At 42.7% G+C, this 133,402-nt stretch overlaps 1 protein-coding gene across 3 annotated transcripts; it reads left to right on the forward strand.

Moving 5' to 3' along the window:
- Positions 1-1,080: 1,080 nt before the first annotated feature.
- rad18 (RAD18 E3 ubiquitin protein ligase) lies at positions 1,081-75,750 on the forward strand. 3 transcript variants are annotated; one of them, XM_021569200.2, is made up of 14 exons: positions 1,081-1,178; positions 1,272-1,334; positions 1,606-1,684; positions 1,832-1,893; positions 2,022-2,092; positions 8,339-8,715; positions 12,473-12,572; positions 13,967-14,154; positions 26,695-26,765; positions 26,960-27,020; positions 36,649-36,789; positions 43,676-43,841; positions 58,232-58,267; positions 75,403-75,750. In XM_021569200.2, exons 2-14 carry the CDS (start codon positions 1,284-1,286, stop codon positions 75,500-75,502), a joined length of 1,503 nt encoding a protein of 500 aa, XP_021424875.2. In that variant the 5' UTR covers positions 1,081-1,178; positions 1,272-1,283; the 3' UTR covers positions 75,503-75,750. The 3 variants fall into 3 exon arrangements, with proteins under 3 accessions (XP_021424875.2, XP_021424876.2, XP_036806250.1); XM_021569201.2 differs by lacking the exon at positions 75,403-75,750 and adding an exon at positions 67,554-68,139 and having other exon boundaries at positions 1,112-1,334; XM_036950355.1 differs by lacking the exon at positions 58,232-58,267 and having other exon boundaries at positions 1,112-1,334.
- The last annotated feature ends 57,652 nt before the right edge of the window (positions 75,751-133,402 follow it).

Here is a 133,402-nt window from a genome sequence, read left to right on the forward strand (position 1 = left end):
TGTTACGCTACAGCCTAATTCTAAAATGTATTACATCGTTTTCAATTTCCCTCATCAATCTACACACAATACTCAATAATAACAAAGCAAAAACAGGTTAAGACATTTTTGCAAATGTATAAATAAAAAATAATAATAATTAAATACCACACATAAGTATAAAGACCCTTTACTCAGTACTTTGTTGAAGCTCCTTTGGCAGCGATTACAGCCTTGAGATTTCTTGGGTATGATGCTACAAGCTTGTCACACATGTATTTGGGGAGTTTCTCCCATTCTTCTCTGCAAATCCTCTCAAGCTCTGTCAGGTTGGATGGAGAGTGTCGCTGCACCGTTATTTTCAGGTCTCTCCAGCGACGTTTGATCGGGTTCAAGTCCGGGCTCTATCTGGGCCACTCAAGGACATTCAGAGACCTGTCTCAAAGCCACTCCTGCGTTGTCTTGGCTGTATGCTTAGGGTCATTGTCCTGTTGGAAGGTGGACCTTCACCCCAGTCTGAGGTCCTGAGCACTCTGGAGCAGGTTTACATCAAGGATCTCTCTGTACTTTGCTCTGTTCATCTTTCCCTCGATCCTGACTAGTCTCCCAGTCCCTGCTGCTGAAAAATATCCCCACAGAATGTTGCTGCCACCACCATGCTTCACCGTAGGGATGGTGCCAGGTTTCCTCCAGACGTGACGCTTGGCATTCAGGCCAAAGAGTTCAATCTTGGTTTCATCAGACCAGATAATCTTGTTTCTCATGGTCTGAGAGTCCCTTATGTGCCTCTTGGCAAACCAATATGGCTGATATTTATATTCTGAAACTTTTAAGGCTTGTATGCATTAGCCCCGTTAGTAATTTAATAGGATCTCTATGGGACAGAGGAGGCTTATCTTCCATTCTAGTAATGTGGAATTTCTGAAGCAAACCATAGGAACATAAACCTTCTGTATATCAAGTATTTGGATGACAAGCACTTTACAGATAAGTAACCATGCATGAAGTCAAGACAAGTACAGGCAGGAGCAGTGGTCAAACCAATAGCAACTTTTCTCTGTCTAATGACAGTGGTATAAAATAACGGGCCAAACGTTTGTGAGCTACTCCGCCCAACCCGTACATTTATGTGTGCCCATTGGTCACGAAGAGCAAACCGAGACAGGAATTGACATGATCCTCCCGGAAGGGTGCATTTGGTATGAAAATAAATCTGCGCGGTATTATACAATGAAACATAGCTAGTAGCCCCAGTTTCTTTCTAAATGCGTTCTTCTAACCACTGTTTATAGAGAACTATCACCATGGCCAATTTTAATGAAGCGGATTTACCACCAAATCTGACTTGCCTCAAAGTAAGTGCTAGTTCAAAACTCCCTCATTGACAAGCTAACGGCGACGTCATCGAGCTACAGTCTAGCTACTTCTTACAATTACTATTTTCGCAAAATAGCCCACACTCCATGATAGCAAGCTAACGTTAGTTAGTACAGAATATTCGTCAGACAGCAAGTTAGCTAACTAACTTGCTTTTATAGTTTTGCCTTTTAAAACATGATGCATAATAGCCAGCTAGCTAATCCAGTAGTGTGAACAACAAACTGACACTATTCTTTCTGTATGCAGAATGTTGATACCCTTCTTCGATGTCCCATTTGTTTTGAGTTCCTGAGTATCGCAGTGATGACAAAATGCTCTCACAACTGTAAGTTAACCGGATAGTCCCCAGACAAACTATCCAGCGTCAGTTTTCAAGACCATGTTATAGCTATAGCCTGGTGTGTAGATGGCACCACTTGTCTCTTAACAATACAGTATAATCACACCTGATTATGTACATTTCTATTTACAGTCTGCTCTTTGTGCATAAGAACATTTATGTCCTACAAGTTGCAATGTCCAGTGTGTAATTCAGTAAGTATGATCCCTGATGGTACTGAATGCATTGCATCGTTGTGACAATTAAGCTGTCTTTTTAATTTAATCTGTTTAAGCTTTCCATATGTCAAAATCAGGCAGGCATGTATTTTTCTCTATTTTAGCCTACAACAGAACAGGACCTAAGAAACAACCGGATACTGGATGACCTGGTCACAAACTTTCAAACTGCAAGGTACCTGTATTGTATATGAAATAATTACATGATATGCCGGTAAAAAAATGTAAACATACTGTATCTATTTCTCGTTCTTATATTATATAGAGGCATCTCCTCAGGCAACTAGACACCTTACAGCACATCTGTGCCTACCTATATGACAGATGAACTGCCATTTCATTATAGAGAAACCGCAAAAATGTATATTTTGAAAAAGCCACCAAGCTCAGTGTTTGAAGGCTGAGGGTATGCCTGATACCATAAGCCCAGCTGGCAGGTTCCTTTCTCTGTAGAAAAATGTTAAGCAAAGGCTTGAAAGTGCATATTATTTGCAAATACATGTGTATTACTTATATAGACTGAGTGCACAAAACATTAGGAACTTTCCATGACAAACATACCTGGTGATTCCAGTTGGAAGCTATGATCCTTATTGATGTTACCTGTTAAATCCACTTAATCAATGTAGATGAAGGGGAGGAGACATGTTAAAGGATTTTTAAGCTTTGAGATAATTGAGACATGGACTGTTTATGTGTGCCATTCAGAGGGTGAATGGGCAAGACAAAAGATTTAAGTGCCTTTGAAGAGGAGGTATGGTAGGAGGTGCCAGGTGCCTCGGTTTGTCTGTCAAGAACTGCAACGCTGCTGGGTTTTTTGCGCTCAACAGTTTCCTGTGTGTGTCAGCGACGTTCCACCAACCAAAGGACATCCAACCAACTTGACACAACTATGGGAAGCATTGGAGACAACATGGGCCAGCATCCCTGTGGAATGTTTTCGACACCTTGTAGAGTTAATACCCTGACAAATTGAGGCTGTTCTGAGGGCAAAAGGGGGCGCAACTCAAAATTTAAGAAGGTGTTCCTAATGATTCATACAGTCAGTATACAAAACCATTCACAAGTGCTGTTTTGAGCAGGGTTTCCCAAACTCGGTCCTGGGGCCCCCGTGGGTGCACGTTTTGGTTTTTGTCCTAGCACTACACAGCTGATTCAAATAAAGCTTAATAATGAGTTTCTTATTTTATTCAGCTATGTAGTACTAGGGCTTAAACCAAAAAGTGCAGGACCGACTGGGGTAACACTGGTTTTGAGGACTGCCTTTTAATACACATTTTGTGCCGATGTTTGAGGATGCCATTTTAAATGTTGTCATTTCAGAATGATAATCCTGAGGATAAAATGGAAGGAATGATAACAATGTCCTTTTCCCTCCATAGTAGCAGGAAACACTGTTAGAGCAAGTCAATTCAATGTTGTGCATACTTTGGCCTTGGGAATGGCAGTAATGGAGTAATGAAAACGACAGAAGGGATATTTACTACAGTACACCAAAAACATACCCTCAAACACAGGAGAGGATGTAAGCATAAAAAAGCCAAGGTTGTTTTGAGCTTACATCATAAAAATACCAGGAAACAAAAATGAATGTGAAAGATTAGGAATGCATGTCAGAGGATGCTACTGTTATTGACTAGATTATAATTTGCCCTCTGGTAAACAACATTTAAACCATTTTTATCTAACATCTTACTACTTACCTGCTACTAATAAACCTCTACATTGTGGATTTCCCTTTATAATCAAATGGGAATTTCTATTTAATGTACCTGAGCTATATTCTTTTTTGCATTGCATCATTTCCTATTTACTACACTACAATGCAATGCTGTTGTCAACAAGACTATGTCCATGGCATGATATTGAGTCAATCACATAAAATATATTTGCACTTCTGTAGTAATTCCACACATGGATGTTTCCAGTAAATAAGTCCACTGTTTTATGAGTATTTTATGAGTAAGCATAAAACATTATATTTTTGCCCAGGCAGGATTTGAGGCTGCAGGCAGCAGACTTGATCTCACTGTGCTGCTGTTATCAATGTTTAAACCATGCTGCTCACTCACGTCAATCATCTGAATGGCGTCATCCCTCAGAAAGCTCTAATTTAGAACCGAGGAATTTCAGATGGCCATCGGGTTTGGAGAGAGTGGCTTATGTGGCTGCCCTCTCCTCTGTCCTTTAATTTCCTGTTTGTCTAGCAGGGAGCATGTGAAAGAGAGGTACACCACCACGGGGGACTGGACCCTCAGAAAGCAGGATGTTTACAGAGTACCCATTTGTTCATTTCCCTGCTGTCTGAGATGCAATCAAATAGCATAGTCCTTGCTTTGTACTGTATGTCTTGACTCTCATCTACTTTTTGTCCTTTCTGAAATGTGTTCATTTTGCTGAGTAGCCTACCTAACTGATCATGTAGTTATTTAATAAGCTGTTATTAGGCTAGATACTTGATAGCAGGCCATAAGTATCTGACCCTAAAAGCAAACTATGAGCTATTTTGATACTTTGGGCTTGAGATGCTATTTGTCGTAGGTAACATTTTCTCCTCTGTGTGCAGGAAGCTGCCTGGCAACTTTAGAATCAATATCCTGGGACAGTTGAAATGCAATTAGACTCTCGGCTTTAAGGAGGCTGTATTGACTCTATCCGGTCCTCTGGTGACTTCAGGTCTGCTCATCCATGATCAATGAGCTCCCAAAATCCTGGCCTCTCTCCCAGGCCTGCCGCTGACCCCCGCTCACCTTTGGGGCGTTTCTGGCCTGGCCTGCTATTTATTATAAGCTGTTTAATCTAACGCCCGCTGTTATGACCATTTCTCTACCACTTTGTGTTTGGACAGTTGCATAGCGTTGTCAACAAAATGACAACAAGAAACCAAGCAGCATCGAATACTTTCCTTTGGCCTTTAGAGTAATGTATTTCCCTCCCTATATGGATGTTGTTTTTAATGTAAATGGTCGCTGTGTGTGGCTGGTGACAGCCTGTTTAGGGAGCAGATCTCCTGGATTCTTAGTAACTATCAGGATGCCCTTTCCTCTGGGAAACTGGTTATTCTTGCCTCAAACCATGGGTCTCCTCTCTTCGTTGTTATTCACAATGGAACTGCGCTCTGTGCCTCTGAATAGTAAATCAGGCAGGCAATCAGTTCAAACTGTCATGTAGGCTTAGATTATCTCCAAGTCATCCCTTCCTCCGTGACCTGGGCTCAACACATGCCAAATCACACCTCGTGTAGGGGAAGCAGTACATCGACACTCTTCCCTAAAGGCCATGGAGGTACATAGGTGTGTGTGTGTGTCTGTGCAACTGTGTGTGCTTGTGGTGCGCATCACTGCTGCCCACTGTGCCAATAACACAGATAACTCATTGGTTCTCTCATCTAATTACAGATATAGTTAACTCCAATCTATTCCATTTCCTGTCTTAATTTAGAATCTCTGAATAGTCATCAAGCACAAAGAGAATAGATTATTTAATGTTTTATTAACTACACTATTCTCTACTTTGGCAGATTAACCTCAGTATCTTTCAACCTCTGAAAAGTGTGGCTAATGATGTTCCTACTGGGTGATGTATGGAATAGTGGAGGAAAGGTCTATGATGTAACTCCGATTAGAAGGCAATAGGCAGTCAGTCAATGTCCCTCTGAGGTGCGCTGTTTATTATGACAAAGCCCAGACTCTTCCAGGGTTTTGTCCAGCAGATGCAGGATGAGTGTAACTAAGTGGATCTGAGTGGGGCAACCCAGGTGAGATTCAGGTTGGTCATATGCAGTATTTACAAAGTTTGACTCCTGACTCCGTGCCAATGCTGGAATGAGAGAAGCCATACAAGAATGACAAAGGCACCCATTTAGTCTATGCTTATTATTTGTTTTGTGGCTTGCTGTTGTATCGACTCCCATAACCCAAGTATTGGCATTTTGATGATCTCCATAAAGATTGCTTGCAATGAGGTTAGGTGGAGCATGCAGTGTGTGGAGTCTGTTTGTGTAGAGGCATTTCTACAGAGGCATTTCTACTATTGAATAAGGGTGGGACTTCTTTCATTTCTGACTTTGATCTGCTACCTACCATGGTGGGCTTAGTATTAGTGAAACTTACATGGTAATCAATACTTTTTAAACATAAACACTACTTCTTCGGTGTAAAGGGGTAAATGAACAATCTAATATCATTAGAAAAAAACAATGTTTGCGTGTGTGTATTTATACTTAGCCTTATAATAGCCTCCAATACCCTACTCAATAAATTGAACGCAGTCTATCACATTGCCATCCGTTTTGTCACCAAAGCCCCATATACTACCCACCACTGCGACCTGTACGCTCTCGTTGGCTGGCCCTCGCTTCATACTCGTCGCCAAACCCACTGGCTCCAGGTCATCTACAAGACCCTGCTAGGTAAAGTCCCCCCTTATCTCAGCTCGCTCGTCACCATAGCAGCACCCACCTGTAGCACGCGCTCCAGCAGGTATATCTCTCTGGTCACCCCCAAAACCAATTCTTCCTTTCCTTCCAGTTCTCTGCTGCCAATGACTGGAACGAACTACAAAAATCTCTGAAACTGGAAACGCTTATCTCTCTCACTAGCTTTAAGTACCATCTGTCAGAGCAGCTCACATATTACTGCACCTGTACATAGCCCATCTATAATTTAGCCCAAACAACTAACAACTCTCCCCCTACTGTATTTATTTATTTATTTAGCTCCTTTGCACCCCATTATTTCTATCTCTACTTTGCACATTCTTCCACTGCAAATCTACCATTCCAGTGTTTTACTTACTATATTGTATTTACTTTGCCACCATGGCCTTTTTGCCTTTACCTTCCTTATCTCACCTCATTTGCTCACATTGTATGTAGACTTATTTTTCTACTGTATTATTGACTGTATGTTTGTTTTACTCCAGGTGGAACTCTATGTTGTTGTATGTGTCGAACTGCTTTGCTTTATCTTGGCCAGGTCGCAATTGTAAATGAGAACTTGTTCTCAACTTGCCTACCTGGTTAAATTTAAAAAAAAATTAGCCTAGGCTAAATGTTGGAATTTTTCCATGAAACCAAAGAAACGTCAGTGTTATTGGTGGATCGCGTGACATGTCCAGTCGGGCTCTTAATTTACTGTTAGTAGTAGAATAGTAGTATACACAATGTGCAATTTCAAAATTTGGTTGTGCATCAGCAGTTTTTCTCTTGTTATGTCAGTCATTGCCATTCACTTACTTGGCCATGTCAACTAATACTTTTTAGATTGCGAAGTTAGTCTAGCCAGTTATCTAAACTTGTAGTAATCATGGCTGAATAAAGCCCGGGGCATGCAGAGCACGTGCCCAGGGGCCCTGATCTTCACGGCGCCTCCATTGATTTTGTTAGTCACTCTCACTCCGGTATCCTTATTAACATGGCATAAGTCATTGCAGAATGTGTAGAATTGCAGAAAATTTGCTTAAAATGTTTTTATTCATTAGAATATCATAGAGGGTAAACACTGAGAGTGGAGCCCTCGGCTCCTCAAAGCGCAAGATGCCCTCCTGATACCCTGGCTGCTTTATGTGATAGTGTTACTGCCACTAGATGTGTTTTTCAGATGACATGAGAGCATTTGAAGGAGTGAGCATATACAGTATACTGTATATACATGTCAAATATTACTGCCCACCAGACCGCCACCTCTTCATTAAGTGCATTTCATTTAGATTGGATGTACATAATATTACCTGTGGCTTTATATTTACTAATAGAGGCAGGGGGTAAGGTACTGGGAGCAGCTGAGCACCTGTCCGAGTGGGAGTTTTATGGCCTTTCCTACACCGCATGGTGTGTGCTGTGAAGGTGCTGGCTGCCTTGCGTGTGCTGTAACCTGCTCTAATGCTCAGAGCGAAGACAAATAAAAGGGTTTAAATATGGAAAGCAGAGCATTGCACACCTCATTGATTCCACTTTATGGCCCAGTAATGGCTCTGCAGCTACCAGCTCTATTTGTTTGCTTTCCACATTTCCAAGATTGTGGCCAACTGGCCGACTCGTTCTCGCTCCGCAAGAAAGTGCGAGATAATTGGACATGTGCAGTTTACGTCAAGGGGCTCACATTACTGTCAGCAGCATTTATTGGCAGATAACCCTCTCCTATTTCCAGTGGGCCCCAAACCTTTCCTTCTCTAGAGAGTCTGCATGCGCCTGTTTTTGTTTAGTAATTTAGTGAGCGTTTGTTTCACTCTCACTGTGTGTGTGTCATTTTTGGTTGGTGTGCATATCTGTGTGGAATAGTCAATGCATTTTATCAGACTACTTAGACCTGGAGGGTTTGTCAGCTCTGTCCTCTTGTTCCTCTGTTGTGACCAACTCATTGTATTTCTTCAGTCTCACACTAAAGTTCTAATGTTCTTTTCTCCCGCCTGCTTATCCCAGGCAGAAGTTGTCAAAAGCTCATTTCGACTCGCCTCCATTATCCCCGGAGACCCCAGCCTCTACTGTCAAGTGTAAAACACACAGACAGACCAGGGGCCCCAAGAAGAATGGCTCCATCCTCAGTCACTTTTTCCAGAGGGGGCCAATCACTTCCACATCATCTCTCACTACAGAGGCCCCGCCATCACTTCATACACAAACTGTGAAAGTAGACCCTGGTCATCAGGTCTCTGTGAATGAGGAGCCCATGGAGGAGGAGATACCGGCCCAGGTGCTGGTGTCTGTGAAGATTGAGAAGATGGACATCTCCATGACAGGGCTGTCGTCTCTGGCTGACTCGCCGTCCACATCACAGGACATGAAGCCTGTAGTTAAAGGTAAGGCCTGTCTCCAGGAAGGAGTCTCCAGGAAGTCTTGTGTGTGTGGTGTGGAGACACTAATGATATTTTCCACTAGAACATTTAGAATTGGAGGAAGACTTGGCTGCCAAAACACAGTATTTCTAATGCATATGGGCCTATGCTTAAAATGGGAAAGCAATGTTAGTTGTACTTTTTTTCATTGTACTAGCTGCATAGAATATTCATGTCAATTTAAAATGATGGATGATTTCAATGCTACATGGAACAGTGGCCATTTCACAATGACCACGTTTACATGCACACAGTATTCCGAATAGCTCATATCCCGGTTAAGGTCTTATTCAGGATAAACTGTTTACATGCATTAGGGCCCTATAAAATATGCAATACGGAGAACACGGACAGAATCAAGGAATCCAGACATGAAAAGGAATTCAACAATATTTAAAAATGTATTGAATTTAGTAGGGAATCAACTAAAAGTATTGAACATTTATTAATTTGTCCACGTTTATCATGAGACCTGAACAGAATTCATCAGTGATTTGTATTTCCTGCATCTTTCTGAAGAGGAAATGAGAAATACCCATCTGTATGTGCGGTGCGCATACACTTTGTGTAGCCGTTAGGCTCAAACCGAGAGGGATGCTATGTTAGCTAGCTGGCTAAGTGAAAGTGGAAAAAAATACAACTCTGGTAGCTTTTGGTTTTAATCATTTATTGCCACCGGGGCCTGCCGGTGTAACTGCTAATCTGCTTGCTGACTGTACACTGTACTGCATGATTGTAGCGGGTTTACTAATGATTTAGTTCTAGCAGCTATGTTGGGTATGACGTCTGCTAATATGGTGACAACAATGTAGGCTGTGTGTGTAGCGGTTATGATGTGAAGGTTTGGCTTGGAAAGGTTTTTTCACCTGGTCACAGATAGCTGATGTATTTGTTGTGCACTGAAGCCCACAAGCGAATGGAAGAGGTGAGAGTAGGAGAGCGAGTAGCTGCGAGAAGGAATTATGCAACGGAACGGAGATAAACATTCCTGCATTTGTTCATTATAAATTCTTGTTTGCAACTGTTGGACTAATGACTACACCCTAGATCAGCTAGATGCAGGCAAGAGTGCAAGGCGATATTGAATGTGTCACTGTCTGCCACCTTGATTACTCAAATTTCTCTTGATCTACGTTGTAAACATTCATTCATAGGCTAGGTTGTAGCAACCTCATGATGGGTATAGGGGAAATTAGAGTATCATCTATTAGCCTAAACCTATCGATGTTACATTAAGCCGGGTAAATGGAATATGAATGACAGTCATCCAATATGCTGTAATAGGCCATGCTCATAAAAACAATAAAAATTGCCTTAAAAATGCCTTAAACGGCACCAACCGCCACTGCTGAACCATGAAAAAACAGAATATTCTTATTTTTCTGCATATCGTTTCCGATATTAGGTAGGCTATTTGTTAATCAATTTGTCTATAACTATACTGAACAAAAAATATAAACAAAGTGTAAAGTGTTGATCCCATGTTTCCTGAGCTAAAATAAAAGATCCCTAACATTTTCCATATGCACAAAAAGCTTGTTTCTCTAAAATGTTGTGTGAAAATGTGTTAACATCCTTGTTAGTGAGCAATTGTCCTTTGCCAAGATAATCTGTCTACCTGACAGGTGTGGGATATCAAGAAACCAATTAAACAGCATGATCACTACACAGGTACACCTTGTGCTGGGGACAATAAAAGGCCACTCTAAAATGTGCAGTTTTGTCACACAACACAATGCCACAGAGGTCTCAAGTTTTGAAGGAGAGTGCAATTGGTATGCTGACTGCAGGAATGTCCACTAGAGCTGTTGCCAATGATTTAATGTTAATTTCTCTACCATAAGCCACCTCCAACGTTGTTTTAGAGAATTTGGCAGTACGTCCAACAGGCCTCACAACCGCAGATCCCGTGTAACCATGCCAGCCCAGGACATCCACATCCGGCTTCTTCACCTGTGGGATTGTCTGAGACCAGCCATCCAGACAGCTGATGAAACTGTGGGTTTGCACGACCAAAAAAGTTTTGCACAAGCTGTCAGAAACTGTCTCAGGGAAGCTCATCTGCGTCCTCGTTGTCTTCACCAGGGTCTTGACATGACTGCAGTTTGGCATTGAGGGCAAATTTTCACCTTCGATGGCCACTGGCACGCTGGTTTAAGTGTGGTCTTCACGGATTAATCCCGGTTTTAACTGTACCCGGCAGATGGCAGACGTGTGGGCGAGCGGTTTTCTGATGTCAACATTGTGACCAGAGTGCTCCGTGGTGGTGGAGTTATGGTATGGGCAGGCACCCCGTGGTGGTGGAGTTATGGTATTGGCAGTTATAATCTATGGACAACAAACACAATTGCATTTTATCGATGGCAATTTGACAAGATCCTGGGGCCCATTGTCGTGCCATTCATTTGCCGCCATCACCTCATGTTTCAGCATGATAATTCACGGCCCCATGTCGCAAGGATCTGTAAACCATTCTTGGAAGCTAAACATTTCCAGTTCTTCCATGGCCTGCAAACTCACCAGAAATGAGCATGTTTAGGATGCTCTGGATTGACGTGTACGACAGCATGTTCCAGTTCCTGCCAATATCCAGGGACTTTGCACAGCCATTGAAGAAGAGTGGGACAATATTCCACAATCAACAGCCTGATCAACTCTATGCGAAGAAGATGTGCTGCATGACGTAAATGGTGTTCACACCAGACATTGACTGTTTTTCTGATCCACGTCCCTACCTTTTTTTTAAAGGTATCTGTAACCAACCAATGCATATCTGTATTCCCATTCATGTGAAGTCCATAGATTAGGGCCTATTGAATCTATATAAATTGACAGATTTCCTTATGAGAACTGTAACTCAGTAAAATCTTTGAAATTGTTGCATGTTGCATTGATATTTTTTTTCAGTATAGATACATGACTTGCTCACCAGAATGTTATAGATCGATTGAATGAATGCATCAACAGTCTAGACATTGATAAAATAATCTCTTTTGTTTCTCCTTCACTCGTGGAGTGAAGATGTTTTTCAATTTCCGTGCAACATTTTCAAATGACATCACTTTGTTGACCGGTTTCAAGCAAATGAAAGCTGTGAAACGATCCAACATGTTTCTGACTGTATTTCCGTTCGTCTTGGATTCTTATTTTATAGGGTTGAAAGTGAAATGCTGTCAGCTTTTATATCACTGAAAAGAAATTGCGTGCATTCACATTTTCTCAAAAAATGAAATCATATTTTTCCATTCCTGTTCCTGAGACAAACATTTGGTCTGTCTTTTACTGCAAGAAACATTTCATTCTGCAGGAGTTAATATTATAAGGTTACATGGGCGGCCTACAGTCAGTGTCCAGACTTCAGATACTATTCTAATTATTCATGTTCCCGTCTGAACTTCAAAGGTGATACTATGTGAAACTGAGCCTATGCAGACCGAGAAAAGCAAACAGTAAACTGGATGAGATGTTTACTTGCCACAGTGTCCCGTCTAAGATTAGCATATCCCAGGCATCTTATTCAGGTTTCTCAAAACAGGGAATCAAGCTTATTTGGGTTATTGTAAACGGAATATGATGTTTATATGCGTCAACTTAAAAATGGAATACTTGAGCATCCCAAGTAATAACGGGATATTTTGTAGTGCATGTTAACATGGTCAATGTCTCTTCTTTTCTATGTGTGTATTTGTCTCTAAATCCTATTTCTGTGTGTGTTTTGCAGTGGAGTGTCCTGTGTGTTCTGTGGGCATCTCTGAACAGCTCATCAACAAGCACCTGGACACCTGTCTGACCCGAGGGGAGAAGAAGGAGAGCCTTAGGAGGTACTAGTGGACACACATCTCATAGGGGTTCAAGAGGTGGATAACTTTTTGGAAGTTTCAACTTATTTTTGACCTCCCTGAAACAACAACACTAATGAAGTCAGAGAATAAGCTGAAACTTAAATAAAAAAAAGTGAACTATCCCTTTAAAGAATTCTCATAACATTTTGTATTATTTATTTATTTTATTTAACCTTTATTTAACTAGGCAAGTCAGTTAAGAACAAATTCTTATTTACAATGACGGCCTACCCCGGCCAAACTCTCCCCTAACCCGGACTGCGCTGGGCCAATTGTGCTAGTCCCTTATGGGACTCCCGATCACAGCCGGTTGTGATACAGCCCGGGATCGAACCCGGGTGTGTAGTGACGCCTCTAGCACTGTGTTGCAGTGCCTTAGACCGCTGTGCCACTCAAGATTAACCCTGATGTAAAGCTAGCTCTAGGTGGGGTATTTTACTTATATTTGAATGTGTCTCTGTCTGTGTTGTATATCATGTTTAGATTTATATTTGGGGAGACTATTCATTCCTCTAAGGAAATTGATGTCTACAACCTGAAAATATTCCTTTCTGCTTAAATCTAATGCAAGGTTCCACGTTATGATTAATGTAGGCTTGTGATATCTGAGGCTCCGTCAGAAGCAGGCAAGTGTGCGTGACAGCATGGAACCCTTGATGTGTGGCGGACCTTGATGTCAGAGTGATGGATTACAGAATTTCCTATACTCCTCAACACATTTGACCTGCCACAGAGCTCTGCATAGGAGCTGGAGAGTTTTCAATGCGGCTTGGTGATGAAAAGATGCCATGTGGGCAGAACCTTATCCAGCCCTGAATTAGTCATGGACTTTCTATCTGAAAAGCAGCTTATTTGAAAGTCTAGTCTACATTATGCTTTTGTGGTAGGAGAGGGGACCGAACAGAGTGAACCGAAAACTAATTACTTGGAAAGCCCAGCTAAAACCCCAATTGATTTATTGGCCTTACAGGGAGGTCAGCAATAGGAAAGAGCTTTATACTGTACACCGCTGCCAAGTTGCCTGGCTCTAATTATATGCATCTGATCTGACAAGTGGTAGCTGAGTGACTCCCGGCTTCTAATATATATTTTTTTACAGAGCCCCCCTCCCTCCCTGTATATCAGGCCTTAGGTTAACTATAACATTCATGTTGTCTTCCTCTGTGGTGCCCTCCCTATGATGGACTCTTGTTGGGCCAGCCAGAGGTCTGAGAGCTGCAACAACAACACGTCACACTGTAGTTCATCATGGAATAATAGTACCGCTGAATATCTGTCTCACTACAGAGCTCATAACTGTGTAGGCTTAATATCTAATGACCATGTTATAGTCGGTTATAAACTGATTTTCCTTATGGCTTCATGTTCCACAGCTCCCTAGGTGCTAAGAGGAGGCCGATGGGGAAGCTGGTGTACACACTGCTGTCCATGCAGGAGCTGAAGAGGAGGCTGAAGGAGTGCCACCTCTCTGTCCAGGGTAACAAAGATCAGCTGGTCAGGAGGCACCAGGACTTTGTACACTTCTACAATGCCCAGTGTGACGCCCTGGAACCGAAATCAGGTGAGAGTGCCATTTTCACTGTGGTCGAATAATGAAGATGGCAGGGAGTCAACCATGGATTATGGTAAAATTATGACAGTAAATGCCAGAGCAGTTTTCTGGCCACCATAAATTGACTTTCCATCATTCAAAGCCATCATTGTATAACTGCTAGAAAGCTTTAGACTTTTCTGGCCATTGTCGATTCATGAACCTGTCATTCATGATTGACATCCATTACAAAAAAAATACACAACAGCTTTTGTTTGACGGTTTAAAAAAATCATAGAGCCTTAGACTGACTGAATTAATTAAATGGTTTTTTTCGTGTCAAATCGCCAGTTGACAACTCATCCCTTAAGGGAGTAATTGACACATATAAACATTACAATGATTCACAGTGATGATTCAGTGAAAATTATTTTGGCTTTCTGTGCAGTGAGCACTGCATAAAGAAGGAAAATAAATCAATACATAATAGTAGGAAAGGTTATCCAAGCAATAATAATAACCCTAATGCATTTTAAATAAATACGTGTGTGGACGTTTCTATCTCAGGTTGATACAGAGACATTCTGCTTTTATTACAAGCAGGCTTGACTACTGTAATGCTCTCCTGTCTGGCCTACCCAAGAAAGCCATTGGTCAACTGCAAAACATTCAGAATACTGCAGCACAGGAACTTACCAAGACCAGACAGAGAGCACACATTACACCATATTTTAAAAGTCTCTGCACTGGGTGCCAGTGAGTTTTAGAATACATTTTAAGATTGTTCTATTGGTTTTTAAATCAATCCACAATTGTGCACCCCAATACAAATCAGACATGCTTTTGAGTTATGTACCCAATAGGTCCCTCACATACTCTGGCACTTAACTATCCCAAAGCCTAGGACCAAGAGGCTTTGAGAGGTAGCCTTTACTTACTATGCCCCCAGCCTCTGGAATAGCCTGCCAGAAAACCTAAGGGGGGGTCGAAACAGTGGACATATTTAAAGAGATCTTATGACACGCCTTTTTATCTTTTCTTTTCCTTAGGTTGCCTTTTTAGTCTTGTGTTTTTTTATCCTCTTATGTTTGTAGTAAATATATCATTTTTTTATTTATTTTTTTTCCTGTGAAACAGATTGCGTTGCATTCATGTCTGAAATGTGCTATATAAATAATGATTGATTTTGATTTGAAAAATACATTCAGATAAATAAATACAGGTAAATTAATTGGAAGGGGTTTAAACCCCATCTGTCACAAAGAGAAGATACAAGTTTGAGACTGGCCTACACAAAATCTAAATACATGCAGTGCCATCGGAAAGGTTTCAGACCCCTTGACTTTTTCCACATTTTGTTACGCTACAGCCTTATTCTAAAATTGTTTAAATTGTTTTTCCCCTCATCAATCTACACACAATTCCCCATAATGACATAGAAATAATAAGTTTATAGCAATTTTTGCAAATGTATTAAAAATAATTTTAAAGTAAGTATTCAGACCCTTTACTCAGTACTTTGTTGAAGCACCTTTTGGCAGCGATTACAGCCTCCAATCTTCCTGGGTTTGACGCTACAAGCTTAGCATACCTGTGTTTGGGGAGTTTGTCCAATTCTTCTCTGCAGATTCTCTCAAGCTCTGTCAGGTTAGATGGGAAGCGTTGCTGCACAGCTACTTTCAGGTCTCTCCAGAGATGTTTGATCAGGTTCAAGTCCGGGCTCTTGCTGGGTCACTCAAGAACATTCAGACTCCTGCGTTGTCCTGGCTGTGTGCTTAGGGTTGTTGTCCTGATGGAAGGTGAACCTTCGCCTCAGTCTGAGGTCCTGAGCACTTTGGAGCAGGTTTTCATCAAGGATCTCTCTGTACTTTGCTCCGTTCATCTTTCCCTCAATCCTGACTAGTTTCCCAGTCCCTACCACTGAAAAACATCCCCAAGGCAGGATGCTGCCACCACGTCAAGGGGTCTAACTACTTTCCGAATGCACTGTATATGTAAATACGTGTGTGTATATCTGGAAATCATGATCTTATTCGAATAGTGAAATAATTTCAAATGCCCATCCCTACAGTGCGGTACAGTAGAGTTCAGTACAGTATAGTTAATTATATTGTACTCTAGTCTAGTGTGCTCTTCTGTACTGTAGGCTTGGGCGGTATACCGTTTACCGGGGTATTTGGAAATAGCCACGGTATCATTAATCAATACCATCAATACTATTTAAAACGATTTATTTGACGTTTTTAAATAAATAAATATATTTGTTGCTACATTTTAAGAAAATACCTGCAGTCAACTTGTGCAATACATTAGGAGTTAACATAATTTTTCATTATGAAGCTTACCGGTATTTCAGAGTCACCGAGTGGTGTTTGTTAACAAGCACACAATGACGAGAGACCAGAGCCTTGTGAGTCACTCACTGTTGTGCAGCATGTGCTACGGGAGCGTACTAGTTGAAGTATGGAATTCACAACTAAATATTTACCATCTAGATATCTTATAACTATTACGTTAACTATCTAAAATGTGCTAAATACTCTGCAGTTGTGCATTTGGTTTGTTAATTTAGTAGCTAGTTAGCTATCTAGCTAAGTGGGTAGCTTCTTCCAAAATTAAGCTTCGCTTGGTAGCCTAACACCAGAGGATCCCCTCCTGGAGCAAGAGCCATGTTTTGTCTAATACTTGTTTTGTGCGTGCAGCAAACTCTGAGTAGTGTTTTTTTTGTTGTTGTTGATACTTGTAAAACTTTATGAGCTGTTTTTCAATCTCAAGACCATCAGACTGTTAAATAGCCATCACTAGCGCAGAGAGGCTGCTGCATATATACACAGACTTGAAGTCGTTGGCCACTTTAATAAATTGAACTCTAGTCACTTTTTAATGTAAATTTAATAATGTCACTTTAATAATGTTTAGATATTTTTGCATTATTCATCTCATATTTCCACACTGTATTTTATACTATTCTACTGTATCTCAGTCTGTCGCTCTGACATTGCACATCAATATATTTATATATTCTTAATTCCATTCCTTTACTTAGATTTGTGTGTATTGGGTATGTTGTGAAATTGTTACATATTACTTGTTAGATATTGCTGCACTGTCGGAACTAGAAGCACAATCATTTCGCTACACCCGCAATAACATCTGCTAAACACGTACCGTTGTTTACATACAGACGTTTACATAGACCTTAGCCAAATACAATGTTTTGGGTAGCCTTCCACAAGCTTTCCACCAGAAGTTGGGTGAATTTTAGCCCCTTCCTCCTGACAGAGCTGGTGTAACTGAGTCAGGTTTGTAGACCTCCTTGCTCGCACACGCTTTTTCAGTTCTGCCCACACATTTTCTATAGGATTGAGGTCAGGGCTTTGTGATGGCCACACCAATACCGTAACTTTGTTGTCCTTAAGCCATTTTGCCACAACTTTGGAAGTGTGCTTGGGGTCATTGTCCATTTGGAAGACCCATTTGCGACCAAGCTTTAACTTCCTGACTGATGTTGCTTCAATATATCCATATCATTTTCCTTCCTCATGTTGCCATGTATTTTGTGAATTGCACCAGTCCCTCTTGCAGCAAAAGCACACCCACAACATGATGCTGCCACCCCCATGCATCACGGTTGGGATGGTGTTCTTCGGCTTGCAAGCCTCCCCCCTTTTCCTCTAAACATAACGATGGTCATTATGGCCAAACAGTTCTATTTTTGTTTCATCAGACCAGAGGACATTTCTCCAAAAAGTATGATCTTGTCCCCATGTGGAGTTGCAAACCATAGTCTGGCTTTTTTATGCCGGTTTTGGAGCAGTGGCTTCTTCCTTGCTGAGCGACCTTTCAATATAGGACTCGTTTTACTGTGGATATAGATACTTTTGTACCTGTTTCCTCCAGCATCTTCACAAGGTCCTTTGTTGCTGTTCTGCGATTGATTTGCACTTTTCGCACCAAAGTACATTTATCTCTAGGAGACAGAACGCGTTTCCTTCCTGAGTGGTATGACAGCTGCGTGGTCCCATGGTGTTTATACTTGCGTACTATTGTTTGTACAGATGAACGTGTTACCTTCAGGCGTTTGAAAATTGCTCCCAAGGATGAAACAGACTTGTGGAGGTCTACAATTTCTTCTGAGGTATTTGGCTGATTTGTTTTTGATTTTCCCATGATGTCACGCAAAGAGGCACTAAGTTTGAAGTTAGGCCTTGAAACGCATCCACAGGTACACCTCCAATTGACTCAAATTATGTCAATTAGCCTATCAGAAGCTTCTAAAGCCATGACATACATTTCTGGCATTTTCCAAGCTGTTTAAAGGCACAGTCAACTTGATGTATGTAAACTTCTGACCCACTAGAATTGTGATACAGTGAAATAATCTGTCTGTAAACAAAACATGTCTGAACCGACTTGCCAAAACTATAGTTTGTTAACAAGAAATTTGTGGAGTGGTTGAAAAACAAGTTTAAATGACTCCAACATAAGTGTATGTAAACCTCCGACTTCAACTGTATGCGACCAATAAAGTTTTGTTTGATTTAAACTCTACTCTACAGTACTGTACTGTATTGTACTGACTAGGGATTTAAACCGGTAACCAGGATCCCGGGACATAAGATGACAAGACCCGGAAAATTACAAAAATATTCCGCAATGTGCACGAGTGCAACTTCACAAAATACACAAGCACAGCAGCTGATTGGAAAAAATTAAATAGCACATTATTCAAACAGATTGTCACATGGAAATCTTTAGCCTAGTGTATTTACGTCACACAAAGTCGGTATAAATTCAAAGCACATAATTGATACTGCCGGACTGCACACAAAACCCAGATGCAGTTTACAGTTCTCATCAGAACTTGAAATGTGATCCTGGTCAGACCCAATTCCGGTGAGCTGAAGCCCGAGCCCATGCCTGGTTTGACATCACAGAAATGAAATGAGCCGAACCTGAAAAAAAGCTAGATTTCTAGAAAACAGTGCTATATTGATTGAAACTGGTGTTGAGAACAATGTGGCGGAGGTGGGCGGAAGCGGAGTGAGGAGACAAGGAAACAGTCATTGGGCCTAGACAACTCACTTCAGTAATGATCAACTGAATTATGAAAATATTACGCTAATGCATTTTAAGGCATGTATCAAATTCTTGCTTATACGGAGTCTCCCAAAGTTATATCCAACTGTTATGCTAATTTAAAGCAATAGTTGCGTGTGTGCTTACCTAGATGATCATTTCAGCACTGTTTTGACTGGGACAGCAAGATGAGTGGGGGAATCGTCTAGATAAATTAATCAATGTCAAATTTTTGTTTTCACTGAATCTCTGTTTGGATATGTGGTAACAATTAAGCTTGGGAATTGTTAGCTAAGTTGAGGTCAGTGCTAATTATTTTTATTCTAGTTTGCTCATATATTAGCTGATTACAGTGATTGATTTTGCTAGCATGTTATACAAGTCTGCTTGCTCTTAACTCACGTTAAGTAGCCTGTCCTTCTCCCGACCAAAAGCCTGTGACTTTTCAGATAATCAATCACTGTAATATTTTTGGACTGAATCTCAATCGTGGTTTCCAATTAGAAGTTACAGTCTTGTCCCATGGCTGCTACTCCCGTACAGCCTCGGGAGAGGCGAAGGTTGAGAGCCGTGGGTACTCCGAAACACAACCGAGCCGAGCCGCACTGCTTCTTGACACAATGCCCGCTTAACCCGGAAGCCAGCCGCACTAATGTGTCGGAGAAAACACTGTACACTGGCGACTGTGTCAGGGTGCACTGCGCCCGGCCAGATACAGGAGTCGCTAGAGTGCGATGGGTCAAGAATATCGCGGCCTTCCAAACTCTCCCCTAACCTGGATGACGCTGGGCCAATTGTGTGCTGCCCCATGGGTATCCCGGTCGCGGCCTGCTGTGACAGAGCCTGGAGTCGAACCAGGATCTCTAGTCGTACAGCTAGCACTGCGATGCAGTTTCTTAGACCACTGTGTCACTCGTAGTAGCCTTTATATAGCTTTATTTATAGCCTAGGCTATTGTCCTACCATCCCAATCCTTTTATTTATTTATTTTATTTTACCTTTATTTAACCAGGTAGGCAAGTTGAGAACAAGTTCTCATTTACAATTGCGACCTGGCCAAGATAAAGCAAAGCAGTTCGACAGATACAACAACACAGAGTTACACATGGAGTAAAACAAACATACAGTCAATAATAAAGTATAAACAAGTCTATATACAATGTGAGCAAATGAGGTGAGAAGGGAGGTAAAGGCAAAAAAGGCCTTGGTGGCAAGGTAAATACAATATAGCAAGTAAAACACTGGAATGGTAGTTTTGCAATGGAAGAATGTGCAAAGTAGAAATAAAAATAATGGGGTGCAAAGGAGCAAAATAAATAAATAAATTAAATACAGTTGGGAAAGAGGTAGTTGATAGGGCTAAATTATAGGTGGGCTATGTACAGGTGCAGTAATATGTGAGCTGCTCTGACAGTTGGTGCTTAAAGCTAGTGAGGGAGATAAGTGTTTCCAGTTTCAGAGATTTTTGTAGTTCGTTCCAGTCATTGGCAGCAGAGAACTGGAAAGAGAGGCGGCCAAAGAAAGAATTGGTTTTGGGGGTGACTAGAGAGATATACCTGCTGGAGCGTGTGCTACAGGTGGGAGATGCTATGGTGACCAGCGAGCTGAGATAAGGGGGGACTTTACCTAGCAGGGTCTTGTAGATGACATGGAGCCAGTGGGTTTGGCGACGAGTATGAAGCGAGGGCCAGCCAACGAGAGCGTACAGGTCGCAATGGTGGGTAGTATATGGGGCTTTGGTGACAAAACGGATTGCACTGTGATAGACTGCATCCAATTTGTTGAGTAGGGTATTGGAGGCTATTTTGTAAATTACATCGCCAAAGTCGAGGATTGGTAGGATGGTCAGTTTTACAAGGGTATGTTTGGCAGCATGAGTGAAGGATGCTTTGTTGCGAAATAGGAAGCCAATTCTAGATTTAACTTTGGATTGGAGATGTTTGATATGGGTCTGGAAGGAGAGTTTACAGTCTAACCAGACACCTAAATATTTGTAGTTGTCCACGTATTCTAAGTCAGAGCCGTCCAGAGTAGTGATGTTGGACAGGCGGGTAGGTGCAGGTAGCGATCGGTTGAAGAGCATGCATTTAGTTTTACTTGTATTTAAGAGCAATTGGAGGCCACGAAAGGAGAGTTGTATGGCATTGAAGCTTGCCTGGAGGGTTGTTAACACAGTGTCCAAAGAAGGGCCGGAAGTATACAGAATGGTGTCGTCTGCGTAGAGGTGGATCAGAGACTCACCAGCAGCAAGAGCGACCTCATTGATGTATACAAAGAAGAGAGTCGGTCCAAGAATTGAACCCTGTGGCACCCCCATAGAGACTGCCAGAGGTCCGGACAACAGACCCTCCGATTTGACACACTGAACTCTATCAGAGAAGTAGTTGGTGAACCAGGCGAGGCAATCATTTGAGAAACCAAGGCTGTTGAGTCTGCCGATGAGGATGTGGTGATTGACAGAGTCGAAAGCCTTGGCCAGATCAATGAATACGGCTGCACAGTAATGTTTCTTATCGATGGCGGTTAAGATATCGTTTAGGACCTTGAGCGTGGCTGAGGTGCACCCATGACCAGCTCTGAAACCAGATTGCATAGCAGAGAAGGTATGGTGAGATTCAAAATGGTCGGTAATCTGTTTGTTGACTTGGATTTCGAAGACCTTAGAAAGGCATGGTAGGATAGATATAGGTCTGTAGCAGTTTGGGTCAAGAGTGTCCCCCCCTTTGAAGAGGGGGATGACCGCAGCTGCTTTCCAATCTTTGGGAATCTCAGACGACACGAAAGAGAGGTTGAACAGGCTAGTAATAGGGGTGGCAACAATTTCGGCAGATAATTTTAGAAAGAAAGGGTCCAGATTGTCTAGCCCGGCTGATTTGTAGGGGTCCAGATTTTGCAGCTCTTTCAGAACATCAGCTGAATGGATTTGGGAGAAGGAGAAATGGGGAAGGCTTGGGCGAGTTGCTGTTGGGGGTGCAGTGCTGTTGACAGGGGTAGGAGTAGCCAGGTGGAAAGCATGGCCAGCAGTAGAAAAATGCTTATTGAAATTTTCAATTATGGTGGATTTATCAGTGGTGACAGTGTTTCCTATCTTCAGTGCAGTGGGCAGCTGGGAGGAGGTGTTCTTATTCTCCATGGACTTTACAGTGTCCCAGAACTTTTTTGAGTTAGTGTTGCAAGAAGCAAATTTCTGCTTGAAAAAGCTAGCCTTGGCTTTTCTAACTGCCTGTGTATAATGGTTTCTAGCTTCCCTGAACAGCTGCATATCACGGGGGCTGTTCGATGCTAATACAGAACGCCATAGGATGTTTTTGTGTTGGTTAAGGGCAGTCAGGTCTGGGGAGAACCAAGGGCTATATCTGTTCCTGGTTCTCAATTTCTTGAATGGGGCATGTTTATTTAAGATGGTTAGGAAGGCATTTTAAAAAAATATCCAGGCATCCTCTACTGACGGGATGAGGTCAATATCCTTCCAGGATACCCCGGCCAGGTCGATTAGAAAGGCCTGCTCGCTGAAGTGTTTCAGGGAGCGTTTTACAGTGATGAGAGGAGGTCGTTTGACCGCTGACCCATTACGGATGCAGGCAATGAGGCAGTGATCGCTGAGATCTTGGTTGAAGACAGCAGAGGTGTATTTAGAGGGGAGTTGGTTAGGATGATATCTATGAGGGTGCCCATGTTTAAGGCTTTGGGGAGGTACCTGGTAGGTTCATTGATAATTTGTGTGAGATTGAGGGCATCAAGTTTAGATTGTAGGATGGCTGGGGTGTTAAGCATGTTCCAGTTTAGGTCGCCTAGCAGCACGAGCTCTGAAGATAGATGGGGGGCAATCAGTTCACATATGGTGTCCAGAGCACAGCTGGGGGCAGAGGGTGGTCTATAGCAGGCGGCAACGGTGAGAGACTTGTTTTTAGAGAGGTGGATTTTTAAAAGTAGAAGTTCAAATTGTTTGGGTACAGACCTGGATAGTAGGACAGAACTCTGCAGGCTATCTTTGCAGTAGATTGCAACACCGCCCCCTTTGGCAGTTCTAGCTTGTCTGAAAATGTTTGGAATTAAAATGTCTGAATTTTTGGTGGTCTTCCTAAGCCAGGATTCAGACACAGCTAGAACATCCAGGTTGGCAGAGTGTGCTAAAGCAGTGAATAGAACAAACTTAGGGAGGAGGCTTCTAATGTTAACATGCATGAAACCAAGGCTATTACGGTTACAGAAGTCGTCAAAAGAGAGCGCCTGGGGAATAGGAGTGGAGCTAGGCACTGCAGGGCCTGGATTCACCTCTACATCGCCAGAGGAACATAGGAGGAGTAGAATAAGGGTGCGACTAAAAGCAATAAGAATTGGTCGTCTAGAACGTCTGGAACAGAGAGTAAAAGGAGGTTTCTGGGGGCGATAAAATAGCATCAAGGTATAATGTACAGACAAATGTAAGGTAGGATGTGAATACAGTGGAGGTAAACCTAGGTATTGAGTGATGAAGAGAGAGATATTGTCTCTAGAAACATCATTGAAACCAGGAGATGTCATTGCATGTGTGGGTGGGGGAACTAATAGGTTGGATAAGGTATAGTGAGCAGTACTAGAGGCTCTACAGTGAAATAAGCCAATAAACACTAACCAGAACAGCAATGGACAAGACATATTGACATTAAGGAGAGGCATGCTTAGTCGAGTGATCAAAAGGGTCCAGTGAGTGGAGAGGTTGGTTGAGGGTCACGGCGATTTAGACAGCTAGCCGAGCCAACCGGTAGCAAGCTAGCATAGGATGGAGTCTGTTGTTAGCCACCTCTTGCGTTCGGTCAGTAGATTAGTGGGGTTCCGTGAGGTAGAGGGGATTAATCCAAATCACACAACAACAACAAAAATAAGAACAATAGATATAGTTATAGAGGCCCGAGAAGAAAACATAATAATAATAAAAATAAATAAATTGTCCGATTGTCTATTCAGATAGCAGCCGGTAAGACAGCTAACGGTTAGCGGGCCGCAGATGGGCGTTCAGGTAACGTCGCGACAGAGGAGCCAGCCATCCTGACTCGTGTCTCGTATTGCTGCCCTTATGAGAGCTTCTGTAGAGAATATGTGATCAATAAATGGTATGAGAGTAGATATTGTAGCAGGTTCAAGGGTGTGGGTTTTCCACGTCACCAAGTTCAATAACCAAACACGCACAAGGAGCACAACTAGAATGCAAATTGGAAGTTTATTAGGGAGTTTTACACACTTCAGAAAAGTGGGGAATTCACCATTTCACAGTCCACAATCTGGTCTCGTTGTCTGTTCCGTTCTCCCGGGGTAATCCTAAAACGCAGGTCCTCAGCCAAACCGGTTCGGTGCACAGTGGGGGTAATCAGACAAATATTTCTCTCCTCACACTCTTCAACACATGCTTCCCTCTCCGTTCTCTGCCCCTTTGTGCAGGCCTTTTCCTCTTTTATCCCCAAGTACTCCCTGGCTTAATGACCCATAGGCTGCCTGGTATCTTCCTTCAATCACCACTTCCCTCACCTCTCCCTGCCGTCTGCCACTATGGTCATTTTTTTTACAGAGTTGGTCTCCGTTAAGATACATTCATATTTAAAACATTTCCTCTTTTCATCTGACCCTTATTCATGAGCTGATCTGCTATCTGTATAATCATCAACTCAATTTTGACAAATAGGAGATATTCTGTCATTAGTTGGAGGTTATCTAGCAAACTTACTACTTTGGTAATTTTACTTTTGTTTGACTGCCGTTACAAAGTTTGTATCAATCGACAATGCTATAGCCTACTGAGAGTGTCGTCTGTGTGTCCTGAACGTGCGCTCTTTCGAGAGAGCCTATGCCTACCGCTGAAATGCGCTGAATTAATTGAGGATAACTCTCAAAATTTATGAACGACCTGTTTCGCAATTCATAACAGTCATTGGCGATCGAAGTTACTCTATCATTACTTAACATCAGTTTCACGCTAGAGTGCGATGTACATTACAGTACAATACAATACCATATAGCACTACAGTACAGTAAAGAAAAGTAGAGTAGAGTTTAGGTCAGTACTGTTCTCGGTCCTGGGACCCCCTGGGTGCACGTTTTGGTTTTTGCCGTAGCACTACACAGCTGATAAAAATAATCCAAGCTTGATGATGAGTTGGTTATTTGAATCATCTGTGTAGTATTTGTATTTATTATGGATCCCCATTAGCTTCTGCCAAGGCAGCATCTACTCTTCCTGGGGTCCAGCAACATTGGGGCAGTTATACATATTAAAAACATTACAATACATTCACAACAGATTGCTCAACATATTAAGTGTGTGCCCTCAGGCCTCTACTCTACTACCACTTATCTATAACACAAAATCTATGTGTGTATATTGCATATGTCATCGTTTGTATGCATGTGTCTATGTTTGTGTTGCTTCACACTCCCCGCTGTTCTGTAAGGTGTATTTTTATCTTATTTTTTAAAAATCTAATTTTACTGCTGGCATGAGTTACTTTATGTGGAATAGAGTTCCATGTGGTCATGGCTCTGTGAAGTACTGTGCACCTCCCATAGTCTGTTCTGGACTTGGGAGCTAGGACAAAAACCAAAACATGCACCCCAGGGGGGGGGGGTACAGTTCAGTACTCCACTGTACTGAACTGTACTCTACTGTACTGAACTCTATTGCACTCTACTGTGATGTCAACTTGGAAAACATAGACATCTGTGATTGTTGCACGTCATGAAGAAATACATTCAAACATTTGGTTTTATTCATTTATGAATGTGACATGTCATGGTGTATCCTTGTATGAAACAATGTCACATGGATATTTAAATTTCATTTAGAAATCATTCAAGAATATTATAACCATGCCCATCCCTAGAACACACCCCATCTCTGTTGAGATGTAGGGTTTTAATCAAACACCAAGGCCTGTTCTGAGCCTAGCACATGATTTGAGAATCTACTGTTACCAACACATAAATCATTTCTGCTCTAGCGAGTATTATTTTTTTGCCTTGGCATTTGTCATGCTTCTGTGCTATCTTTAGGTTATATTTTACTTGTACATGCTATTAGACTTTCAGTAAGTGACCTTGATACATGATCATGCTAGATGTATAACTGTGTGTCCTCCTACCTCTTAGCTCTTTTCAGTTAGTCGTTGGGCATAAGATGTCGGAGGGTAAAGGCTGTAAACGACACACTACTTTACCTCTTTAAGATCGGCAGACAGAGCATCCAGTCCAACAGCCCTTGCTGAGACTATTAGATATGAAGTGGTGCTCTGAGCTATGCCTACTTCTTTCTTTGTGTGTGTCTGTGTGCAAATCACAAGCAAAAGTTTGAACCACTTGATCGTTTCCTGTTTTTTGTTTTGTTTCTCTGGGTGTGCTTCATTTCCTCAGCAGTAGCCTCAGGGGCAGAGACCTTAATGTGTTGAAAACAACAGTTCACATAACAAGCCATGCTTGTGATCCGGAGGGTCAAAAAGGTCTCTTTTCATTCTCTGTCAACAGCCAAAGACATTGCCAATGAAGTGGAGGCCAACGAGAAGGCCAGGAACCAACTTCAGGGGAAAACCAAACGTGTACGTACCAATACCTGATCACAGCATCTCTGACTTGTGCCACAGGACCCCCGGATACTTTTTGTTGTTCCCAACATGACATAATGTTCAATAAAAGGCGTTGTCCCTTGCAAATAACCTTGTCTAGTGTGTTCTTGAAATGCAAATGATCACTCTACAGTACATGTTTTTTTGTTTGTCCAACTGCGTTGCAGGTCATGGACTTCTCAAAGAATCAAAGTGTGGAGAAGATCGACGAGATGCATTCAACTTACAGTAAGTCATCTCTGTGGTGCACTTCCACCATTGATCTGTTGTCAGTGGGAGTTCAGAATTGTTTTCTGAAAGCCTTTTCTCTATTGACTTCAGCACTGCGTTGTGTATCATTGTCTACAATGGATGTGTGCGATATTGACTCAGTTGACTGTGGATCCCTGTTTTTTTCCTCAGTGAATCTGAATGATTACTCCTGGTGAGGGATTGGCATGGAAATAGTTTAGTTTAGCAGCATCACTGGGCTCTGAGTGTATTCTCACTCTTGTGTTTGCATTTGCACTGGTGCAGTCTTAGATTCTGAAACACTGTAGTGTGCGTTAATAGTTCAGAGTGCTTAGTCATTGCAGTCCATTCCACCAGAGTGGTGCACTCACTTTAGTCCTTGTAGCAGTTTAGCAGAAAAAGCTGAGAGCTGTGAAGTGAATCAGGCCACAACCCAAGAGAAGAGGAGTGGCTCTCACATTCACAGATTGGATCAAAATAGTGGGAGTGCAACAGGTTTGCATCGTTGATCTTGCTTCATTATGTGGGGAGGCCCTCGTATGGCTAAGGACCAACTCCGGCGGAGAGAATCGCCAGGAAGACCATACGCTCCCCTGATAGCTGTGTTACTCTATATCTGAGAAGGTCTCTGTCTGGAGGGGCTGTTTGAAAGTGCACCTGAGGGAGTGGAGATGTGCTGGAGATGTGATTAAGCATCAGGGACTGTCACTGCAGCAGACATGAAGAGGAGGGAAACCATTTAGGTTTGCTGGGGTGTTTCAGTGTCTCTTTAGGGAATAACTCTGAAAAGTAATAGACTTTACCCAGCAGGAGGAAACTGAGCCAGATTGTGTTTGCTTTACCGGACAGAGGGAGAGAGAGAGTTTGTTAGTTAAAGTGCTGTGATAGCAAGATGAGGATGAAAGGTGGGAGGAACTAGAAAGAGCTTGGTGGAGCTAACTTTGAGAAAGAGGGATATTGAAATATTAATGGCACCTCACAGAGGGGTGTTCTATAAATAGCTGGTGTGCTGTGATAACTGATCCGTCAGGCCAGGGTCGGCCCACGCAAGTAGTATCGCGATACCACAGGGAAAACATTTAGTGTCCTAGAGTCCTGTTCGCCCCGTCCCCTGACTCTTGTTACCGTTTTCTTAATGTACGTGCTACACAAAATGTTTTCTACTCAATACAACACCTTGAGATGTTTCTACAACTTGATTGGAGTCCACATGTGGTAAATTCAATTGGTTGGACATGATTTGGAAAGGCACACAACTGTCTATATAAGGTCCCACAGTTAACAGTGCATGTCAGAGCAAAAACCAAGCCATGAGGTTGAAGGAATTGTCCGTAGAGCACCGACAGGATTGTGTCGAGGCACAGATCTGGGGAAGAGTACCAAAAAATGTTGGCAGCATTGAAGGTCCCCAAGAACACAGTGGCCTCCATCATTCTTAAATGGAAGAAGTTTAGAACCAGCAAGACTCTTCCTAGACCTGACTGAACTGAGCAATGGAGGGAGAAGGGCCTTGGTCAGGGAGGTGACCAAGAACCCAATGGTCATTCTGACAGAGCTCCAGAGTTCGTCTGCGGAGATGGGAGAACCTTCCAGAAGGACAACCATCTCTGCAGCACTCCACCAATCATGCCTGTGTGGTAGAGTGGCCAGACGGAAGCCACTTCTCCGTAAAAGACACATGGCAGCCCTCTTGGTGTTTGCACCTAAAGTACTCAGACCACGAGAAAACAACAATATTCTCTGGTCTGATGAAACCAAGATTGAACTCTTTGGCCTGAATACCAAGCGTCATGTCTGAAGGAAACCTGGCACCATCCCTACGGTGAAGCATGGTGGCAGCATCATGATGTGTGTATATTTTTCAGCTGCAGGGACTGGGAGACTAGTCAGGATCAATGGAAAGATGAACGGAGCAAAGTACAGAGAGATTGATGAAAATCTGCTCCAGAGCGCTCAGGAACTCAGACTGGGACGAAGTTTCACCTTCCAACAGGACGACGACCCTAAGCATCCAGCCAAGACAACGCAGGAGTGACCTTGGGACAAGTCTCGGAATGTCTTTGAGTCTTTGAGTCTTTCCCAGCCAGAGCCCAGACTTAAACCCGATCAAACCTCTTTGGAGAGACCTGAAAATAGCTGTGCAGTGATGCTCCTCATCCAACCTGACAGAGCTTGAGAGGATCTGCAGAGAAGAATGGGGTAAACTCCCCAAATGCAAGTGTGTCAAGCTTGTGGCGTCATACCCAAGAAGACTCGAGGCTGTAATCGCTGCCAAATGTGCTTCAACAAAGTACTGAGTAAAGGGTCTGAATACTTTGCTTTGTCATTGTGGGTAGATTGAGGGGGAAAAAACAATTTAATCCATTTTAGAATTAGGCTGTAACACAACAAAATGTGGAAAAATGCAAGGGGTCTGAATACTTTCCGAATGCACTGTATATTCATAACGATCTGAATGTCATTGTGACAGGAAGGGAAAAACACTGCATGAAACCTTTACTCTTCAGTAAACAGAGCCACACAGACTGTCCCTCCCTCACACAATCTGTCTCCCTCTCTCTCATAAACACACACGCCATTCTCTCTCCAACAAACGCATACACACGCTGCTCCCAACTTTAAAAACGTTAGGCACCAAACAGAATTTAAGGAGCACCAGAAAGAGAGATTTTTGATATGGTTTAGGCATCCATTCAGCCTATATGATTCCTACAGTACCTTTCGAAGCCCATGTTATGAGTAGTGAAGCAGACACATTTCCTTTCTTCTTGTGCCAATCAAATTTGCCTAGAACTACTGTCAAGTTAGCAGGTTATTAGCTAGGTAACATGACAGAACAATGTTGTTTATCAAACCAATACTTAGTGACCCATAATTTATTTAAAATGGCCGGTGACATGGTTTATTTTTTTAAACTGATTGAGGAATAGATGTGCAGGAAGAGCAGATGGAGAGAAGCAGGTGAGTTATGGCTGGAAAGGGTATGTGCACATGAAAGTGAAGTGGACATTATTGGACCGACACTTACCAGAGACTAGTTTGCTTAAAAATATTCAACAGAATTTTATATACAAAACTGTATTAACATTTTATAAGAGGAGTCAGCGGGATCTTTACTTTGGTTGAGCTAAAATATATTTGGTAGTATCATATTAAACGGTACTACGGTATTCTAAAATGTTGGTATCATGACGTTTTAGTACCGTGATATTACCTTGGTACCGGTATACCGTGCAACACTAACACACAGTAGACAGACAGACAGATATAGACACACGCATACACAGGAACACAGAGTGCTGGCCACATGCAGTAGGTTGAAGCAGTCTCGCTATCGCTTCCAAACGTGAGAAAGATTGCCACTCTTAATGAATGTACCTTCCACCCTCAGTGTGTTACTGTTGTATTATTGAATAGCTGGACCATCGAACAATGCCAAACCAAACAGATCTCTGTCAATGGAGACCAGTGTTATTATTTTCCCTCAAAAGTAAGCTGCAGCTTGCTCCTGTGCCCTTGGCAGGTTATGGTAGTAATCTGTCAGCCCAGGGCCTTCCCAGGGGCACACTGAAATGATTGTGGCTCCACACTTCTTAACATATACACTATACAGTGTATAACACCATATGTACCTCATACACTATTTTCCTCTGCATATGTTTCTCATTCATCAAACATCTGAGATGCATAATAAGCCACTTATTTGTACTGAGGCAATCAAATCTAAATAAAATTGTATTTGTCACATGCGTTGTAAACAACCGGTGTAGACTAACAGTGAAATGCTTACTTGTTGGCTCTTTCCAATAATGCAGAGAGAAAGAAAATAGAGAAACAATAGAAAAGTAAAACACACTATAATAAATACACAACGATAACTTTGACTCGGTACACCGTGTATATAGCAATGTCCCAGGGGTAAGAAGTAATTGAGGTAGATATGTACATATAACTAGGAATAAATGGACAGATAATAAACAGTAGCAGCAGCGCATTTTATCAGTAATAAAAGTTAGTGCAAAAAGTGTCAATGCAGATAGTCCGAGTAGCTATTTGGTTAACTATTTAAATAACTATTTAGCAGTCTTATGGCTTGGGGTAGAGACTGTTCGGGGTCCTGTTGGTTCCAGACTTGGTGCATCGGTACCGCTTACCGTGCGGTAGCAGAGAACAGTCTATGAATTGGGTGGCTGGAGTATTTTACCATTTTTAGGGCTCTGACACCGCCTGGTATAGAGGTCCTGGATGGCAGGGAACTCGACCCCAGTGATGTACTGGGCAATACGCACCACCCTCTAGTGCCTTGTGGTCGTAGGTCAAGCAGTTGCCATACCAAGCGGTGTTGCAGCCAGTCATGCTCTCAATGGTGAAACTGTAGAACTGTTTCAGCCCCCCTAGGGGGAAGAGCCATTGTTGTGCCGAATCCGATCAAACCTCTCTGAAGAGACTTGAAAATAGCTGTTCAGCGACGCTCCCCATCCAGCCTGACAGAGCTTGAGAGGATCTGCAGAGAATAATGGGAGAAACTCCCCAAATACAGATGTGCCAAGCTTATAGCATTATACCCAAAAAGACTTGAGGCTGTAATCGCTGCCAAAGGTGCTTCAACAAAGTACTGAGTAAATTGTCTGAATACTTATGTAAGGAATAATTTCATTTTTTTATTCGTAATAAATATGTGTAAAATATGTTTTTGCTTTGTCATTATGGGGTTTTGTGTATAGATTGAGTGCAAAAAAGCTGCAATGCAATTTTCTTTTGATAAATTCAAGCGGTCTGAATACTTTCCGAGTGCATTGTACCGTATACCGGGTATTTGGAAATAGCCACGGTATGGTTTGTCAATACCATCAATACCGTTTAAACCTTTTCTTTTGATTTTTTCTATTCATTTTAATATTTGTAGCCTCTTAAATAAATACCTGCAGTCAACTTGTGTCTCTAAGATATTTGAAATATGTTCAGCGTTATTTTCACAATATTTCACAAATTCATCTGCATAATTTAAATCTAACATTAATTTGCACGAGACACAGTCCACTTGATCAATAGTTATTGCTCTAGTATCTTATGGTGCCACTGATGCTAATGACATTTATAGTGCAACCAACTGGTCTGGTGCAGCCATCTAAGGTTGCAGTGACGATATTCACACAGCTTCTAAGGACATGTACATAAGTTTCACATACCAAATTTCATGGCCCCATGTGCATCTGTTCAGTTCTTATAGCCCTGGTGTGATATAGTGCCATCTAGTGGCTGTCATACCGTTCTTCTCTCATCCCAGGATTTACAGTATTACCGGCTTAGTACACAAGGGAGTGCCAAAAAACCCTGCAAAAAGCCAGATGGTATCTACTAGCATGTTCCATCTTTTATTGAACTGTTGCTAGAACATTTTCGTTTAGAGACCAAAATGTTTAATAAGGTATTAGAAAAAAACACTTGCCTTTTTCTGTCAACTATGACAACCATTTTGTCTTTCTGTCATTCTGATTTCCAGAAGCCGCAATTTCACCTCAAACTGATTAAACCCCAATTTATTTCGGTCTTATTGCCATCAAGTAACATATAGCCCTCTCGTATGCCTCCATGAATCCACAGTTTTGCACACCCATTATTTTTCTATTCTCTTAAAGACTATTTGCCCTCCTGCCATCAAGTAGTATTTTGGAAGTTTCACCATTAAAGACATCTGTTTGATGTTGTCCATGAAAGCTGCTCTCCTGAGCTGGATCAAAGCCTGAGACAATAAGGCCAGATAATGGTGATGATGATCTTCTCTTCTTTCTTCTCTGCTCACTTTTTCTCTCTTTCTCTTTGTGCAGCTGAACCCATGTTTGGAGGCAGGTCGTTGTGAAATTTTATCAGTGGTGACATTTGCTCAAGTTGCCCATAGAGCTGTCGTTGTGTGGTTGACGGACGGTTTACCTATAAGGAGGTGACGCCATGATTGGAGTCACATCAAACATGGCATTTCCTGGAGACAATCCTTGTGCTACTGAGGAAGATGTCCTCCGCTTTAAGTCAGTTACTGGAACAAGCAAGGCAGCAGTATGGGTCTTCAAGAATTGCTGACAGTATGTCACACAGATAATATTTGGAACAGATACCAGGTCTTGAGCTCATTTAGATGTAAATTACTGGTTTGATAATGATCTATATTTCTCCATGCAACTGTTCTTTCTTCATTACAGCTCAGACTCAAACTACAGCCAAGAAAGTGGTTTGTCCCTCTCGGGCTGCATATGAAACTGATTTCTTTAGCTACAATACTTTGGTAGCAGGCATTGTACGAATTAGCATTCATTCTTTACATAGAACACCCCTGTCTACAGAACAAACAAGTGGTGGAAATTAATTAAATTAAACTATAATTTGCTTCATGTAATATGCAGAATGAACGTTAAAAAGCTTGTCGTTATATCAAACCCAACAAATAGCCATGTGCAGGGTCTTGTATTGACATGTAAATGAGCCATGTGGTGAGTAATCAACCCATGGATTGTGAGCATTCACCTTGGCTCTGAATACTGCTCTAACTGAATGGTGTAGTTCTATTTTTATTCCTCCCAAAATATTTAAATATTCAATGTCATCAGAACATGTTCAATAACATGTATGTTCTTTGACCTTCATTTAGTGTACGCATTCGAGACTCTTCAAGGTGGAAACCTGTCAAAGCCAAGTCACGAAGTCTGATTCAGTCACTGATCTTGTAGGCCTAATCTGAGTAAAAAGAAAAATGAGTGTATTTTGTTTTAAATATTTATGCCTCGGAATCCAAAACGCAATGATAGCCCTTTTTTGTTCTTGCTTTGTGAAGTCTGCGGATAAGCAAGCAAACCGGTGAAATGTATCAGTGTTCTGCAGCTGAGTTGGGGAATCTGGCACCTTGGGTTTACTTTACAATACATGTGCAAACAGAACAGTACTGCTGAGTTGGGGTTCAGGGAAAGGTGGCATGAAATGGAGGGCTAATGCGGACCATGCAGTAGGACCATGCAGCTGTAGAGCACCAGCATCCCGACAAACACACACACCTCAACTCAATTTACTGTAAACATTGGACCTGCTGGAATGTTAGGTGCCACTAGTCTGGCCTAAGCGGCTGCAGCCAGGGTCAAGTGCTTTCAGAAAATGAGGATTCACAGTATCTACTATGTCCTTTAATGGGAGAATGAGAACTAATTTCTGGTCTGGTCTTAGGGATTTATTTGATTGTATATACTGGTTTTCTGTACAAGATATGATAGTGATCAGAATGAGATTCTTCTGAGCAGATTCCAAAGGATCTATCCAGATGATCTGCTGTAGTCGCATAGTCAGATCATCAGAGGTGAGTGGAGTTTAGTTGTGCTCAGGCTGAGAGAACACAATGTCCTGCATTACACGGCTATAACAGGCATGTCAGAGGAAAGGAATCTCATAATGAAATCACTTACCTACAGGCGGTTGTAATTGAATTCTGTCCCGGGTGCGTGTGTTCTGTGTTTAATCTGGACTACTTTGGGCCTAAGTTGTATTGACAGGACACATGATATGAGGAGTTTAATTTGCACAATAATAAAATAGGGCTGTACAGTACCTTATTTTACTATGTACCAGTATTTGACGCACAGACCGGTTTGAGTTTTTACTTTGCCTTCTATAATGGTATTTCAATGTTGGGTTTGTTAAATGTGATGCGCAATTCCAGTGCTTGTAATGTCCGTTTAATACTTTACTTCGTTTGCTACATGTAGTCTTTCTCCCTCTCCTCCTGCTGCATGCCACTTCCCACACCATGCCCTGACCCCTGTCACTCAAGGAAAAACCAGTTGCTCAAATTTCATGCAGTTCACTCTGCTGTCTGGTCTGCATGGTCAGATAGATGCAGAAAGACGTTGGTGACAGCGATGCTGCTTTCTACAAGCGTTCTATAACTACATTATTAGTTTGTGTATCTTACTGTCTGCAAACTACTGTCTTAGGTCCAAAAGGCTTCTTAAAAGCTTCTACCCCCAAGCCATAAGACTCCTGAACAGCTAATCAAAGGGCTACCCAGACTATTTGCATTGCCCCTCCCCCCTCTTTATGCTGCTGCTACTCTCTGTTTATTATCTATGCATAGTCACTTTAACTCTACCTACATGTACATATTACCTCAATTACCTCGACTAACCGGTGCCCCTGCACATTGACTCTGAACCGGTACCCCCTGTATATAGCCTCGCTATTGTTATTTTACTCCTGCTGTTTAATTATTTGTTACTTTTTACGAAACATTTTTAGTTATCTATTTTTCACTTTACACTTATTTTTCTTAACTGTATTGTTGGTTAAGGGCCTGCAAGTAAGCATTTCACTGTAAGGTTGTTGTTGTTTGTCTAATGCTAATCGCTAGAATTGAGTGGGCAACGTCGATCAATGTTATCAAAACCATAGAAACTCTCTGTGGCAAAACTCCCAAATAAAAGGAGCTGGAGGCGCCTGAAAACTCAGAAAAATGCGTAACAAAGTCGCTAAATAGGCAACACTGGGATAGGCGAAACATGAATATGTTAGCTAGCTAGCTATTTTCGTTTGTTGGATTGAAACGTATAAACAATCAGAATGGAGAAAGCCCCGTTGAAATCACGTATTTGTGTTGCCACCTTAGGGTCATGAACTACTCATAAAGCATATTTAGTACTTTTATTATTCAGAAACAAAAAATACTGCCAAAAAACAAATAAAATGATATTTTGGCCATGTCACCCAATCCTAGAATGAAACATCTTTTCAGTCAAATCTGTATCCAGGTATAAGGTCTGAGTATAAATATTTTTAGGATAGCATGTGCTTTTTGTTTCTCTCAGATCCATTGTTTTGCAATAAAAGCCCTGAAATTGTGATTTCATACTCTTTGTTTTACATTCTCTGGAGTTTGTGCTCAGTTCTATTATTGTATTATTTAAAAAAATTTTTGGCTGAATTGAACCCGTCTGTTTCTGCACTCAACTTGAATGCCTTCTGCTGACTTGATCCAATAGCTTTGTCTGCCTTAATCGTATTGGTTTTCATTTGTGATTTAGCTAATGTTTTAATGAGTTTGTTTTTCCAGCAGAAACTTGCGGTTTAATTTGATCTCTTATCATTTAACTGTTTCTGTGTAGGCTGATAAGCTCTCGGAGAGAGCTCACCCTCGTCTGTCTATCATATTAGTAAAACCCTGGTCTTTTTTCTTCTGCTATTTAAAACAAAAACATCCTCACAAACCTCCCATGACACACTGTCCTTTACCATCACTGCAACTGAATATACGGCTGTTCTCAACAATGTACTCAGAGAGGGGTCCTGTATTCTAACACACCAGACCTTACATTAACATTGGTTATCTTCCAGAGCGCGTGCCTCTAGTTATGATATAATAAGCAGGAGGGAGTTTGTATGATAGGTGCCTTGATGTATCTGGATCTTAAACCATGCTTGTTTCTCTGTGTTTGGATGTGGGTTTTTGTATAAAAGGGAATCAAACTGCAGTTCTCCCTCTATGCAACATTCAGAAACAGGATCTGTCTGCTTACGTGTGTTACTGTGTATGTGCATGTCTGATCTCTGCATGCCTCGCCTGGATTCTTACCTCTCCTCATCTGTATTGCAGGGAAGCAGCATAACAGTGAGTTCTCCCGCCTTATCGCCCAGGTCCGGGGTCGCCTGGAAAAGACCAGGAAGAGGGAGATGAAACAGAAAGTGAGGGATGAGGGAGTAGAGGAGGACCGGAGAGCGGGCTCCAGCTCTGCAGGTACCACCGTAACCCTCATTAACATGTTGAGGGGATTAAACGGGTTAGCACCGTCACCACGGAATATCTTACAGCCCCAGCCTCCCCAGCAGAGCTCATAGTCCATAAGCAATTTACAAAAGGAGAGAGAAGCAGGGACGGTTTCTATATGAAGAATCCTCTCTGTATTCCTGTTCAGGGGGATTTGCTATCACAACCTTCACATCGTCACTCAGCCCCAGACCTCTGATGGCTCCTCTTCAGGTGGTCACAGTTGATCAGGGCCTAGGGTTCAGCTATACACCCAGCAGCATGGCCACAAGGCTGTTCTCTCCCCAAAATGTTTTTTTATCCTTTGCATCTTGTGTGAAATTCCAAGATGGTGTAGCAGTTGGACGTGTGTTTGTCTTTGTCTTATCCCGTGTAAAAAGTCATTTTTTTCCCATATATACTTTAATCTCGCTTTCTATCTACAAACTAAATATACTTTCCTGCGACCCGCCTCACCCAATGTGGTACAGATCTGCTATTTTTATTCCTTATAACTGGAACCTCCATCAGTAGCTAGCCAGCTAACTAGCTACTAGCTATCAGTCTTTGTTAGCCACGGTTAGCAGTCTTCACCTTTAGCTAGGACACCAGCCAGCTTTAGCTCGGACAGTACCTGCCAGTCTGCACAGCACAATATCAACCCAGAGCATATCGGATTGCTTCTCTCTACCACATCACCGGATTCCTGCCGCAAGCTCTGGACCATTACCTCGGATCATCCCAGCTAGCTAGCTGCAATCGCATGGCTACTGTTAGCTAACGCCTCTGTCCTGAAGCAAGCACCAGTTAACCTTGGGCTAGCCTTGAGCTAGGTCCATATACCAGCTAACTTATTGGGCTACAATACCTCTTTTGCCAATTGGCCTGGACCCTTTATTGTTGACACAGAGCCCCGACGATCCCTCACGACTGGTCTGCTGACGTAATCGTCCAATGTGGTTTCAACAGGCATTTCCATTGCGATGTCGCCAAAGACCCATCCGCTAGCCACGGCCCGCTAGCTTTCTGAACGCCGTTGTCGCACACTCCCTTAGTGTAGTAGTGACTACCGAACGGCTCCCTGACTCACCTATTGCTGCTCATTGGACAAATATGATCACTCGGATAAACACAGCTGATGCCTGCTGGACTATTCACTAACTCAGTACCTCTTTTTGTTTGTCTGTCGGCCCCAGCCTCGAACTCAGGTCCTGTACGTACCTAACTGACCCTCTCTGCCTATTTATCGCCATTTATCCATTGCTGTCTTAGCTCTCCCGATCAACACCCGTGATTGCTTTATGCCTCTGTCTACTGTCAATATGCCTTGTCAACTGCTGTCTCGGTTAGTACTTTTTGTTTTATTTCATTGTAGAGCTCCCAGTCCCGCTCAACATGCCTTAGGTAGCTCTTTTGTCCCACCCTCCACACATGCGGAGACCTCACCTGGGTTAACTGGTGCCCCCATAGATGCAATCTCTCTCATCGGCACTCAATGCCGAGGATTACCTCCACTGTACACACACCCTACCATACCCTCGTCTGTACATTATGCCCTGACTCTATTCTACCACGCCCAGAAATCTGCTCCTTTTATTCTCTGTTCCCAGCGCACTAGACGACCAGTTCTTATAGCCTTTAGCCATACCCTTATCCTACTCCTCCTCTGTTCCTCTGGTGATGTAGAGGTTAACCTAGGCCCTGTAGCCCCCAGTACCACACCTATTCCCCAGGTGCTCTCATTTGTTGACTTGTGTAACCGTAAAAGCCTTGGTTTCATGCATGATAACGTCAGAAGCCTCCTCCCTAAGTTTGTTTTATTCACTGCTTCAGCACACTCCGCCAACCCTGATGTCCTAGCTGTGTCTGAATCCTGGCTTAGGAAGGCCACCAAAAATTCTGAAATTTCCATCCCCAACTACAACATTTTCCGCCAAGATAGAACTGCAAAAGGGGATGGAGTTGCAATCTACTGCAGAGATAGAACTCTACAGGCTGTCATACTATCCAGGTCTGTGCCCAAACAGTTCGAGCTTCTACTTTTAAAAATCCACCTTTCCAGAAATACGTTTTTCACTGTTGCCACTTGTTATAGACCCCCCTCAGCCCCCAGCTGTGCCCTGGACACCATATGTGAATTGACTGCTCCCCATTTGTCTTCTGAGTTCCTACTATTTGGTGACCTAAACTGGGATATGCTTAACACCCCGGCCGTCCTACAATCTAAACTAGATGCCCTCAATCTCACACAAATTATCAAGGAACCTACCAGATACAACTCTAAATCTGTAACCACGGGCACCCTCATAGATATCATCCTGACCAAATAGCCCTCTAAATACACCTCTGCTGTCTTCAACCAGGATCTCAGCGATCACTGCCTCATTGCCTGCATCCGTAATGGGTCCATGGTCAAACGACCACCCCTCATCACTGTCAAACGCACCCTAAAACACTTCAGCGAGCAGGCCTTTCTAATCGACCTGGCCCGGGTATCCTGGAAGGATATTGACCTCATCCCTTCAGTAGAGGATGCTTGGTTGCTCTTTAAAAGTGCTTTTCTCTCCATCTTTAATAAGCGCCCCATTCAAAAAATGTACTGCGTACTGCATTAACATCGAATAGCCCCAGCGATATGCAACTTTTCAGGGAAGTTAGGAACCAATATACACAGTCAGTTAGGAAAGCAAAGGCTAGCTTTTTCAAACAGAAATTTGCATCCTGTAGCACAAATCTCAAAATGTTTTGGGACACTGTAAAGTCCATGGAGAATAAGAACACCTCCTCCCAGCTGCACACTACACTGAGGCTAGGAAACACTGTCACCACCGATAATCTACAGAAATTTAAAATTTCAATAAGCATTTTTCTACGGCTGTCCATGCTTTCCACCTGGTTACCCCTACCCCAGCCAATAGCTCTGCACCCCCCGAAGCAACTTGCCCAAGCCCCCCCCCGCTTCTCCTTCACCCAAATCCAGATAGTTGATGTTCTGAAAGAGCTGCAAAATCTGGACCCCTACAAATAAACTGGACTAGACAATCTGGACCATCTCTTTCTAAAATTATCTGCTGCAATTGTTGCAACCCCTATTACTAGCCTATTCAAACTCTTTTTTTGTTTTGTCTGAGATTCCTAAAGATTGGAAAGCTGCCGCGGTCATCCCCCTCTTCAATGGGGGAGACACTAGACCCAAACTGTTACAGACCCATATCTATCCTGCCCTGCCTTTTCTAAATTCTTCAAAAGCCAAGTTAACAAACAGATCACTGACCATTTCAAATCCCACTGTACCTTCTCCGCAGTCTGGTTTCCGAGCTGGTCATGGGTACACCTCAGCCACGTTCAAGGTCTTAAACTATATCATAACCGCCATTGATAAAAGACAGTACTGTGCAGCCGTCTTCATCGACCTGGCCAAAGCTTTCGACTCTGTCAATCACCACATTCTTATCGGCAGACTCAACAGCCTTGGTTTCTCAAATGATTCACCAACTACTTCTGGTTCACCAACTACTTCTCTGATAGAGTTCAGTGTGTCAAATTGGAGGGCTTGTTGTCCGGACCTCTGGCAGTCTCTATGGGGGTGCCACTGGGTCCAATTCCTGGGCTGATTCTTTTCACTGTATATATCAATGATGTCGCTCTTGCTGCTGGTGATTCTTTAATCCACCTCCACGCAGATGACACCATTCTGTATACTTTTGGCCCTTCTTTGGACACTGTGTTAACAAACCTCCCAACGAGCTTCAATGCCATGCAACACTACTTCCGTGGCCTCCAGCTACTCTTAAATGCTAGTAAAACTAAATGCATGCTCTTCAACCGATCGCTGCCCGCACCCGCCCTACAAATACCTAGGTGTCTGGCTAGACTGTAAACTCTCCTTCCAGACTCACATTAAGCATCTCCAATCCAAAATTAAATCTAATATTGGTGTTCCTATTTCGCAACAAAGCCTCCTTCACTTCATGCTACTAAACATACCCTTGCAAAACTGACTATCCTACCGATCCTTGACTTCGGCGATGTCATTTTCAAAATAGCCTCCAACACTCTACTCAGACTACATCCAATTTGCTATCACAGTGCCATTCGTTTTATCACCAAAGCCCCATATACCACCCACCATTGCGACATGTTTGCTCTCGTTGGCTGGCCCTCGCTTCATATTCGTTGCCAAACCCACTGTCTCCAAGTCATCTATAAGTTTTTGCTAAGTAAAGCCCCACCTTATCTCAGCTCACTGGTCACCATAGCAACACCCACCCTTAGCACGCGTTTCAGCAGGTATATTTCACTGGCCATCCCCAAAGCCAACACCTCTTTGGCCGCCTTTCATTCCAGTTCTCTGCTGCCAATGACTGGAACGAATTGCAAAAACCCCTTAAGCTGGAGACTTATATCTCCCTCACTAACTTTAAGCATCAGCTGTCAGAGCACCTTACCGATCACTGCACATGTACACAGCCCATCTGTAAATAGCCCACCCAACTACCTCATCCCTATATTGTTATTTATTTTTGCTCTTTTGCACCCCAGTATCCCTACTTTCTCATCATCATCTTCATCTATCATTCCAGTTTTTTTTCCAGTTTGCCACTGTCTATTTATTGCCTTTACCTCCCTAATCTTACTACATTTGCACACAATGTATATAGATTTTTCTATTATGTTATTGACTGTACGTTTGTTTATCCCATGTGTAACTCTGTGTTGTTGTTTTTGTCGAACTGCTTTGCTTTATCTTGGCCAGGTCGCAGTTGTAAATGAGAACTTGTTCTCAACTGGCCTACCTGGTTAAATAAAGGTGAAATAAAAAAATGTGGAGACAGCTTATTTGAACCCTCTCATATTGGCTCTGATACGTGTTCTGTTATAGTGTTGTTTCAATGTGGGCATTAAGGTGTCCGCATGCTTCCCAGCCAAAAGTTAGATGCATGAACTCTATAGTGTTCGTGCATATATTATGAAGATATTTTGTGGCGTTTTTGTTCGTTTTGGACTTCAGTGAGGTTTTTTTTCAGCTGTTCTTGCACACAACATTTTTTGCTGGAGGGAAGCCGAAGTTCGGAGCCGAAGTCTACGGTGGTGATTGGTGATTGGTCAACAGTAGGACTCCTTCAAAATCGTTGTCATTTTATTGAAAAATAGTCCACCAAACATCTTGTAATATTGCGCAACTAAGACTCTGGCAAGAAAGTCAATATTCTTTTTTTTTTTTTTTACCCCTTTTTCTCCCCAATTTCGTGGTATCCAATTGTTTAGTAGCTACTATTTTGTCTCATCGCTACAACTCCCGTACGGGCTCGGGAGAGACGAAGGTTGAAAGTCATGCGTCCTCCGATACACAACCCAACCAAGCCGCACTGCTTCATAACACAGCGCCATCCAACCCGGAAGCCAGCCGCACCAATGTGTCGGAGGAAACACTGTGCACCTGGCAACCCTGGTAAGTGCGCACTGCGCCCGGCCCGCCACGGGAGTCGCTGGTGCGCGATGAGACAAGGAAATACCCTACCGGCCAAACCCTCCCTAACCCGGACGACGCTAGGCCAATTGTGCGTCGCCCCACGGACCTCCCGGTCGCGGCCGGTTACGACAGAGCCTGGGCGCGAACCCAGAGTCTCTGGTGGCACAGCTGAAGAACGTCAATATTAATGACCGTTTCTTGAGTTAGCTTAAATTAATTCAGACTATTTTGAGAAAGTATATAGTTGTTACGCCTTCTCAAAAAGGGCAAACAGTACTACTATTGCTGTTTTTTCGTTCGGTTCGGCTTGCTGAGTTCGGCTAGGCCCAGCCGAACTGAAGCATGCTGACGTCTTTAGTCATACCCCTTTAAAGATGCTTGTTAACATGCACACCACCATACCCATGCTGTCTGATGTAGTGCAGGGAATAAATTACAGACCCAGAGTACAATTCATTTTGTAAGTCAATACACACACTATTACCTCTGCATGTGTGGTTCATCTTTGGCACGTCAGCCAAAAAAGATACACATGTATTGCATAAAACGTGGAAGCATACTGCCATAACTTGTCGCATAAGTTATTATGTATATATTTTTTGGCTGACATGCAACACACCCACAAGCTCTTTTGGGATTCAGTGTGTTGAATGTCTTGGAAAAGGTCACACTTGTAGTCCACTGAAAGCAATGGCTGCCAACAAAATGACGGAGCCTATTCATTTTCGATAAAAGGAAAGATCTAGTATCAAAGTGAGTGAAGCAAGAGGAGCTCGGTGATCAGTGAGTGAACATTAAGTTGGGGAAGCTTAACAGTATGCTAGTTATTGGGGATATTGCAGGGCAATTGACCAATCAAGGCTTGCTATAGCTTCCAGCCCGTGCTGTATTGGCTGTTAGTACCTAGCACTACCTAGCATTCTGTTTACTTTCATCTTGAAAAGAAAAAAACACACATGGTGTTTTAACTGTCGACAAATCAAGCGTTTCATTGCTTTACATGGAAATCCCCCGTCACAGAATGAAACGTCAGTATGTGCAGAGGTAATCATATTTATAATGCATAGAATACCATTAACTGCTGGTCATATATTTTGCCCACCGCCTAGAAGACACAGTGGTTTGTTTGTGGTTAAAGGCATTTTGACATTACATTGGGGAAATATCTATAATATAAGATGGATGACTTTAGCATCTATGTCAATTTCTATCATGCAGCCTGCTCACACATCATGTGTACAATGTTAAAACAGGACAGATCCAGATTAAAAGACATGGTTGTCAAGGACAGTTTTCCAACATAGATTCTTGACAGCTCATTTTCACCAATGATTGATTTTCTACCAGTCTTTTTATGACATGATCATTAGTATTGTCCATGTTCTTTTCCATTCCTTTCTGTAGATAAAGCAGCAGAACAGGAACAGAGGGATCCCAGTCCCAGTGACTCAGAGGCCTTCTGCATATTGATGACATCACCAGTACCGGAGCCCTCTGAGGAGCAGCAGCCTTCTGTTGTAGAGGTCATTTCCAGGTCACCCAGCTGTCTCAGTGACGTGTCCATCAGCAGGTGAGCGAGCCCAGGAGACGGAAGAATTGATTAGGGTGAAGTTGCCCCTAGACACTGAATTTGTGCATTTTACCCACTAATGGTTAAGGTTAGGATCGGGGAAGGGTATTCTTGATCTGATTCGAGATCTGTACCTTGGGGGAACTTGATTCTCCACTCCTCAACAAGCAGACATTTGACTTGTCTTCCCGGGGTTTCTCTGTTTCAATGCTTCACAGCTCTCAAAACAGGAGAGCTGTAGTGTGTGTGTGTGTGTGTGTGTGTGTGGTGTGTGGTGTGTGTGGTATTACTGAGGAACTCTGTGTGAAACTAAAGTCGGACTCTCAGCGGGAGTATTGAGTTGGTTCTGACTCACACAGCTCGTTGCGGGCCTCTGGAAAGAGTTCTATTAGCATTCATACCCCCACAGCCTGCCTGCACTTCAGCCCAGAATAGTTTAAATTGCCTTTTCTTTAGAAAGACACCGCAAGGTTGGCTAGTTGAAGACTAAAGTTACGTGTTAAACATAACATTCTAAATCAGTCACAGATACCTAACAGTACCAAGCTCTTATCAAAACAGGGTTGGGACAAGTTACCAACTGATCAAAGGGGAAAAAAACTCTATAGTAGATTTCTATTTTTACAGATATTGATATATTAAATATTTTGATATACAGTATGGGAACAATATACATTATTGTTTTGAAAATATATTTTTTCAAGGAAGCTGGTCGTGAGCCAGGCAGCTGTTAATAGAACACGTGCTGCTTTTGTCTGGAATATCGACCTGGACCCCAAAGGATGCAGATTCGTAGAGCCATCAGCTACAGAATGTAATTAATAGTGTGCTCCCTTGTTCAGAGTGTCAGACCTGTGTGTGCTGTGTGCCAGAGGGCCTTATCAAATAAGCACTATGAGATGTCCAGACTCCCACCACAATTTAGAGCTCTATACAGCAAGTTTTTTTTTTGGGCAGAGGCTGATGTTCCATTGACCTGCTCCTATTCATATGAGGCCCTAGAGCTTCACGCAAATATGCTTTTCTGTCGCCCCACATTCTGCCTGTATGGAGCTGGAAGTGTGTCTGTGTGAAATCTGGCAGGTGTGATAATTAATTATAACCCTGTGTGTGTGTGTGTGTGTGTGTGTGTGTGTGTGTGCGCACATCACCTGCCTCTGATAAAGCCACCGCCTGCCTGGCTCGGCTTCCAGCTGGGGACTCGGACACCTGACAATGCTCTGAACCACACCACTTAAATTGCCTCTTAGCCGGCGCTATCATCAGAGCAGCACTTGGTCAGACCTCTCTCCCACTCCCCCCAGTAATGAGCCAGTTAGTCAGTCAGACGGAGAGATGCTCCATGCTCCAGCAGCCTGCTCTAATAGCTAACATACAGGCATTAGCCCCACCAGTTGCTACGGCACTCCTACTTACCTAACTCTTTATGCAGATAGACATTTCATTTGTCTTCCCCTGGAGGGGCACCAAGAGGAGTGCTCTCACCTTCCAGAGGCAATTTATTCTCTGTTTGTCCGCATTAAGGCATGTAAATGTCTTGTAAAAGTGTTTTATTAGGACTTCCAGGAAGATATGAACAAATATTGGCTTCCTCTTTCAGAAAAGGCTTGCTAAAAATCGATTGCATATATCCTTCTCATCCTTTATCCATCCCATCCAGGATTTACATGGTCTTTCAGGTGAGAGTCAGCCATTACTGAATAATCCTCACACCTGCTGGAGCAGATTCATCTTTTGGTCATCAAATAGAAATCTTCTCACCAGGTGTCACTCTGTTTTGAATGTATTCCTGTTTCCATTCATATGATTGTAATGCTACCGTTTTTCACTCCTGCTTCCGGAGGTCACCTTGTGATTCTGTGTGAGTGTGAACCCCAGACTGAGCAGAGGGAGATGAGGCCTCCGGCTTGTACCATCTCTTCTGTCTGTATTTACTCACCTGTCAGCGCCTATTAGAGCCCTCATTATGTGGTAGGCTGTCATGTTACTGTTAGGCGATAACACAAAAATGCATCAGCTTTTTTACCCAATGGTGTAATAATTAGGTTATTCCGTTTGCTCCCTGTTCCACAGTCGAGAACTTCAAAGGGACTATACAGCCCTCAAAGACCATCTTTGGGAGAAGAGCTCTTCACAAAATTATTTTTTTATTCCACACACAGTAATAAAACATCTTTGTCCAGGCAAAGTGATGAAAAGCTCTTTAATGAATTGAACTTGCATAGAGGCGTGTTGTTGAAGAATCCTGAGAAGGTTTGCTGCACTCTCCACAGGTGTTGGGTATTTAGAGCATCTCTGAAGAGAACATTTAATGCTGTCTTCTAATCTTACATAAGTGAAAGGCCAGCCGTATGGAGGGACATACTATAAGCAGGTCCTTGTTTGGTTTTGATTTAATGTTTAGGAGAGAAACATTACTTCCAGCATTCTGCTCATTATCGGATAAATCAGGGCTGCTCAACTCAGTTGTTCAGGATAGATTGATCCAATGATGTTTGCTTTTTTTGTGGTTCTCTCCGGTTGTTATTTCTGGTGAATCTCATTCCTTTTGCACACTATGGCAGTTTATTCAGCCTCCACTTGCTTTATTGATTTTATTTTTAAGTTCCCCTCCCCTGACATGTATTGATTTACTTTCAAGAGAAGATAATAATATAAAGGAAAATGTTGCAAAAATAACACTGAAATAGTGAGTAGGCTACATACATTATGTGTATATTGATAAGGCTACATGAAGAACTTACAAACTTCACTTTCAAAAAGGCCGACTTAGGGCTGAATTCATTTTCACTTAAATAGCAATCTTAAGCTTAGACAAAGTTCTACAAAGTACTAGTAAATACGTTTTTTCCCCCTGTTTAATACATTTGCTAACATTTCGAAAAACCTGTTTTTGCTCTGTCATTATGGGGTATTGTGTGTAGATAGATTATTTTATCCATTTTAGATTAAGGCTGTAACGTAACAACATGTAAAAAAAAAAGTCAAAAGATCTGAATGCTTTCCGGAAGCACTGTAGATTAAGCCATGGAGTGCAGCATGGGCAACACAATGTATGACAAGGATTTACTTTTCTGATCAATTTCACTTCAGTATAAAGATTAAACTGAAAAAGTCAGTAAAAGTTATGCAACGTCAAATTAGCTAGTCGTCTTTCCAAGTATATCGACTCATTCATTTAATAGACTCAGAGGGGCTGTGTAGTTTTTACAAAGCAAGAGTTAATCCCCTGATAAAGTGTTTTATTAGCAGTCAGAAGTTCGCTAGAGGTTCCTCTCTGTTAGGTTATCATTTTTTGTTCATTTTCCCCTGGCCAGGAAGTATTCACGCTGGGCTTTTCATTATTAACATTAATAGCCTTCCAATGAAAAGAACCAGCTTCAAAGAGGCCTAGTTTAATCCATTTAGATGGGCTCCTTGTCCTGGGTTGTCCTTACCTGCCTCCCAGGCCCTCCGTGGCCCCAAGACACTGATCTCAGGGGATTCAAGCCAAATCGGGTCATATTTCATTATGCCTGGCACCACACACACTTACCATTCCTCTGTTTCACAGCCAAGTTTGACACACCCTTTCAGCTACTATTTTTGGATAAAGAACTCAGAAAACCTCACATCATCCCGGCTATTGTATTTCATCCAGGCCAAAATTAGCTGCTTGATATGATGACCATGTGATATGCCAAGTAAGGGATTTATTTAAAAAACCCATGCAATGCGATGGCACAGTTAGGGCTGGCACAATTACCGTATAACCTTGTAACCAACAGTTATGAATGAAGACCGTCATGAAAATAAAATAACCCTCATAAAAACAATTGCAATGGCTGCCTGGTATTGTGACGCAATAATTTCCCATTAATGGGTTACACTTCCTGCATTTACTTCCTGCAATGCTCCTGGCAATTTGTCACCAGCAGAGAGAAAGAGGCTAAGCGGAGGGTGGTTTACTCCGAATTTTGGTTTGTAGATCAACAAGTATGGTTACGTGCACATCTAACCACTTGCATTTTTGCCCATTCTTCAAGGCAAAACTGCTCTAGCTCCTTCAAGTTGGATGGGTTTCACTGGTGTATAGCAATCTTTAAGTCATACCACAGATTCTCAATTGGATTGAGGTCTGAGCTTTGACTAGGCCATTCCAAGACATTTAAATGTTTCCCCTTAAACCACTCGAGTGTCGCTTTAGCAGTATGCTTAGTGTCATTGTACTGCTGGAAGGTGAACCTCTGTCCCAGTCTCAAATCTGTGGAAAACTGATACAAGTCTCCCTCAAGAATTTCCTTGTATTTAGCGCCATCCAGCATTCCTTCAATTCTGTCCAGTTTCTCAGTCCCTGCCGATAAAAAACATTCCCACAGCATGATGCTGCCACCACCATGCTTCACTTTGGGATGGTGTTCTCGGGGTGATGTGAAGTATTGGGTTTGCACCAGACATAGATTTTTCCTTGATGGCCAAAAAACAAAATATTTGTCTCATCTGACCAGACTACCTTCTTCCATATGTTTGGGGAGTCTCCCACATGCATTTTGGCAAACACCAAATGTGTTTTCTTTTTTTTCTTTAACTTCTTGCTCCTACTTGAGACGCAGACGTCTCAAGTAGGCACCTGGAAATGCAAATGCGCTACGCTAAATGCTAAATGTACTCGTTAAAACTCAAACGTTCATTAAAATATACATGTAGGGTATTGAATTAAAGCTACACTCGTTGTGAATCTAGCCAACAAGTCAGATTTTTAAAATGCTTTTCGGCGAAAGCATGAGAAGCTATTATCTGATAGCATGCAACACCCCAAAATGCCTGAAGGCGATGTAAACAAAAGTATTAGCGTAGCCGGCGCTACACAAAAACGCAGAAATAAAATATAAAACATTCATTACCTTTGATGATATTCTTTGTTGGCACTCCTATATGTCCCATAAACATCACAAATTGGTCTTTTTCCCGATTAAATCCGTCCCCAAAATATCCCCAAAATATCCATTTGTATAGCCTGTCTGCATCACGAAAAAAGCTCTCTTCCAACACGCAACGTCATGTTTAAAAATTATATAAGTTGCCTATATTCTTTGACAAAACACTTCAACCTACTTTTATAACCCAACTTTAGGTATTTGTAAACGTTAATAAGCGATCAAATTGATCACTGGGCGATCTGTATTCAATAGCAGCTACAAAAGAAAAGTGTCCATTTTTCAATCTTCCAAAATCGATTGAGGTAGGCTGGATGGAATCACGGATCTATTGATAATGTCTCAATGGATTTATGTCAATGAAAATTACGTTTTTGGCGACATCGTGTGGAAGCTGTAGGAATTGCATCCGTCTCCATATTAAATTTGGTTTCCTTTAAATAATCCATGAAAGGGGCGCATGGATACTTTTTTCAGATTTCAGTGAGCAGTTTTTCTTGCGCTTTTCGATTAAACACACGCTCTGTTATAGTCACAGCCGTGATTTAACCAGTTTTAGAAACTTCAGAGTGTTTTCTATCCACACATACTAATCATATGCATATACTATATTCCTGGCATGAGTAGCAGGACGCTGAAAAGTTGCGCGATTTTTAACAGAATGTTCGAAAAAGGAGGGGGTAGGATAAAGCAATGGCTTTTTTCTGCCCACTCTTCTGTAAAGCCCAGCTCCGTGGAGTGTACGGCTTAAAGTGGTACAGTGGACAGATATTCCAATCTCTGCTGTGGAGCTTTGCATCTTTGGTCTCTTTGTTGCCTCTCTGATTAATGCCCTCCTTGCCTGGTCCATGAGTTTTGGTGGGTGGCCCTCTCTAGGCAGGTTTGTTGTGGTGCCATATTCTTTCCATTTTTAATAATGGATTTAATGGTGCTCCGTGGGATGTTTTGGATATTTTTTAATTACCCAACCCTGATCTGTACTTGACCCTGACCTGTTTTAAGAGTTCGTTGGTCTTCATGTGCCACTTGCTTGGTGGTGCCCCTTGCTTTGAGGTGTTGCAGACTCTGGGGCCTTTCAGAACAGGTGGGGCGGCAGGTAGCCTAGTGGCTAAAGCATTGAACTAGTAACCGCAGGATCGAATCCCCGAATCCCCATGGCAGTTAACCCACTGTTCCTAGGCCGTCATTGAAAATAAGAATTTGTTCTTAACCGACTGGGCTAGTTAAATAAAGCCCCCCCTCCAAAATAGGTGTATATACAGTTGAAGTTGGACGTTTACATACACCTTAGCCAAATACATTTAAACTCAGTTTTTCACAATTCCTGACATTTAAGCATAATAAAAATACTCTGTCTTAGGTCAGTTGGGATCACCACTTTATTTTATGAACGTGAAATGTCAGAATAATAGTAGAGTGATTTATTTCAGCTTTTATTTCTTTCCTCACATTTCCAGTGGGTCAGAAGTTTACATACACTCAATTAGTATTTGGTAGCATTGCCTTTAAATGGTTTAACTTGGGTCAAAACTTTCGGGTAGCCTTCCACAAGCTTCCCACAATAAGTTGGGTGAGTTTTGGCCCATTCCTCCTGACAGAGCTGGTGTAACTGAGTCAGCTTTGTAAGCCTTCTTGCTCGCACATGCTTTTTCAACTTTTCTATAGGATTGATGTCAGGGCTTTGTGATGGCCACTCCAATATCTTAACTTTGAAGCCATTTTGCCACAACATTGGAAGTATGCTTGGGTTCATTGTCCATTTGGAAGACCCATTTGCGACCAAGCTTTAACTTCCTGACTGATGTCTTGAGATGTTTCTTCAATATATCCACATAATTTAGAAGAGCAGTGGCTTCTTCTTGCTGAGTGGCCTTTCAGGTTATGTCGATACAGTTTTACTGTGGATATAGATAATTTTGTACCCGTTTCCTCTAGCTTCTTCACAAGGTCCTTTGCTGTTGTTTTGGGATTAATTTGCACTTTTCACACCAACGTGCGTTCATCTCTAGGAGACAGAACGCGTCTCCTTCCTGAGCAGTATGACGCTGTGTAGTCCAATGGTGTTTATACTAGTGTACTATTGTTTGTACAGATGAACGTGGTACCTTCAGGTGTTTATAAATATCTCCCAAGGATGAACCAGACTTGTGGAGGTCTACATTTGTCTTTCTGAGGTCTTGGCTGATTTATTTAGATTTTCCCATGATGTTAAGCAAAAAGGCACTGATTTTGAAGGTAGGCCTTGAAATACATCCACAGGTACACCTCCAATTCACTCAAATTATGTCAATTAGCCTATCAGAAGCTGTTTAAATGCACAGTCAATTTTGTGTATGTAAACCTCTGACCCACTGGAATTGTGGTACAATGAGTTATAAGTGAAATCATCTGTCTGTAAACAATTGTTGGAAAAATTGCTTGTGTCATGCACAAAGTAGATGTCCTAACTGACTTGCCAAAACTATAGTTTGTTAACAAGATATTTGTGGAGTGGTTGAAAAATGAGTTTTAATGACTCCAACCTAAGTATGTAAACTTCCAACTACAAGTGTGTGTGTGTGTGTGTGTGTCATGTATCCCATATGTATGCAGTATAGTCGTGGCTAAAAGTTTTGAGAATGACACACATTCATTTCTACAAAGTTTGCTGCTTCAGTGTCTTTAGATATTTTAGTCAGATGTTAGTTACTATGGAATACTGAGGTATAATTACAAGCATTTCATGTGTCAAAGGCTTTTATTGACAATTACATGAAGTTGATGCAAAGAGTCAATATTTGCAGTGTTGACCTTTCTTTTTCAAGACCTCTGCAATCCGCCCTGGCATGCTGTCAATTAACTTCTGGGCCACATCCTGACTGATGGCAGCCCATTCTTGCATAATAAATTCTTGGAATTTGTCAGAATTTCTGGGTATTTGTTTGTCCACCCACCTCTTGAGGATTGACTACAAGTTCTCAATGGGATTAAGGTCTGGGGAGTTTCCTGGCCATGGCCCCAAAATATCAATGTTTTGTTCCCCGAGCCACTTAGTTATCACTTTTGCCTTATGGCAAGGTGCTCCATTATGCTGGAAAAGGCATTGTTTGTTCGTCACCAAACTGTTCCTGGATGGTTGGGAGAAGTTGCTCTCGGAGGTTGTGTTGGTACCATTCTTTATTCATGGCTGTGTTCTTAGGCAGAATCGTGAGTGAGCTCACTCCCTTGGCTGAGAAGCAACCCCACACATGAATGGTCTCAGGATGCTTTACTATTGGCATGACACAGGATTGATGGTAGCGCTCACCTTGTCTTCTCCGGACAAGCTTTTTTCCGGATTCTCCAAACAATCGGAAAGGGGATTCATCCTAGAAAATGACTTTACCCCAGTCCTCAGCAGTCCAATCCCTGTACCTTTTGCAGAATTTCAGTCTGTCCCTGATGTTTTTCCTGGAGAGAATTGGCTTCTTTGCTGCCCTTTTTGATTCCAGGCCATCCTCCAAAAGTCTTCCCCTCCCTGTGCATGCAGATGCACTCACACCTGCCTGCTGCCATTCCTGAGCAAGCTCTGTACTGGTGGTGCCATGATTCCGCAGCTGAATCAACTTCAGGAGACGGTCCTGGTGCTTGCTGGACTTTCTTGGGTGCCCTGAATCCTTCTTCACAACAATTGAACCACTCTCCTTGAAGTTATTGATGATCCAATACATTTCAGGTGCAATCTTACTGGCAGCAATATCCTTGCCTGTGAAGCCCTTTTTGTGGAAAGCAATGATGACGGCACGTGTTTCCTTGCAGGTAACCATGATTGACAGAGGAAGAACAATGATTCCAAGCACCACCCTCCTTTTGAAACTTCCAGTCTGTTATTCGAACTCAATCAGCATGACATAGTGATCTCCAGCCTTGTCCTCGTCAACACTCACACCTGTGTTAATGAGAGAATCACTGACATGATGTCAGCTGGTCCTTTTGTGGCAGGGCTGAAATGCAGTGGAAATGTTTTTGGGTGATTCAGTTCATTTGCATGGCAAAGAGGGACTTTTCAATTCTTCTGATCACTCTTCATAACATTCTGGAGTATATGCATATTGCCATCATACAAACTGAGGCAGCAGACTGACACAAATATTCATTTTTACATTCTCAAAACTTTTGGCCACGACTGTATGTATGTACAGTGAGGGGGAAAAAGTATTTGATCCCCTGCTAATTTTGTACGTTTGCCCACTGACAAAGAAATGATCCATCTATAATTTTAATGGTAGATTTATTTGAACAGTGAGAGACGGAATAACAACAACAAAAATCCAGAAAATGTTATCAATTTATTTGCATTTTAATGAGGGAAATAAGTATTTGACCCCTCTGCAAAACATGACTTAGTACTTTGTTGCAAAACCCTTGTTGGCAATCATAGAGGTCAGATGTTTCTTGGGGTTGGCCACCAGGAGGGATTTTGTCCCTCAGGAGGGATTTTGTCCCATTCCTCTTTGCAGATCTTCTCCAAGTCATTAAGGTTTCGAGGCTGACGTTTGGCAACTCGAACCTTCAGCTCCCTCCACAGATTGTCTATAGGATTAAAGTCTGGAGACTGGCTAGGCCACTCCAGGACCTTAATGTGCATCTTCTTGAGCCACTCCTTCGTTGCCTTGGCCTTGTGTTTCGGGTCATTGTCATGCTGGAATACCCATCCACAACCCATTTTCAATGTCCTGGCTGAGATAAGGAGGTACTCACCCAAGATTTGACGGTACATGACCACGTCCATCGTCACTTTGATGCGGTGAAGTCCTGTCCCCTTAGCAGATAAACACCCCCAAAGCATAATGTTTCCACCTCCATGTTTGACGGTGGGGATGGTGTTCTTGGGGTCTTAGGCAGCATTCCTCCTCCTCCAAACACGGCGAGTTGAGTTGATGCCAAAGAGCTCCATTTTGGTCTCATCTGACCACAACACTTTCACCCAGTTGTCCTCTGAATCATTCAGATGTTCATTAGCAAACTTCAGAAGGGCATGTATATGTGCTTTCTTGAGCAGGGGGACCTTGCGGGCGCTGCAGGATTTCAGTCCTTCACGGGGTAGTGTGTTGCCAATTGTTTTCTTGGTGACTATGGTCCCAGCTGCCTTGAGATCATAGACAAGATCCTCCCGTGTAGTTCTGGGCTGATTCCTCACCGTTCTCATAATCATTGCAACTCCACGAGGTGAGATCTTGCATGGAGCCCAAGGCCAAGGGAGATTGACAGTTATTTTGTGTTTCTTCCATTTGCGAATAATCGCACCAACTGTTGTCACCTTCTCACCAAGCTGCTTGACGATGGTCTTGTAGCCCATTCCAGCGTTGTGTAGGTCTACAATCTTGTACCTGACATCCTTGGAGAGCTCTTTGGTCTTGGGCATGGTGTAGAGTTTGTAATCTGATTGATTGATTGCTTCTGTGGACAGGTGTCTTTTATACAGGTAACAAACTGAGATTAGTAGCACTCCCTTTAAGAGTGTGCTACTAATCTCAGCTCGTTACGTGTATAAAAGACACCTGAGAGCCAGAAATCTTTCTGATTGAGAGGGGGTCAAATACTTATTTCCCTCGTTAAAATGCAAATCAATTTATAACATTTTTGACATGCGTTTTTCTGGATTTTTTGTTGTTGTTATTCTGTCTCTCACTGTTCAAATAAACCTACCATTAAAATTATAGACTGATCATTTCTTTGTCAGTGGGCAAACATACAAAATCAGCAGGGGATCAAATACTTGTTTCCCTCACTGTATGTACCCCCTTGTATGCATGTACCCGCTGTGGTTGTGTGTGTGTGTGTATGTTGAACGTTTCTTGAAGTGCAGTCGCAAAAACCATCAAGCGCTATGATGAAACTGGCTCCCATGAGGACCGCCAAAGGAAAGCAGGACCCGTAGTTACATCTGCTGCAGAGGATCAGTTCCTTAGAGTTACCAGCCTCAGAAATCAGCAATTAACTGCACCTCACATTGCAGCCCAAATAAATGCTTCACAGAGTAACAGACACATCTCAACATCAACTGTTCAGAGGAGACTGCGTGAATGAGGCCTTCATGGTCGAATTGCTGAAGAGAAAAAAAAACACGTCTAAAGGATACCAATAATAAGAAGAGACTAGCTTGGACCAAGAAACACAAGCAATGGAAATGAGACCAGTGGAAATCTGTACTTTGTTCTGATGATTCCAAATTTGCGATTTTTGGTTCCAACCGCTGTGTCTTAGTGAGACGCAGAGTAGGTGAGCGGATGATCTCCGCATGTGTGGTTCCCACCATTAAGCATGGAGGAGGAGGTATGATGGTGTGGGGGTGCTTCGCTGGTGACACCGTCTGTGATTTATTTAGAATTCAAGGCAGCAGCAGGGCTACAACAGCATTCTGCAGCGATACACCATCCCATCTGGTTTGTGCTTAGTGGAACTATCATTTGTTTTCCAACAGGACAATGGATAGCACACCTCCAGGCTGTGTAAGGGCTATTTGACCAAGAAGGAGAGTGATAGGGTGCTGCATCAGATGGCCTGGCCTCCACAATCACGACTTCAACCCAATTAAGATGGTTTGGAATGAGTTGGACCGCAGGGTGATGGAATAGCATCCAGCAAGTGTTCAGCATATGTGGGAATTTATTCAAGACTGTTGGAAAAGCATTCCAGATGAATCTGGTTGAGAGAATGAGAGAATGCCAAGAGCGTGCAAAGTTGTCATCAAGGCAAAGGGTGGCTACTTTGAAGAACCTAAAATATATTTGTATTTGTTTAACACTTTTTTGGTTACTACATGATTCTATATGTGTGGTTTCATAGTGTTGATGTCTTTACTATTATTCTACAATGCAGAAACTGTTAAAAATAAAGAAAAGCACTTGATTGAGTAGGTGTGTCCAAAATTTGGACTGGTACTGCATATATATATTTATATAGATTCATTTTTGTCATATTGGTCCCGTATTAGTGTTTTCTATTCCTGGGCTGGGCCATAGTCCAAACGACTCAGCTGGTTAGTATCACGGGGACAGTGTTCTCTCTCTTTCTCTGTCTGTCTCCTCCCTTTCTCTCTCTTCCTCTCTGTCCAAAAGGCAGAGAAACCACCCAGGGAGAAAATTATTCAGTGAAGTGCTTTCCTTTTCCTAATCTTTGAAACCACTTTGACAATCACAATTGTGTTTTTTTTGTCATTGACCCCCCCCCCCCCCCCCCCCCCACGCTCATAAGCAGAGCCGAGAGTGGGTCTTACAAAGACTGCAAGGTGCTAACTCTCCTGAAATATGCATTTCTTGGGTTTACCTTTTCTTTTGTTTGTGTGTCGTGTGGCCCACATACATTATTCCATTATTCCATTATTCCATCTGTTAGTCACATGTCTGTGGAACTTGTTCAGTTTGTCTCAGTTGTTGAATGTTGTTATGTTCATACAAATATTTACACATGTTAAGTTTGCTGAAAATAAACTCAGTTGACAGTGAGAGGACGTTTCTTTTTTTGCTGAGTTTATTTCTATAGATTCATTTTTTGTCAAATGTGTCCCGTATTAGTGTTTTCTGTCCCTGGGCTAGGGCATAGTCCAAACGACTCCGCTGGATAGTATCACAGGGGGACAGTATTCTCTCTCTCGCTCTCTCTGTCTTTATCTCTGTGTCTGTCTCCCCTCTTTCTCTCTCTTCCCCTCTGTCCAAAAGGCAAAGAAACCACCCAGGAAGAAAATTACTCTGTGAAGTGCTTTCCTTTTCTTGATCTTTGATACCACTTTGACAATCACAATTGTGTTGTTTTTGTCATTGACCCCCCCCCCACGCCCATAAGCAGAGCCGAGAGTGGGTCTTAGAAAGACTGCAAAGTGCTAACTCTCCCGAAATGCATTTTTTGGGGTTGACCTTTTCTTTTGTGTGTTGTGTGCCCCATGCTTTTTTTCTGAATCCCATATCATCCCCCAAAGTCACCAAGGCCTTCAGAAGCACAACTGATTTTGCGACTTGTTACAGAGGTCTTCCCTGTGGCAGGACTCCTGAGTCGCTGGCTGTGCCTCGTTAGGATGCAGCCTCCAGCTTGCGAATTTCCACCATTTTCTCCACAGAGCTGCTGCTCATTGCTCCCGTAGGCTTTTCATTAGAGAGACAAATTTCAGCAATCATCTTACAGGCTGACCCAACCTCGAGCCTTGATCCCCCAGCCCTGCCCACTGAGTCACAGAGCTCAGCCTCTGCCCCAGCACCTCTTCAGCCCAATCCAGTCCTAAGTCCAAATCGCACAGACCAGCCGGCTACAATAGGGAACTGCAGACCCAGTGCTGAATGCTGGTTCGTCCTCATACTCTAGGACCCCGCAGACCAGGAACAGGAACGTGCTGTCCGGGGCCCTCTTTTGGCTGAACCTACAGTATATGAATTGATTTCAATTCAGGCATATACACATTGATATCGACATGGATATCTGTATGTTTCGATAAGTATATTTCACTGGTCACCCCCAAAGCCAATTCCTCCTTTGGCCACCTTTCCTTCCAGTTCTCTGCTGCCAATGACTGGAACGAATTGCAAAAATCACTGAAGCTGGCGACTCATATCTCCCTCTTTAACTTTAAGCACCAGCTATCAGAGCAGCTCACAGATCACTGCGCCTGTACATAGCCCATCTGTAAATCAGCCCACCCAACTACCTCATCCCCATACTGTTTAAAAGCACCCCATTATCTCTACTTGCACATTCATCTTCTGCACATCTATCACACCAGTGTTTAATTGCTCAATTGTAATTATTTTGCCACTATGGCCTATTTATTGCCTTACCTCCCTTATCTTACCTCATTTGCACACACTGTATATAGACTTTTCTATTGTGTTATTGACTGTATGTTTGTTTTTTCCATGTGTAACTGTGTTGTTGTTTGTGACGCACTGCTTTGCTTTATCATGGCCAGGTCGCAGTTGTAAATGACAACTTGTTCTCAACTAGCCTACCTGGTTAAATAAAGGTGAAACAAAAAAGTCTCAGTCCAAATAAGTTATTTCAGGTGTTGATTTTCGAAAACTCTTCTCTCAGTGTGATGTATTGCATTACTATATTTAATCTGTCAGAAACCTGCATCCTGTTTGTTGCACATGTTCTTCCCACCATTTAGCTGGGTGGCAGCAGCATGCAAATGTGCTTTCGAAGTAGGAGAGTTGGATGTGAGAGATATGCTCTGTCAACATAAGTTATGAGGCGAGGGAGGGCTGCTGATGAGATGTGTGATACATGCTGAGCTAAGAGAGTTGATAGCCTGTCTACAGGATGGACATCATTGACAGACTCAGGAGTGTTATGGCCCTATTTTTAGCCTGATGGTGTTGGTTTCAATGACTGGTGCCAATTCTGCAGCCAGGCTTAACTCTCTATCTCTTTCTTCTCTGTTCCACTTAAGTGCTGCTCTGTTGTGATGACTGGTTGACGCTCTGAACACTATTAATAGCAAGTTTCTCCTCTCTGTTTTCTCAGTTCCATCTCCGACGTCTTCGCTGACAGATGCTATGAGTAAGTTATTCTGCTCTTCAGACAAATTTAATAACGAGACCTTCACACACAACACTGATGTTTGGAAACATGCAGCCTCATCATCATGTCCAGCTAAAACCATGTTGCCACATCAGGACATCTGTTGGAGACGGGCAGTCTTCAGCTCAATTCTGCTAGCTGGGTTTTTGTCATTTGGACTTAGCTGATGCGAGGAAATTGCCAATAGCGGGTAATTGTAGGCCTCACTGATGGGCAGATTGGATCTGAAATTGCTGATGCAACTGCTAGGACAGCTGCCTTGCTTGACTTGACACGGATTAATGCTTTTTCAACTAACAATCTGCTAATGTCAGGTTTGGTTTTCACAAGGCATAATGGGACCCATATCGTCCAAAAAGTTATTATTTTGACTCATCTGTCCATAGAACATTATTACAAGAGTATTGATGATTATCCAGGTGCTTCCATGTGCTTTTTGGAGGACTCGAGTCAACGTTTTGGACAACATGGGTTCCATTATGCCTGGAGAACACCAAACAATGCATTCCACAGTAAGAACCTTATACCAATGGTCAAGCATGGTGGTGGTAGTGTGATGGTTTGGGGATGCTTTGCTGCCTCAGGACCTGGATGACTTGCCTTAATAGAAGGAACTGTGAATTATGCTCTGTATCAGATAATTCTACTGGAGAATGTCAGGATATCTGTCTGTGAGCTGAAACTGAAGCACAGCTGGGTCATGCAGCAAGACATTGATCCAAAACACACAATGTTTGCGTGTTTCTACATGAAAATGATTAGAAAGCAACTAATTAGAAGTTTTGGAATTGCCTAGTCAGTCAAGACCTAATCCCAATTGAGATGTTGTGGCAGGACTTGAAACGCATAGTTCATGCTTGAAAACCCACAAATGTTGCTTAGTTAAAGAAGTTCCTCATGCAAGAGTGGGCCAAAGTTCCTCCACAGCGATGTGAGAGACTGATCAATAACTACAGGAAGCATTTGGTTGCAGTCATTGCAGCTAAAGATGGCACAACCAGTTATTGTGTGTATTGAGTGTAATGGGGCAATTGCTTTTTCAAAAATAACTGTTATTTGTAAACTCAGATTCCGTATGTAATAAGGGGTTTTGGTTGAAGATCTGATAACATTCAGTTTCAAAAATATGCAAAAAGGAGCAAATACTTTTTCACAGCATTGTATCATAAACCTACTCCCCCTACAGCCTATGACTGTTTGAAGTGTAGTCAGGCAAGGTGCAGCTCCGTCTCACCCTCCACCTCAGAGTAATGATCAGTCCTGTTGCACAGCTGGTTCCCATGTCATGGCTGGTGTTTATATTCGTTATGTATCTTATTTATCACATTCGCACATCGTACAGATACAGAGCCTTTGAGCAGAAAATCTGTCAGACAGCGCTTTAATAAACCCAATCATTGCATACAATTCTAAATGCTAATTAGTTTATTAAAATCATTTTGGGCCACGATTTAAAAATTATCTTTATTTCTCAACTGGTAATTGAGGCGTGCTTCCCATTCCCCATTAAAATGCATCGGAAGGCAGGCTTCACCACTTTGCAACGAGCTGGAGGCAGTATGCATTTAACTACTTAATTGAACATTTTACTGAGGCATGTTTTCCTTGCTTCAAAGTAGCCTAAGCAAATTGGACCATATCTGTGGAGGCAATTGTTTTTACAAAGACTTCCAAATGCCATTGAAACCAGTACCCTATTTTTCTCATGTTCTGTGGTTTTCAACTTCCTTTAGTTGTCTGTTGGCCAAATGTACATTGGCATGTAGCCTGCTGCCTTGTGCACATTGCAGCGATAATAACGTTAATAAATAATATCTTATCAACATTTTAAGCTAAACTTTCTGATCTGTTGCATCAGATTCATTGCTTTAAAAACATTTTTATGCAGGCCTCTACTGGTTGTATGAATTTGGGATATATCTCCCCACACTGTCCCAGAGTCTGTTTGGGCTATTTCTTTCTCAACAAACTGACCAACTTTTCTACTATGGGGGATAGTAGATTTAATGAAATTGTCAGAATTATATAGCCCAATTAGCCTACTCCTGTCTATGCAGAAATACATTTAAAAAATGCTCAACTTAATTGAGGGAACAATTTGCACCAACCGAGAGCATCAGTGTGCACTGCATATTCACTCTTTATTATTGTTTGGTCATTGCCACCTCCAGTTTAAATGGACGTCATATTCTATTTGTGTCTCCCCTTCTCGTAGGCCACTTACAGTGTGTATGGACAATGCCGTTTTTTTTATTGATTTGTTTGTCAGCAGAGTAGGCTACCCTGTCATTTTTCACATTCAAATAGATTCTGCTGTCTCCAGTCATATACTGTAAAGTGAAACTCACGCAGCGTCTATGTATAGGCTAGTGATTATGCTCTTCCTTAATCATCTTGTTGGCTGAAGGAAAGTAAATGTGGACAGTTATTCTAACATCGACTTGCATGTTCTCTTAAAATGAATGACCATAATCTAAATGGGATTTCTGTCATTCTGAGCACCGTGTGTGGACGCCCTAATCAGGTTACTCACCCAATGTATTTGGATCCGATTAAATTTAAGTGCTGCTGGTCAGATGTCCGCCGCCATGTTTTCATAACGGAAATCCTGACACTTTGTCACATCACATGAGATTTGACAGGAGCTCTGCCGTGACGATGCCTGCCAAGGATCCTCCCATTCATAATGCACGTTTGTTGCCACAAAACCAAGTGGCTATTTATTTTGCAGACGTTACATAGTGGAGTTTCCATGAGCTGCGGTCACATCTCCCTTTAAACCTCATCATACCCATTCTTTCCACGATCAGGAGTACTGAAGTGTGTCTTCCTGACATTTTACTTTCTGCACAGACCTGCTTGTCTCCCAAAAGTATTCGGCCCCCTTGAACTTTGCGACCTTTTGCCACATTTCAGGTTTCAAACATAAAGATATAAAACTGTATTTTTTTGTGAAGAATCAACAAGTGGGACACAATCATGAAGTGGAACGACATTTATTGGATATTTCAAACCTATTTCAAACCTCCAACCTCACTGAGCTCGAGCTGTTTTGCAAGGAGGAATGGGAAAAAAATTCAGTCTCTCGATGTGCAAAACTGATAGAGACATACCCCAAGCGACTTACAGCTGTAATCGCAGCAAAAGGTGGCGCTACAAAGTATTAACTTAAGGGGGCTGAATAATTTTGCACGCCCAATTTTTCAGTTTTTGATTTGTTAAAAAAGTTTGAAATATCCAATAAATGTCGTTCCACTTCATAATTGTGTCCCGCTTGTTGTTGATTCGTCACAAAAAAATACAGTTTTATATCTTTATGTTTGAAGCCTGAAATGTGGCAAAAGGTCGCAAAGTTCAAGGTGGCCGAATACTTTCGCAAGGCACTGTATGCCTATTGCATGGCCATTTAGCCATTACACCAGGGTTAATAATCTTATGATAAGTGCCAAGCGTTTTTTAATGACCACAGAGAGTCAGGACACCCATCTAGCACCCATCCAAAAGACGGCACCCTATGCAAGGCAATGTCCCCTTCACTGCCCTCGGCTCGCCTTAGACCAGAGTGACGAGTGCCCTCTGGCCTCCCAACACCACTTCCAGAAGCATCTGGTCTCCCATCCAGGGACTGACGAGGACCAAACCTGCTTAGCTTCAGAGGCAAGCCAGCAGTGGGATGCAGGGTGGTATGCTGCTGGCATGTAAAGCCTGTGCCTTACTTGGTGTGTGCATTGTGCACGCTAGTTAGGCTGTCATCATTTGAAGCTTTTCTGTTTGTGTGCTTCCCCTTGCCTCTTTAATGTAGGAGAACAAAGGGTCGTTCGCATTCAGTCACCTTAATGGGAGCCAACTGGAATATCAAACATGGTAGGGCAATAAATTGGACTCCTCTCTTGTTGTGTCTCTTTCATTGTGTTTGGGGATAATCAAGGTCACACTCTTCATCTCTGTCTCGATGACCTTTCAGTGATGTCTATGGCTGCCACCGTACGCTCCTGATGTCATTCCTCCTCTGCTGGGCTGAATACACAGCCTCACATCTCTGCTCTATATACAGCCATTCACAACTCCCCCTGAGAGCTGGAGCTGGGAACAACTGGTGAACTCATGAGCAGGAAGCCATGATTTAGTTCTTAATTGTAAAGTAATGATTGCAAGACAGGGAGAGTTTCCCTCTGAAAGCATGTAAAAGTCTTATCTGTAACCTTTGGTTTTGTCAGAAATGTGTGGCCCAGATGGTATCGGTTATCCAGTTATGCATTAGGGGGTGCTATTAAAATTTTTGGATGAAAAACGTTCCCGTTTTAAACAAGATATTTTGTCACGAAAAGATGCTCGACTATGCATATAATTGACAGCTTTGGAAAGAAAACACTGACGTTTCCAAAACTGCAAAGATATTGTCTGATATTGTATTGATAGTGCCACAGAACTGATGTTACAGGCGAAACCCAGATAAAAATCCAACCAGGAAGTGCCGCATTTTTTTAAACCGCCTCATGCCAATGACTCCTTATATGGCTGTGAATGAGCTACGAATGAGCTTACATTTTCCACGTATTCCCCAAGGTCTCTACAGCATTGTGACGTCTTTTTAGGCATTTCCATTGAAGAATGGCCGTAAGGGACCATATATAGCATGTGGTCACATGGTGTCTCCCGCAGAAAATCTCGCGTAAAATACTGAGGTAGCCATTTTTCCAATCACTTCTTATGAGAAACCAATTGCCTCGACGGATATATTATCAAATATATATGTTAAAAACACCTTGAGGATGGATCCTAAACAATGTTTGCCATGTTTCTGTCGATATTATGGAGCAAATTTTGAAAAAAGTTTGGCGTTATAGTTGCAGCATTTTCCGGTTGATTTCTCAGCCAAGCATGATGAAGAAACGGGAGCTATTTCGCCTACAAAAATAATATTTTTGGAAAAAAGGAACATTTGCTATCTAACTGGGAGTCTCCTGAGTGAAAGCATCCGAAGTTCTTCAAAGGTAAATTATTTAATTTGGTTGCTTTTCTTATTTTCGTGAAAATGTTGCCTGCTGCCAGCAGAGCTAGCATAGCATTATGCCATGATAAACTTACACAAATGCTTGTCTAGCGTTGGCTGTAACGCATATTTTGAAAATCTGAGATGACAGTGTTGTCAACAAAAGGCTAAGCTTGTGTTTGAATATATTTATTTCATTTGCGATTTTCATGAATAGGAAAAGCATTTATGTCCGCTGCGTCATGCAAATTCGTTTGAGGCTATGATTACGCTCCCGGATCCGGGATTGCTCGTCGCAAGAGGTTTTAATAATCAACATAGCGATAAAACCACTTAAACTGGTACAACACTTCCACTAACAGTTGGCACAAATACAACATATTTTAGACCATGCCCCCAAATATACTAATGGCTCCCACCAACATTTCAAAGTGCAGTGAAAGTAAGTTAAACAACAAGTCATTTTATACATTTTGGGAGGAAAAAACAAATGCGCTCTAAAGTATTGTTCACATTGGAAGTTTAATGCGACTCAAATCCACTCTAATCAGTTCTTTTTCCTGCAATATAAACCGCCAAAAAGCACATGGAATCGGGGATTTCAAGCCACATTTCAAACCACTTTTGGGAATGTGCTAGAAAGGTAAACGGCTACCTAGCTAACTAGTTGACTACTGTGGCTAGCCAAAAAGGACTTGTTTTGAAAGTTGGATCATCTTATCCTTTGAGGCTTTAACCCTTGTGTGGTGTTTATGTTTTTGTTATTTATCCAATGTTCACGGGTCTGATGGACCAACAACATTATTGGGTTTTTAAAACAATACAGCCATAACAGCTTACGTAAAAATACTTCATTCTTAGATGTTGACCTATATTAATTACAAGCAATATAGACAGCATACATGGTTAATAGTTGCCATTTACCTCTGCTGGATCATATTTATCAATAAAAGCGCTATTTTTTGTGGTGAACAGAAATATATTATAATCAAGACATGGATGGAATAAATCATGTTTATCTTGAACAAATATAAAAGAAACAAGTTTTTTTTTATCACTATTGATGCTTATTGCTTTGAACTGAACAAATTGGAAGAAAACATTTTACGTACAGAATTTTATGGAAATTATAAATTAGCCCCATTGAACACAAATGAAGGCAGGTCTACACACCACATGAGGGACAGAGTTTTACTGTGTGTGTTCCAAATGTATTTCTTGCACTTGATGAATGTGTTCTGTGTCTTCCTGTCCTTCTTGGGTCCACACACATCACAGCGCTTCTTTTTTTTCTCTCTCTTAGGGATCATCTTTAATATTGTATCAACGTAATTGTCTGCATCATTTCCAATATTTCCCATATATTTTGGGGGTAAATATACATTAACATTCAAAAGTTTGGGGTCACTTAGAAATGTCCTTGTTTTTGAAAGAAAAGCACATTTTTGTCCATTAAAATAACATCAAATTGATCAGAAATACAGTGTAGACATTGTTAATGTGGTAACTGACTATTGTAACTGGAAATGGCTGGTCTTTAATGGAATATCTACATAGGCGTACAGAGGCCCATTATCAGCAACCATCACTCCTGTGTTAGCTAATCCAAGGCTAATTGATCATTAGAAAACCCTTTTGCAATTATGTTAGCACAGCTGAAAACTGTTGTCCTGATTAAAAAAGCAATATAACTGGCCTTCTTTAGACTACTTGAGTATCTGGAGCATCAGCATTTGTGGGTTCGATTACAGGCTTAAAATGGCCAGAAACAAAGACCTTTCTTCTGAAACTCGTCAGTCTATTCTTGTTCTGAGAAATGAAGGCTATTCCATGCGAGAAATTGCCAAGAAACTGAAAATCTCGTACAACGCTGTGTACTACTCCCTTCACAGAACAGTGCAAACTGGCTCTAACCAGAATAGAAAGAGGAGTGGGAGGTCCCGTTGCGCAACTGAGCAAAAGGACAAGTACATTAGAGTGTCTAGTTTGAGAAACAGATGCCTCAAGTCCTCAACTGGCAGCTTCATCAAATAGTACCCGCAAAACACCAGTCTCAACATCAATGGTGAAGAGGCGACACTTGGATGCTGGCCTTCTAGGCAGAGTTGCAAAGAAAAAGACAGATCTCAGACTGGCCAATAAAAAGAGAAGATTAAGATGGGCGAAAGAACACAGACACTGGACAGAGGAACTCTGCCTAGAAGGCCAGCATCCCAGTGTCGCCTCTTCACTGTTGATGTTGAGACTGGTGTTTATCATAATTTGGTTTTAAGCCAGAGAGGTTAGAAAAAGTTTCTAGATCCTCTATGAGGCTGTGGAGGGATTCTACTTGTGGATTTAAAAGAAAACATGAATCATCAGCTTACAATGACACCTTTGTTTTTAAGGCATGGATTTCTAATCCTTTAATATTATTGTTGGATCTAATTGTAACAGCTAACATGTCGATGCCAATAATAAATAGTTATAGTGCCTATAATGGACCACCTTGTTTTACTCCTCTTGACAGTTTAAAACTTTCTGAAATGTAGCCATTATTTACTATTTTACACCTAGGGTTACTATACATAACTTTAACCCATTTTATAAGAGATTCTCTAAAATTGAAATATTCCAGGCATTTATATATAAACCCCAGTCATACTTTATCAAAAGCCTTCTCAAAGTCCGCTATGAAAAAAAGGCCTGGTTTCCCAGATATTTCATAGTGTTCTATTGTTTCCAGTATTTGTCTTATATTATCTCCAATGTATCGTCCATGTATAAAACCTGTCTGATTAGGATGAATAATATCTGACAAAACCTTTTTAATTCTATGCGCTAAGCATTAAGCTAGAATTTTTGCATCACATCGCTTCTTGTTTCTACTGGCTGTAATCTAGAATGATGAAAACATTTAGTTCTGGAATTTTACTAACATCTCACTCACATATATAGTTACAGCAGACCAAGGTAGGAGACTCAGACACACGCATGCAACAACATCACTCACACTTACTTGTTGTTGGTTCTGTGGGTTGAGTGGATGGGGCACCAGCATCCTTCTCTTGAATCATCCTCACGATGACTGCAGAAGCTAAGGTCCTTGGGATATGTTGCCTCCCCTGGATTTGAGGTCTGGAGCTTCTCTCTGTTCCAATATGGATTCATTGCCATCCAGATGACAAACGAGATGTCGAAGAATACCATAAGTGGCCAGCGTAGGTTTCTTCTTTTGCCACCATCTTGTCTAAATTGTCCACCTCTGCTTTTGTGGCATTGAAATCATAATGGATTACTGTTTTTTTTATGTTCCTGGACACAGATGAACCCATCCCTATGCAGCGTACTCATAAGTACCACATTTTTGCCTTTCTTTGGCACGTAGGACACTAGGGACGTGTCGGCCGTGAAGACAAACCTAGAGGAATTGATAGGCCGGTTACGTGTATTCAACAGCTGAGGTAGGAGCTCTGGCTTGTTTTTTTTGTACTGTTCCTACCATCGTCAGCTTCCTCTTGAGGAGCTCCTGTCCCAGCTTGTGCAAAGTAATTAAGTTATCACATGTGATGTTGTGGGCACTTGGGTCCCTGTGTCACATTCAGGCAAACCTCATCCCTTGGTTCTTCTCAGGGACTCCTCCTTCTGACTTCCCTGTAAACACTTGCCTGTTCCACACATATGATTATGATTAAGCAGCATCACAGGCAGCCCAGATCTTGATTCCATATTTTGCGGTATGTACTGCCTGAAGGGGCAGCGGACCCTAAAAAGCATAAGATGCTCATCAACAGTAACGTTGGGCCCAGGGTTGTAAAACAGGGGAAGGCGGTCCACCCACTTGTCCCACACTGATTGCAGCTAGCTTGTCTCTCTGCCGCCGAGCTGGTCTGGTGTCTCATTTATCGAAGCAGATAATCCTGGAAATAATGTGGAAGGTTTCCAGAGACATTGTGCACGGAAAAGTTATCTGCCAGTTTCTGCATCCCACAGGGATTCTGTGGATTCCCTATTTGGATCTGAAAACACCAGCAAGGGTAAAAACCCAAAGTTTGCACACAAAAAAGCATGCCTTGCCTCCAAATTAGTGCAGTCCAGAATAATTTACTGGATGGTGTCTGGGATGAACAGTTAAAAATAATACTTTATGTCCTGCCCATGAGTAACCGCCATTCGTGTTTTTCTCTGGTTTCATCTTTATCACATTGGCGGCCATGCAGGGTGGCTCATTCCTTCGTCAAGAAGACCATTCAATTTCACCATTTTTTGACATACATATTTCTCCTCCTGCAGGCTGCAGGCTGCTGATGAGCTGGTTGCTGATGGGCTGGTCCTGGGGCTGGCTTGAGGGTCAATCTCATCCTCTTCTTCCAAGTCACTGTCAGACTCCGAATTGATAGAGACATGATCCTCATACACAGAAAATTCTTCATCTTCCAAAGTGGAAGAGACTCCTTCCACACTAGCTTCTCTCTCTGTAAAACATATTTCTATGTCCCTCTGAGCAGAGGTTATTTTTGCCATACTGATTGATTGTGGTAAGGAGCCACACATGCAAAACTATTTATTTGTTGTGTCCCTCCCCCCCTCATTTTTCTTTTTACAATGTATCAAAATAATGTATTGTAATAACATTGTGCAGGTTCACGCAAAACATTGTTTAATTTCATACACTACAAAGGGTAAAGAGTGCCAGAAAAGCGGGAGACAGGCAGGGAGACAGACAGACAGGTTATTGGTGCTATGTTGAAATAGCAGGCCCAGGGGGGAGTGAAGGCACACAGCAAACCTTTTTGTTAATATTTTATTTGTTTTCACCCACACACACACTTTTCCACACTTTTATTTCCATCTGGTCCAGGGTAATAAAAAGAATGATGGAGGCTACTGTGTTCTTGGCGTCCTTCAATGCTGCAGATATTTTTTGGTACCCTTCACTGTAAACTGTGGGACCTTATATAGGTGTGTGTGCCTTTCCAAATCATGTTCAATCAATTGAATTTACCACAGGTGGACTCCGATCAAGTTGTAGAAAAAATCTCATGGATGATCAGTGGAAAATGGATGCACCTGAGCTCAATTTTGATTCTAATAACAAAGGGTACGAATACTTCTGTAAATAAGGTATTTCAGATTTTTGGAAACAGTTCTAGAAACCTGTTTTCGCTTTGTATTATGGGTTATTGTGTGTAGATTGATGAGGAAAAATGTGTATTTAATACATTTCAGAATAACAAAATGTGGAAAAGGGGAAGGGGTCTAAATGCTTTCCGAATGCAATGTAGTTTTGAGTGTGTGTATCTGTCTAGACAGTTTTTCCACCAAACAAAAGTGTGCGGTTGCTGTGACCTAAATGGCATAACGGATTCAATTTCAGCAGGGCTTTTTTATGGATTGTGAGTTAAGTATCATTGTCAGACATCAACGTGGTATACAAGGGTACCCACGGTGCTGCATCCAACTCTGAACACATGTAGAGCTATGCCACCCCTTTATATTTATCTGAGCCACTCTGGCTGCATTTACAGGCAGCCAAATTGTGACATTTGTTTAACTAATTGTAAATAGAGCCAATGTGAAAGTAACTGGTGTGATTGTTCAAAAGACCAAATAGTGGAAAAAATATCAGAATTGGGTTGCAACTGATTTTGCTCTATGACGCTCATAAGTTACACAAGTTGTTAGAAGGTAATGGGTTCTTCTACATAGAAAATCATAGGAAATCCCAGGACATCAAATCAAATTTTATTTGTCACATACACATGGTTAGCAGATGTTAATGCGAGCGTAGCGAAATGCTTGTGCTTCTAGTTCCGACAATGCAGTAATACCAACAAGTAATCTAGCTAACAATTCCAAAACTACTACCTTATAGACACAAGTGGAAGAGGATAAAGAATATGTACATAAAGATATATGAATGAGTGATGGTACAGAGCAGCATAGGCAAGATACAGTAGATGGTATTGAGTGCAGTATATACATATAAGATGAGTATGTAAACAAAGTGGCATAGTTAAAGTGGCTAGTGATACATGTATTACATAAAGATGCAGTAGATTATATAGAGTACAGTATATACAGTGCCTTGCGAAAGTTTTCGGCCCCCTTGAACTTTGCGACCTTTTGCCACATTTCAGGCTTCAAACATAAAGATATAAAACTGTATTTTTTTTGTGAAGAATCAACAAGTGGGACACAATCATGAAGTGGAACGACATTTATTGGATATTTCAAACTTTTTTAACAAATCAAAAACTGAAAAATTGGGCGTGCAAAATTATTCAGCCCCTTCACTTTCAGTGCAGCAAACTCTCTCCAGAAGTTCAGTGAGGATCTCTGAATGATCCAATGTTGACCTAAATGACTAATGATGATAAATACAATCCACCTGTGTGTAATCAAGTCTCCGTATAAATGCACCTGCACTGTGATAGTCTCAGAGGTCCGTTAAAAGCGCAGAGAGCATCATGAAGAACAAGGAACACACCAGGCAGGTCCGAGATACTGTTGTGAAGAAGTTTAAAGCCGGATTTGGATACAAAAAGATTTCCCAAGCTTTAAACATCCCAAGGAGCACTGTGCAAGCGATAATATTGAAATGGAAGGAGTATCAGACCAAATCTGCAAATCTACCAAGACCTGGCCGTCCCTCTAAACTTTCAGCTCATACAAGGAGAAGACTGATCAGAGATGCAGCCAAGAGGCCCATGATCACTCTGGATGAACTACAGAGATCTACAGCTGAGGTGGGAGACTCTGTCCATAGGACAACAATCAGTCGTATATTGCACAAATCTGGCCTTTATGGAAGAGTGGCAAGAAGAAAGCCATTTCTTAAAGATATCCATAAAAAGTGTCGTTTAAAGTTTGCCACAAGCCACCTGGGAGACACACCAAACATGTGGAAGAAGGTGCTCTGGTCAGATGAAACCAAAATTGAACTTTTTGGCAACATTGCAAAATGTTATGTTTGGCGTAAACAGCTCATCACCCTGAACACACCATCCCCACTGTCAAACATGGTGGTGGCAGCATCATGGTTTGGGCCTGCTTTTCTTCAGCAGGGACAGGGAAGATGGTTAAAATTGATGGGAAGATGGATGGAGCCAAATACAGGACCATTCTGGAAGAAAACCTGATGGAGTCTGCAAAAGACCTGAGTCTGGGACGGAGATTTGTCTTCCAACAAGACAATGATCCAAAACATAAAGCAAAATCTACAATGGAATGGTTCAAAAATAAACATATCCAGGTGTTAGAATGGCCAAGTCAAAGTCCAGACCTGAATCCAATCGAGAATCTGTGGAAAGAACTGAAAACTGCTGTTCACAAATGCTCTCCATCCAACCTCACTGAGCTCGAGCTGTTTTGCAAGGAGGAATGGGAAAAAATGTCAGTCTCTCGATGTGCAAAACTGATAGAGACATACCCCAAGCGACTTACAGCTGTAATCGCAGCAAAAGGTGGCGCTACAAAGTATTAACTTAAGGGGGCTGAATAATTTTGCACGCCCAATTTTTCACAAAAAAATACAGTTTTATATCTTTATGTTTGAAGCCTGAAATGTGGCAAAAGGTCGCAAAGTTCAAGGGGGCCGAATACTTTCGCAAGGCACTGTACATATACATATGAGATGAATAATGTAGGGTATGTAAACATATTAGGTAGCATTGTTTAAAGTGGCTAGTGATATATTTTACATCATTTCCCATCAATTCCCATTATTAAAGTGGCTGGAGTTGAGTCAGTGTGTTGGCAGCAGCCACTCAATGTTAGTGGTGGCTGTTTTTCAGTCTCTTGGTCCCAGCTTTGATGCACCTGTACTGACCTCGCCTTCTGGATGATAGCGGGGTGAACAGGCAGTGGCTTGGGTGGTTGTTGTCCATAGTGTCTATAGGACTGTAATAAATCAAATTTATTTGTCATATACACATGTTTAGCAGATGTTAATGCGAGTGTAGCGAAGTGCTTGTGCTTCTAGTTCCGACAATGCAGTAATAACCAACGAGTAATCTAACCTAACAATTCCAAAACTACTACCTTATACACACAAGTGTAAAGAGAAAGAATATGTACATAAAGATATATGAATGAGTGATGGTACAGAACGGCATAGGCAAGATGCAGTAGATGGTATCGAGTACAGTATATACATATGAGATGAGTAATGTAGGGTATGTAAACAAAGTGGCATAGTTTAAAGTGGCTAGTGATACACTCTAATAGGTCACGTAGTTGCTGTCACAAACTCCAAACTCCACGCAGTTGTCACTGGATATTAATTTCCCAGTGAGCAAACAATGTATTTACTTAAACCAGTCATATCAATTCATTTTGATCAGGTTTTTCTATTGACTGACCTTTTTTTATTGACAGTTGTCAATAAAACTCAAGAATGCAACAATTTACACTAACGGTCAAAAGTTTTAGAACACATACTCATTCAAGGGATTTTCTTTATTTTTACTATTTTCTACATTGTAGAATAATAGTGAAGACAAACTATGAAATAACACATATGGAATCATGCACGAACCAAAAAAGTGTAAACAAATCCAAATCTATATTTTTATTTCAGATTCTTTAAATATCCACCCTTTGCCTTGATGACAGCTTTGCACACTCTTGGCATTCTCTCAACCAGCTTCACCTGGAATGCCTTTCCAACAGTCTTGAAGGAGTTCCCACATATGCTTAGCACTTGTTGGCTGCTTATCCTTCACTCTGTGGTCCAGATGACAACCGAACTGACATCATATTCATTAAGTACCAACGCATATTTTCAACTGGTTCTATTACCGAAAATACAGACTATGTTTAACAAAGGCTATTCAAGAGTCCCTCTCTAGAGTCAAGAGAGAGGGAAGGGAGAAAGGTATTTATGGATGGGGAATAAACCTTACCCACAGGCCAACGTCATGACAATGAGGAGGTGGCTTGTAAAATGTAATAAACTAGGCATAGTTCAAAATTACCTTTTGGATTTTTCCCTGGCAAGTGTCCTCTCTCCAATCATCATAACAAAGTTGCTGTGAGAGAGAGGGGAGCACATAATAACTTCTGTGGCAACAGTCTGCAGTCTGTTGAAGTTGGTCCTATCTATAGCCAGTGCCATTGCAATAGAAGGGCACATTCATTCTGCTGTCCAGCGAGGAAGCCAAACATAGCTCTGGGTGATAATTATCTGTGTGACTTGTTGGCCATGCGCTAACCGAGGTAGAGTGAACCGCAGGTCACAGAGCATTCTTCTATTCTGCTCCACTCATTTCCCTATGTCTCAGCGCTATTCTGATGTTTCTTCATTTCTTTCTTTTTATTTGCAGGGATTTCTGTGTATTGTTTTGTATTAGGTATTACTGCACTGTTTGAGCTGGAAACATCTGCAAAATATGTGTTCGTGACCAATGCAATTTGATTTAATTTGACTTATCCAGTCTATTCAGGTTATTCCACATGAAACAGATGGTGGAAAATTATTTGGGCAGATTAACCTTTCTAGCGCAGGCGTTCTGCGAGCGGAACCCCTCGACAACATTCCGCTGAGAAGGCAGCGCGCGAAATTCAAAAATATTTTTTGAAATATGTAACTTTCACATATTAACAAGTCCAATACAGCAAATGAAAGAAACTTCTTGTTAATCTACCCATCATGCCCGATTTAAAAAATGCTTTACAGTGAAAGCACAACATATAATTATGTTAGATCACCGCCAAGTCAAAAAAACACACAGCCATTTTTCCAGCCAAAGATAGGAGTCACAAAAAGCAGAAATATAGATAAAATTAATCACTAACCTTTGATGATCTTCATCAGATGACACTCATAGGACATCATGTTACACAATACTTGTATGTTTTGTTCGATAATGTGCATATTTATATCCAAAAATCTCAGTTTACATTGGCGCTTTACATGCAGTAATGTTTTGATTCCAAAACATCCGGTGATTTTGCAGAAATACTCATAATAAACATTGATAAAAGTGTTATTCACAGAATTAAAGATAGACTTCTCCTTAATGCAACCGCTGTCAGATTTCAAAAAAACTTTATGGAAAAAGCATCATCTGAGAACGGCGCTCAGAACCCAATCCAGCCAGAGAAATATCCTCCATTTTGGAGTCAACAGAAGTTAGAAATAACACTATAAATATTCACTTACCTTTGATGATCTTCATCAGAAGGCACTCCCAGGAATCCCAGTTCGACAATAAATTACTGATTTGTTCCATAAAGTCCATCATTTATGTCCAAATAGCCTCTTGTTGTTAGCGTGTTCAGCCCAGTAATCCATCTTCATGAGGCGCGAGCACTTCGTCCAGACGACAACTCGAAAAGTTCCGTTACAGGTCGTAGAAACAAGCCAAACGATGTATGGAATCAATCGTTAGGATGTTTTTAACATAAAACATCAATAATGTTCCAACCGGAGAATTCCTTTGTCTGAAGAAAAGCACTGGAACAAGAGCTAAATCTGCCGGGAGTGCGCGTCACAAGCCTGAGACACTCTGCCAGACCACTGACTCAAACAGGTCTCATGAGCCCCTCCTTTCCTTTATCCTCATTCAAGTTTCTAAAGATGGTTGACATTTAGTGGAAGCCTTAGGAAGTGCAACTTGACACCATAGACACTGTATTCGGTAGGCCAAGCTTTGAAAAACTACAAACCTCAGATATCCCACTTCCTGGTTGGATTTTTCTCAGGTTTTCGCCTGCCATATGAGTTATGTTATACTCACAGACATCATTCAAACAGTTTTAGAAACTTCAGAGTGTTTTCTATCCAATACTAATAATAATAAGCATATATTAGCATCTGGGACTGAGTAGGAGGCAGTTCACTCTGGGCACGCTATTCCTCCAAATGTGAAAATGCTGGCCCCTATCCCAAAAAGGTTAACAACCCGAAAACCTGTTTACCCCTTGGTGTTAATTAATTGTGGGAAAAAAGAAATCAGGGAGAAGAACATATGACTACTTCTCAGGATTCTGTGCGTCGCACTGGCGATAAGCAGCAGAGGGAACAGAGAGGGAGAAAGGTTGGAAAGTTCAGGAGAAAGCATTCTCTGGGATTTTATCATTTCAGAGAGGAAATCAGCAGACCGTGGAAGGTCAGGTGGGGCATTTCATTCAGAGCTAGAGCACAGATAAGTCTTTCAAAATGACGATTAAGGCAGCCCTCTGCACCTCTCTGATTCAGAGGGGTTGGGTGTAAATGTGGAAGACAGATTTCAGTTGAAGGCATTCAGTTGTACAACTGACTAGGTATCCCCCTTTCCCCAAAAGCCTTTTGTTTCAGACTACTATTTCCTTTGATGTCATGGATAAAGTCAATTCCTTGTGTCAACATTTCCAAAATAACACTTCAGTCACCCCACTGGGGATTACTGGCCTAGATACTAGGAGAACGACCTGAAGGGCCACCATAGCTCTTCTTGAGACTATGCCCTTTGACCTGCAGCACCCTGCCAGGCCAATGCTCTACATGTTGTGATATCTTACATGTACCCCACAGTGCAGAGCGGTCGGTGACCTGCTGCCCCCTGCAGAGACCTAACCTCCACATGTTGACCTTCTGTCTGTGTTAGTGGGCATGTGGCCACAGAGGAATGTGAGCGGAGAACAGAGCAGGGAGAAATCCTTTATGTTATAAGCCTTATGCTGTGACAGTGGACAGTAGATTAGGACCTGTACTGCATCCAGACCACCATGCCTCACACTTCAACATATCTGTACTAATTCCCTGGAAACACACTGTTGTCAAGGAGTGTTTTATTCTAGCTATATCATTAGTGGGGATACCATTTAGGGATGGGAGACATAACCTAAATGTTCTACTATTATTTCCCCCCCCCCTCCCCCATGCATGCAGAGATGGCTATGCTGTAACTATCTGTGGTAGAGCAGCCCTGGGTGTGATTTGGTCAGGGCTGTATAGGGAACAGCCACATAAGACAGGACTCATCAGTGCAAATAAAGACACCTTTTGCTGCCCATTTGTCTGTGAGAGAATTGTTCCATAGAAGTCATGAATTGTCATTTTTTCTAATAATGTGATTTGGTCTTTCTGCTCCATTAATCTGGGGCTTGATACACGACCAAAAGCCCCAGACTCACTTATGAGAATTTCTCTCTCCAGAGTTTCAGAGAATGCCTCGAGTGGGAAGCGGGCTTTCTGCTCCAGGGAGGAAGACTCTGCACTGCCCTTTGTCGTGGGAAAACGAGCACGGAAAACCTGAGGAGGAATGCTGGGAAGAGAACAGGAAAGATCTGAGCTGAACTCTGTTAAACGCCTTTACTTTTCTTTAAGCACATTTTCAGGATATGGCAAGTTATGCAATATATTTTATACATATGTCTTTTTCTAAGTATTGATATCTTTATAGGAAATTACATTTTTTTTCATGGACTAGTCACTAATTGTTCTTGACATGTACTGTCAAGTGTACATATTAACTTTGTAATAAATATTTCACATTTTACAGTACTTTTTAGTTTTTGTGTCACGTGTATATTGACCAACTGGTCATCAAATTCTTGACAATTTTTCAATTCTTGACAATGTCAGTTTAGCATATTAAACACATGGAAATTATATAATTGGATCTCTATGATTCCTTATGATTCAACATGTCTATTATTCCACAATCCAATAACAACCTGCCAATCATCCCATAGTTCTCCCCTCACTTAGCAGTCACCGCTTTAGAATTAAGTAGATAATGGCATCTGTAGCTGAAACAGATTCACCTAATGCAGAAGAATTCACATATAGTAAAAACCAAATAGAGGAGGCTTTGCATGCTAAGACCCTGTGAGAGATGCTGTGCTCTCATTGTGTGCTTCATTATAAGGCCATAGGCTGAGCGGGATGGCAGGCGGTCTGCTTATCGTGGATATATTTTGATGGGCGTAAACCCTCTCACGTCGCCTCTTCCGCTGTCTCTATACAGTACATATGATCTTGGCACCTAGAACCAAATCTTGTGTGCGCACAGGCCAGCTAATATTAAGTCTGTCATGAGAGACTACTATACATGCACTCAGTGTTAAGTCTTTGGGTTAAGGTGCTTAGAAGTTCTATATGGAGTGATTTCATTGCCAACAGATTGTATTTTAATTGTATCATTTTGAATTTGTATTAGGATATTATATTAGGATTATAATATTCTAATATTTTTGTCTAATATTTTTGTCTAATGCACAACTTGAATTTCATGATTTGAAATTGAATGAATGTTGTGTTCAATTTAAATGTTATTTAAAAACTGAATTGAATATTCAAATCCTATATTTATATATTACATTTCAATAGGGTGATATTGGATTATATTGTCTGTGTATCAAATTTACAAACCATAATTTCAAGTTAATCAAAGTTCAATATATTGAACTTCTCAGATGCATTCAGATTCCGTTTTCAATTCTCTAAATTCAGATTAAAAACCAGAGACAACATCCTGGTACTTTGCCAGCCAGGAAAGGTAGAGGTGAACAGATTGAAGCTAATGCTCTCTGTGGTAAAACGGAAGCTTCTGGCGGTTAGTTTCTGGTGGTTTCTGAGGCCAATGTTGAATGTATTTTCTTCTTATGAATTTGGCTCTAGTGTTTGAACCGCTTTGGCTGTAAGCTATTATGAACCCATTCATGAAAGCTGAGACTGGAGCATGGATGTGCTTTCTTTTCCCCTCTGATGATCACATAAACAATTTGGCTCCCATAAGAATATACAGTGCCTTCAGAAAGTATTCACACTCCTTGACTTTTTCCAAATGTTGTTGTGTTACAGCCTGCATTTAAAATTGATGAAATGTTGGTTTTGTGTCACTGATCTACACACAATACCCCATAATGTCAAAGTGGAATTTTGTTTGTAAAACATTTTCCAAATGAATAAAAAATGTGTCAAATAGTATTCAACCCCTTTGTTACGGCAAGCCCAAATCAGTTCAGGAGTAAAGATTTGCTTAACAAATCACATAAATTGCATGGACTCATTCTGTGTTCAATAATAGTAGTTAACGTGATTTTTGAATGACTACCCCATCTCTGTGCCACACACATACAATTATCTGCAAGGTCCCTCAGTCAAGCAGTGAATTTCACACAAAGATTCAACCTCAAAGACCAGGGAGGTTTTCCAATGCCAATCAAAGAAGGGCACCTATTGGTAGATGGGTAAAAAATAAACAAAAGCAGACATTGAACATCCCTTTGAGCATGGTGAAGTTATACAATACACCAAGTCACTACAAATATACAAGCATCCTTCCTAACTCAGTTGCCGGAGAGGAAGGAAACCTCTCAGGGATTTCACCATGAGGCTAATGGTGATTTTTAAGCACTTACAGAGTTTAATGGCTGTGATAGGAGAAAACTGAAGATGGATCAGCAACATTGTAGTTACTCCACAATAATAACTTAATTGACAGAGTGAAAAGAAGGAAGCCTGTACAGAATAAAAATATTCAAAAACATGTTTGCAGCAAGGCACTAAAGTGGTACTGCAAACCATTTTGCGAAGCAATTCACTTTTGTCCTGAATACAAAGTGTTATGTTTGGTGCAAATCCAATACAACACATTACTGAGTACCACTCTCAATATTTTCAAGCATAGTGGTGACTGCATCATGTAATGGGTATGCTTTTAATTGTTAAGAACTGGGGAGTTTTTCAGGATTAAAAAAACAGAATGGAGCTCAGCACAGGCAAAATGCTAAAGGAAAAGCTGGTTCAGTCTGCTTTCCAGCACACGCTGGAAGATGAATTCACCTTTCAGCAAGATAATAACCTAAAACACAAGGCCAAACCTACACTGGAGTTCCTTACCAAGAAGACAGTGAATATTCCTGAGTGGCCGAGTTACAGTTTTGACTTAAATCTGCTTGAAAATCTATGGCAGGACTTGAAAATGGTTGTCTAGCAATGATCGAAATCAAACTTGACAGTGCTTGAAGAATTTTGAAAATAATAATGGGCAAACATTGTACAATCCAGGTGTGAAAAGCTCTTAGAGAGTTACCCAGAAGACTCACAGTTGTAATCGCTGCTAAAGGTGATTCTAATCTGTATTGACTCAGGGGTGTGAATTCTTACTGTGATGGAAAATTTAATGTTGGTGCTTTTCTATTTACCAAGTTCTATGTTCTCTGCTTGTGCTTTTCTAAAACCAATTTCTGTGTTCATGCAAGTGACTGATTGAACAAATCCTCACTATCAGTAACTGCAATTTGGCATTACACCCAGAACCTTGTTTAGAGAAAGGGATATCTCAGTTTCAAGGTCTCAGCTTAGAGAGAAGAAGCCTCTTGAGGTATTGGTCTGTCACATGCATGACCCAGTATTGGTCATCACATGAATGAAGCAAACATTAATTGTAAATGATGAATAAGCTAAATACAAATATAACTTGTCAGTATATAAGGAAACTAACGAGACTGCCCCGTTAGAGCTTCTGACAGACTTTCACTATGGTGCATTAAGTTTGTTGAAACCCTCCAGCACAGTGACAATAAACAATGATTCCTTTAAGATTGACTTTGAGTGTCCCTGTGTAAAGATTTGCACAACATTATGTCAATTATAATAGGTTTGTAAAAACAGATAACAAAACCTACTAATTATAAATGTAGAAATGAATTGATCAGTAATCATGAAAAAATATATGTTTAAATGTGAGTTTGTGAGAGTTAGGCTATATGGAGAAGATTACTGAGTAGTTTGGTTTATCAGGCTGACCCCCAGTCTTTGCTTGAAGTTATTGAGGGATGATGATATTTTGGCAATGTGAAGATAAAAATTCTAGAGTACCTCTGTTTCTGATAGTAAATTCTCTATGTGAGGTGCGGCAGTGGGAAGGGTGAAGGTTATCGCAGTATCTTGTTTTATATAGATGGATTTCAGTGTTAACCTGGAAGAATCCATTGAAGGTTTTAGGTAAACTGTCAGGTAGGTATGAGTACTTGTAGATGAAAGTGCATAATTGGCATACATTAATGTCGTAAATAGACAAGATATTGAGTTTCTTAAACAAAGGTGCAGATGAAGCCAGGAGGTGGCTAGTCTTGCAAATTTATTTTGTATGTTGAGTAATTTGTGTAGGTAGGAGGTACTGGCCCAGACAATATTACAGTAAATTAGATATTGGTAAATTAAGCTATAGTATCTTTCTTATACCAACAGATTTTATCACTTTGCTGCATACAAATTGAATATGATCTTTTCAGGATAACTTTTCATCAATTAAAATTCAGAGAAATCTAGTGGATGTGACTTTTCATTCCCAACAATTGAGATTCTGGCTCTTTTTCTTTCAATATTTTTTTATTGTGAATACAATAAAGTTAGATTTTTTTCACATTCAAAGATAATTTGTTTATCTGGAACCATTCAGAACATTTGGTCATGCCTGATTTGGCTTCATTAATTAGTGAATAACAAAGGTACAATTATTGAACCCAGTGGAATAGCACAGGATATCTTGGCCCTGGTAGATGCACAGTTGTTTACATAAACAAATGATTCTCTATCATAAACAGAACTATAAAGCCAATTATATGTATAATCATGAAAACTGTAATAATGCAATTTAGAAATAAATATTTCATGATCAACCGTGTCAAACGCTTTGGTTAAATCTAAAAACATGCCAAGAGCGTATTCATTGTTGTTCAGGGCTGTAAAGATTTTATCCGCAGCTTGTAAAAGAGCCATATCTGTAGAGTAGTTTTTACGAAAACCATTTTGGTGCTCACATAGAATACAGAGAATTTAAATGTTTCAACATTGCACCAATTCTTCCAGGATTTTTGTAAAACATGGTAGGAAAGATGTTGGGCAATAATTTGTAAAATATCTTGGATCCCCAGATTTATAGAGCGGGATAACTTTGGCAATTAGAGGCTCAGTAATCGAGGAAGACACTGATTTCACCAAAGAGGCACCAATCTCATCATGACCTTCTGCTGATATCTTTAAGTTACCAATTACCTCCATCACCTCCATTACATCAGGAAGATCAAACTGAAGCAGAGAAGGGAAATGTCCCTTAATGTAATCCAAGGGATTTCCCTTTCTCTATTTTCTTTGACAGAGAGGAACCCACATTCACAAAAAAGTTTTAAATTCACATTAAATAACATCAGGATCACTATAGGTCTTATTCCGTCAAGATAGAACTGCCAAAGGGGGAGGAGTTGCAGTCTACTGCAGAGATAGCCTGCAAAGTAATGTCATACTTTCCAGGTCCATACCCAAACAGTTCGAACTACTAATTTTGAAAATTACTCTCTCCAGAAATAAGTCTCTCACTGTTGCCGCCTGCTACCGACCCCCCTCAGCTCCCAGCTGTGCCCTGGACACCATTTGTGAATTGATCGCCCCCCATCTAGCTTCAGAGTTTGTTCTGTTAGGTGACCTAAACTGGGATATGCTTAACACCCCGGCAGTCCTACAATCTAAGCTAGATGCCCTCAATCTCACACAAATCATCAAGGAACCCACCAGGTACAACCCTAACTCTGTAAACAAGGGCACCCTCATAGACGTCATCCTGACCAACTGGCCCTCCAAATACACCTCCACTGTCTTCAACCAGGATCTCAGCGATCACTGCCTCATTGCCTGTATCCTCCACGGAGCCGCAGTCAAACGACCACCCCTCATCACTGTCAAACGCTCCCTAAAACACTTCTGTGAGCAGGCCTTTCTAATCGACCTGGCCCGGGTATCCTGGAAGCATGCTCCGTTCAAAAAATGCAGAACTAAGAACAGATACAGCCCTTGGTTCACTCCAGACCTGACTGCCCTCGACCAGCACAAAAACATCCTGTGGCAGACTGCAATAGCATCGAATAGTCCCCGTGATATGCAACTGTTCAGGGAAGTCAGGAACGAATACACGCAGTCAGTCAGGAAAGCTAAGGCCAGCTTCTTCAGGCAGAAGTTTGCATCCTGTAGCTCCAACTCCAAAAAGTTCTGGGACACTGTGAAGTCCATGGAGAACAAGAGCGCCTCCTCCCAGCTGCCCACTGCACTGAGGCTAGGTAACACGGTCACCACTGATAAATCCATGATTATCGAAAACTTCAATAAGCATTTCTCAACGGCTGGACATGCCTTCCGCCTGGCTACTCCAACCTCGGCCAACAGCTCCGCCCCCCCCGCAGCTCCTCGCCCAAGCCTCTCCAGGTTCTCCTTTACCCAAATCCAGATAGCAGATGTTCTGAAAGAGCTGCAAAACCTGGACCCGTACAAATCAGCTGGGCTTGACAATCTGGACCCTCTATTTCTGAAACTATCCGCCGCCATTGTCGCAACCCCTATTACCAGCCTGTTCAACCTGTCTTTCATATCGTCTGAGATCCCGGATTGGAAAGCTGCCGCAGTCATCCCCCTCTTCAAAGGGGGAGACACCCTGGACCCAAACTGTTACAGACCTATATCCATCCTGCCCTGCCTATCTAAGGTCTTCGAAAGCCAAGTCAACAAACAGATCACTGACCATCTCGAATCCCACCGTACCTTCTCCGCTGTGCAATCTGGTTTCCGAGCCGGTCACGGGTGCACCTCAGCCACACTCAAGGTACTAAACGATATCATAACCGCCATCGATAAAAGACAGTACTGTGCAGCCGTCTTCATCGACCTTGCCAAGGCTTTCGACTCTGTCAATCACCATATTCTTATTGGCAGACTCAATAGCCTCGGTTTTTCGGATGACTGCCTTGCCTGGTTCACCAATTACTTTGCAGACAGAGTTCAGTGTGTCAAATCGGAGGGCATGCTGTCCGGTCCTCTGGCAGTCTCTATGGGGGTGCCACAGGGTTCAATTCTCGGGCCGACTCTTTTCTCTGTATATATCAATGATGTTGCTCTTGCTGCGGGCGATTCCCTGATCCACCTCTACGCAGACGACACCATTCTATATACCTTCGGCCCGTCATTGGACACTGTGCTATCTAACCTCCAAACGAGCTTCAATGCCATACAACACTCCTTCCGCGGCCTCCAACTGCTCTTAAACGCTAGTAAAACCAAATGCATGCTTTTCAACCGATCGCTGCCTGCACCCGCATGCCCAACTAGCATCACCACCCTGGATGGTTCCGACCTTGAATATGTGGACATCTATAAGTACCTAGGTGTCTGGCTAGACTGCAAACTCTCCTTCCAGACTCATATCAAACATCTCCAATCGAAAATCAAATCAAGAGTCGGCTTTCTATTCCGCAACAAAGCCTCCTTCACTCACGCCGCCAAGCTTACCCTAGTAAAACTGACTATCCTACCGATCCTTGACTTCGGCGATGTCATCTACAAAATGGCTTCCAACACTCTACTCAGCAAACTGGATGCAGTCTATCACAGTGCCATCCGTTTTGTCACTAAAGCACCTTATACCACCCACCACTGCGACTTGTATGCTCTAGTCGGCTGGCCCTCGCTACATATTCATCGCCAGACCCACTGGCTCCAGGTCATCTACAAGTCCTTGCTAGGTAAAGCTCCGCCTTATCTCAGTTCACTGGTCACGATGGCAACACCCATCCGTAGCACTCGCTCTAGCAGGTGTATCTCACTGATCATCCCTAAAGCCAACACCTCATTTGGCCGCCTTTCGTTTCAGTACTCTGCTGCCTGTGACTGGAACGAACTGCAAAAATCGCTGAAGTTGGAGACTTTTATCTCCCTCACCAACTTCAAACATCAGCTATCTGAGCAGCTAACCGATCGCTGCAGATGTACATAGTCTATTGGTAAATAGCCCACCCATTTTCACCTACCTCATTCCCATACTGTTTTTATTTATTTACTTTTCTGCTCTTTTGCACACCAATATCTCTACCTGTACATGACCATCTGATCATTTATCACTCCAGTGTTAATCTGCAAAATTGTAATTATTCGCCTACCTCCTCATGCCTTTTGCACACATTGTATATAGACTCCCCCTTTCTTTTAAAAAAAAAATTCTAACAATACATTGAGATGGGATAGTTGTTAGATGCCCTTTTCTTATTCAACAGTTGATTGATGATTTTCCAAGATTACTTTATATTATTTAAGGATTCTTAGATTTTGTTAGTGAATATGTATTTTTGGGGATGTCCGAAGTAGGTGAGTAAATTTGTTCTTATACTTTTTGTAATTTGCAGAATTCAGGGGAGAGGGATTTGTGAGACATTTTTATACAACTTTATTTTTAAACTGAGGAGTTTGAGACCGGTTGTAAACCAAGGTTTACATAACCTTCTGCTCCTGTCTTACGTGGTTTACTAAGGGAAAGCAGTGGTGAAATACAGAATTGAAAGATGTGAGAAAAGTCTGGTAAGCAGGCTCCACAATGGGTTGATTCTAAACATTTTCCAATGAAATATCATCAATCAACATCTTAAAAGCGCTCACAATTACTTGTGTTAAATATTCTACATGTAATGCTACTAATCATTCCCATCCGTTCATTTCCAGCTGCCAAAGGGAAGTGGAATTTTGGAAAGTGGTCAGAAATGTCAATATAAAGTATACCTGTATTAGCCACAATATTCAAAAAATGGGTTAAAATATGATCAATAAGGGTGGCAGATGAACTGATCAGTCTTGTGGGCTTACAGATGAAGGGATACAGATAGCTAGAGTATAAAATATGATCAATAAGGGTGGCAGATGAACTGATCAGTCTTGTGGGCTTATAGATGAAGGGATGCAGATAGCTGGAGTATAAAATATGATCAATAAGGGTGGCAGATGAACTGATCAGTCTTGTGGGCTTATAGATGAAGGGATGCAGATAGCTGGAGTATAAAATATTCAAAAAGTCAGATGTCATAGAGTGGTTCTCACTTTTAAATCAGTTTATGTTGTAATAATCCAATAGATTCTTTACATTTTCATTATTAATCAAATCCAAGGTGCAAGGATATCAATGAAACTACCAATGACAGAATTGGATGGCAGAGACTGTAGATGCATCCAATTATCACTTTTTTTACCACCAAAACATTTACAGGAGGGAATTTCTAGGAAAAGAGATTAAACATCAATGTTATCATATGTAAGTGTGAGGTCCTCTCTTTGTCACACACTGATCTGTTTACCTGTCCTTGTGCTTGTCTCCACCCTCTCCAGGTGTCGCTTATTATCCCCGGTGTATTTATCCCTGTGTTTCCTGTCTCTCTGTGTGTAACGGCTTTCTTCGGTAGAAGGAGAGTCGGACCAAAATGCGGCGTGTAGATTGCGATCCATGTTTATTAAACTGAAGCAACATGAATCTAAATACAAACACTACAAAACAATAAACGTAACCAAAACCAAAACAGCCTAATACTCGTGCACATAAACACAGAATACGGACACTAAGGACAATCACCCACGAAACACCCAAAGAATATGGCTGCCTAAATATGGTTCCCAATCAGAGACAACGATAAACACCTGCCTCTGATTGAGAACCACTTCAGACAGCCATAGACTTCACTAGAACACCCCACTAAGCTACAAACCCAACACACCACATACAAAAACCCATGCCACACCCTGGCCTGACCAAATAAATGAAAATAAACACAAAATACTTCGACCAGGGCGTGACAGAACCCCCCCCAAGGTGCGGACTCCCGGACGCACACCAAAAACCATAGGGGAGGGTCCGGGTGGGCGTCTGTCCATGGTGGCGGCTCAGGCGCGGGACGTGGACCCCACTCTATCAAAGTCTTAGTCCCTCCTCCTCGCGTCCCTGGATAGTCCACCCTCGCCGCCGACCATGGCCTAGTAGTCCTCACCCAGAACCCCACTGGACTGAGGGGCAGCTCGGGACTGAGGGGCAGCTCGGGACTGAGGCAGCTCGGGACTGAGGGGTAGCTCGAGACTGAGGGGTAGCTCGGGACTGAGGGGTAGCTCGGGACTGTGGGGTAGCTCGGGACTGAGGGGTAGCTCAGCACTGAGAGGAAGCTCAGCACTGAGAGGAAGCTCAGGCAGGTAGTTGGATCCGGCAGATCCTGGCTAGCTGGTGGTTCTGGCAGATCCTGGCTGACTGGCGGATCTGGAAGAGTCTGGCTGACTGGCAGATCTGGAGGAGTCTGGCTGACTGGCAGATCTGGAAGAGTCTGGCTGACTGGCTGCTCTGGCTGCTCCATGCTGACTGGCTGCTCCATGCTGACTGGCAGCTCTGGCTGCTCCATGCTGACTGGCTGCTCTGGCTGCTCCATGCTGACTGGCTGCTCTGGCTGCTCCATGCTGACTGGCTGCTCCATGCTGACTGGCGACTCTGGCTGCGCCATGCTGACTGGCGGCTCTGGCTGCTCCATGCAGACTGGCAGCTCTGGCGGCTCCTTGCAGACTGGCAGCTCTGGCGGCTCCTTGCAGACTGGCAGCTCTGGCGGCATCCTGCAGACTGGCAGCTCTGGCGGCTCCCTGCAGACTGGTAGCTCCATGCAGACTGGCAGCTCTGGCGGCTCCTTGCAGACTGGCAGCTCTGGCGGCTCCTTGCAGACTGGCAGCTCTGGCGGCTCCTTGCAGACTGGCAGCTCTGGCAGCGCCTTGCAGACTGGCAGCTCTATGCAGACTGGCAGCTCTATGCAGACTGGCAGTTCTGAACAGGCGGGAGACTCCGGCAGCGCTGTAGAGGCGGAAGGCTCTGGCAGCGCTAAACAGGCGGGAGACTCCGGCAGCGCTGAAAAGGAGGAAGGCTCCAACTGCGCTGAACAGGCGGGAGACTCCGGCAGCGCTGTAGAGGAGGAAGGCTCTGACAGCGCTAGATAGGCGAGAGACTCCGGCAGCGCTGAAGAGGAGGAAGGCTCTGGCAGCGCTGGACAGGCGAGGCGCACTGTTGGCCTGATGCGTGGTGCTGGCACTGGTGGTACTGGGCCGAGGACACGCACAGGAAGCCTGGTGCGGGGAGCTGCTACCGGAGGGCTGGGGTGTGGAGGTGGTACTGGGTAGACCGGACCGTGCAGGCACACTGGAGCTCTTGAGCACCGAGCCTGCCCAACCTTATCCGGTAGAATGGTCCCGGTTGCCCTGCCAGTGCGGCGAGGTGGAATAGCCCGCACTGGGCTATGCAGGCGAACCGGAGACACCGTGCGCAAGGCTGGTGCCATGTAAGCCGGCCCAAGGAGACGCACTGGGGACCAGATGCGTAGAGCCGGCTTCATGGCACTTGGCTCGACGCTCACTCTAGCCCGGCCGATACGCTGAGCTGGAATGTACCGCACCGGGCTATGCACCCGCACTGGAGACACCGTGCGCACCACAGCATAACACGGTGCCTGCCCGGTCTCTCTAGCCCCCCGGTAAGCACTCCCAAGTCCATTTCTCCAAGTAGTGCAGCCTCTCCCACTGCTGCTGCTGCTCCTGCCTGTCACCACGCCGCTTGGTCCTGTTGTGGTGGGTGATTCTGTAACGGCTTTCTTCGGTAGAAGGAGAGTCGGACCAAAATGCGGCGTGTAGATTGCGATCCATGTTTATTAAACTGAAGCAACATGAATCTAAATACAAACACTACAAAACAATAAACGTAACCAAAACCAAAACAGCCTAATACTCGTGCACATAAACACAGAATACGGACACTAAGGACAATCACCCACGAAACACCCAAAGAATATGGCTGCCTAAATATGGTTCCCAATCAGAGACAACGATAAACACCTGCCTTTGATTGAGAACCACTTCAGACAGCCATAGACTTCACTAGAACACCCCACTAAGCTACAAACCCAACACACCACATACAAAAACCCATGCCATACCCTGGCCTGACCAAATAAATGAAAATAAACACAAAATACTTCGACCAGGGCGTGACACTGTGCCAGTTCCTCTTGTTTGTCAAGTCAACCAGCATTTTTGTGTCTCAGCTCCTCTCAACTCCTGCCTATCACATGGTACTGTTTGGACTCTGACCTGGTTTATGAACTCTCGCCTGTCCCTGACCTGCCTTTTGCCTACCCCTTTTGTTATAATAAATATCGGAGCTCAACCATCTACCTCATATGTCTGCATTTGGGTCTCGCCTTGTGCCCTTGTAGTACGAACTGGCCATGACAGACCCAACAGACTTGGACCAGCTCCATCACATTGTCTCACTGCAGGGAGCCACCATTGGGAGGCATGAGGAGCTATTTCAGGAACTTTTGGAAGGGCTTCGTTCCCTGATGGAATGCCACGACCAAGGGTTTAAGGCGATAATGGAGAAAATCCATGAAGTAGATCATAGGCAGCACGCCACATCTGAGACCTCCCAGCCACCCACTAACCTATATACTAGTGGTGGGTTGGTTCAACCTACCCCGGCTCCCCGAGAACTCGCTGACCTCCTCCGGAGCGTTATGCAGGTGATCCAGGTACCTGCCGGGCATTCCTTTCCAAGTGCTCCCTGATTTTCGAACTCCAGGCCTCTTCATTCCCAACGGGCCAATCGAAGATAGCGTATTTAATCACGCTAACGTCCGGAAAGGCGCTCTCCTGGGCGACGTCTGTGTGGGAGCAGCAATTCGCTGTGTGCCATAGCCTGGAGGAATTTATGGTAGAGGTGAGGAAGGTTTTTGATTCTCCAGTGCCCGGCTCGAAAACTACTGCAGGTACGTCAGAACTTCCCTAGTGTGGCAGACTACGTGGTAGATTGGCCACCGAGAGTTCCTGGAATCCGGAGGCTCTGTTTGACACCTTCCTCCATGGACTGTCGAGGAGATAAAGGATGAGCTCGCAGCTTGGGAAATACCACTAGACCTCGATTCCCTTATTGCCCTTCCGATTACAATTGATGGGCGCCTACAAGAACACCAGTGTGAAAGGAGGTTGGGCCTCGGGAACAGTCAATCATCTGTTGATGCTGGCGCATGCCCTAAGGAATCCGGAAATCCCAAAGTGTTTATTTCCGAGGAGAGCCGAAAACACCCAAGGTTTCTCGAGAATCATCGGCGACTGATGGATTGGATACTCCAGAGCCCATGCAACTGGGAAGAGCTAGATTATCAGTTGGGGAACGCTCACATAGGCTGAGTTATAACTGATGTCTGTACTGTGGAGGTATGGGACATTATATTGCCACCTGCCCTGTTAAGAAAACCTTCTCTGGTGGGTACAAGTACTCTGGTGAGCTAGACTGGGAGTCCCCTAATTCCCATCATTTGTGATTCTGCTGTGGGGAGACCAGTCTAAGTCTATCTGGGCTCATTGACTCTGGGGCTGATGAAAGTTTTATGGATGCTACCATGGTTTCTGAATTAGGTATTCCCACTCAACCTCTCTCTGTCCCCATGGATGCACTGGACAGCTGCTCAATTGGAAGAGTCACCCATAGCACAGTGCCCGTTCAGATACAGGTTTCAGGAAACCACAGTGAGACCATACGGTTCCTCCTCATCGATTCACCCCATGTTCCTGTTTCTCTGGAATGTTCTTGGCTCCAAAAACACAACCCTGTTATTGACTGGACCACGAGCTCCATCCTGGGTTGGAGCCTGTTTCGTCATTCCCATTGCCTTGAAGCGGCACAGCCGTCCCTGAGACGCCCTCCTCAGGGCGTAAGCAAAGCCTCAGATGTCTGCCATTCCCACTGAGTACCATGACCTCCTGGAGGTATTCGGTACGGTACGTGCTACTTCTCTTCTCCCGCACCATCCTTATGATTGTGCCATTGATCTCCTCCCCAGCACCACACCACCTCGTGGTCGGCTATACTCTCTATCCAGCCCGGAGACCAAGGCCATGGAGGAGTACATTGAGGATTCTCTGGCTACTGGAGGCATCCGTCTGTCTGCATCTCCTGCCTGCGCTGGGTTTTTCTAAGACCCTGCATCCGTACATTGACTACCAGGGTCTTAATGATATGATAATATAGAATCGTTACCCCTACCACTCCTCTCCTCGGCTTTCGAACCTCTCCAGGAGGCCAACATTTTTTCCATGCTAGACCTTCGGAATGCCTACCACCTGGTTTGGGTATGTGAAGTAGATAACGTGCTAAATCGGTTTGTGTTCGGCTACCTTGACAACATCCTGTTTTTTACCAGTCTGCCCAAGAACACGTTCTCCATGTCATACAAGTCCTTCAGCGCCTCCTAGAGAACTAGTTGTTTGTGAAAGCTGAGAAGTGTGAGTTCCACCACCCTACAATCTCCATTCTGGGATATGTCATCGCAGACGGAAATGTCCAAATAGATCCTGAAAATGTGAAAGCAGTGGTAGATTGGCTTCAACCTACGTCCAGGGTGCAGTTACAATGTTTCCTGGGGTTTGCTAACTTCTACCGCTGTTTCATTTTGGGCTACAGCACCCTGACGGCCCCCCTCTCTGCAATCACCTCTCCGAAAGTACCATTCACATGGTCTCCAGCTGTTGACAGAGCCTTTGTAGACCTGAAGCATCGGTTCACCACAGCACCCATCCTCATCCATCCGGAACCGTCCCGTCAATTTGTGCTGGAGGTTGATGCTTCTGATGTTGTAGTGGAGGCCATCCAGTTCCAGCGATCTGCCCAGGACCAAAAGCTCCATCCCTGTGCCTTCCTGTCCCATCGGCTCAATCCCTGTTACTTCCTGTCCCATCGGCTCAATCCGGCAGAAAGGAAGTGAAGCCTGATGCTCTTTCCTGCCTATATAGTTCCTCTGCCACACCCTCGGTCTCCAAAACCATTCTCCCTACCTCCTGCCTTGCGGCTTCAGTGGGTTGGGGTATTGAAACCTTGGTTTGCAAGGCACAACGGGTCCTGGAATGGGCTCATTCCTCCAGGCTGACCTGTAATCCAGGTTCCCGTCGAACCCTAGCCTTTGTCTGACAACGTTTCTGGTAGCCCACAATAGTTCATGACGTCTCTGCCTTCGTCGCCGCGTGCACTGTGTGTGCTCAAAGCAAGAATCCACAGAAAGCTCCTTCTGGCCTCCTTCAGCCACTACCTGTCCCTCATCGTCCCTGGTCCTATATCTCTCTGGACTTTGTTACTGGGCTCTTTCCTTCTGATGGCAACACCGTCTCCAAGCCCACCCCTCCTCCCCATGTCATCGATGGCCAGCCGGTAAAAGGCCTCCTGGGTGTTTGACCACGGGGCAGGGGTTTCCAGTACCTGGTTGACAGGGAGGGTTACGACCTGGAGGAGAGGTGCTGGGTTCTCGCTAGAGACATCCTGGATCCAGCCCTCATCGCCAACTTCCACCGCCGACACCCCGGTCAACCAGGTATGCGCCCAGGTAGGATGCCATATATCTGTGTTTCCTGTCTCTCTGTGCCAAGTCAACCAGCATTTTTGTGTCTCAGCTCCTGCTTTTCCCAGTCTCTCTTTTCTCGCCCTCCTGGTTTTGACCCTTGCCTGTCCTGACTCTGAGCCCGTCTGCCTGACCACTCTGCCTGTCCCTGACCTCGAACCTGCCTATCGTCTGGTACCGTTTGGACTCTGACCTGGTTACTGAACCCCTGCCTGTCCTGGCTCTGAGCCTGCCTGCCTGCCTGGCCACTCTGCCTGCCACTGACCTTGAGCCTGCCTATTGCCTGGTACTGTTTGAACTCTGACCTGCCTTTTGCCTACCCCTTTTGTTATAATAAATATTTGAGCTCAACCATCTGCCTCCTGTGTCTGCATTTGGGTATCGCCTTGTGCCCTTATTCTCTTACAAAAATTTGAAAATGTTTATGAACATGAATGGACACTCTCCTCCCACTCTTGATGTTCTACAGTGGTAAACAGCATTATAAGGAGACATGTCATGAAGCATGGTTGTCTCTTCAGTCAACCATGTTTCTGAAAGGGCAACAATGGAAAATTCATGATTGAGAGAAGACAGATAACTAACTTTTTTTTAAATGTATTTAGTAGTTTATAGTGGTTTATGGAGTGTAGTGCTTGATACGTAATAATCTTCTGCATTGAGCTTTGCAGCGTTTTTCTGTATAGTATTAGCCGTGCTACGAGCTTGATGTGAGCTAAAATGAGTTCGCTAACACAACCCCCCCCCCCCCCCCCTGAAAACAAGCTCCACCAGTGAAATGGCAAACACACAAGCAACACACACACACTTGATCACACATGCACCTGTATGATAAACAGAGAGAAAGCGGAGAACTTGCGCTCTGTATGGATCCTGGCTGCACTTTACTAAACTAGCGGGATATTACCAACTTGCAAGTTAGTGCTGTGGATACAGGAGGTATGCGGGCAGTAAGCCAAAACACAGGTCAAAGATGCTTGGGTGAGACAGTGAAAGGAGCATTCGCTTACCCATGGAACGAGCAGCGTGAACAGCTCTCAAATGTATTTAGTTTAATTCAATATGTATTCAAGGTCTGAAAGAAAAAAAGGCAAAGAGAGAGAACTGTAAGGGGGAGGCTGGCCAATGTTGTGTGTAGAGATGAGTAAGCAGAAGCACTTTGGAGACCTGAACATAATTAAAAACAGAGCTTAGCTTGAGCCAGGAAGGACCTTGGGATGGTGGTGCCCCAGTCACAGTAGGGGCCCACTGACTGACTGGACACTGAGCACGGACTGGGCAGGAGCACCTCACTGTGGCACAGACACTGACTAATACCAAAGTGACGTGCTGATCCCTGCACACTGATCCTTCACTTTCTCCCTGTTTCCCTCCCTGCTGGAAAGCCAGTCATTCCTGGCTGGAAGAAGAGCAGGGATGTCTTCTGTTCCTGAAACCACAAGCCAGAGATGAGTGGCTCCTGATCCCCTCCTGGTTTTGGGAAGCATTCACTGAGTGTTATTGTCGCTGCCAGACAGAGTAGAGATCCCCTGAGACGACACTTTCACTCCCCTGGCTTTCAATAAAAAACATGTATAATTTTTCTGAAAGAATGAGGAAAGAAAGGATGTGTTTTAATGAAAAGGGTTAGTCATTCATGAGTGCCTGTGTGGCCAATGTTTTGTGTGTGATTTTCCCCCCTCGCACAAAGCTAAATAAATGTAAACTATAAGTAAGAGTCTACAGCACTACTCCCCGCATAGGTAGATGCTTCCACTTCTCAGAATAAGAAGTGGCAAGTTTTTGTGCACAACCAGTACTTTGTAAACATAGACATTGTATTAACATTGGTATGACAGGTTATATTGAATCCCTGCCTTAGTGCCCCAGTCTGTCTTAGTGCTGGGCTGCTCTTCTTCTCACACAGCACACCACAGCTTAGCCTGAAACTGTCCATTATGGGGAAATTAAGATGGAAAAAGTATTGTTCATGTGCTTCAACTCGGCCCAGCTCTACTCAGTGTCTCCCAATAAGACATAGCACCAACCGCCAAATTACCTCTGCCTCTTTGTTCTAAAGCAATGCCGCCAGGTATTAACTGCCAAAACACCCAGTGAATGCTTTAGCATAGGTTCACTATAATAATAAAGATTACGGTGTATTGCTTTGCCTCCTTTTTCAGTTGCGTTTTTGTTTTTAAGGAATATTGCAAATGCTGCAATAAGCAGAGTGACACATGAAACAGGCAGTGAAATACCAAACTGGAACTCAGTAATAACTTCATTCTGAGTTGAGGGGCAGGTTTGACAGCCTGTCTTAACTTCAGACGCACTCTGCCTGACTGGTGAATATATGTGTGCGGTGCACTGTGGTACTGACTACAGAGTGATGAAAAGTTCTCATGTTTGATTGCTACAGCATTTCTATGCAGTATTCATGTTAGCATGTTAGCAGCCTGTGCGATGTGCTATCAGAGCCCAGGTCATTCATCTAGTCAGGCACAGGGTAAATATGCAAGGTTAATCAACACTGCAGGATTCCACTTTAACATTGCGCATACAGGCATGAACACGGAGCCTTTGAATATATATAAATATTGCAGCCTTGTGCATCGCCAAATAAAGATTGGAAGGCCAGGTGAATTTATGCAGTGCTGGATGACTGCAGCAGCATAATAGTGCTTGTAGCAATATGCAAATGAAGCCCTGCAGTAAACTATTTGTTGGGAGCACAGAGCTGGTGTCATAGTGTCTATGCCTAGGGCTCTGTGCATTTCTTTTGTTGCTGTTGAATTGGACTATGCGTGTCCCTGTACTTAGTTTTAATTATAAGTGTGGTTGTGCTGTTTGGTTGTCATGTTTAGTCTGAGGAATTTCAAAGGAACGGTCAGAGTCATTATGGGTGGCAAGTCAGTGCTGCATCAATAGAGATGCACTCCTAGTTAGTGTTGCGACAGTCATGTAATTTTGGATGATTGTAATTGGCCAGCCAAATGACAGTGGTCACTGTAATAATTGTTCGAATAGCAAATATTATTTTTGTTTAGTTGTTTTTTTACCTAATTTTCTCCTCTCTGCATGTGCTGCCATAGAAATAGAATGAATAGAACGGGCATCCTTATTCATGTCAATTTTTTAAACATTTACATTAAACCTTTATTTAACTAGGCAAGTCAGTTAAGAACAAATTCTTATTTACAATGACGGCCTACACCGGCCAAACCCGGACGATGCTGGGCCAATTGCGCGCCACCCTATGGGACTCGCAATCACCGCTGTTTGTGATTCAGCCTGGAATCGAACCAGGGTGTCTGTAGTGACGCTTCTAGCACTGAAATGCAGTGCCTTAGACCGCTGCGCCACTCAGGAGCCCCTAATGATGGCATAATGGGTGGATTAGCGGCCATTGCGAGTGTACCTATAGGCGCAAAGCAGGAAGTAAAATATGTGCTAAAATATCCATCTACAGGACCAAAGGCTGGACCAAAAGATGTAGTAATGGCAGCAACCTTCATTCAGTACACAGAAGGACTCCTCCGAAATGAAAAACATGCAAACAATGAGGTGGTAGACTAATTAACAAACTAATGTCTATTGTGTGCACTCGCAATAAGAGCAAAACAAAACATGCCCAGTGGAGTGGATGATAAAGGACACTGCCCATTTCTGCAGGCTGACCCTTAGGCAATTGACGTCACCCACTCCATGCCATTACAGTCCGTACAGAGCGCAGTGACCAACCAAAATGCAATGAGACTATTGCTATGAAACTACTACATCCACCAACGCCTACACATGTTCTGCACTATACAATCTTCAAACCTTAACAAACAAATCTCCCTTTTTTTTAAAATCTGACAATGACTTTGACATGATCTGCCTTACTGAAACATGGCACAAAGAGGGGAACTTTTACCACCTAAATGAGGCAGCTCCGCACGTAGCCACGGCCGCGGTGGAGGCCTTGCTGTTTTATACAGTGACTGCTTTATTTTAAACCCACTGACTGATGCGGATTTTCTGTATTTTAAGTGCCTTGCTTTGAAATGTAAACAGCCAAATCCTCGCACTGTTAACCTTGTTTACCACCCCCCTAGACAAGCACTTATTTTATTCCTGAGTTTTCAGAACTATTAACCTCTGTATGCCCCATCCTCTCCAACATTGTAATTTTGGGAGACTTTAACATCCATGTTGACTCACCCACGTACTCTATGGCTGCTGACTTCCTTAACTTGCTGGACTGACTAAACCTTGCGCAACATGTAAATGTTCCCATCCACAAACGTGGACACACATTGGACCTCATTATCACTGTCCCTCCCTCTGACTTGGATGTCATCGAGCTAGGCATCTCTGTCCACAAGGCTGTGACACTGTCTTTGACCTCTCCAACTCCCAAAGAGGACCATTCAATTCCGCAACCTAAGGAAACTCAACCCATCCCTCTTTCTGGAACACATCCATCCTACCTTTGAGTCTGAGTTGGCCCTCGATGACATGGTCAATCTGTATAAGTGCAGGCTGTACATCCTTGCTCCCGAAAAAACACAAAAAGTAACTTTCCAACATTCTTCACCCTGGTTTTTGCCGATGAACTGTGCAGAATGAAGACGCATGGCTGTAAACTTGAGAGGCGTTAGAGGGTGGATAGCCTCACTGTCCAGTTACTTGTACAAAGATCACCAATCAAGCTACTCTGCTGCCCTCAAAGCAGCACAATCTGCCTTCTACTACACCACAATTGACAACACAAAGATAACCCCAGAACCCTGTTCTCAACTATCAACCGCCTTCTCAACCCTGCAAACTCATGACCTCCTGCAACCTCATCTGAGCAGTGCAATTGCTTCTCAGATTTAAAAAATGAAGGCCACCACTTGCTCCTTTGACCCTATCCCTACATCTCTACTCAAAACCTGTTCTAGCTTGCTTCAGTTTGTCACCACTCTCATCAACAAGTCCCTGCTGACCGGGGAGGTACAATCACTCTTCAAAACAGCTGCAGTCAAATCAAATGTTATTAGTCACATGCGCCGAATACAACAACCTTACAGTGAAATGCTTACTTACGAGCCCCCAACCAACAATGCAATTTCAAGAAATACAGACAAGAATAAGAGATAAAAGTAAGAAGTAATTAAGAAGCATCAGTAAAACAACAATAGTGAGACTATATACAGGGTGGTAATGTGCGGGGGCACCGTTTAGTTGAGGTAGTATGTACATTTAGGTAGAGTTATTAAAGTGACTATGCAGAGATGACAACAACATAGAGTAGCAGCTGTGTAAAGAGAGTGGTGGTGGGGGGGGGGGTATGGGTAGCCATTTGATTAGATGTTCAGGAGTCTTATGGCTTGGGGGTAGAAGCTGTTCAGAAGCCTCTTGGACCTAGACTTGGCTCTTGCCATGTGGTAGCAGAGAGAACAGTCCATGACTAGGGTGGCTGGAGTCTTTGACAATTTTTAGGGCCTTCCTCTGACACCGCCTGGTATAGAGGTCCTGGATGGCAGGAGGCTTGGCCCCAGTCATGTACTGGGCCGTTCGCACTATTCTCTGTAGTGCCTTGCGGTCGGAGGCCGAGCAGTTTCCATACCAGGCAGTGATGCAACCAGTCAGGATTCTCTTGATGGTGCAGCTGTAGAACCTTTTGAGGATCTGAGGACCCATGCCAAATATATTCAGTCTCCTGAGGGGGAATAGGTTTTGTTGTGCACTCTTCACGACTGTCTTGGTGTGCTTGGACCATGTTAGTTTATTGGTGATGCGGACATCAAGGAACTTGAAGCTCTCAACCTGCTCCACTGCAGCCCCGTCGATGACAATGGGGGCGTGCTCGGTCCTCTTTTTCCTGTAGTCCACAATCATCTCCTTTGTCTTGATCACGGCCTGGTCTCTGACCTCCTTCCTATAGGCTGTCTCATCGTTGTTGGTGATCAGGCCTACCACTGTTGTGTCATTTGCAAATTTAATGATGGTGTTGGAGTCGTGCCTGGCTGTGTAATCATGAGTGAACAGGGAGTACACATCCCTAAGGATGTTGAGGATCAGTGTGGCGGATGTGTTGTTACCTACCCTTACCACCTGGGGGCGGCCCGTCAGGAAGTCCAGGATCCAGTTGCAGAGAGAGGTGTTTAGTCCCAGGGTCCTTAGCTTATTGATGAGCTTTGAGGGCACTATGGTATTGAATGCTGAGCTCTAGTCAATGAATAGCATTCTCACATAGGTGTTCCTTTTGTCCAGATGGGAAAGGGCAGTGTGGAGTGCAATAGAGATTGCATCATCTGTGGATCTGTTGGGGAAGTATGCAAATTGGAGTGGGTCTAGCGTTTCTGGGATAATGGTGTTGATGTGAGTCATGACCAGCCTTTCAAAGCACTTCATGGCTACAGACGTGAGTGCTACGGGTCGGTAATCATTTAGGCAGGTTATCTTAGTGTTCCTGGCCACAGGCACTATCGTGGTCTGCTTAAAATATGTTGGTATTACAGACTCGGACTGTGAGAGGTTGAAAATGTCAGTGAAGATACATGCCAGTTGGTCAGCGAATGCTCGCAGTGCACGTCCTGGTAATACATCTGGTCCTGCGACCTTTTGAATGTTTACCTGTTTAAAGGTCTTACTCACAAGGTCTTAGTCACCCCCTTACTGAAGAAGCCCAACCTTGACCAGCACATCCTATCCAACTACAGGCCCATTGTCAAAGCTAAAATACCACCTCTGCAGGATTAACAATTAAACTCACCCCTGCCTACCCAATACCAGGTCAGTTATCAGTCCTCATTAATCCCTACAGATCTGATAGAATATGTTCCGGTCAGCCTCAGAGAACAACATTGACCTATACGCTGACTCTGTGAATGCGTTTATAAAGAAGTGCATTGGAGATGATGTACCCACTGTGACTATTAAAACCTACCCTAACCAGAAACCGTGGAAGACAACAAAAACAAGAACAGCCACCTCACGGACACCGACGTCACGCTTCCAGACAAACTAAACACCTTCTTTGCCCGCTTTGAGGTTAATACAGTGCCACTGTTGCGGCTTGCTAACAAAGACTGAGACGAGGGGGGCCCTCGTCTTCTCTGTGGTTGATGTGAGTAAAACATTTAAACGTGTTAACCCTCGCAAGGCTGCTGGCCCAGGCGGCATCCCTAGCCGCGTCCTCAGAGATGCGCAGACCAGCTGGCTGGCTGTCATCAAGAAGTGCTTTGAGATGCTAGACATCGATCATATTACCGGCCACCCTAGACCCACCTCAGTTTGCATACGGCTCCAACAGGTTCACAGATGATGCAATTGCTATCACACTGCACTCTGTCCTATCCCATCTGGACAAAAATAATGCCAATGTAAGAATGATGTTCATTGACTACAGCTCAACATTCAACACCATAGTACCCTCCAAACTCATAATCAAGCTGGAGGCTCAACCCCGCCCTGTACAACTGGGTCCTGGACTTTCTGACAGGCCGCCCCCAGGTGGTGAAGGTAGGAAACAACATCTCCACTTCGCTGACGCTCAACACTGGGGCCCCACAAGGGTGTGTGCTCAGCCCTCTCCTGTACTCCCTGTTCACCCACGACTGCGTGGCCATGCACGCCTCCAACTCAATCATCAAGTTTGCAGAAGACACAACAGTAGTGGGCCTGATCACCAACAACGACAAGAGAGCCTACAGGGAGGAGGTGAGGGCACTTGGAGTGTGGTGTCAGGACAACAACCTCTCACTGTACGTCAACAAAACAAAGGAGTTGATCGTGGACTTCAGGAAACAGCAGAGAGATCACCCCTCTATCTACATCGAAGGGACAGCAGTGGAGAAGGTGGAAAGTTTTAAGTTCCTGGGCGTACACATCACAGACAATCTGAAATGGTCCACCCACACAGACAGTGTGGTGAAGAAGGCGCAACAGTGCCTCTTCAACTTCAGGAGGCTGAAGAAATTTGGCTTGTCACCGAAAACCCTGACAAACTTTTACAGATGCACAATTGAGAGCATCCTGTCAGGCTGTATCACAGCCTGGTACTGCAACTGCACCAGAGGGTGGTGTGGTCTGCACAACGCATCAACGGGGGCAAACTACCTGCCCTCCATAACACCTACAGCACCCGATGTCACAGGAAGGCAAAAAAGATCATCAAGGACAACAGCCACCTGAGCCACTGCCTGTTCACCCCGCTATCATCCAGAAGGCGAGGTCAGTACAGGTGCATCAAAGTTGTGACCAAGAGACTGAAAAACAGCTTCTATCTCAAGGCCATCAGACCCCTAAACAGCAAATCTAACTCAGAGAGGCTGCTGCCTACATTGAGACCCAATCACTGGACACTTTAATAATCAATCACTAGTCACTTTAAACAATTCCACTTTAAGTAATGCCCTTTAATCATGTTTACATATCTTACATTACTCATAGCTCATGTATATACTGTATCTTATGCCATCTATTGCACTTTGCCTATGCCGCTCGGCCATCGCTCATCCATATGCTTACAGTATATGTACATATTCTCATTCACCCCTTTAGACTTGTGTGTATTAGGTAGCTGTTGGGGAATTGTTAGATTACTTGTTAGATATTACTGCATTACTGTCGGAACTAGAAGCACAAGCATTTCACTACACTCGCATTAACACCTGCTAACCATGTGTATGTGACCAATACGATTTGATTTGATTTGATATACCACTGAGTTAGTCTACAGGTATGGACTGTCCCTCAAGCTCAACAGTAAGGGCCTTACAGTAACGTGTGCTATCCCAGAAGTCAAGTGCCTACGCTCCCTCACCCTGAACCTTATAAACCCAGCGCCTTCTCAGGATGGTCCGGACCAGAGTTTCAACCTCGGCACACCATGAGAGGGACGCGCTCCTCTGGTTTGGCTTTAGCCCAAAGACACACCTCCATACCACTCATACCAATGCACTCAGTAACTATAGTTGGGTCTTAGATTAGGTTCCTTTACACCAGCTACTCGGGTTCCTGATTTTATGAATTACCAAGAAAATTAGCTGGAGAGCCTATTTAAGAAACCTAGAGTAAAACAACATGTATGATGACATAGGGTTTCCGAACAATAAAGCAATTATTCAAAATTCCAGAAACAGGCATAAAAATCCCAAACCAATCAATCACAAATCAATCACAAATCAATGATTAGCAAAAATTGACAGTACATTTATTTGATAGACAAATTTCAGCACCCTTAATTAAACCCATGTTGGGGTGTGCCAATAAAATGTTTTTTGTCTGTTACAATTTTATGAGAAGCACAATATTGAATAACAAAAAATACGGTTTATTACCTTCTACAACTCTACAAACTGTTTTGTGTGCTCCCCCCTCAGGATGATCAGTCCTTCAGATGGCATCTAAAACTAACAACTTCACACTTCTATCAATGAGGTAACCTTAAGGATTCCCCCAAGAATTTGACTTTAGTATAATACAAATCTAAATCTAAGTATTATGCTCAAAGAAGATTTCTGCTGTACCTTTTTAGCTTAAAGTATATTCTACAGAAAAAATCTTCTTCCAGCAGTCGACAGGTTCTTCTAGCAAGCTCAAAGAGAGATTTTTTTCTCCCAAAAATCATAGCTCTTTTATACCCTCCATTTTCCTTTCTGCTAGCTCATTGTGGTTAACGCCTACCCTAATGATGCATCTAGTGGTTAACACCTAATGCGGCCCTCATTCAAAAAGGTACATTTTCAGCTGCCTTAACCTCCACCTTTTTCTCACCTAAGCAGGATTTCCATCCTTCACCCCTAACCGTTCTATCCTGGGGATTTCCAGATCAAGCTAACATCCGTTATTAATGTGCCTTATTATTAACCTTAACTTTTAAACATTCATTCTTAAAGATTCATCTTCCTTACCCCACTCAATTACAATCTTACTCCAACCAAATGTATCACTCCCATTACATCTTAAACATCCACCAACTTCAACATTTCATCAATACAACATTTCAACATTATCACCTTACATTATCAACCCCCTACAGGCCCTAACGTCTTGGTCCCCTGAGCTTAACAAGCGTAGTCTATATCAGTGGTTCCCAAACGTTTTATAGTCCCATACCCCTTCAAACATTAAACCTCCAGCTGCGTACCCCCTCTAGCATCAGGGTCAACGCACTCTCAAATGTTGTTTTTTGCCACCATTGTAAGCCACACACACACTATACGATACATTTATTAAACATAAGAATGAGTGTTTTGTCACAACCTGAGTTTTTGTCACAACCTGGCTCGTTGGAAGTGATAAAGAGCTCTTATAGAACCAGGCCACAAATAATAATATAATAATAATCAATAATTTTGCTTTTTATTTAACCATCTTACATATAAAACGTTATTTGTTCATCGAAAATGGTGAATAACTCACCACACGTTAATGAAAAGGGTGTGCTTGAAAGAATGCACATAACTCTGCAATGTTGGGTTGTGTTGGAGAGAGTCTCAGTCTTAAATCATTTTCCACACACAGTCTGTGCCTGTATTTAGTTTTCATGCTAGTGAGGGCCGAGAATCCACTCTCACATATGTACGTGGTTGCAAAGGGCAACCACGTGGGTTGTCTTAACAGTGCGATTTGCCAAGGCAGAATACTCTGAGCGCAGCCCAATCCAAACCGTTGGTTGCAATTTCAATGAGTTTCTCTTGTTCAGATATCAGTATGTGGACTGGAGGCAGGGCATGAAAGGGATAACGATTCCAGTTGTTTGTGTCATTTGTTTCAGGAAGGTAATTACACATCCAACTCACTCAGGTGCTTCACTTTATCACATTTGACATTGTCCGTAACCTTGAGTTCATTTGCACACAAAAAAAATCATACAATGATGGAAAGACCCGTCTATTGTCCTTGCTATTGCGAACAGAGAAGAACTCCAACTTCTTAATCATAGCCTCAATTTTGGCCCGCACATTGAATATAGCTGTGGAGAGCCCCTGTAATCCTAGATTCAGATCATTCAGGTGAGAAAAAACATCACCAGTCATGTGAGAAACTCGTCATCATGCAAGTGGTCAGACAAGTGAAAATGATGGTCAGTAAAGAAAACATTAAGCTCATCTTTCAATTAAAAAAAACGTGTCAATATGTTGCCCCTTGATAACCAGCGCACATATGTTGTAAAAGCGTTACATGGTCGCTGCCAATATCATTGCATAGTGCAGAAAATACACAAGAGTTCAGGAGCTTTGACGTTGACCATTTTCACTGGAGTGTCCTGACAGCTGTCAGGCATTCCCTTGGCAGCAAGAGCCTCTCGGTGGATGCTGCAGTATACCCAAGTGGGAGCAACTGCTTGCACGCGCATTACCACTCCACTATGTCTCCCTGTAACATCTTTTGCTCCATTAGTACAGATACCAACATGAGCAGCAGCTGCGTTTGGCTACATACGGACCGTTAGTGGAATTCCCACGAGAGAGTAACGGTTAATGAGATTGGATGCTAATTATTTGACTAGGCAAACTGTATTTGACATTGTGTTGTTATTTCGCTGAACACTAGATGGTTTCATTTTATTTTGGGCAGTGAAACGAGGCTTCTCAGGCGAGAAAAATACCTCACCCAAATGTGTAGCCCCATTGCAAAATATAAATGGACTGTTTGAAGATGTGAAGAATTTTAAAAAGCATGTATATATATATTTTTTTAAATGTGAATCACATTTTTTGGGGCGTACCCCCGACAGCATTGCGCGTACCCCAGTTTGGAATACCTGGTCTATATGAATCATACCTTAAAGCAAACAACATTATAACATTGTTAACTATTTCACTAAATTACTTTAATCACACATTGTTATCCCTTTACTATATTACTCTAATCACTCTTTAATAGCATCTTCCCTTATACAAGTCCCTATGCTTTCAAACTTTAACATTTAACATATTTAACCTTTAATCATTATTTTAATAAATTCCAGTCCCAATTCATTTATTTGACTTATTTAAAAAATGTTCCTTAGTCAATGTTAATGCTCTCTCAATGTTCATTCTTCTTTGTGCTCCTTGTGTGTGAAAGTGAAACTTCTTCATAAATGTGTGCGTGGGTGTATGCAAATTAGTCTATAAAATGTCACAGAGAACTGGGCCTCAGCCTACTACTCTTGACACCATCTCCATCCTCCCCTTCCTAATCAAAAGGGATGCAGAAAGTGGTTGCAAACCAGCTCCAATCCCATGTGTCTTCCAATCAGCTGTACAAAGTTTTCCTGTCTGGCTTCTGGCCCTTGCACTGCACTGAAACAGCTCTGTTGAAAGTTACCAATGACCTACTGATGGATGCAGATTCTGGATTCCCTAGCCTCCTCCTCCTCTTACATCACAGTGCTGCTCTTGACACCACAACATCCTCCTGAGGTGTCTCAGAAAGAACAGTGCTGTCTCTTGAACTGCTCTGAACTTGTTCTCCTCCTACCTCACCAATAGGAAGCAATAAATTACAATTGGAGAGTCTAAAGTCACATGTGGTGTCCCACAGGGGTCAGTGCTGGGGCCTATTCTGTTCCTAATCTACAGTGCATTTGGAAAGTATTCAGACCCCATTGACTTTTTCCACATTTTGTTATGTTATAGCCTTATTCTAAAATAAAACAGGAGCTCTGGTGGATCCTGTTTCCATTGATCATCCTTGAGATGTTTTTACAACTTGATTGTAGTCCACCTGTGGCAAATTCAATTGATTAGACATGATTTTAAAAGGCACACACACCTGTCTATATAAGGTCCCACAATTTACAGTGCATGTTAGAGAAAAAACCAAGCCATGAGGTTGAAGGAATAGTCTGTGGAGCACAGAGACAGGATTGTGTTGAGGCATAGATCTGGGGAAGGGTACCAAAAAATGTCTGCAGCATTGAAGGTTCCCAAGAACACAGCGGTCTCCATCATTCTTAAATGGAAGAAGTTTGGAACCACCAAGACTCTTCCTAGAGCTAGCCGCCCAGCCAATCGGAGCAATCGACGGGAGAAGGAACTTGGTCAGGGAGTCGACCAAGAACCCGATGCTCACTCTGACAGAGTTCCTCTGTGGAGATGGGAGAACCTTCAATAAACCTTCCAGAAAGACAACCGTCTCTGCAGCACTCTACTAATCAGGCCTTTGTGGTAGAGTGGCCAGACGGAGGCACTCCTCAGTAAAAGGCCTATGACAGCCCACTTGAAGTTTGCCAAAAGGCTCCTAAAGGCCTATTAGACCATGAGAAACAAGATTCTCTGGTCTGATGAAACCAAGATCTCTTTGGTCTGAATGCCAAGTGTCACGTCTGGAGGAAACCTGGCACCATCCCTACGATGAAGCATGGTGGTGGCAGGATCATGCTGTGGGGATGTGGTCTCGCTCATTAGAGGGGTTTTGTAACTGGCAGAAATGCTTTAGAATTGACTCACAGCCACCATTGATGTCAACCAAAAAGTTAATTTCATTGTGAATGGTTTCTGTTCCCTTTGAATGCAGTCTAGTGCCAGGGATGTTTGGAGTGCCTCTCCAATCAGCCACTGGACAGCCTGTAATGGACTTTGATTCCCAATAGCCACAAAGCAGGAAGCGTTCCCTCATTTCCCCTGAGCAGATCAAAGCTCTGCTCGATTCTACTGTTGCCATGTTCACTGGGGTGAAGTGATAATGATAGAGAAGAAAGACTTATTTCCCCTCATTAGAGAAACTTAATTTTGGCTGCTTGGCACAGCGAGGGAGCAAGAAACTGGATTATTAAAGTAGTTGATGATTGCAGTTGGTGATTAAACTTTAAAGTAGGCCTAGTTGATGATTAGAGTTGGTGATTAAATATTTAACCCCTGTATTCTCAATCCCAGATCTATTTTATTGTTAGCACAACAACTGCGTAATAACACATCAACATAGATTAATAAGCAGATTCCCATAGATAGGGGCCCCTCAAAGACTTTCTTTGCTGATATAAGCTTTATAAATGGCTATGTGACAGCTGGAAGTGAGGTGATTCAGGAAGACATTATGAAGCCAGACATTGTCCCTAAACTCAGATGGATAACATGAGCAGTAAAAAGACTGAACCTCTCTGCTCCAGAACTTAAACTCAGCCCCCCTGTCAGCCCTCCTTCTCCTCCTATGGCTAGTTAGCGGGCAGCAGGTGGCCTGGCAGGTAGGAGCGTTGGGCCATTAACTGAAAGGATGTTGGATCTAATCCCAAAGCCAACAAGGTAAAAATCTGTCATGCTGCCCTTGAGCAAGGCAGTTAACCCACTGTTGCCTAGGCGCCAATGACGTGAATGTCAATTAAGGCAGCCCCCCGCACCTCTCTAATTCCGAGGGATTGGGTTAAAAGCGGAAGAAACATTTCAGTTGAATGCATTCAGTTGTACAACTGACTAGGTATCCCCATTTATTAACTAAGATGGGGGGAGGGGTCTGGGGAACCAAAGCGAGACACCTGCTAATGAAATAGACAGGAGGTTAATTGGCAGATAAAATAACTCCTTTAACGCCTCTTCAACCCTTCTTTTACAAACACGATCATCCCTTCATCCACTTTCATCATAATTAATTTTGAGGGGAGCCCCTATATCTGGTGACATTAGTACATGTTGAATATGAAATATGAAATCCAATGGATTCTACATAACACATGTACAAAAACTGTAACATCTTATGCTTCACGGAGTCATGGCTGAACGACGACAATATCAACATACAGCTGGCTGGTTATACGATGTACCGGCAGGATAGAACAGCAGTGTCTGGTAAGACAAGGGGCGGCGGTCTATGTATTTTTGTAAACAACAGCTGGTGCATGATATCTAAGGAAGTCTTGAGCCATTGCTTGCCTGAGGTAGAGTTTCTCATGATAAGCTGCAGACCACATTACCTACCGAGAGAGTTTTCATCTATGTTCTTTGTAGCTGGAGGACCGAGCACACCCCCAATCTCATCGACGGGGCTGTAGAGGAGCAGGTTGAGAGCTTCAAGTTCCTTTGTGTCCACATCAACAACAAACTAGAATGGTCCAAACACACCAAGACAGTTGTGAAGAGGTCACGACAAAGCCTCACTCAGGAGACTAAAAAGATTTGGCTTGGGTCGTCAGATCCTAAAAAGGTTCTACAGCTGCAAAATCGAGAGCATCCTGACTGGTTGCATCACTGCCTGGTACGGCAATTGCTCGGCCTCTGACCTCAAGGCACTACAGAGGGTAGTGCGTACGGCCCAGTACATCACTGGGGCTAAGCTGCCTGCCATCCAGGACCTCTACACCAGGCGGTGTCAGAGGAAGGCACTAAAAATTGTCAAAGACCCCAGCCACCCCAGTCATAGACTGTTCTCTCTACTACCACACTGCAAGCGGTATCCGGAGCGCCAAGTCTAGTACCAAAAGGCTTCTAAACAGCTTCTACCCCCAAGCCATAAGACTCCTGAACATCTAGTCAAATGGCTACCCAGACTTTTCACATTGCCCCCCCCCCTCCCCTCTTCACACCACTGCCACTCTCTGTTTGTCATCTATGCATAGTCACTTTAATTAACTCTACCTAAATGTACATACTACCTCAACTAACTGGTGCCCCCGCACATTGACTCTGTACCGGCTCCCCCCTGTGTATATTGTTATTTTTTTTACTGCTTACAAAAACAACAACACAGAGTTACACATGGGATAAACAAACATACAGTCAATAACACAATAGAAAAATCTATATACAGTGTGTGCAAATGTAGTAAGATTAGGTAGGTAAAGCAATAAATAGGTCATAGTGGTGAAATAATTACAATTTAGCATTAACACTGGAGTGATAGATGTGCAGATGAGGATGTGCAAATAGAGATACTGGGGTGCAAAATAGCAAAAATAAATAACAATATGGGGATGAGGTAGTTGGACGGGCTATTTACAGACGGGCTGTGTACAGGTACAGTGATCGCTAAGCTGCTTTGACAACTGATGCTTAAAGTTAGTGAGGGAGATATGTCTCCAGCTTCAGTGATTTTTGCAATTCGTTCCAGTCATTGGCAGCAGAGAACTGGAAGGAAAGGCCGCCAAAACAGGAGATGGTTTTGGGGATGACCAGTGAAATATACCTGCTGGAGCGCATGCTGGGTGTTGCTATGGTGACCAGTGAGCTGAGATAAGGCAGGGCTTTACCTAGCAAATACTTATATGATGTCCTGGAGCCAGTGGGTTTGGCGACGAATATGAAGCGAGGGCCAGCCAATGAGAGCATACAGGTCGCAGTGGTGGGTAGTATATGGGGCTTTGGTGACAAAACGGATGGCACTGTCATAGACTACATCTAATTTGCTGAGTAGAGTGTTGGAGGTTTTTGGTAAATGACATCTCCGATGTCAAGGATCGGTAGGATAGTCAGTTTTACAAGGGTATGTTTAGCAGCTAGATTGAAGGAGGCTTTGTTGTGAAACAGGAAGCCGATTCCAGATTTAATTTTGGATTGGAGATGCTTAATGTAAGTCTGGAAGGAGAGTTTACAGTCTAACCAGACACTTAGGTATTTGTAGTTGTCCACATATTCTAAGTCAGAACCATCCAGAGTAGTGATGCTAGTCAGGCGGGCAGGTGCGAGCAGCGATTGGTTGAAAGGCATGCATTTAGTTTTACTAGCGTTTAAGAGCAGTTGGAAGCCATGGAAGGAGTGTTGTATGGCATTGAAGCTTGTCTGGTCGTCTGCGTAGAGGTGGATCAGAGAATCACCAGCAGCAAGATCGACATCATTGATATATACAGAGAAAAGAGTCGGCCCGAGAATTGAACCCTGTGGCACCCCCGTAGGACAACAGGCCCTCCGATTTGACACACTGAACTCTATCTGAGAAGTAGTTGGTGAACCAGGCGAGGCAGTCATTTGAGAAACCAAGGCTGTTGAGTCTGCCAATAAGAATGTGGTGATTGAAAGCCTTGGCCAGGTCGATAGAGACGGCTGCAGAGTACTGTCTTTTATTGATGGCGGTTATGATGTTGTTTATGACCTTGGTGGTGGACCCATGACCAGCTCAGAAACCAGATTGCATAGCGGAGAAGGTACGGCTGGATTTGAAATGGTCTGTGATCTGTTTGATAACTTGGCTTTCGAACACTTTAGAAAGGCAGGGCAGGATGGGTATACTGTAGGTCTATAACCGTTTGGGTCTAGAGTGTCTCCCCCTTTGAAGAGGGGGATGACCTTCGCAGCTTTCCAATCTTTAGGGATCTCAGACATTACGAAAGAGAGGTTAAACATGCTGGTAATAGGGGTTGCAACAATTTTGGCGGATAATTTTAGAAAGAGAGGGTCGAGATTGTCTAGCCCAGTTGATTTGTAGGGGTCAGCTCTTTCAGAACATCAGCTATCTGGATTTGGGTGAAGGAGAAATGGGGGAGGGAGTGTCGGGTCATTTCTGCTTGGGCAAGTTGCTGTGGGTGGTGCAGAGCTGCTGGCCGGAGTAGGGGTAGCCTGGTGGAAAGCATGGCCAGCTGTAGAAAAATACTTATTGAAATTCTCGATTATCGTGGATTTACCTGTGGTGACAGTGTTTCCTAGCCTCAGTGCAGTGGGCAGCAGGGAGGAGGTGGTCTTGTTCTCCATGGACTTTACAGTGTCCCAAACTTTTTGGAATTTGTGCTACAGGATGCAAATTTCTGTTTGAAAAAGCTAGCCTTTGCTTTCCTAACTTCCCTGAAAAGTTGCATATTGCGGGGGCTATTCGATGCTAATGCAGTACGCCACAGGATGTTTTTGTGCTGGTCAAGGGCAGTCAAGTCTGGAGTGAACCAAGGACGATATCTGTTCTTAGTTCTACATTTTTTTAATGGGGTGCTTATTTAAATCATTTTTAAAGAATAACCAGGCATCCTCTACTGACGGGATGAGGTCAATATCCTTCCAGGATACTTGGGCCAGGTCAATGTGAAATGCCTGCTCTCTGAAGTGTTTTAGGGAGCATTTGACAGTGATGAGAGGTGGTCGTTTGACCGCGGACCTATTACAGACGCAGGCAATGAGGCAGGGATGGCTGAGATCCAGGTTGAAGACAGCAGAGGTGTATTTAGAGGGCAGGTTGGTCAGGATTATATCTATGAGGATGCCCGTGTTTACGGATTTGGGGTTGTACCTGGTAGGTTCCTTGATAATTTGTGTGAGATTGAAGGCATCTAGCTTAGATTGTAGGACGGCCGGGGTGTTAAGCATATCCCAGTTTAGGTCACCTAACAGCATGAACTCTAAAGATAAATGTGGGGCAATCAATTCTCATATGCAGTCCAGGGCACAACTGGAGGTTGGGGGGGTCTATAACAAGCGGCAACAGTGAAAAACATATTTCTGGAAATGTGGATTTTTAAGAGTAGAAGCTCAAACTCTTTGGGCACAGACCTGGATAGTATGACAGAACTCTGCCGACTATCTCTGCATTAGGTTGCGACCCAGCCCCCTTTGGCAGTTCTATCTTGGCGGAAAATGTTGTATTTGGGGATGGAAATTTAAGAATTTTTGGTGACCTTCCTAAGCCAGTATTCAGACACGGCTAGGACATCAGGGTTGGCGGAGTGTGCTAAAGTGGTGAATTAAACAAACTTAAGGAGGAGGCTTCTGATGTTAACATGCATGAAACCAAAGCTTTTACAGTTACAGAAGTCAACAAATGAGAGCGCCTGGGGAATAGGTGTGGTACTGGGGTCTATAGGGCCTGGGTTAACCTCTACATCACCAGAGGAACAGAGGATGAGTAGGATAAGGGTACGGGTAAAGGCTATAAGAACTGGTAATCTAGTGTGTTGGGAGCAGAGAATTAAAGGAGCAGATTTCAGGGTGTGGTAGAATAGATTCAGGGCATAATGTACAGACAAGGTTATGGTTGGATGTGAGTATAGTAGAGGTAAACCTAGACGTTGAGTGACGATGAGCGAGGTTTCGTCTCTGGTGGGACCAGTTACGCCAGGTGAGGTCTCTGCATGTGTATTGCTTAGATAATACAGATATTACCTAAGTGCATAATGAAATACAGTGCAGCTCATCTTTTCTTCTCCGGTTGGAGAGGAAATTCAATTAGGAAGTGGAGAGAGAGCGAGTGTCTGAGAAGCGTTTTGATAAACAGAGACAGCCATCATGGGGTGATCATTCTGAGCCTCCCCACTCTGCTCTCCCTAGCTCACACATCTGAACATACTCTACTTTTTCCTCCTTTTGTATATAATTATCGTTTTATTTGGAGGAAGCAGGGAAGCGCACCCACCGTCCTTTCCATCCTAGACCCGTCTGTCTATTTTCATTCCTGCAATCATCACACTTCAAATTAATTCATGTTCTGTTTTTGTTAGACAATGGCAACAAAGAAAGCCAGATGACGAATATAAAACCTTACATGGACATGTAAATTATCAAGTGGGTGACACTCACCAGTCATTGCTGTTTTAAGTAAATCATATCTAATGTAAGCTTTGTGCCTAGCAAAAGTAAACTGTGACCTTCTATACTGCATTTTGATTAGGAGAGGGGAGCCTTTTTAGGTATTGACTGCACACCTTATATAGCCTAGCTATACATTCAGACCATGCTATCTGCTGACTCAATGCAATTGGTTGGGTGATCTGCTCTTCAAATGCATTCATTTGTGAGGTTCAACTAACCATTAGAACTGGCCACTTAAGAAGTATTGATTGAGCCTACTTTCCTAGAAATGCAAGAACATACAGTGCATTCGGAAAGTATTCAGACCCCTTGACTTTTTTCCACATTTTGTTACGTTACAGCCGTATTCTAAAATGCATTAAATCATTTTTTTCTCCTTCATCAATCTACACACAATAATACCCCATAATTACCAAACAAAACAGGTTTTTAGAATATCACATTTGTATATGTATTTAGACCCTTTACTCAGTACTTTGTTGAAGCACCTTTGGTAGCAATTACAGCCTCGAGTCTGCTTAGGTATGACACTACAAGCTTGGCACACCTGTATTTGGGGAGTTTCTCCCATTCTTCAGATCCTCTCACACTCTGTCAGGTTGGATGAGGAGCATCGCTGCACAGCTATCTTCAAGTCCAACCAGAGATGTTCGATTGGGTGATAGGACTGCGTTGTCTAGGCTGTGTGCTTAGGTTTGTTGTCCTATTGGAAGGTGAACCTTCACCCCAGTCTGAGGTCCTAAGCACTCTGTCGTGTGCCTTTTACAGAGGAGTGGCTTCCGTCTGGCCACTCTACCATGAAGGCCTGATTGGTGGAGTGCTACAGAGATGGTTGTCCTTCTGGAAGGTTCTCCCATCTCCACAGAGAAACTTTGGAGCTCTGTCAGAGTGACCATTGGGCTCTTGGTCATCTCACTGACCAAGGTCATTCTCCCCCAATTGCTCAGATTGGCCGGACGGCCAGCTCTATGAAGAGTCTTGGTGATTCTAAACTTATTCCATTTAAGAATGATGGAGGCCACTGTGTTCTTTGCGACCTTCAATGCTGTAAAAATGTTTTGGTACCCTTCCCCAGATCTCTGCCTTGACACAATCCTGTCTAAGGAGCTCTACAGATAATTCCTTTGACCTCATGGCTTGGTTTTTGTGCTGACATGCACTGTCAACTTTGGAACCTTCTATAGATAGGTGTGTGCCTTTCCAACTCATGTCAAATCAATTTAATTTGCCACTGGTGGACTCCAATCAAGTTGTAGAAACATCTCAAGGATGATCAATGGAAACAGGATGCTCTCAACCAGCTTCACCTGTCTGACCGCTAGGTTTTATGGGTATTTTGACACCTCTTGGAGACTTATTTACGTGTGGCTGTGCGTTTTGTTGCCAACTTTACTTTGCTACCTGACAGCTTTACGTTTTTTACTTTTTAATTACCGTTTATATTTTTTGTTTTTCCCTCACTCAACTTTTTTTTCATTCATCCTATTCACTCCGGACGCTTTATCTGGGCATGGTTCGTCAGGACTTCCAACAGCCGAAGCTAAGTAGTAACATTAACATGATGCCTTCTAATTGCAGTCGCTGTACTCATAATATACAGGAGAACGATCGCCGATATGGCGAGGATAGCGTTAGGCAAGGGTAATTTCAGTGTAGGAAAGGATGAAACAGCATCTGTGCCACCAGTAAGTACAGATAGTAACATTAGTATAAATCCCCTCGCACGGTCCCCACAGCCGGACAACTTTCTCATGGCTTCTGGAGGGAAATGCTGTAGGAATGCTCAACCGGTGTCGCTCATTCAGCCGACAGAAACATTCAACCGGTTTCCCCCATTAAGCAGAGAGTCGGAGTCTGAGGCCGAGCCTTCTCTTGTCTCTACTCCTCCCGTTACGGGGTCTGAGACGCCGAAGCTTCCCACCATTAGCTCTGACAAATTGAAAACCCGAGTCATTGGCGACTCCATTACCCGCAGTATTAGACTTAAAACAAATCATCCAGCGATCATACACTGTTTACCAGGGGGCAGGGCTACAGACGTTAAGGCTAATCTGAAGATAGTGCGATGTTAGGATGAAACTGTCAGAAGTTACCAAGCGCAACATAGCTTCAGCATGTAAATCAGCTGGAAAGATGTGTCGGCATCGAGTAATTGTCTCTGGCCCCCTCCCAGTTAGGGGGAATGATGAGCTCTACAGCAGAGTCTCACAACTCATTCGCTGGTTGAAAACTGTTTTCTGCCCCTCCCAAAAGATAGAATTTGTAGATAATTGGCACTCTTTCTGGGACTCACCCACGAACAGGACCAAGCCTGGCCTGCTGAGGAGTGACGGACTGCATCCTAGCTGGAGGGGTGCTCTCATCTTATCTACCAACATAGACAGGGCTCTAACTCCTCTAGCTCCACAATGAAATAGGGTGCAGGCCCGGGAGCAGGCTGGCTAAGTGGAGTCTGCCACTAGCACAGAGGATCAAATCAAATCAAATCAAATGTATTTATATAGCCCTTCGTACATCAGCTGATATCGCAAAGTGCTGTACAGAAACCCAGCCTAAAACCCCAAACAGCAAGCAATGCAGGTGTAGAAGCATGGTGGCTAGGAAAAACTCCCTAGAAAGGCCAAAACCTAGGAAGAAACCTAGAGAGGAACCAGGCTATGTGGGGTGGCCAATCCTCTTCTGGCTGTGCCTCTCCAACATGTTGTTTTTTGTTGCACTAATCATATATCTCTGGAAGTAGGCAGACCAGAGGAGGAGAGCCAGTGGAGGGGGAACTAATTAAATGCCATGTGAATTTTAACCCATGGACCCATATAGACACTGGCCCAGTGTTACATTTAAACGCTCGCAGTGTTGATTTAACACTGGATCATTTGCCGTGTAAGTAAGCTGGACAGTAATGTAAATAATGTATTTCTGTTGTTTATTTTAAATACATTTGCAAACATTTCTAAAAACCTGTTGTTACTTTTTTATTATGAGGTATTGTGTGTCGATTGATGATATTTATTTTTATTTTTGTATCTATGTTAGAATAAGGCTGAAACGTTACAAAATGTGGAAAAAGTCAAGGGTTCTGAATACTTTCGGAATGCACTGTACATCTAGTAGCAGCAAAACTTTTTCTTTTAAATTAAACTTTCAGCATCATAGGAAATTTTCCCAGGACTTTTCCCACGTTCTTCCCACGTTTCATGTATTTGTTTCATTAACTAGTTCCTCTATCAATGTATTCACTCTCATATTTTATATCTTTAGAATGTAGCAGAAATCCTTCATCAATATAGAATGTTGAATTCATATCATTAAATGTTCTAGGCCAAGACAACCAATAGACTCATCTGAGCCCGTCAAAGATGACATGCAGGTAGTGTATATGTTTTGTGGCGGTCATTATAGAGACTAGTACATACAGAACCATAGAAGACAGTGGGGACTCTCCTCTCCAACATGTTGTTTTTTGTTGCACTAATCATATATCTCTGGGAGTGAGGCAGGTAGGCAGACCAGAGGAGGAGAGCCAGTGGAGGGGGAACTAATTAAATGCCATGTGAATTTCAACCCATGGACCCATATACAGTGCCTTGCGAAAGTATTCGGCCCCTTGAACTTTGCGACCTTTTGCCACATTTCAGGCTTCAAACATAAAGATATAAAACCGTATTTTTTTGTGAAGAATCAACAACAAGTAGGACACAATCATGAAGTGGAACAACATTTATTGGATATTTCAAACTTTTTTAACAAATCAAAAACTGAAAAATTGGGCGTGCAAAATAATTCAGCCCCCTTAAGTTAATACTTTGTAGCGCCACCTTTTGCTGCGATTACAGCTGTAAGTCACTCGGGGTATGTCTCTATCAGTTTTGCACATCGAGAGACTGACATTTTTTCCCATTCCTCCTTGCAAAACAGCTCGAGCTCAGTGAGGTTGGATGGAGAGCATTTGTGAACAGCAGTTTTCAGTTCTTTCCACAGATTCTCGATTGGATTCAGGTCTGGACTTTGACTTGGCCATTCTAATACCTGGATATGTTTATTTTTGAACCATTCCATTGTAGATTTTGCTTTATGTTTTGTATCATTGTCTTGTTGGAAGACAAATCTCCGTCCCAGTCTCAGGTCTTTTGCAGACTCCATCAGGTTTTCTTCCAGAATGGTCCTGTATTTGGCTCCATCCATCTTCCCATCAATTTGAACCATCTTCCCTGTCCCTGCTGAAGAAAAGCAGGCCCAAACCATGATGCTGCCACCACCATGTTTGACAGTGGGGATGGTGTGTTCAGCTGTGTTGCTTTTACGCCAAACATAACGTTTTGCATTGTTGCCAAAAAGTTCAATTTTGGTTTCATCTGACCAGAGCACCTTCTTCCACATGTTTGGTGTGTCTCCCAGGTGGCTTGTGGCAAACTTTAAACAACACTTTTTATGGATATCTTTAAGAAATGGCTTTCTTCTTGCCACTCTTCCATAAAGGCCAGATTTGTGCAATATACAACTGATTGTTGTCCTATGGACAGAGTCTCCCACCTCAGCTGTAGATCTCTGCAGTTCATCCAGAGTGATCATGGGCCTCTTGGCTGCATCTCTGATCAGTCTTCTCCTTGTATGAGCTGAAAGTTTAGAGGGACGGCCAGGTCTTGGTAGATTTGCAGTGGTCTGATACTCCTTCCAATTCAATATTATCGCTTGCACAGTGCTCCTTGGGATGTTTAAAGCTTGGGAAATCTTTTTGTATCCAAATCCGGCTTTAAACTTCTTCACAACAGTATCTCGGACCTGCCTGGTGTGTTCCTTGTTCTTCATGATGCTCTCTGCGCTTTTAACGGACCTCTGAGACTATCACAGTGCAGGTGCATTTATACGGAGACTTGATTACACACAGGTGGATTGTATTTATCATCATTAGTCATTTAGGTCAACATTGGATCATTCAGAGATCCTCACTGAACTTCTGGAGAGAGTTTGCTGCACTGAAAGTAAAGGGGCTGAATAATTTTGCACGCCCAATTTTTCCGTTTTTGATTTGTTAAAAAAGTTTGAAATATCCAATAAATGTCGTTCCACTTCATGATTGTGTCCCACTTGTTGTTGATTTTTCACAAAAAAATACAGTTTTATATCTTTATGTTTGAAGCCTGAAATGTGGCAAAAGGTCGCAAAGTTCAAGGGGGCCGAATACTTTCGCAAGGCGCTGTAGATACTGGCCCAGTGTTACATTTAAACACTCGCAGTGTTGATTTAACACTGGATCATTTGCCGTGTAAGTAAGCTGGACCTTCAGTGGATAGCAATTATGTAATCAGATTATGTCAGTGACTTTATTTTATATCAGGTAATTTGATGCCAACACAATGTTATTTCATTTATTAAAATGAAATACTACATATTCAACTACCTGACAAAATAAAGGAAACATTTGAGTAAGTGAGGGATACAAAGTATATTGAAAGCAGGTGTTTCTACACAGGTGTGGTTCCTGGGTTAATTAAGCATTAACATCCCAGTATCCTTAGGGTCATGTATAAAATGCCCAGTTGCCCATTATTTTGTCTACCATGGTTAGAAGAAATCTCAGTGACTTTGAAAGAGGGGTCTCAAAGGAGCATAGGGGGTTTAATGTGTGTGTGTGTGAGTGTGTGTGTGTGTGTGTGTGTGTGTGTGTGTGTGTGTGTGTGTGTGTGTGTGTGTGTGTGTGTGTGTGTGTGTGTGTGTGTGTGTCACCAGATCTCAACCCAATTGAACACTTATGGGAGATTCTGGAGCAGTGCCAGCGCTTTCCATAAAAATAACCAGACACTTGTAGAATCCATGTACACTGAAGCTGTTCTGGCGGCTCTAGGGGAACCAACATGTTGATGTTTCCTTTATTTTGGTTACTTGTACATTACACCAATACAAGTGCAATGTACCTTTCAAAGAGAAGAAAAACAGAGTAAAGCCTGAAAATATCGTAGATTGAAACACAACAAGATTTACAGTATGTGAAATGTATTTTGCTATTTCATTAATATTTTTTCTTTAGCACTTGAGTGTGCATTCTATTGTAGATATTGTCACCCTGATGGCACATCTGTGTTTGCCATGCTAATTTGGGGGGCTGGGGGGCATGTAGAATGTAGCAGCCTGTTACCACCAGCAGGACAAATCTGTAAATATGTGCTCCAGTGCACGGTGTTTTATGTTGGCATGTCTGGAGCTTGCTCAGTGGATGATTGATTTCCACCCTGGCTCTTTGATTATCCACGGTGGCATCATGAAGCCCTGGCAGCACGTACCTCTGCTTCCTTGAGGATGGAAAGGTGGATTTAGAAAATTCCAGGCATTACGAAAACACAATTGTTTGGACGAGCTGAAATATTCTATTGAATGCAAAAGTTTGTCTTTAGCCTTCTTGTTGGCGAAATGGAGGTATTTTTTGCAGTATTTTCATTACGAGGAGCTAATTAAACAGAGGTATAATTGGGGTCATCTGTAGACTTAAACTATAAAGTAATAGTTATTTTCTTCAATAGTCTGAAAATAGGAATTTAAACCGAGTGCTATTTATAGACTAGTAATGGAAAAAGCTGGATGATTTTATGATTTTTATGACCCAAGAAAGTGAGACTATGCTAAAATACGTTCACTGGCAGCATCATTGGACCTCTATTGTGCTACTGCCACAGTGTGATGTGATAATCATACGGAAGCCACCTCTCCCTACTTATGTTTACAATGTGAAACGGTTTGTGTAAATATGTGCAAGGAGAATCCTGCCAGCTGAATAGAGAGTCAGCACTGACAGTCCTGCCACAGTCCTGCACTCGACTTGTAAGTGGGTATGTGTATTCTGTGTTATTATTTAGTTAGCTAGTAAATAAATGATTCAACCAATTTGTGTAGTACTGAAAAATGCTCACGGCTGGCGTTTTGCGCATCCAAGAAGGTTGTAACCGTTCAGATTATTATTAAAGTGGCCAGTGATTTCAAGTCTATGTATATATGGCAGCAGCCTCTAAGGTTCTACTGATGGCTATTTAACAGTCTGATGGCCTTGAGATATAAGCTGTTTTTCAGTCTCTCAGTCCCAGCTTTGATGTATCTGTACTGACCTCGACTTCTGGATGATAGCGGGGTGAACAGGCAGTGGCTCGGGTGGTTGTTGTCCTTGATTATATTTTTGGCCTTCCTGTGTCATTGGGTGCTGTAGGTGTCTCAGAGGGTAGTTTGCCCCCGGTGATGTGTTGGGAAGACCGCACCACCCTCTGGAGAGCCCTGCATTTGAGGGTGGTGCATTTGCCGTACAAGGCGGTGATACAGACCGACAGGATGCTCTCAGTTGTGCATCTGTAAAAGTTTGTAAGGATTTTAGGTGCCAAGCTCAATTTCTTCAGCCTCCTTAGGTTGAATAGGCACTTTTGCGCCTTCTTCACTACACTGTCTGTGTGGGTGGACCATTTCAGTTTGTCTGTGATGTGTACTCCAAGGAACTTGAAGCTTTCCACTTTCTCCACTTCAGCAAAGTGGAGGTGCTGTTTCCTACCTTCACCACCTGGGAGAGGACCATCAGGAAGTCGAGGACCCAGTTGTGCAGGGCGGGGTTCAGACCCAAGGCCCCAAGCTTAATGATGAGCTTTGAGGGTACTATGGTGTTGAATGCTGAGCTATAGTCACTGAACAGCATTCTTACATAGGTATTCCTCTTGTCCAGATGGGATAGGGAAGTGTGCAGTGCGATGGCTATTGCATCGTCTTGGGGCGGTAAGCAAATTGAAGTGGGTCTAGGGTATCAGGTAAGGTAGAGGTGATATATTCCTTGACTAGTCTCCCAATGTCACGACTTCCGCCGAAGTTGGCTCTCCTGCCTGTGTGGGCGGTGCTCGGCGGTCGTCGTCACCGTCCTACTAGCCACTACCGATCCCTTTTTCGTTTGTCTGTTGGTTTTGTCTTATTAGTTTCACCTGTGTGTATTTTAGTTTAATTAACGTCCTTATATGTAGTAGGTTGTCCCGCCCTTGTTTTGTGCAGGATTGTTTTGTATTCATGTCATTTGGTGTAGTACTTGTGTTTTATTCTCCGGTCTATTTTTGATCCTGTGTTGGATTATTCACCCTGTATGTTGGGTTGACCGTGTTTTTTGTGCGCCGGAGAATAAACTGTCGAATCACTGAAACCTGCTCTCTGCGCCTGATTCCACCCACCTTGATAAAACGTGACACCCAAAGCACTTCATGATGACAGAAGTGAGTGCTCCGAAGGTCATTTAGCTCAGTTACCTTAGAGATTTTGGCTACAAGAACAATGGTCAACATCATGAAGTAAATATGTCCGAAAACACTCCAGCCAGCTGGTCTGTGCAGCTAGGAATGCAGTCTGGGCTGGCAGCCTTGCGAGGGTTAACACGCTTAAATGTCTTACTCAACATCGGCCACGGAGAAGGAGTTCCCACAGTCCTTTGTAGCGAGCCGCGTCGGTGGCACTGGGTTATCCTCAAAGGAGGCGAAGAAGGTGTTTAGCTTGTCCGGAAGCAAGACGTCGGTGTTCGCGACGTGGCTGGTTTTCTCTATGCTGATGTTTTGCCTGTTTGATTGCCTTACGGAAGAAATAACTACACTGTTGGTATTCAGTCACCTTGCCATTGTTAAATGTGGTGGGTTTCAGTTTTGTGCTAATGCTGCCATCTATCCATGGTTTCTGGTTAGGGTAGGTTTAAATTGTCACAGTGGGTACAACATCTCCTATATACTTCCCTCTCCCGTTGGTGCCGGCCGCGATTGAACAACTCTGCGGGGCTCGGTTTTTCACCAAGTTGGATCAGCAGCACGCCTACAATTTGATCCGCATCCGGGAAGGGGATGAATGGAAGAAGTTGTTGTTTAAAGGCACAGTCAACTTAGTGTATGTAAACTTCCGACCCACAGGAATTGGGATACAGTGAATTATAAGTGAAATCATCTGTCTGTAAACATTTGTTGGAATAATTACTTGTGCTATGCACACAGTAGATGTCCTAACCGACTTGCCAAAACTATAGTTTGTTAACATGAAATTTGTGGAGTGGTTGAAAAACTAGTTTTAATGACTCCAACCTAAGTGTATTTAAACTTTCGACTTCAATTGTACTTTCCCACGGGGATAAGGGATTAGCTATTGACCAGGGCGCACACAGCTGTTGTCGCTGGACATCCAGGTATCACCCGCACCATTCAGTCTATCTCTGGAAAGTATTGGTGGCCTACCTTGGCGCAGGACAACACTCGTTATGTCATCTCCTGTTCCTTATGTGCTCAATCCAAATCCCCCTGGAATGCTCCAGCAGGTAAAACACCTTCCCCTTCCCGTGCCTCAGCGTCCCTGGTCTCATCTGTCCATTGACTTTGTCATTGATCTCCCCTCTTCTGACCGGTTGACCGATTTATGTGTGGATTAATTGTCGGAGTAGAGGACCTTGTGCCTTTCAGGTAAAATATCAACTCAATGTTTATATCCCAGGACAAATTAGCTAGCAACAGCACGCTAGCTAAATAGGACAAATTAGCTAGCAAGTGCAAGCTAGCTAGCTAAATTGCCATAAATGTTTAATGCTTTTCGACCTGTCCCCAATTTAATATAATTGGTTCAGAGTTTGTTTTGATATTTTAACCTGCGTGATCGCGTTTGGTGTGGGGAACAAAATACATGTATGCACGATGGCGCACGCGCACAGCCGGTTTGGGTTCTGTGTCAGTCTAATGGGCAGGTGGAGAGGATGAACCAGGAGCTGGGGAGGTTCCTGAGGGGCCACTGCCAGGTCCGGCAGGGAGAGTGGACCCAATTCCTTCATCGGGCTGAATATTTCCAGAATTCATTGCAACACTCCTCCGCCGGGTTGACTCCATTCCAGTGTGTTCTGGGTCATGGAGCCCTGGCTCCATGGACTCCGAGCCAGACCGAAACTCCTGTGGTGGACGAGCTGTTCAGGCACACAGATATGAAACGATTCCCATTTGAGACTCCAAGAGCAGGCGGATTGCCACCACTGTCACATTCACTTCTGTTTGGTCCTGGCAACCCATCTTTACGCATACCTGGCAACCTTTATTTCTCACACCTGTGTCTCATTATCAGTCATACCTGGACTTCATTACTCCTTTGATTACCTACCCTTTATACAGCATTCTTTTGTTATCAGTCATCAGGTAGTATTGTTTGTTTCCATGTCAGACGCAACTCTTGTTTTGTATTGTTCCATGTTCATTGTTATTAAACTCACTAACTAACTGCACCTGCTTTCTAACTCCCTGCGTCTACGTTACATTCAAAGAGGAACACACAGACCCTCCCATAGGTTCAAAGGGCAGGAATGTATCAACAGGACTTCCAGACCATATAGAATTACATTTACATGTTATTATGTTTATCTTTTGTGTATTGAGGGGCAGTCGGCGCTGATCCCTCTCCACTGCTATTAAACAGTGTGGGGAGATTTACTAGATGATTCAAGTGCACGGAACATTGAGGTTCACATTTCTCTCTAGGGTTTGGAGATCACGCAACCACAACTTCATTTGGAGAAACACAGATCCTATATGCACATCTGTCCAGAGTGAAAGTATTAATTTGTGTACTGCTATGTTCCTATAGTCAGACTGAGATGTACATAGTGATTAGGTCGAGGTTTAATAAGGTTTATGAGTGTGAGATGGATGCAATAAAAATCTGTCAAGTGGCGTGCTTGTCTGTTCTGCTTGTTGGAATAGCTGAGCGCTAAGCTGAGGACCTCTCTGAATCACCCCCAGTTGTCATGGGGATTGTAAAGGAGCATAATAAGATGAGGGTAGAAAAGAAGCCATCAGAACTATTGTTAATCAGTTCAGAACATCGAGTCTTTAATGATTCCAATGTTTGGGAAATGAAATGGGTCCGTAGCGACAGCAAATTATGTTCACAATGTCGAAGCTGTTTAACTGGAAGGCTGCTCAGCTCACCAAAGACATGCTCTTATAATGCTGTGTGTTGTGACTATGTAATTGTTCACAACCACTTAGGCTCCTTAACATGTTATTTACTGGATTGGTTGCCATAATTATTTTATGCCAGACGAGGGAAAGAGATGGGCCAGGGGAGATTGAATTCCCAAGTCTGCATTTACTGACAGTCATGCATGTGGCAGAGGTATAATTTCCAACTGCAAATGACTACTATATCTTCCTACCTATAACATAATATGGTGTGGTCACATCCATAAATCCTCTGAACCATATGCATCTACCAACATGCCGATGCATCAACACAGACCCATTCAAAGCATGTAATTCACAGACCCCAAACCTTCACTATGTGATCTCCTTCCCCTTTGCTTACATAGTTATATTTAACTTTGGCCCTCTCTTCGGCATTGCGTCACATTTTCCACTGAATATTTCAGAACAAATCATCCATTCCACCAAGCAGGTTGCACACTGGGATCTGTCCTCTTGTGGGAGGTTCCAATATTCAAACAATATTCCAATCAGAACTCTGAGGAATGCTTGGAGCATGTTTTTAGCATGTAAATCTTGGTGGGGCCCAAAAAAGAAAATGTGGGATGAATGCCAGCAAAGCCACTACACAACACAACACAAAACAATACATGATTTACACTATAACTATAATGGTGACAAACGGTGCCCACCAACTGTTAGGGCCTACATCAAATGTATTTATATAGCCCTTCGTACATCAGCTGATATCTCAAAGTGCTGTACAGAAACCCAGCCTAAAACCCCAAACAGCAAGCAATGCAGGTGTAGAAGCACGGTGGCTAGGAAAAACTCCCTAGAAAGGCCAAAAGCTAGGGAGAAACCTAGAGAGGAACCAGGCTATGTGGGGTGGCCAGTCCTCTTCTGGCTGTGCCGGGTGGAGATTACAACAGAACATGGCCAAGATGTTCAAATGTTCATAAATGACCAGCATGGTCCAATAATAATAAGGCAGAACAGTTGAAACTGGAGCAGCAGCACGGCCAGGTGGACTGGGGACAGCAAGGAGTCATCATGTCAGGTAGTCCTGAGGCATGGTCCTAGGACTCAGGTCCTCCGAGAGAGAGAAAGAAAGAGAGAAAGAGATAATTAGAGAGAGCACACTTAAATTGACACAGGACACCGAATAGGACAGGAGAAATATTTCAAATATAACAATACAATATAATTCCAAATATAACAAACTGACCCTAGCCCCCCGACACATAAACTACTGCAGCATAAATACTGGAGGCTGAGACAGGAGGGGTAAAGCTATCCCAACAGCAGAGTCCCAACAACAGTCCCAACACCTTACCACTGTTACACCTGGCTTTCAGTGAGCCTTGTCTGGCAGTGAAACAGTTCATTCAGCCTCATTTACTGCCTTTAAAAAAAACATAGCTAATATGGATGACTTGCTTAAACAAATGTAGTTTCTACTAACAATTGAGATGTACAAACTGTGGCATAAGGGGACGACGAGTGGATAAGAGGCAATCCTTAATTTCGATTAAGACATCAATGAGGAGCTAGGACGGACGTAGTCAATATAACTATTTGTTCAGCACTTTTGAAATGCACAGCGACAGAATTCAGAACATTGGCCGTTCTTACAGTGTACTACTATCATTAGCACTGTCAAAGCTACACACAAAAAGTTTGCAAACAAGCACACACCGGCCACAAACGATGTGTTAACAATCCCGCGTTGGTGAAAATTACAATTAAAATAGACTAAATTATTAGGGTGAGGCACATGGGCTACACAATTTTGAAAATGTATTTAACCTTTATTTAACTAGGCAAGTCAGTTAAGAACAAATTCTTATTTACAATGACGACATACCCCAGCCAAACCCGGACGACGCTGGGGCAATTGTGCGCCGCCTTATGGGACTAGCAATCACGGTCGGCTGTGATACAGCCTGGATTCAAACCAGGAACTGTTGTGACAGCTCTTGCACTGAGATGCAGTGCCTTAGACCGCTGTGCCACTAGGGAGCTTAGTATTACTTTCTTAGCTGCAGTATACATATCTCTCTGGCATCCTACAAAATGTATGAAGCAGCATAAGAAATGTTTGGACTCACGTTGCTGTGATGTGCTTGAACAGAAAAGTGTCGCGGTGGTCCTTGGTGGGCAAATTTTGTAATCAAAGAGGAAGATGCCAGATTTACAATTCCGAGTTGAATGTCCGTTCAAAAGGTATTATTCCCGACTTGCCTGTTGCAATGCTTGCAGTTAGCCACTGTCACTGATTCCTTACAAACCACTCATTGTTGAATTTGCAATCTCCAAATTGTCCAATGGCCGATGAACACCGATACATTTTATCTATATTTTCTCTTCATTATTTCTCTTCATATGCAAGGATTAAAAAGGATTTCCCATTAGATTTGATTCATGATGATGACTGCTAGCTAAGATTGTGAAGGTAAGATGTTGACATGATTAGTGCAGGGCTACTGTACATATAACGCGATTTGACGTAATTTCTGTGGCCACGTTTTTTTTAAACTTCTTCAGGATTGGTGTCCCTTTCACTGGACGGTTGAGCTAACGTAGGCTAATGCAATTAGTATGAGGTTGTAAGTAACAAGAACATTTCCCAGGACATAGACATATCTGATATTGGCAGAAAGCTTAAATTCTTGTTAATCTAACTGCGCTGTCCAATTTACAGTAGCTATTACAGTGAAAGAATACCATGCTATTGTTTGAGGAGAGTGCATAATTTTGAACATGAAAAGTTATTAATAAACATATTAGGCACATTTGGGCAGTCTTGACACAACATTTTTACAGAAATGTAATGGTTCATTGGATCAGTCTAAAACGTTGCACATACACTGCTGACATCTAGTGGACAAAATCAAAATTGCACCTGGGCTGGCATAATACATTATGGACTTTCTCTTGCATTTCAAAGATGGTACAAAAAAATACAAAAGAACGGTTGTTTTTTTCTTTGTATTATCTTTAACCAGATATTTTCTGTTATATTCTCCTACATTCCCTTCACATTTCCACACAGTTCAAAGTGTTTCCTTTCAAATGGTACCAAGAATATGCATATCCTTGCTTCAGGGCCTGAGCTACAGGCAGTTAGATTTGGGTATGTCATTTTAGGCAAAAGTTGAAAAAAAAGGGCATATCCTTAAAAAGGCCCTCATTAGCACCTATCAAATGAGCTCCATTGCCTGGGAGCTAGGACCACCCTGTCAATCACCCTCTGCTGCGTCACCACGGAGATAGACAGACCTGGCGCAGCTGTGCCAAAGTCACCTTAAACACAAATACTAAACAGAACCCCCCCCCCTGCCCTGTCTGGTGGGATTGATATTTACTCAGAGTGCAGACTAGACTGCATGATTGGGTCCTGCTGTGAGTCATGGCTGGATAGAGGTGATTATGCAAGAGTGTCAACCCTGTGGAGTGGTCCCCTCTATGGAAATGTGCAGCATGTTAATGTGGGTATATGTGGGTCTCTCACAAAACTGGGACTCACACAAAACTCTATCTTTCTCTTTCTCTATCTCGTACACACATACACATTTTCTCTCTCCCTCAGGGACTCTCTAGTGTCACACAACTCTTTTTGTCTGTCTATCTCCCTTGCTCTCCCTCTCTCCCTGTCTCTTTCTGATAGGATACATATCACCTCCCTCTCTGCCCCTGGGGCTGCGTATTCCGTACCTGCAGCCAGCTCTGTGCTAGACTAGCCGACTATGCAGGGGTACTCTGACTGTCGACATGGCTCTCTGGTTACTGAGTGTGGAGGATGTCAGACTGTGACATCCTCAGGACCCCACCACCACTGAGGAGAGGAGGGAACAGTATAGAGACACAGCACTGTAATGGCTCCAGAAATGAAGCTTCTTCATCCATCACGACTGGTTCTAATGATGTACCGTAAATGCTTTTCTTATCTCCTACGGGAGTATATAGGTAAAGATTCCATCCTCCTCTCTCATTTGTACTGAGGGTGCCAGGTGATGACATTTGTCATCCTAGTGCTATATCATCCCATTCTCACAGGCAGAATGGGACAGAGAACACACAGTGTGAGAGAATAGCAGGGATAATATCCATGATCTGAACCACATGGGATGAAGTACAGGTATGTGCAAATTTCAATAGGACAAGCAGCACCACATTGGCACAAAACATCAAAATGAACGGAACTGGCATGAAGTCTTTCTAAATGCAAACATTTAACGCCTGAAATCCAATATGCCAAAGATGTCTCACTTTCTTGTATTCCTTTATGCAGCAAGACGTTTCCATTAATCACAGATAACATTCAAATTTTTATTTTTATTTGACAACAACCAGATTTCTATCAGATTAGCAGTGTAGTGAATTCAAGAGCGGTATTACTGTTCTAAGCATTTTAGTGATTTTTAGAAAGCTATCATTTTCAAGCCAAGCCCAATTAAATTTTGACTCAACTGTTGTAAATAATTAAATGTGTAGTGTGTCTTGAAATATGTTGAATTCTCCCATATAATGGAAATGTCATGGGTTAGAAAGCAGGAGGTTTTGAAAAACAAATTTCCTGCAGAACAGAAATGTATCTGTTCTTTCCATCAATTTCTCAAGACATTGCTTTCCATGTCAGAGATGTATTTTATGTCGGCAGAATATTAACACTGGTTTTGAACTTCCTATCCTCTGCCTGGTCATTCAAGTATCAATGGAAGAGAGATTTTGCCATCCATCCAGTTGTCACACAGTATTATGTTAACCACTTTTAAACTACAGTAATAGACCTTGTTCTGAGTCTGACACTTGTTCTGTTCTATCTTGTCCTCTAGAGATTGCATGTAGTTGATTGGGATCCATAATGTTCTCTATCAAGGGTTATCGCACATCTTTAGGTGAATTTCACTTTACTACTATATCACTTGTTTATGCTTATTTACAGTGCCTTGCGAAAGTATTCGGGCAGTTCATCCAGAGTGATCATGGGCCTCTTGGCTGCATCTCTGATCAGTCTTCTCCTTGTATGAGCTGAAAGTTTAGAGGGACGGCCAGGTCTTGGTAGATTTGCAGTGGTCTGATACTCCTTCCATTTCAATATTATCGCTTGCACAGTGCTCCTTGGGATGTTTAAAGCTTGGGAAATATTTTTGTATCCAAATCCGGCTTTAAACTTCTTCACAACAGTATCTCGGACCTGCCTGGTGTGTTCCTTGTTCTTCATGGTGCTCTCTGCGCTTTTAACGGACCTCTGAGACTATCACAGTGCAGGTGCATTTATACGGAGACTTGATTACACACAGGTGGATTGTATTTATCATCATTAGTCATTTAGGTCAACATTGGATCATTCAGAGATCCTCACTGAACTTCTGGAGAGAGTTTGCTGCACTGAAAATAAAGGGGCTGAATAATTTTGCATGCCCAATTTCTCAGTTTTTGATTTGTTAAAAAAGTTTGAAATATCCAATAAATGTCGTTCCACTTCATGATTGTGTCCCACTTGTTGTTGATTCTTCACAAAAAAATACAGTTTTATATCTTTATGTTTGAAGCCTGAAATGTGGCAAATGGTCGCAAAGTTCAAGGGGCCCGAATACTTTCGCAAGGCACTGTATGTGTCAAAACAATTTTTGATAACTCACTTATAAACCAGATATTCCATTAAAAATAGGGCCTGAGAAATTAAAGAACACCAAGTCTAATTGATTTAATTAAGTGCTCTTCGTAACCCTGGCATGACATAAAGCCAAATTCTGCACTGAAAGTCCATTAACAACAATTCCCCATTGTGTAAACAGTATCAATGTAGATGATACACTGAATACCCTTCATATTTGAGTATGCAATGCACCACGCTTAGCTGTTTTCTACATGTTGGTGAGGTATTCTAACAGTTCAGTTATTATCAACAATACTAACTTTCAAGGTAATGCTTGCTTTATGTTTCAGGTAAACCACTACGTTTGGTTTGCCTGGAATTAATCCCAAATAATCTAATCTCGTATAATCTTTTTTTTTCATCTTTAAAAAAAACATGAACCCCTCTACACCTTATCCAATCTAGTATAATCTTATCCATTTGATAGATTCTACAATGAATTAAAATGATCTGGTAAGCCGCAAATGAGATACAGGAACAAAGATTTGTTTTATAAAATCACAATTACACTGAAATATACTTTTAGATCTCCTCTGGGCTCTTAGATATCTAACTCTTAGATTCTTAGATACTACCTACTGTACTGTAGCTCTTACAGTGCCTTCGGAAAGTATTCCCACCACTTTACTTTTTTCACATTTTGTTGTGTTATAGCCTGAATTTAAAATAATTTACATTTAAATTTTGTGTCACTGACCTAGGCACAATAGCCCATAATGTCAAAGTGGACTTATGCTTTTAGAAATGTTTACAAATTAATTAAACATGAAAAGTTGAAAGCTGAAATTCAACACAGATTCCATCACATAGACCAGGGAGGCTTTCCAATGCCTCGCAAAAATGGTAGATGGGTAAAAAAGCAGACATTTAATATTCTTTTAAGCATGGTAAAGTTATTAATGACACTTTTTTGTGTTCATATTTTCAAGCATGGTGGTGGCTGCATCATGTTATGGTTATGCTTGTCATTGGCAATGCCTAGTGAGGTTTTTAGGATTAAAACCAGGAAAACCTGTCACCCCCTGATCTGTTTCACCTGCTCTTGTGATTGTCTCCATCTCCTACAGGTGTCGCTTATTTTCCCCAGTGTATTTATCCCTGTGTTTCCTGTCTCCCTGTGCCAGTTTGTCTTGTATGTTTCCAAGTCAACTAGCATTTTTCCTATTTACCTGCTTTTTGCATTCTCCTTTTTCTAATCCTCCCGGTTTTGACCCTTGCCTGTTTCTGGACTTTGTACCCACCTGCCTGACCATTCTGCCTGCTATGACCACGAGCCTGTCTGTACCTCCTGAACTCTGATCTGGTTTTGACCTTTTTGCCTGTCCACGACCATTCTCTTGCCTACCCCTTCGGATTAATAAACATTGTAAGACTCCAACCATCTGCCTCCCCTGTGTCTGCATTTGGGGCTCACCTTGTGCCTTGATAAAACCTGATTCAGTTTGCTTTCCAACAGACATTGAGAGACAAATGCACCTAACAGCAGGACAATTACCTAAAACACAAAGCCAAATATACACTGGAGTTGCTTACCAAGACAACATTGAAAGTTCCTGAGTGGCCTAGTTACAGTTTTGACTTAAATCGTCTTAAAAATCTAAGGCAAGACTTGAAAATGTCTGTTTAGCAATGATCAACAACCAACTTGACAGAGCTTGAATTTTTTTTTAAGAATAATGTGCAAATATTTTACAATCCAGATGTGCAAATCTCTTAGAGACTTGCTCAGAAAGACTCAGCTGTAATCGCTGCCAAAGGTGATCCTAACATGTATTGCTAACATGTATTGACTCAGGGGTAATTTACTTGTTACCTCTTAGATACCTAGGAGTTATAACTGGAAATTATTTATCTGACCTTAGCAATGGTGATCACAATGCAGCAGGGAACATATATTAGGACCTTTCAGGAATAGTATTATCGTGACACAGCACACACAGTTCAGTACAGTACAACATGAGTAGCAATAAGATATTCATTTCATGGCCAATATTTTCTTACTTTAATTTCCGTCAGATGTTAGCTCAATAGCTGACTTTCATAGTATTTGATGGAATTCAGTGATAAATTAAAGGAGGGACTCTAGAGTATCAGCATTTTCTCCTGCTAATTCCTCCAATTACTTTATTTGAGTCCCTGACCCGTATTCCATCCAAGCAGGATATTACAGAAAGTTAATTTGTTAATCTCTAACATCAGTGCATGCGCTTTATTGCATTTTTATTTGATGGGACCCTCTTCCTTGAACTGATATCGTGTCCAGTAATTGGAGAGGCGCTCAATCGAGGTTATTTCTATGGTGACCGACGGGCTAAGCAACCAAGACAAGTACTGTACGATAACAAACATGGCCTCTGATGAGACCCGGTGTAGAGAAGGAATGAAGAAACAAACGAAACAGAGTAATAATAGGAGGAGAGGGAAGCGAGACGAGATTAGTAAACCAGCCAGGAATGTGGGGTGAAACTGAAGATGAAGAGAAGAATCTGTAAAGGATTAAATACAGACTAATTTAAAGCATCACCTTGGCTGGGACTACGTGCCAAACCGTCAGCTATCTTCTTCACCTGAAGTATCCTCTCCTTATCCAGAATCAATTACCTCATGACTCTTTGTAAAGCTTGAAGGAGGAGCTGAGGTGAAAATGGACTGACTGGAGTTGCCTTCCCTGTTGTGCTCTAGTCAGATGACTGTCCATCTAGAACATTGTCTTTGAGGTTCAGTCAGCTTCAGGCATGTAATAAACCACTGATTCTCTCTCACTATGTGGTCATTCAGCAGCAGGCAATTTAAAAAAAAATGTTTTGCAATGTGTATTATTATTTTCTCTCACCTATAAACTGTGAATGAAGTGAGAAAGTCAAACTATCCCGACAAATGTTTGTAGGCTGACCAACAACCAGTCAATAGTGAACAAAAGAGCAGGGTGAGTTTTAACCCTCACCCTGTTCGCTAAAGGTCCAATGCAGCTGTTTTTCTTAATATAAACAAAATTCTGGGTAACATTGAAATCTGATTGTTTTCAATTAAAATGGTCAAAAAGAAACAAAAATAGCTTCTTAGCAAAGAGCAAGTCATCAAGCAATAATTTAGCTAGGACTGTGGTCTGAGTGGAAAAGGGAAAACTTAAAATATTGGCACAGAGGTTGGGATCTCTCTTTTTTATTGGTCATGTCACCTGGCAGGGCAAAACTCCATCCCACAAAAACAGTCTGAAATGTAAGGTGGTCTTTCAAACAGCTCTTACACTAAAATGGCATTAACATCACTTTTACAAATTCACTTTATTATTCCAACATCATAGTGTGGAAATATATATAAAACATGGGAAAGCTACATTTCATGATCTGAGAGGATTATGTTTTGTTTCAAGCAAATTAGATTTACCAGACTATGATTTCATGCTCTTTGGTGCTGAGATGGGGATGAGTGGGGCAAAAGTTCACTTGTGTAATTCCCACCCTCTGCCCAACAATAACATAATTAAACTCTTATGACTTCTGACACATGAGGTTGGGAGCTAAGGTACTTTCTTAAAGTGCAATTCCACCACTTTTCAACTTCATTTTCATTATCTCCAGCACAATACTAGTGTCAACATATGAAAACGATGCATTTGCAAGTTTTGTTGAAAAAAATATAAAGTTAGAAAGTTCTACCCGATGACATCATCGAAAGTTAAAACTTTTAAAAAACAAGGATTTTCAAACACTATGAGATTCACAGTGACGTGGGGAGCAAGAAAATAACTTCCCTCTGGCTAGAAACTCATTACAGGTTTTCTTTAAGTTTTAATCCTACCCTGTGATGTCATAGAGAAGCATTTTTTAGGACCTTTCTTTTTATATTTTTTAGCACGCTGTTTTCACATATGTGGACACTGGTTTGGTGCTGGAGCGTAAAAAGTGGCGGAATTGCCCTTTAAAGCTAGAAACAGCATGCACACTATGACTTTCTGCAACTGTATGAGTGTTACGCAAGCTTCCACAATCTCCCCACAATCCCTCACTTGTCTTTTGTTCTCACCTATGCTAGGCAGACGTCATTAATCCACAAGAGCCCATGGTTTATTCGAAATAGCTTTTTTGGATGCAGCTTTATTGTTCAGTCTCATTCATAACATTACAATCTGGAGATAAACAAATATTTGGGCCTATACATCTTCATATTTCCCCTTATCTGACATGTATCAACAATCCTGAGGCTATTTGTCTCTTATCTCTTAGTCCAGAGTTTCCCAACCCTTGTCCTCGAGTACCCCCAACAGTACACATTTTCGTTGTAGCCCTTGTCAAACACACTTCATTCAACTCATTAAAGGATTGATGATTAGTTGACAAGTTGAATCAAGTGTGCTTGTCCAGGGTTACAATAGAAATGTGTACTGTTGGGAGTACTCGAGGACCAGGGTTGGAAACACTGTCTTAGTCTATTCAATCCATCTACAGTATGGCTGAACAATCAGAATCTGTCAACAATCCAATGGCTTTTAGTTTGGTTGAAAAGAGAGAATAGAGTGTACTGTGTTTCTTATGTTCTCTCTGTTATTTGATTTTGCCTCCAAAGTCAGTGAAGTGAGAAATGTCTTTACCCCATGACGATGCCTCATACCAAATGTTGCCTGCTGGGATACGACTGCTGGGTGACTAAAACTAACTGACATTGTGACCAACATCACTCCCATCCACTCAAAAATAAACACAACTGGAGTTGTTTTCCTGACCATGAGCTTCCTTGTGGTATTTAATCACTCAGACAAGTCAGTTAAGAACAAATTCTTATTTTCAATAACTGCCTGTTCAGGGGCAGAACGACAGATTTGTACCTTGTCAGCTTGGGGATTTGAACTTGCAGCCTTTCGGTTACTAGTCCAACGCTCTAACCACTAGGCTACCCTGCCGCCTATGTCACACAATGTCACTATGACATTGTGACTGATAGCAGAGGTGGTCTGACATAAACTACATCTGAAATGAGAGCCAGAAGCGCAACCACTGCCCAGCAAAGATCAGGGCCTTGTAAGCCGTTCCTCTGGTGTGAAATATGGGAGCCCCAAATAACCCCCCAGTCCAGACACACTCCTAACCTCACACCACAGTCAATAGTGGATAGCCAACAGCCAACCAAGATCAGGTACCAGCTGTATCGGAAGTAATGGTCAGGGAAATCACAATATTTCTGGGAAGGATGATTATCCTCCCATGCACACACACACACACTTCTTCGTTAGGTCTGAATCCAATCCCCGTTTATTGTCATCCTCTCTACATTACCTGAGAGGTGATGGAGAGCAATCGTACCTTGGTTACATGGACACTGCAGCATCACATTGGTCCCCATCTCAGTTCAGTTGAGGTGAGAGCAAGGAGATCAGTCAGCCAATCGGGAATCTCTAAATTAGTCCGAAAAATGTAAACAAAATTCAGTAATCATAATTATTATTTTTTTTCCACATCAATGAACAACACATAGCAATTATTGCTATGATGATTATGTTTTTGACTGGTTAATTTTCATAACCATTTATTTCTATTTAAGAAACCTTGGTTTTTTATCATTAAACGTGAGTGAACGTGAAATCTCCATCAGTTGTTCCCAGTGCGTTTCCCTCTGCTGCCTGTCAGTTTGCTGTGAGTGTGACATTGACAACCCACTGGTGGTGAGTCAGACACTGTATTCTGTGACTTTAGAAGGGTGTCCAGTCTTCCCACTCTCCATCAGGACCACAGTGGCCTTGGCTCAGCCAGGAGTTTCCGGTCTCCCCAGCCCTCTCAGGCCCACTCTCTGTCCATTAGCCAGCATTACAGCCCTTCATTGCTCTGGCATCTCCCTCCCAGCTCCCAGCCTGTCCTTGCATCAGCTTTGGCTTCAAGGTCAACCCGCACTTCATTGATTTTCAATTTTTTATTGCACTGGATGGATTCTAAATTTTGATCGCCGGTCCATTCCAGGAAAAAAACTACAATCTCTCTGAAGTAAAAGTTTGAGAGTATACGTCGCTCTAACGGAAACAATTAATTTAATTCATTAATTTGAATGTATAATCTCATAGTGGCAATGGGAAAGAATTCAGTGGAGGAATTATTGTGGAAGCAGACAAATAGAGCTGCGTGTGGTTGTCGATAAAGACAAACAACATTGACCTGCCAGATTTTGATAGCATGTTCCCTGGCTAATGTTGATCCTAGACTGGTAGACGACCAGTTGCTGAGACATGTGCAGTTAATCGAGGGGACATCAGCAGTGCAGAAACAGGATCAGTCATCAGTTGTAACCTGGTTTCCACTGGACGGCTTGTCGGCTGGTTGACTTTCTAGGTGTAACTAGACAATAAAATGTCCCTCTCGTGCAGATCCATATTGTCTGGACAATGAAGCAGGATGTTTAAACAAGTGCTAGGATCAGGGGCTGAATCATGTGTGCTTTCATCTCATCTCTATAGGTCCTAGTCCTACACATGAATGGTGTTTGGTTAATGGTAAGATTTAGGACAGGAGATGAGACCTTTATTGCAGGGGTCTGTTTAGGCTCAGTTCTAGATATTTTACACTGTAAGGATGCATTTTCAATCTCAAATATACATATTTTCTTCTTAAGAATAAAAGTATATATATTTTTTAAAGGGGCAGTCTGCAGTTGCTGCAGACACTTTTGGACATTTAAGTGTTTGATATGTATCCATTAATTCTTGGAGAATATAACTTATAAATGTCTCATGGGCTGTGTTCAACTGTCATACCACATCAGAAACCAAAATATACGCTTTTTTTTAACAAAGTAAATGTAAACAAACAATGTATAGCGTAAAAACATGGTTTCAGCTATAATGTTGATATCATGGGATGGTCAGTCCTTGCATCCATAGCTCTGTATGAATTTGAGAGTGGTTACATTTTTCAAGCCCCATCCCTGAGCTTTTTACTGAAACAGTGGTGGGTACAGTCTGTGTTA

This window comes from Oncorhynchus mykiss, chromosome 17 (assembly GCF_013265735.2).
Source record: "Oncorhynchus mykiss isolate Arlee chromosome 17, USDA_OmykA_1.1, whole genome shotgun sequence".
In the NCBI taxonomy this organism is placed as follows: Eukaryota; Metazoa; Chordata; class Actinopteri; order Salmoniformes; family Salmonidae; genus Oncorhynchus; species Oncorhynchus mykiss.

What these genes read in the sequence shown, in the direction of transcription:
- rad18 (XM_021569200.2), top strand. Translation starts at nt 1,284, where the DNA reads ATGGCCAATTTTAATGAAGCGGATTTACCACCAAATCTGACTTGCCTC. An exon ending in CAAATCTGACTTGCCTCAAA is followed by an intron (nt 1,335 to 1,605) that starts GTAAGTGCTAGT and finishes TTCTGTATGCAG; the next exon opens with AATGTTGATACCCTTCTTCG. An exon ending in CGCCCTGGAACCGAAATCAG is followed by an intron (nt 14,155 to 26,694) that starts GTGAGAGTGCCA and finishes CTCTGTCAACAG; the next exon opens with CCAAAGACATTGCCAATGAA.